Source organism: Struthio camelus, chromosome 5 (genome assembly GCF_040807025.1).
Source record: "Struthio camelus isolate bStrCam1 chromosome 5, bStrCam1.hap1, whole genome shotgun sequence".
Lineage (NCBI taxonomy): Eukaryota > Metazoa > Chordata > Aves > Struthioniformes > Struthionidae > Struthio > Struthio camelus.
This window is the reverse complement of record NC_090946.1, coordinates 53,506,306-53,626,319: the sequence shown is the minus strand read 5'-3', so window position 1 is coordinate 53,626,319 and position 120,014 is coordinate 53,506,306. Positions and strand designations below refer to the sequence as shown.

Below are 120,014 nucleotides of genomic sequence, written 5' to 3'. Positions count from 1 at the left end.
ATTAGACCTTCAAGGTATCCAGGCATCAAGTCCTTGGGATGCAAATGAAAATGATATCTTTGCACAAATTGTAGTTTAAAGTATTTGTGTCGGAGACTGAAATCATTTGGTTGCTTCTCTATGTTTTTGTAACACTACAAAATTGGGCTAAAGCCCAGTTTTCTTTTCCTTCTGCTGGTGACAGCTACCTAATTCCAAGCTGTGATCTATGCCATCTCCGCGCTTTTTGTTTTAGCAATGTAACACAGAGTGGATTTCTCATATGACCTGTCTCTCAAGGCATAGAGAGAAGTTTCACTGCCTCTTGTGTTAACAGCTCGGACAAATCTGTATTTGCTTTACAGATTTCAGAGGAAGACTCCAGAGGCCATCCCAAAATGGGACAAAAGAACAGAGGTTGCCAGGCAGGTCTCTTATTCAGTACATACTGTGCTACTTCACCTAGCCACACCAATTGCATTTTAAAAAGAGGGAGGAGGATTGCTCCGTTTTCTTTCTTTTTAATCTAAATATTTGCATAAACTAGGGTAAAATAATATTGATATAAATTTTAAATTGCAGCAGATCCTGAAATTTAAATCATATGCTTTTAGAAGGGAATATTAGAAAAACATAGTCACAATCAATTATGCTTTGATTTAGAAGTGCTTATAACTGGCATACACCCTATTATTTTATATTTAGGAAAATATCTGAAGCAATTGCACACCTATTTATTTTTATCATAGCATTTCAAATTCACGCACATAACAGGAACTACAGAAATAATTTTAACAATAACCTGGTATATGACATACTCAAATTTAGAAGGGAAATCAGTACGAAATAAAGTTGTAATTCATTCAATTTTGAAAATTAAAGCCTTAACACTAGCAATTCTGCTTGATAAGGTAAATAAAAATGTGTATAGATTTTAGAAGAATAAATAAGTGTCCTTTAAAAAAGCTTCTTTTTACATATTCTATGGGCAGTCATTAAATACGAAATTAACAAGGAACATATGTTTCTTCATATGTATCATGAAGACATAGCCAAGAAATACGCATATTTTCTGGTAAAGAACTAAATATTGGAATCTACCTCAAATGAATGTATTGCTTCAGTCAGCACATTCTGCAAGTCTTCGCCCAAACGTTGCTGCCGGCTCCAGACCCTCCTGCTATTTGGAACGTGGGGGTGAGACCTTGCTCACAATGTTCTCCACTGAGCAACCGAGTCATTTAAAGAAAGTGGAAGAAGTAAGATCTGGGAGGTTTTTTTTCTTTTTAATTTCAGCAGTTAAAAAATATCAATGAAAAGAAAGTTATTGACTTTTGCAAGGGAGAATTTTTGTGCAAAAAAGGGAGATAAAAATAGTGTTTATTTTTTTCATATCTGCTTCTCTGCAGATGCAGTTTACATGCTTTATGTGATAAATTGCAAAGAAATGGTTCAGCAGATTTCTAACAAATATAATGTGAGCCCTTAATCCTATTAATTCAAATCAAATTAGATAATCATGAGATAAACAGCTATGTGTTGTTTCATTCTCTCACAGACATTTAAAGAAACAACCTTTTCGATAGAGCACAAGGATTATGGAAATGATGGTATTAACAGGAAAAAAAAAATTGTCTGTACAGAGCTGCTGATTACTTAGACATTTAAAAGGGGAATCTACACAACACAATAGCTAAAAATTTGTGATCTGTAAGGCCTTTGCCATGCAGAATCAACCAGAGGAGAAAAAATTGTCCTCAAGCCACTTATTTTCTTTTAGATTAATTAAGGCTGTTATTTCATCCCCAAATGGATTAGCTAGATTAAAGTCATGAAAGGAAACACTCCATTGTTTTAGGAAATTATGGCAGAAAGGGTAATGATGAATACAATGACCGTAAGAAAAAAAATATGATGACGCTCTTCAGAAGAGAGGACCTAGATCAAACTTCTAAATTAGAGAATTATTGCATTAGCTGCACATGGGATAGCTTCCCTATAAAACTACAACTCTACTCTTCCTCTGCTCTACGCCTTCCTCACCACTGGTGAAAAAAATACTTCTGCAGGATGTTTTTCCTTAAATAAAACATGCAGTTAGTCTGTAAACACACAGACTCACATGCCCAACCTGTAATTCGCTGTAATTTCACATAGACCTAGCACTCCCCTAGGCTTTGTACACTGGGCTTTTGTCTGTTGTTGAAAACTGTCACCACCTTCCCCTTCCATTGGTGGTGATATCCAGGTTGGTTATGGTCTAATACACATTTTTATAACCAGTCCAAAGGGACAGGCTGTCAGTGCAGGATAGGACGTAACAGAGTTCAGCAACTTGACTTGATTTACTTGGACTTGATTTAGGAACTTCCAGAGGAGTAAAGGGGGAAATCCAATTATGAAGCAGCAGGAATAGGCTATGCCCTCATACTTGGTTCTTGAAGATGAGGTCCGTCTCACTCAGCTTGCTGCTGAGCCCCATGGCTGGCAGCCTGCTCCCACAGGCGGTCCTATCTCCAAAGGGGGGCACACTTGGCCAGGAAAATTCCCAGAAACATTAGGAAAGAGATCTCCTCCTTGAAGCATCCTTTTATAGCTCTCACAGTGAAAGCTAAAGGGGCTGATTTTCCCTCAAGAGTGAGCTGGCACTTTGAGCCCCTGCAATGCAAAGAAGGGGGTTGGTCCACAATTTATATTATAAACATCATCATTCACAAAATGTTTTTCAGTTCATATGAGTGCCCCTTTAGCAGGATTGCTGTCCGAATCACTGCATCAGACTGAAATAAGCCAGTGAGTTGCTGGGCCCAAAGCAGAGTAGCGCTATGCCACACTTGCTTTGCATAAAGCTGGGGAAATCAAGGATATTGCACAGCTGAAAAGTCTGCCTGGGTACTACAACAAATAGCATTGTTATGCCAAAATCTAGATCCCTTTTCCCGAATGGGTGTTTCCCAGAAAGCGATGCTAGTCTATGGGTGACTAACAGCTAAAACATGCTTAAACTGCATCTAAACTGCTGAAAGCAGTACCATTTACTGCTGTTGTCAGATCACTTGACATTGCTTACACCAAAGCAACAGCTGAAAAAAGTAATGACAAACTCTGATAACTAACAGTTCATACAAGCTCCAGGATGGATTTGTCAGTATTTCTGTTCTTGCTGGAATCACTGCTCTATAAAACCCTCTATTAGGTCTAATGACCTATTAGGTCATTAAAAGAGCACGAATACTCAAAACGTCATGGGAAGCTAGGCTGAAAGTGAGCCTGGCAGAGGTTTCCTGGGTGATGGTGTGGTGGTGAACTGGTGCAACTTTGGGGATGGCTTGCCCCTGCCTCCCCCATATATAAGCAAAGCTGTGCACCTCAGACTGGAGGTCAATCAACACCTTTGCACCACCTGCCCAGTCAGCTGCCTTAAGGGGCAAAATCCCTGGAGGTCAATATTCTCCAACAGCTTTTTAGGCACTCTCAAGGGTTGAATCAAATTGTTTATGTACAGTAACACCAGTAAACTGATCTTAATCAAAATACAATAATCTTATTGAACGGTAAGACGTGCTCCTAACAAACATTACCGCTGCCTGTCTTGTCAAGAAGTACCTGGCCATCCACAGAGACAGTCATCTGGTTCTCCACAGCACATCATAGGACTGAAATGAATTCTTAGTTACAACCAGGGAACAGGAAGTCATGATATTTTTAGTTTGCAATGAGATCACTACTCTTAAAACTTGGCTTTGAGAAGGAGATATCTTCTCACCTTCTCTCTGCTACAACAAAAACAGCAAAGTCATCCTCTTCACACGCTATGTTGGCCACTTCTCTCTCCTCCTCCTCCTCTTCTCCACCCAGTTACTCATGTACCTGAATGCCAGGCTCTAATGTTTTACATTTTAGTGCCATTAGTTATGCCAGGGAGCACAGAGGTCACATAAAATGTGCATTTCACATACCCCATTAGAAATTGTATCATCAGTTCTCTGATTTTTGTTTCTTAGTTGAACTTAGTGAACACTGTCAGTACTTTAAAAGAAAAAAAAAAGTTTAAAGATTATGGATAACACACTGTCTTCCCAGGAACCTGCAAAACAGTAAAAGCATGTTAGTCAGAAATGTCTTCACATTTTATTATGGTATTGCGTCACTAGCACATTTTTAAATTAAGTAAAGTTTATTTATAAAATATACAACAATTGGCTAAAAAATAAAACAATCACACAAAGAGCCCCAACAGAAGGCAGAAGAGATGCACTTTATGCATGAAAGCATAGTGAGGTGTTTTCTTGTTATATATGCAGGGAAACAATTACCTATCCTACAAAGTAAGGTAGTAAGTAATATAACTAGTATCATCAGTGATTAGTGTGTAGCAGGCAAATAGAATGATAACAAAAAACATCAAGGACATTAAGAAAATAATGCAATAAGGAATTAGAAATAAGGAAATAATATCAGAACATAAATAGGGAAAATCCACTTATGCTTTTATGACTACAATAATACAAACAGTAAAGATATGGTTTATCAAAGCTATGGGACTTAAAACTCCTAATTTACAATGCCTGCAAAGAAGGGGTCTTCCTTGTGAAAAGGACAGAAAAAGAACAGTAGAGAGGTTCCAGCTTTCCTCCAGGTTTCCTTTCTTACTAGTTCCATCTTCAAACATAATAAGGAAAGACGCTTTCTTCGCACCACGTTATGATCTCTCCACTATCTCGGTGCCCCAACAGGCCCCAGTAACAAGGAGACTGAACAGTTCCCCATTCCACTCTTGCTCCCAGTGCCCACCCAGCACTCCTCCCAAAGGGATGGGGTTACAAGGATAAAACATCGTTGCTAAAGGGTCATTCCTGGCGCAGTGTTTTATTTGCAGTTCTTGTAAGGGGTAACGCTTACGGAATACTGGGCCACACACTGCCTACAAATCACACAGCGTTACTCAAATGGAAAATAAATCAAAGCAATGATCATAGTCCACAATGATGATAATACAGCCAGGTGCAATTTTAGACCATGATACCAAGGACTACACACAGCTACTGTCCCTCTACAAAACACAACACCAACTGCTAATAAACACTGGCCAGTACCAACCCTGGGCATGGATATTGTACAGTCTGATGAGAAGCACTGATACCTTATAAAGCAAATAGATTCTTATTTTCCTGGGGACAGTAGACCACAATGTGAAGAATAAACATTTCAATGAGTCATTTCCTGTGTTAGGGAAATGTGAACATACAGTCTAAAGGTTTAAGGCTATTAACAAAAGTCACACCCTAAAATACAATCTCAAATCACAGAATTAGTTTCATATTCACCTTGGAGATGAAAGCTGCTCTGGCACTACCTTAATGCTGCTGGCTCTTCTAATTTCAATGCTTGCCATCTGCTGCACTGAAAATCTGGGTTCAACAGATATTTGTGCTATACTTAACTGCAATAATTAACTCACGTGCTTCTCAAATGTCCTTTGCATTTTATCCGACACAGTTTGTTACTGCTCCTGTACCAGTGAAGACAAGGTTAATAAGGACATTCATATAGGAAAAAATGGAGTGTCACATTGGTTGCACATTCACAAGATATGGTTAGCTATGGGTTAGGAGAGTTCCATCAAACTACTCAAAATGATACCCAAATGGTATTTCATGTTCTAGTGACTGTAGTTCCTGACAACAAAACAGAAAATAAAGAACCACCCTATTGTTCTTGGTTTTGTTTTGAAGAAAATGATATAATCTCACTTCAAAGCATGAAATTCCCTCTAGGAGCTCCCACATATAAGTCTATTTACATTTTTGTTTGATGATCCAACTGATGTATTAAAAGTGCTGAAAAAGGAAATGTGGAACATTTTGTATAGCGCTGACTGGAATAGGATGAAACTTCAGGTTAATTTATTTTAAGCTCTGGTACAGTAGTTCAGTAAGTTATTCAAAATAACTCCTTGGCTCCTGGCATCACTCAAGTGTAAGGAAAGGTATTTTGCAGGGATTATATATCTCCCTCTTGCATCCAAGTTCAGCCCATACGGTAAAGGCAACTAAAATGCTAGCTTTGATAAACTGCCTGGAAATGGCATGTGGTCTAATGTAATACAGATTGACCTAAAACCGAGCGAGAAGTAAGTCCAGTTTCTCAAATAATATGTTACGGCAAATGTTTTCAACTGTTTCCTTATAAATAGATATTTCTACATCTTCCCTACCATGAAGAAATTGTGTCATAAATTAGCAGTCCTGACGATCTGCAGTGATCTAATTATTCGGTCCCGACACACTTCTGAAGCGCTAGGATCAATACCTCCCTGGGGTGCCAGGCATTCCAGGTCACATATTCCCTATTTGTACGTTTCTGTCAGAAGCTGGAGAGATACATTCCCAATTGTATTTCTGACTGTATAAATATTTTATCTCCTTTCATATGCCAGTAACATTTACAGGCTAATAAGACATCCCCTGCTTTGCCCTGACCCATCTGCCTCTACTAAAAACACAATTCTACCCGTATTTTTGCTTTTCCAAACAAATTACTGTTGCTTCCTGGCATGAGGTCATTCCAGGCAAATACTAGTACATCATCTCCTTCCTTGTCATCTCTCAGACTGCTATTGCAGATTCATACATAGGATTCTGTACACACATATCAATGTTGAACGATACTTGTGTGAGTCATATTCTCAGTGAAAACGGCAGAACTTTTCAGCCTGTGGACAACAATCCACTTCAACAGCAAAAGAGCTTGTCCATATGCCTTCGGGCCAGTATCACTCTTCTTGTTCTTAAAAACTATGCTTAAAAAATCATAAAAATATGAATATTTTAAATAAATGACTCTGAAAATATGTACTGTTTTCAGTGTTTACAAACTACAAACTCTTGATAATTAAAAGGCATTTTATCAGCAGTTTCATTTCGAATTAGTGAAGTCATATTTCCCATCAGGATAACAAAACCAACAATATTCACAGAGACAGCGATTACAGTTTCCTATATTAACCCAACAGGGAACGTGGCATTCAGCATCAAACAATCCTGTTGTTTCTTTCTCCAGAGTAATAACTTTCTGGATGTGTCAACAATAGCCAAGGAAAACCACTGCAGAAAAAGAGTTTTATTTACAGTGTAGAGAAAGTAAGCCAGAAGTGAAATAGCACCATCTACGTTAATAAGAAATGCATTTGTAAAACATGCATTTATAAAATGAGCAAACAAGCAACAAATTCACAGGCTTTCTAAAAGCTTAGGATATTAAGGTATTACAAAAGACATGTCAGTAGCGCTGGCACTCACAAATAAAAGTGGGTTTTATTAGACTGAGTTTTCAAAGCCTAGATGCTTATGAGGCACATTTTCCCAGCCTTTTAACACTTGCTTTAAAAAGTAACTCTCCAAAACAGCCATTGGGTCCTATTATCCAGCAACAGGAAGTGGTTAGTGTGAACCCAAATTCTCCCTGATTCAATATAAAATGTAATTAATTAGAGGCCTCAAGGTATCACAGACAAAAGCCTGTTTATATGCAAATTCTTCTTCTAGAAAAAGCCATACAGAAACTTCCTGACTCAGCAGATAAAGTAACATGTAAAATCATCCTGGCCTGTCTGACCCTCCTACAAACACATCTCACACCATTCCCAAAATGCTTGCTGCTGAGCAGGAAAGTGTTCAGGCTCTTGAACTTTCGTTCATTTTAACAGTTTTACTTAATGTAAAAATGTTTATAACATTCACACACCAGAGGAACACTTCAAAATTAAATCTACTAGGACTAGCATATGGGCTTGGCTTAAAGAAATAGTTTCTCACATTGTTTATTTCTCCTAAAAATGCAGCCAAACTAGGCTTTAAATTACATCATAGCTTTTCTTTAAAATTAGTGTTGGGGAAAAAATCCCTGAAAGGAGAAAGGAAAGTAAATTGTTCTGACACCATAAAAAGTATTTTTTATGAAAACTGTTTAAGTAACCAAAACTTTGTATTCTTAAAATAGACCTTGCCTAGTGACAGGAAGTATACACATGGGGGAGGAAAAAGTGTGAGGAATTTTCTTTCTTCCGCCTTATAGGACAGACAAAACAATCTCTGGACCATAGGAAATAACATAAGTTTTAGAAAATCCCAGTGGTACGAGTGAAAATACTTCAAATAAATCTGTGAACCCTCAAAATCATGTTAAAGGACAACAGATGTTCTCCACACTAGCTTGTTCATAGGCTCATGTACTCCCTAGGAGAAATTATTTATTTGCATCCATTAAAGTGAATATTCAGATCCAGGCTCATACAAACAGAGAAGCTGAGAATAATAGGCATAAGGAATGACAAGCTGTGTCTGTCCTCTCCTTTTTGAAAAGAAAGCTGAAAACCCTCACTGAATGTATGAAGATAACAGAAAAATACAGACCACTGGATATACTTTCTGCCAGTCTAATACCTTCACAGTGTAAAACAGAACCCACAAAAAAGATAAGTCTTAAATTTAGGCTGAAATCTACTTCCTGAATGACATTTTTCTTTTATGTTTCTGTGATCTGATGCACTAGGACCTTGGCTGATACGCTGCCAAAATTAAGAAAATTATAAGAAATTATAACTTCTATCACTGTAAGTTAATTCTGAAATTAAATCAGCGATCAAGATTCATCTTACTGTCATGAGCCCCCAAGCAGGAATCTGTCCATCTAACCACCTTCATTAGGAAGCCTTCCTATTAAATAAGGAGGATAACAATATAGGCCCAGATGTGGCCATGAGAGCCTAAAGTGACACACAAGTATCAAAATCCAAAAGCAGAAGCCTCAAAACTTTTCCTACTTCTGTAAGCCCCTCAGGTGTCAGACCTTATCTGAAGAATTAATTATTCATTTTACTCACAGACTCCTTAGGGAAAGTTCATCAATAATGCTGGAAGCAAGGACCAGAATACAGCCCAAGTCATTAGACTAAAAAAAAATTAGCTGTAATTAGGACTATACTCCTTATCTCTTGCATAAGTGATACAGCTTCCTCAGAAGTAGTAATGAATAGTCCCCAATTCTCCTTAGCAAAGGCTAAGCCAGGTGGCTGAGGAACTGTCCAAAGGTTAGGAGCTATGGATTTGAATTTTTTCAAGTAAAGCTGAACACAGAACAAGTCTCCTGTATCTTGTGCAAGCACTGCAATCTTTGTGAAAGAGTCAGCATGCAGATGCTTCCCACACCAATGAGATCTGGAAAGACAGGAATGACGCCACATTCCCTTTGTTGAATAAATGATTTAGGTACGGAAGTATGGAGTTTGTATGTCAAGCTCAAGATTGTAGATTCTTTTGTCTGCACTGCTGGAGTACCTAAAACCCCTCATCTTGGTGCACAGTGCCTGAGCCTTTGCAATGCTAAAGTCATTTGCAATTGTGAAGCCTGCCTTTCACTTGCAGCTCTGTAATCTTTCACCTTAGCTGCTGTGTATTTTTTGTAACTGTTCTCTTGCTGTTATTCTCTCAGCCTTGCACCTGCAAGCCCAATACTGTTGTTATGGCAGGGTCTTCTGGGAACCCGGAGATACTCCCACTGGCATGAGAATCACCCCTTCTTTCCTCCCTTTCTCTTACTCCTTGGCCATAGTTACACTACAGGACTCAATAATACATGAACAAGGTTTACCAATGAATCAGCACGCAGCACCTGCCCAGGATCAAAGCCTGCTCCAGTCAGTGCTAACAGTATCATAAGCAGGAGCAGGCTACAGAGAGTCTTGAGCAGGTCCTGTTGAAAACCATATAGTTACTAGGGGAAAGGTATTATAGGGGAATCCACTCACTGCACTGGAGAGGCCACCTCAGGGTGGAATGCTCATCTGGGGACCCCCATTGCTTCTCTTCCCTGCCAGCTGCTGGGAGAGTTTTCCCTTTTCTGTTTCTTTCCCCCAAAAGTAACTTTCACCCTTCAGAGTGAATGTATGTCATCAGATACAGATCCTGCTAAAAATGTTAATGCACGTGAACATGTCGACATTACTTGGGCCACCGTCTGTCACTCGTTCCTCCTGTCCCACTGAAAGTCAGCTCTTCCACTGTTTTCAGTGGGTAAAGTATAAAATCTAAGGGATCATACTACTACGAGGCAGCTCTGCGCAAGTGGGATGAACAGTCTAAGGCACCAAATCTTGTGTGAAAAAATATAGAAAAAAATGCAGTTGAAAAATATAAATCAACAGCTAATGATTAATCTTTAAATATCTCAAAGACCGAAAACTAGAAATATCTATTTGTTTAAATATTTCTACAAAGCTTTTTTCTATTTAATAAACTAACCCCTCCAAAAGTATACTCTAAAGCATATCTTTTTAAACATTGAACAATTTAATACATGTATCGTCATCTCACTCTTTCAGAAAAGGAACTAAATCTTTAGTGTGCACTTGCTGGAGAACAAATTCAGTGACTTTCTTCCAATGCCCTCCTAGCAATGCTCATTATATCCAGTAAGAGAGATAATTTGAATGTTTTAAAGGAAAATAAATTTCATCCCGACTTTCAAATATCTAAAACACTCACGTTGGCACAGTACTCGGTAGGTAACATTTAAAATATAGATGCTAGCATAAATTTAAAGTTTCCCAGCAGTAATTAATACAGGGAAAGCTACAACCAGTATGTTCTGCCAAACATACTAATTTGAAGGGAAGTTCAAAATTAAGGGGGTTTTTTGGCTAATACAGTCAAGATGATCTTCTTCTGCTGGTTTTTCTATTCACTAATATATTTCATCACCATGATCACCAATCAGAGAAACTAAAACGGGCAAGAGTTTAAACATATAAATGGATTTAGCAGAGAAAATATGATTTACAAAGAAATCTACAAACTACAGTCAATTCCAGTAGCTAAAGAGTTCAGAATGATCTGAACACAGTAACAGAAATTTAATAGCAAAACATTTCACTGACAGAGTTAACATTTTTATACCTTCTGTGAGCTTCACTTTCATCAAAACTGAATTTTCCGAAAACCAGTAAATGCAGTTTCAAGTCACCACCCATAAGCCCCTAACGCTTCTTACTAGACCTACCAAGGAACAATAGGAATTATCCACAAACACAACTGTGTGCACTATAATAAGGGTAGTGCATTGAATGGAAAAAGGAATCAACTCCAAGCACCTAACTGAGCTGTGACAGTGATGCAAGGAGATCTGGGAATTCTTGCTCTTAACATGCAAAAGAGGTAACACGGGACTGACAGGCACCTCTCTCCCCGCTCCTGCCTTCGTCTTTCTCTTTTCCCCTGTGAGATTTTTGCAGCAAGTAATTGCAAGTAACGCCGCTACAGAAATATGTTTATTTGAATCTTTAACAACATTAAATCGAATTCGTAGTTAGGCTTTGACAATTCTGCCTCGGTAGCACACAATCACAGTAATTTTGCAGCAAGTCTCACATTGCTTCTGAGGAAAGAGATCTAACCATACAACCCAGGAAAGACACGTCCTATTGCTAGGATTAGCATTTTTAGAAAACACATACTAGTACACTAGAAAATATCACAGAGATGAAAGTAAAATATTTGAGTTGAAAAGAGCAAACAACATTTTGTATTAAGTCTTTAACCTATATTTATAAACTTATGATTCAATGCCAGTGTCTCCTGCTCAACCTCCTACCAATAATTAACACTGCCAATCCAGTAACTCATCTTTTATGATTTCATAAGTTAAATCTAGTGTGTTTACTAGAATTCATTAATATTTATTTAACAGTGTACTGTAGAATCAAAAAATATGAGTATGTGTTTGTATAACATTAAGTAACAATAACACTGTGCAGGAACAGAAGTGGGAAACCCATACTTTCGCACTCATGAAAATGACAAAAGTATTGCAAATATCCTCCCATGTTAGATTTGGTTTGACCATGGTTATCCTTAAATACAAAAATGCTCTACCTACTCTGATAGTCCTTCACACAATTAAACTTGCTTAAATGCTGACAATATTTTAATCAATAAATCTGTTTTTACACACTACATTATGCAATGAGGTTGTGGAGGCTCCATCCTTGGAGATAATTCAAAAGCTACCTGGGCAGGGTCCTGGGCAACCTGCTCTAGGTGACCCTGCTCGAACAGGAAGGTTGCACTAGATGATCTTTAAAGGTCAGCTCCAACCTCAGCCATTCTGTTCTGTTCAATCCTTCCACAAGAATGTTAATTAAATATGAATTTTCAGATTGGTTTAGAAACTATTTTTAATCACTACAACCATTTTCTTTGAGAAAAAGGCATTAAAAATAGTTCTACAGGTGGATGATTAAATAGAGTAAAAATTTAATACTTAATTAAAAGGAGGGAGGGGGAGCAGAAAGGAGAGAAAAAAGAGGACATTTTATATCAAATTTTATCACTCAGCTAACCCAAGAAATAACAAGAACGGAAAGAAAAGGAAGACAAATAGCCCTTTATCAATATACTGATTGTTCACTCTGTCTCAACACGAACTGGATGTCTAACAAACTGAAAGTAATAAATACCGAAGTTCAGGAGGTATGATAGCTTTTTTTTTTTTTTCTTTTTTTAAGCAAAAGTCAGAAATCCCTTCCTCCGCCCCTCACCAAGATTTATGATTATACAATGCCAAACAGCCACAGGATTACTTATAGACATCCGCATCAGTATAGGTAGGTAAAGTAGAAATGAATAAATAATATGTGGGGAGATAAAACTCAATTCAAAAAAACCAGTAAGTTATCGGGAAAATAACGAAGGGGAAAACACTGTGCCAGCTTTAACTTCTGCAATATATTAGACAACCAACAGGGACTGAATATTAGTGTCAGTTCTAAAGGCTGGGCATAATATGCTACTGGAAATGTTGATCTCTGATTTTAGATCTCTTTTGGTGGGTGAGGAGGCAGTTCATTTACATGGATAAGTACTGACTGGAAGTAAAGCAGTTTTGGAGCACCTAATTTGTGCTTGCAAAATCAGCTAAAGCTTAAAATTCAACCTGTAATTCATGTCTAACTTTGTCATGTAAATTCTGGGTGCATATGACTTAAATGTTCCTAATGCAACATTAACCTTTTACGTTCTATCACTTCAATATGAAAAACAACTATTTCAAAATTTATCAGTAATTACTTGGACTACAGGAAAAATCTTGGTCCCACTAAGGTCAACAACAAAACTCCCTAGATTTCAGTATGGTTAAGATTTCATGTCTAAGATGTCTATACTTGATTGTATACGTGAGAAAGGCAAAACGTCAATTGAAACTTTTAATTGTAAATGGAAACTCATTCTCCGAAGGCATATCTCTTCACTTCCACACATCAACACAAAAATAAAGATCACAGAATACAAGACAATTAAAAAAAAAAAAAAAAAAAGCGGCCACACAGTTTGAAGATCAAATCTTTCTTTCTTTCCAAGTTGTAGCTTTACATTCAAAGCTGAAGTTGCTGCATTGCATTAAGAGTATGCAATTAATTTAATTCATCTTCATCATTTGTATCCCCTGGCAAAGTGAGCTCAGGTGCAACATCTGGTTTTCAGTGAAGACCTTTTGTTACCTAGTCTTCTACCTGTTTCCATTACAATACAATGCAGTCAAGAAATATGCCTAAGGGTCATGTAGTCCATTATCCAATAAACCGTGAATTACCTCATGATCTAGTATTACCCAATAATAAGAGAATTTGCTCATGATCCACCATCAAAAAAAAAAAAAAACTTCAAGACTATATGCGGAAGGGCTTTTTTGTTTGTTTGTTAAGATGAACACACAAACATCTTGCAGTTATACAACTGAGTTAGCTACTTCAAATTTTACAAACCTTATTTACAGTCACGTTGGTAATTAAACAAGCAAGTAAAAAGCTGAACCAAAATGTACATGAATTAGAGTGTTGCAAATGTCATCTTTTAAGCAGGATTTATGCTCTGGCATCCTTATCATCATTCTGCTTGGCTGGAGAGGATGCTTTTTATTCTTGATGTTAAAATGGAAGACATTCAAAAGCTATACTTTAACTCTTCTTCTTCGGTGATCTTACAAACCAGCAGTTAAATACCATCTATCATCTTTTGCATAGTTCAGTCCATTTGGACATGGCTAAATAATGACTTGAAAAACAGTAACTATTACAATCATATTTCAAACTCTGGGAACCCAACTTCTAACAAGTTCTTAGAAATCAAATATGGAGTCCATATAATTAAGTAGCGGCCTCTTCTTCTGCTGCTTTATTGGTAAGTTTTAGTGATAAACACTTCAAGCAGGAGGTACTGGCAGTCGTCTTACTATTTCCATAGCTGTTCTTAGATAGGCTTTAGCCTGTAAAAACAGAAAGATATATTTAGCACCTTTTATTTTCTACATGAAGGAATATTTTAAACCTTGTTAGGTATATGGTCTTTCACATACATTCAAATAAAAAGAAAAATGTTACAATAAACGAGTTCTATTTTGCCTGTTTTGTGTTCAGAAAAAATATTACAGTAATATATAAAATAACTACAAGCATTACTTAAAACATCAAGGGGAAAAATAAAATCTAACTTGGCTATTATTTTTAAAATTCTCTATTTGACTGAACAATCTGCCTTAAACAGCAAATAATCAACATTCTTCTGGAAAAAGGAAGCCACAGGTACCACTGCAGTACTATTTGTTATAAACTTCTGTCACCCTACAATTTGAGATGTGCTGCACGTGATGTTGAGACAGAATCAGAGAAAACTACATTCCAGAAAAATTCAAGTGAATTAATTCATTATGGACTAGACTACACTATAGAATTTCCTACATAGGCATTAAAAATAAAATTATTTTGGAAAAGAACATCTTCCCAAGTGACTGAAGGTATTAGAAAGAATAAATTCCGCAGCACTAGAATCCACGTGGCAAAAGCACCCTGTCACACCAAGCTACAGCATTTGGTAGTATGCTATAAGCTGGATGGTATAAGAACACAGAACTGTAAGACTATCAGGAGTGGCCCAGTTAAAGCAGACTTCTTTTAACATCCTTAAAAAGTCACAGAGCCAGGACCATGACTGGTCTACCAACAAGAATTCATAGATTTAAAAATCAAGAGACACGTATAAAAACTCTGCCTAAGCTCCAGCACGATGCAAACCACAAAATGAAACCCAGTAATTCCTGTATCAAGCTTGACAAATTGTGGTCGAAATTGAACACACCTTTTAGAAAGGTCACCAACCTTGATATAAAGATTTTCAAGTAAAAGAGGGAGTATGTACTGCATCTCTTGTACACTGTTCCAGAGATTGATTACTTCTGTTGTTAAAAACGTACACCTTATCTACAATTCGAATTTGTCACACTTCAATTTTCAGCCTGTGCATCATGTTCGGTGTTTGTTTAGTACAATAAAAAACTCCTTTACTATTCAGCTTTCTTCTGCTCTGTTAGATAGTAACCAAGGTATTTCTTTGCCTTCTCAAATGAGCCTGCATTTGGAACCCACACTGCCAACCGTCTCTATTTTACTGGAAGAAATCACAAAAATATTCCCTACTGCACTTATCTCCCTGTGTCTCCTACAGCATTCTTAGGTGGTTCTGACTGCAAGTTAGATGAGCCTTTAATATACTAAGCTGACAGAAGACATACGAGGGCAGAGCTTGAGAGGCAGGAACAGGGGGAGAGGGCCAATGTATCACTTAGGCTACTAGCATTAATTGTCATCAGCAGAACATACTCGGGTCTGAATCAGGTGCAAGCCTTTCAAAGGGCCAGGCACCCCTAACACGCTTTCTAGTGCTTGCTCCTCACACTCATTTTTGTTTTCTGTCTCAGCATTCACATAATCTTAAAACTAAAACCAAAGAATGTCCTAAGTGCGTAAGGAATGTACATACCATCTCTTCGTAGATAACAGAACATGGAAAATGTATTATGACCACAGCTGACTAACCAAAGGGCTTAATCCTAAAATGATTTGGACACATAAGTTACTCATGCAAGCAGCTGCATCAAAATCAACCGAGTGATCTATTTAAGTTACCATTTGATTAAGTCTGTGATCAGCCTCAAATCCTGTAGCTGTAAACTGACAAAGCTAAGACTTGTTTAAAATAAGAATTGTAAGATGTTCTGACATATTACGGCCAAACAACAGTATTTCCTATTCTGCAGTTCAGCTTGGGGGCAGTTTTTTCTCTGGCAACCAACTTAGAACATGGACACTGTCCACTAAAGAGGACCAAAATGTAGTTCTAATAATACGATAATTATGGTTAAAATATCGTCAGAAGACTAGCACCATTCATATGCATTTCCTCCATATGCCTATTCTATAATGATCTATTATCTAGGACTCAGAGAAACTACATGTCAGAGGCGCCTTCAAAACCATTAATCTGTGTATCAACTTCTGCATTTATAAAGCAGTGCTAAAGTAAGGCAATAAACAGATAACTGAAGATTCTTTACAAGGGCCTCTGAAGAACTAAGTTCTGCTCAGCCTTTTGTACCATGGATAAGCTGACTCTCGTTTAAGAGTCACGTTAACATTCTTTGGCACATAAATTGACAAAATATCTACCAGTAAAATAATGTTGCCCTATTTATTCTATTATTCAGTTTTTAAATGGCAGCAATTAAGGAAAAAGTGGGTACCGCTTCTCCATTTATTCTGGAAAACTTATAGATGCTTACTGCAATAAGCAATATTATCTCTCAGCAGTAAAAAGAAAAATCAACACAACCTACACCCTCTAATGCCTACATATAGATTGGACTAATTCATTCCAGAAGAAGAAAAAGCAGCATAATTATTCTCAAAAGAGGTATGCTATTAGTATCTCATAAGGATACTAATGAGTATCTCTATTAGGACCTCATAAAGATTGTGAATAGGTTACAAGCAACCAGGAAGGCAGGCCAGAGTGCTGAAGAAGTCGTCAAACTCTGAAAATAGAAGAAATAAAATCAGATAGGCTGGACACAGCTTTGAGACATTCCCATTGCTCCTTAGAAACCTGATCTTTGGGCTTGGAATAGAAAAGAAGGTGATCTGAAAAGCACAAGACAGGTATTATTCAGTGAAGGACTGGTATTAAACAGTGAAGAAAACACTGTGGCTAAAACTAAGGGGAGTGAAAAGCTTTGATTATTTTCAAATGACTTGGTATTTAACTCTGCTATATTCACTAAATTCCTCTTTCCTTCAATTTCTGTAGTAATTAAGTCATCCTGATCTATCAGGCCAGGTCTGTCGTAAGCTATTGCCCGTGATATTATTTCACTCTATCTAGTGCCATGCTCTTTTACAGAAGATTGTTCTAGGTATTATTATTCTATTATTAAATTACCCTAAATCAATAACCATAACTCAAATGTTTGGCTCCTAAAATACAGCAGGAAAATATCAGATACCACATATGTGGCATCTTATTTTCCATTTTATGATGACATCCCAGTAAGCCAAAGTTGCATAAAATTTACTTGGGTAGTGGTTACTGAGTCTAATTTTGAAATTTATTATAAGACACTAAAAACTCTTACACACACTATTTTCTCCTCATTTACACAATGAGCAAGTTAACTCTCACATCCTCCTCACATCCTCCTGTATTTTAGAGCCTCTCTACAGTCTTACTGCAATGGAGTATTAACTGCATTATATACAGGACGCTAGTCAGAGTTACGCTCATCCAGCCATACATAAGATGTCAGAACTTGGACAACAGTAAAAGTTCCACAGCTGTGCTACAGTACTCAACTTCCTTCACCCTTCTTTTTTTTAATAAATGTTCACCAAAGCTTAGGAAAGAATGAGTAGCATCATACACATATCAGTCAACGCATGACTTTTTTTTATTTGCACTAAGACCGCAGGCAATCGTACAACTCATAAAAGTAAACTACAAATTATTTTCCACGCTGGAGAGTAACTAGCAAATCTTACCCCCAAGAGCGCTATAGATTTTTGTAAAATTTTTTTTTTTTAGTTTGGTCAAACACAGAAATTAAATTTAAAAGAAATCTGTTCATCATCAAACATCAATGTTTCACCCACTACTTTTTCAAAGTACCTACATTTTTTCTAACGGACCTTTCATCCTTCACAAGGAAAGCAGGTTCATACCAATCAATAACTTGACATGACAACGCAAATTTGTGATGAAGAGGAACGACAGATTTTCACGTACCTTCAGTATATCTGCAACTACAGTCTTCCCTCTACGCAGATGTATTAATCCTCTCCCTGGTAACCATACAAAAGAATGAATAAAGCCCCCCTTCCTTCCCCTGTTACTGTATAGATCAGTGGTTCAGGGGCTAGATAACGGACAACACTTTCATTTAGGAGAAATGTAACATAACTTTCCCTATTGAAGTATGATGGAATGATTCATGTGAGCACTGTAACTTAGAGCTAGTAGAAGAGATAGCATCTTAACCGACCTCCCATTAGCATCGCTTGTTTCAAAGTTAGTAGTAACTCGGAAGTGCAAAAATGGAATGCTTACAGATCAGTGCTTTAACAAAACACAGGATGGGACGCTTCTGAAAAATCACTGAACCTAATGACAGGCAATAATCCCTTTAATATCTATAAAGCATAAGAAAGAAAAGCTGTGGTATTACAGGCACCTTTATTCGGCAGACATATAGTGGAAATCTCAGTCACATCATTAGCGCTTCTAAAAATTAAAAATAACGACATTCTAACTCAGAAAGGATTGCACCTTAAAACGGGGCAATGTTATTATTCTGGACTCAGTTATGATGGAACAAATGCCTAAGGATCAGTGATCGTAACATTAAAGGGACAGTCCCAATTACATATACTTAGTACTCTGGAAGGGGTAATTTGATAAATTACAAGAAAACTGAAGAAAAACAAACCGGAAGAAAAAAAATCAATGTGAGATATGAGAGTAAACTCTGGAGTTTACTCTCTGGAGTTACCTTATGAAAAAGGGAACCAAAAGCTTTGACTCCACAACACAGGACAACTCTGGCAAAAAGCTTATCCTTGTTCAGTGATAAAGGCAAAACAAAATTAAAAAAGGACTGATTAATAAACACATGGAAGGTGGCAAGAAAGAGGGATGAGAGATAACAACAGACACATGCTAAAATTTCTAGGTAGAAAATGAACATGGAAAGTCAAAGATATCAGCCAAGGCAAAGGCTGACAGATTTGAGAACAATAGCAGGAAATTAAAAAAAAAAAATCTATTAAGAATGAACAGATACTTCCAATTTTGCAGACTCAGTGTAGCTGTAATGGTTCAGGCCAAAGATCCAGTTAACCTAATAGTCTTTCTTCAACTGTGGCTAATGACAGAAGCCTAGCAAAGACTGTAAGGCTAGTACAAGCAAATAGTACTTGTCCAGAATACTTTGCAAGCCTCCAACAACTTGTGACTCCAGGACGTCCTGAGTGGGTCCTAAAGTGGTATGTTTGTTTTTAACAGCCATTAAACGGACCTTTCTTCCGTGAATTTCTCTTAACATGCATTGAACTCCTAACTTTGGCACTACTGAGCACTAAGCCGACCTCTTCATAGAACTAACTATTAAAACTTCAAGATGTTTTTCCTGCTGATTGAGAGCTCATCATTGCTTATGTAAAGCTAGAATTGTATCATCTCACATGCACCACTCTGTGGCAAGAGCTATGCAACTTGTTAAAAGAATGAACTTCAAACTTGCCCTATAGGTACAACTGTGCTATATGTAATTGGATATCACAGCTGGGCCTGTGTGCAACGCTCAGACACCTGGCGGGTCTAGGAACTATCATCTGCATAGGTGAGATAATGAAACAATTTGAGACAACAGATCAACTTGAAATAAGGTGATTTACAAGTCCTACTCACCTTCATAGTTAAGTATTTGACTAATTGGTACAGGAGCTCTCCAGGTGGGAATTTCAGATTCTCCTGAAGAGTTCCCCAGGTAGCTCCCACTTTGCACAGACCAATTTGTGTGTTTTAATGAATTCATTAACATCCTAGGCAGAGAATTTGTCCTTTCTAGAGATTCCCAATGGGGTTCCTGCTCCAGAACTGACCAAATTATAAACAGTTAATTGAAAATAGTCAGTAGAAAATTTTCCTGCAGATGTAGAAATGGTAATACAGGGTAGTCTTTTTGTTTTGTACATAGTCAATAGCAATGGATCACGCATAAGCTGCAGTGGCCGTGTAGGACCACAAACCGGCTACGTTTTAAGAACTGCACAGAAGAGCAGTTCAGGCAGTCTCATTTGATCCAGCTGAAGACACCATTGGTAAGGGTCCTTGCAACAGAGACTGCCGTTGCCATCCAGGCCGCAATCTGCTATCCTGTTTGAGGCATATGATTCCCCACGCAAATGCTACCCTAAGTCAAGGTCCCAATAAATTAGATTATTTTTTAACAAACACTCTGTCCGTGAGTGTCTGTGCGACAGCCACAGCCACACATATATGTTGTAACCCTGCATTTCATTTGCCATGTAGTGGCTCTGTCACTTAGTTACAGGAGGATCCTGCTGCAACCCTCTGCAGTCAGCATTCTCCTCTCCTGCGTCAAGTGCTCTAGTATTACCAGCAATCTTCTTAACCCACTAAATATCTTTCTTTTCTCTACATCATTACTTCACACGTTGAACAGAACAGTCCCTCATACACGTCCCCACAGGACTCCACTAGTAGTCTCAGTCTTTGAGAAAATCAACTGTTTCTACCCTTAACTTCCTATCCTTGAACAAATTTGTTCAACTGCGTGAGGAGACTTCTTTCTGTTTCTGCTAGCTCAGCTTCCTTAAGAGGTTTTGTTGAGAAGCCTTTTGTAGGTCCGCCTGTGCATCAATATACTAAATATCCCATTCTCATATGACTGCTAACTCTTTCAGATGAGAGTGCCAATAAATTGCAAGATAGAGCGTTCCTTTACAAAGATGTGTTGAATCTTCCCCATTAAGTTATATTTAACAGTATGTTCACCAAAATAAAGAAGAAAAAGGTTAGATGAGATCTAAAGATAAACTTTTTAATTAGCAGAATCATGTAAACTGTAAAATAGAATCAGGTAAACTCCCGAAACAGAAGCTTGCAGAGACCTGAAACACACTCATCTTTGCATTTTTATAAAGCTGGGAACACTGAGCACATTAAGAAAGACTGGAAGATTGCGAAGATTGTGCTAATATGAACAAAAACCAAAGCAGGATGACTTAAGTAACTGATTCCAATCCTGGGCAAAAAGGCATGAAGCTGCCAGAGGACTTATTTATTAGGTAATTAAAATACAGGAATAGAATAAAACTCCAATCAGCACGATGTTGCAGGAAGCTTATCCTGTTAAATAATCACAACTTCATTCTTAGAAATTTGGCCACTAGAGATAATTGCATAGATCTAACAAGGTATCTTTTGAAAAACATTTTATTTTGTATTGCAAAACTTTCTGATAACTAAATTGGAATGATATAATATCAACAAGCTAAACACGCATTAGGGGTTTGTTAAGTGACAGACTCCAAGAAGCAGGCAATAGGAAATCTGAAGTAAATAATGCCATTTCTAGTGAGCTTTTGCAATAATTAGTACTATGCCTAGACTAGCCAACTTGACAAATTTTCCTTGGCACATTGAAAATAAAAATAAAAATCTCTACTGCTAACCACTTGCAGATGACAAAAAATGGCACGCTTTAAAAAACGATGAGAGAAAGGTAATAAAAGGAGCAATTAGTACTGCAAGTTAAACTGGGCCTAGATTTTAATACAGGCTGGCCCTCAAAAAGGGGAAGCACTATCCCAGAGAGAAGGTATTTTGAAAAGAAGCCAAGCACCTTAGTGGACAAGTAGCTCAATACATGATCAAGTAAGGCTGTACTTCAAAGTATCCTTGATTCAAAAAGCAGGGGACTAGTAAGGAGGCAAAGGAAGTGATTTTATTTGTTTACTATATTCATGAATCAAATACAAAAATAACATATACAGATTCATTGAAAAAAGGGGAAGGCTAACACTGCTTTAAGCCATATGCTGGCTGCATTGCAATCTGAATTCTGCAACCAGTTCTGACCTTTACATTTTAAAGGCATTTTGAAGCACTGAAGAGCATAGAAAAAAACAAAGGTAGAAATGAAAGCTAAGGAAAATGTCCAACAGTAACTGGCTTAAAAAAATTCAATCCGTTTAGCTTCTCAGAAAGAAGATTAAAGGGTGACTTGATTATAACGCATTAGTACCTTCACAGAAATAAAATATTAGGCAATATAGGCCTCTTATCTAGTGGTGAGAGGCGTAACAGGAACCTATGGCTGAAAATTCAACCTAGAAAAATTCAAAAGGGAAATGAGACATTTGAAAAATTAAACCAGTCACGGGGCTCAGCTACTCAACTCAGCTCCCAAAAGGAAGCAACGGATTGTGCATCTCTTAATATCCTCAGTGTGGGACTGGATGCTTTCTTTCCCTAAAAAAATACAAATTATATTATTCAGACAATTTAACAATTCAATATCGGATTAGTAAATGACTGTAAGGCTGTTCATAAGAGGTCAGAATTAAAATTGTATAACTTCCTCTGACATTAAGGATTCTGACATTATCAATCTATGTAATCTGTGTAAGAGACAATGTTGTCCCTCACCCTCTCTCACTTCCCAGATCGGAAAATTAGGGCAGATATTTATTATCAAGTCTTTCATAGTATTTTCAGTGTTTTTCACCTTCTGTTATTAATAGAGCCAGCTCTCTAGCTCAAGCTTTATGTGAGCTGCACTTGTTGCTAAAAGCTATCCACTAAATTAAGCAGCCACGCACTGGCTGCTGCTAACCTTGCCTGGGAACAATAGGTACATTTTTGCACTGCACACTTAAAGACAGCAGCCAAGGCCTGGATGCCTGTGAACTGACTCTATCTTTACCCTCTTCCCTACAAGCTTTCACTACAGTACTACATTTCTGTGGACTGTACCAGAGTTTGACCAGAAACTATCACTGTGTTTCTAACAACAAATGCTTTGAAAAACTGTTCAAAGACTATGTTAGCAATACTCTGTTTTTCTACATTGGGGGAGATAAAAATTTTATTACATGATTTGAATGAGCCCAGTTTCCTATAGAGTAATTAAAAATTAAATCTTTTTTTGTCACTGAGAAATCTGGTCTTTTATCCAAAGCTAGTAAAACAGAGATAACATACATCAACGTACGTGAAAGGTCTAAATGGGACCACAGAAACTATCAATACTCTCTTCATTACATAAATCCTTCTCTACATATATTGAACTTTTTCTCCTACTCATGATTTTTTTCATGTGCCATCTGTAGACTCAGAATACAGCTGGGTTCAGCTGTTTATTCTATCATTACTAAGCAACAGAAGATGGATTGTAACCAAAAATGGAGAGGTTTTTTTTATTTCCTTTTTGGGTGGAAAGCCAGAGGAGAAAGAGTCAAGAATTTTCAGTTCTTAATATGAAAATGATTGTGTGCGATTAATATGATATAAGTGAGCTTTAGAGATCATAGTTTTTCCCTTTGTGGTTTGGAAGCTCTAACAGGAATGGTTTAAAAGACTGGCTTTCTGAAAGCAAGCGTTTTCTTTTGCAAATGGGCAGCTTTAACAGTAACATACCAGCTACTTGAAAGCCGAACGTCCTCCTTGCTACGTGAAGATAAGGCAGAAGAAACGCACAGAAAGAGACAGAATGCCCTGAAAAATGATCAGTCATTATTAAGGCTGCACAGCTGGGGTTTGAGAGTGGCACTGGGAAGGGCAGAGGCTGGAGATAGAAGGTGATGTTAAGAGAGAGAAAAGAGGTGGGAAACGGCCGCATGAGAAACCCTTCACCTCTCAAACTGATTTAAACACTGCCAAAAAAAAAGACAGGGTAAAACAAAGCTGCTCACTACAGCACTCTTTCAGTCACAAACCTCCTTAGGATTGAAATGACTAACGACAGCATAGAACTAATGATAGCTTGACATAGAGCTCGGGGTAGGGGACGGAGGGAACTTATTCAGAAAAGGACTAAGAAGTCCTACTTAGCCTAACTGATAAGAACATCCTGATTGATTATTTTATGCCATGGAATAACAGACATGAGGTTCAGTTAAACTGCAAGCCAACCTTTTTATTAACTCATCTAATTAATCCCATAGTATCCTGGTGAAATGTGAGCCTTTCAAACTAGTTAGGGCATTTCATTCTCCCTTAAAGTCTTACCCATGAGGTACGTACTCATCAATCCTAAAAGGACTACAAAAGACAGCCTTAAAGGACATACCTGACTCTGCCCTGTTCCCACGGACCAGCTTGATTATGGCCTGCTAGCTTGCCTCACAGTTTATTTTTGCTGAAGTACAGATCTTGGACCACAAATCATTCACTAACAGAGCTTCCGGTGTCTACTTTAAGAGTCACACAACTACAGAATACAATATACCCTTCAACAAAGGCAAAACAGGTGGGAGCTAGTATCACATTCACCTTCTCCCAAACCACTGCATACAAACGGCTTCAGACTGGCCACTCAGAAAAAACATGCTGATCTCATCACTTGCTTGTGGGCCAAGTACACCATAGAGTGATTGTAAATCCAGGTACTGACCTGGGTTCCAATTTCTATTTGTGATTAAAGGACTCTAAGACTGTTATGATAATTCATTCAGTCCAGGAATCCAAGGGAGAATCTACGCGAGTCCCCACTGTCTGGAGTATCCAATGCTGTGCGTGTTGCTATACTTATCAAGAAGGATGAGGTATTTAAATCTGTTCAGCTGAGTTGTTGGGGGCATATACCTGATTCGCTGCTGAAACAAACTAGCAAGCAAGGGCAACTAACAACAGTTAGATAGCAACCATCACCAGCACAAATATGAGGCTTGGCTCTACCATCCGCATAACAATATGATAAGTGATAGCTTTTGTTTTATTAGCATTCTCTTTGCTCAATCACAGTCAATCTTCCAGCCCTATCAGATTTTAAATAACTTAATTTTCAAGGAAATTGCTTGTTGCTTTGACACAGCCGCAACCTTCAGCGCGTGCCTGGAGCTGCCCTGGTGTCTGTGGTTTACTATGTCCAACTCTGAAGGTGCTAAAAGCATGACGATAAACACAGCTTTAAACAAGCTTCCACTTCAGATAAAAGATTAATGTCACCTAGAGAAATTCTTGATTGCAGCAAAAGGCCTAGTCTTTCCCTCTCTGTCTTCCTCTGGGTAGTTCTACCACTAGGTTCTTCTTTGCATGAGTTGGCAACTCCTGTCAAGCTGCAATGAATTCTCAGCTCAAAAAGCGGGCTCAGTGAGATGATTAAAGTCAATCCATAACGTAACACACAAAATGTAGGAGGTGGGTAAGTAACTTGGATTCTTCCTGAATCTACTACCTCAACAAAATCCTTAACGCTCATGGGACATAGAAATTCCTGATGCCATTAAGCGCATCACCCAGGTGCCGTTACATATATCAAGAAAAGACAACCTGCTCAGAAAATATGGTTAAGTAAAGTAGAACAGTGCAATATAAATGTAGCATAGTAACGGCCTTCAAACGGACTATCCTACAGTTCAGCACTTTCTTCAACAAAGTGAACGGTAAATGAAGGTCTGATGATGCATTTTACTATCTACACCTTAAATGAAGGATTCAGACCTACAGATACCAAATATTACTGTGATCATTCAAAGGAAGCCTTCATGGTAAGACATATCATAAAACGTATCAGGCAGTCTTCTTCACAGTTTGTTGTTTTTGTTTTTTTTTAAATGATACCACACCCAGGTAAGACCACGGTTAAACAGAATTGTTGATGACAGTAAAACAACAGCAAACACTATTGGCAACCTCTACTTCAATTTTTCTCCAATCATTTCTTCCAAAGCTTTAAAATGTTGTACATTTTTACCCTACTCATACACCACTCTTTTATGGAGTTCTACAAAAAAAAGTCTTTCTGAATATGAACTCCATCTGTCTGTTTGGGTAACACCACAATAAGCCTGTAACATTTATAATTTAATTGAAAAGGGATTTTTAACCAGACTGACTTTCCTCTGTTCAGTCAGACTGCTGATGCCTCCTGCCCCTGCTTTCCACCTCACTGGGCTTTTTCTCTCCCCTTATAGATTTGTGCACAGTTTACTGTCCTCCCATTTCTTCACCAATATATGAATATATATTAATATACGAAATTTGCAAGAGGGCTGAAAACATCTCACCTTATTAAATGTGAACTAGATAATAACATGAACATCCTCCAAGAAGTATGTGGTTTCCGTACCACACATTGGTCTTTACGACAATCTGGATAGGCTGACATTCATCATGTTTTCCAGTCACAAGTCCTGGTTTCCTTGCTCCAGGACAAGTTTGGCTCCTCTCCTACCTGAGTCTTAATTTCCTCACCACACTGCAAGTAAGCTTGTACATATCTAGAAAAGGCTGTGATCTGGCATTCTAATACCCTAGCTATAGCTGATCCACTGAGTTTGCTCTCTTTCATAGTCCCTTACTTTCCCAATATCCTCCACTTGATTTTTATGGAGCAACAGAGTGAACTCATAAAGTACTTTTTCCTTAACAGATTCCAAATGCTTTCCCCCAACAGTTTGTGGCAAGAAAACACTAAGGAACCGAATGTCCATTCCATAATGTTTCCTCGCATTTTTTTTTCTCCCCAAAAAGTATCCATCTTCCCTGCATTTTTTGCCATGAGGGCTGCCTACCTCTTTAATAATTGGGGGAGGGGGATGAAGAAGGTGAAATCTAAACTTCATTCTCTCCTGTCTTTAATATGCTATCTCTGCCAAACCCTAGAGGAGTATTATCTCCTCATCTGTCCCCTACAATTTTAATTACCTCATTCCTTAGCTGAGGAGAGGAAAGACTTCATCTACTACTTGCCTTAGCCTCCCGCATGTCTCCTCCCTGATATGACTATTCCAGCAGCAAGATGCCTACACTTTTAAAAAGGTGAATGGTTATACTGACACAGTAAATGTATTTTGTACTTCATTAAGTTGTTCCTTTGATTTTGGAATAGATGGGAGTTTGGCGTTTGACAGTCACAGTTAGCGTGTCTCTTCTAGCAAGATATTAGTTTTTAACCAGGAAGTCTTCACAAGAGACACATCAACTGTCCTGTACCTCTTGAGCTTTGTGCTCATACACAAATAGTCCTTCTTGTAAACCATTCCTTACCTCTTTCCCAGTGTGGGTGGAGAGTTCACTGGGCATTCTTCCACTGCTCATTTGGAGGAAGAAAACCATCACTGGAATTAATCACGTCTTTTGTCTCTTGCTGTGTTTCTGGCCCTCTTATTTACAAATTTCAGGACGCCTCTTTCAAATCCCTGGTTCCTTCTGAAGTTCCCCTGTACCTAAGCACTATCAATTCTACCAGGTTTCAGTAATTCCTCTTCCGTTTTCCCTATTCCACTTTTCCCACTTTAGTAGAGTGTTCCTGATTTTGTTCTACCAGCCTTTGCTGTCTAGAAACTGTCTCATATGTTTGGGTGGGGGAAAAAAAAAGCAGCCCTGGCCAGCAACCCACCTTCACAGCTTCAAGAAGAAGGGAAATGCTGCATATCTCAGCTCCCAAAGCTCTCAATTATCTCCAGGAGGGTTTGGCTAGTCCCCACTGTTGATTAAACTATGAAATGATTGGCTCCTTGTAGAGGATCTTACGCCACTCCCAATTGCTGCCATCTGTCTACTACCTCTCTAGTAGACTAGCCTCTGCCGCTTACACTAATATGTGAGTAGAACAATATTTTATTTCTACAGCATAAAAAAGTTGTCTGCATAAAAAAGTTGTATCAATCAAGAATGGAAAAAACAAAACAACAACGAAAAAACAATTTAAGTAACTAAGTTGACAGACACCCTAATGTAGGCAATGTTATACCCAGAGGAAAATCATTTACCGTTACTGTTTATTTCTCCTTGAGTACTGGCTTAAGCTTTACCAACTCCGGCCATTAAAGCATCGCCTCCTTTAGCTATATAGGCAACCCTTTCCAAAAGGCGATGAGTTCTGTATTCTGTGCCTCCACAGATATTTAGTGCTGCTACTCATTCTTCCTGGAGGAAGAACTTTCTGAACTGACATATGCATAGCTCCACAAGCAATTTTCTTTCCTTACTAGAAGGGATTTTTTTTAATTGTTAGTAATTTCCTCACCACTTGTGAAAAGGTAGCTTCCCTTTTCCACCAACTACATCTGAGCCAATTGAACTAAGCGTATGTCTAGACAAAGATAAACTCTGTTTTAAAATAAAGAATTTAGATAATATACCTGTACTTTTAAAATTCTAGCGTGGACTAAGAGAGCTATACTTTTTGCACATCAGGAAGGCAAGGTGAACCCTGTGGCAGGTGTGTAGGTAAAAAAAGTATTAGCTAACTTACTTTAAAAACATGTTCTAGTCTAGTCTTCACAGAGCTTAAAGGATGTGACAGCAGGCTGGGTTTCTGAGAAGTCAATCCCCATCCTTATTTCCCACTGTTTGAATCGGTTAGGTATTATTTCAGTTCTGTGACTATTTCATTTGTTAAGTGTGTTCTAACAAAGACAGCACAGATTTGTGTATTTAAAAAAAAAATCTATAAATTTAATAGACAAGAGCAGAGATAATTTCAGCAGCTCAGGTAACACTGTTCCCTATCTAAAAAAGCTATGATTGTTCATGCATGAATAACCACAATTTTACTTTATTTGAGAAACATGATGATGAGTGTCATGCATTAAAGATTAGAATTTGACCCTATATGACCTCTCCCATCGTCAGCTATGTGCTAAGAATTTCATTCCTTTCTTTTAAAATATAAGAGAACAACAATCACCGTTTTTAAAATGCAAAGCAAATCAGGGATAAAAGAAAATTCTTTTTCAACCTGTAGAGAGATTAGTGACTTCTAACAAACTCATTCTCTGGGAGAAGATCACCTCGCAGACGCAATGGGAGAGAAGAACACTGAAAGTCTTCCCTAGAGTCACGCATATTGTTAAATCTGTATTTCTCTTCATATTTAACTTAATTGCCATAAATGGTGCTAATAACCCCTCCTTTCACTACTGAGAACATAGTCCAAGAAGAAACAGATGGCAACACTACAGACTGTGTTCATTTTCAGAACATTATCCTATATGTTTATGTTATTAGATTGATAGTCCTGCAGGCTACAGACTCTTGATTAATACAGATTTCAAACACTGTGAGTGGAGAGAGCCTTCCATCCTAGTTTGCCCAGCTCTTCTGCCCCAGCTTTGACCTGAGCTACACATCTATTCAAACCTTAGCATTTACTAAGACTTCCTGGATAGAACCTAGAGTATCATTTATAAGGATGCCTTTTTATGACGCTCTAGATTCAAGGTCACTACATTGTTCCACAGAAGCTAGGCACAGGCCTTGTCCAAGACTAGCAAAAATATTGCATTCGTCGAGAATGCCACATCTGTTGCTGCTTCTCTCTCAAAGCAAAATGAAATACTACAGTTTTAAAAGACAGGTGCCATTCTTCCAGAATCCTGATCAGTACGTTAGTAAAGGATTCTTTTTTCTTTTTCTTTAAGAGTAGAAAGGAAAAACAGTATTTCACCATGTGCCCAGCAATGATGATATTACAAAGGATACCTTATTTGTACTTTCTACCTTATCTCTGATTGATTCTACCATCTATTATCATCATTAATCACTTTTTTTAATGGTAACATCTAAGCACCAGTCAACAATGAGACTCCACCACGCTACACAGTGTACAAATACAACATGACAGACAACCCTATGCCCAACAGAGCTTCGCAGACAAATGCCAGCAGTGAAACAAGAAAAAAAATAGTCAAGAAAGTCTTACTTTGTCAGTATTAATGACAACATTCTATACACGCAACTGCTTTTCTCTAGAGACATGTATATTTGACTCCCACCACCTCAACAACTCACATTTTCCTCTGACAATAAAATGTTACGGTACATGCACAGAAAAACCCATTTCCTCCTGCGTGTAAATTCCTCCACTTCCTGCCGAAAACAATCCAGGTACCGACAACGTGCAGGTTCTTGTTCCATACATCTTTTGATAGGACCCTTTGACAGTTGCCAGGCTCAACTACCAAAGGCTCAACTGACAGTTTTAGAGGACCTACATTAGCTATAAGCTCTCATGTGGCTTGACATTGACCTTCCTCTTCTTGACAAGCCAGAATCTGGATCAAGTCTTTGTTATTCTGAATATGATTCAGACTAACTAAAAAAAAAAAATACATGCATACAAGGAGAACGGATGACCAGCATTCCAAAACTAAGGGCCACAGGTACTTAGTGGCACTATACTCTTTTACAGAACCTTATTTCCCTAAGTTACGTTCAGATAGACGCTTCTTTTCAAACTACAATGATGAGAAACACCGCCCGCTTACTTTAAAAAAAAAAAAAAAAAAAAGTGCACTGCACCGAACTTACAGCATCACTTTGAGGCTGTGAGATCACAACAGGCTGTCCTGAATCACACATCTCCCTTATATTAACATGCAGTGGAATATCTCCTATAATAAAAACATAAAGATACATTTAAGTGAAGATCTAATTTTTTTTATACGTATTTCATTAAGCTAACTCTGAAGTGACTGGAAATCCAGTTCAGGATATTCTTTGAATCACTTAATCTCAAAAAAATAGCATTTAAAATGAAAATTGGCTGCAGTACAGTTTCTACACAACCATAATCATTAATGCCAAACCTATTTTGGATGTTTTTATTCTTTGAATAGGAAGGACTATGCTTTGTACTCATTTATTACGACAGGGAGCTTGCTTTCTTGTCTGTTGAATACAGAGAAGAACATAGCTGAGATACAAACTATTCTCAGTACATAAAAAATATGTGCTTGAGTGTTAGGTAAATACTCATCATGCAACTTACTGTTTAGCTTATCTCTTCACTGTATATTCTTTTCAATGTTGCTTTAAGATTTTAATCACTATTAAAGATTTCTTTGTATACTTAATTTCCAAATAATAACATTTGCTATTATTTTCAGTAGGGCTCGGATCCATTTAAAGGTAGATAACTACTTAGCTCATTCATCTTTCCGATAGAAACCTTCCTTTGACTGTGCTTTTATAACGAGCAGGGAACTGTCAGAGAGGAAGTTTCTAAAGAAGAATCAATTAGTAACTCATCAGATTTTTTTTTTCCACTTCTGAAATATATTTTCTGAAATACAGTTTTGCAGCACTCAAGAAAACTGAGTTCCCACCGTTAGGTCATTGCAACATAGGTAATTATGAGGTGAATTAATAATAACCTATTTTCTTTTAATGGAAGATAAAACTGTATTTTACAGCATGGACAGATGTAGACAGAACAGACTACACTTTATAGTTCAATTTTGACTGATCTCAGAAGTTGCATCAGTTTAATTCATACATTATGACAATGATTATTTAACCTAAATCAAGCCCAGTATAGATTACTGCAGTTCAATATAGTCCGAAAAAGAAACATTTAAAAAAAAAAAAAGCATAAAAATTGACATAACTTAGAAATAACAAAGTTAGTTAAAAAAAACACTCTAGGATTGAAAGCAAGCAGGAAAACAGATTAAAAGATAAGCAAATCACAGATAAAAACTGTGGCTCCATACTTAGTAAGCTCAATCATTGAAGAAATTCAACCACTTCGTAATTTAGGATGATTACAGTTCATTTCTTTCAAATTTAATCAGCACTTATTTTTTCAGTCCTGAATGAATTTCTTTAAGCATGAAAGTCTCTTCATTTATTCTTAAAAAAAGGAATTTTAAGTGGGTCCTTTGAAATTTTCTTAAATGTTTTCATCTTATTTTATCTCAGGTCTTTATCCTAAATGTTCTTTTTTAACAGAAAAATACTAACTCTATAAATCTCTCAGAAGTTAGCTCTTACAATTATTTTGTACCAAGACTAATCTTCATCTTTTTTCAAGGATGCTTTGTTAGTGAAAAACACTTCTCTGTCAGCTGAACAACAATCTCAGAGATTACAAAAAGAACGGCCCTGCTGCAAAATGGCAACCTTTCTCTTTTCCTCCTCAAACCTACAAAGTGTGCTGGCACTACAGGACCATACCAGAACTTGTGCAGGCAGCAGTGTAAGTTAGAAGAGAAAGCAAAAGGTACACTCAATTAAAGAAAAAAAAAAAAACAAAGCTTTATAAATTAAGCAGAAAGAAACGGAATCTGTGCATCTTAAGTGATAAAAGTTTGAGGAAAAGGAAGTTTTTGCAGTGTTCTTCACTACAGAACATGATGGAAACTTGCCAGTCTCCCAGGCATAATTTTTTCTGATAATAACAATTACAGACTGCAATAGAAGGGTAAGTACTGAAAATAATTTGAACCTACTGTAGTAACTAAAAAAAGTCATTACTGGTGGTTCAATTAGTAAATAAAATTTTAAAAGTTAGGACGTTTAAGGGATGAGATGGGGTGTACAAAAATTGCGTTAGCATTATATATATATTAATGATATAGCTTCATTTGGACTACTGTGTTTAGTTCTGGTCATCCAGTTTCAAAAACAGAAGAAAGCAGAACAGAGGTGTTTCAGAGAAAGGGAGAGAAATAATCAGCAACACTAAAAAACTTTGTTATGAAATCTGGCACTCTTAGGGGAGATAGAAGTAAAAAGACAAGACAGTAAAATTATATGAGATAATGGACTACGTTCAGAAGGTATCCTGGAGACTCCTACAGTCAAATCATCTTCTGTCGTAAACAAAAAAACAAAAAAAATAAAAAGGAGGAATTCAGTAACATTAGAAGCGGCAAACTGTGAGCAAATAAAGGAAAACTACTTTTCTACCCTGCATATTGTTAGCCGGCAGAACCTGTCAGATGATATCATGGAAACCAAGACCTTGTCAGGATTCATAACAGGACTAGGTGCTTAGCTGAACAAATAGAATAGCCACAGTTGTTGCAAAATGTAAGCAAAATAAATTCCAAACTTTTCAAAAAAATATGCAATAAACTCTCAAAGCTTTTGGATACAATTCAATAGCATTAGGATAACGCTTCATCTAGAACAGATTAACATATCATCTGTAAGCAGTAATTTTCCCCATATGGTAGCATTGTGTAATAGTCACCCTTGGAAATAGGTGCATGCTAATCTGATCAAGTACTGTAATTCTAAATTTAACCCTTAGGGCATTATTCTTAATCTTCCGGCTGTCAGAAAAAGGCTAGGTTACAGAAAACTTCACTCCACTTGCCCTCATACACCTCATTCCTCCTTGCAAAACATGCAGATCTCTCAGACTACCCCTCATTAGATACTATCACGATCAGTTTTGTCCTTGTAAGGAACACTAAAGAACATTATGGAACCAGCACATCGTTTGTGCCCACGTATCTCAAGGCAGGTTTGATTCAACTGCTTGTGGAGGATTTGCCTCCCTCCACATAACCTACGGCTGTAGAAGCTCCCTTGGGCTCTGATCACATCTCATTATATCCAGAAGTCTAAAAGATAACCCACATGCATGTCTTCATGGGTTGCCTTGCTATGTTAAGTTTGTGTCAGACCTTGATATTTTTACGTTGATCTTTCTAGGTGAGCTTCCTGACTCATTTTAATGAATTAGCTGTAGAAAATCATTGAGATAATTATAGTAATACATGGAAACACATCATTAGCACGTGCAATTATCCCATTTACCAACTTAATTACGCTGTGCTACGTTTTATAATTTTTTTACTGATAGCACAGATTGAAATATGTCTTTTTAAAACAGCAAGAGATCAATGTATACTTTAGCTTATATGCATGCTAGATTATTTAATTATGGACAAATTTTTAAAAAATTGATAAGTTTTCTTTTAAAACAAAATATTTCGCAAAAAAATTTTGCAATCTAGTATATTCTTTTAATCTTAACATTTAATTATAACCATTACAGCCTAGTAAAAGTTAAAATGTGGGTAATCTACATCTAATGGAAAGTAATTAAAATAATTCCCCCAAACTACTTGCTTCCACGTGATAGTCAAGATTTCTTCATATGGGCATAAAACAACTGCTTTAGACAAATTGCTATGTTATTTCACATACATAACTACCCATTTCTTATAAATTAAGTAAATGAGAAAATTTCCATTGATATTAACATACACTAAGTTTTACAGGATCAAAAAGAACCCTTAGTTATTTGTAAGCATTATTAAGTGATAAGCAGTAAAATGAATTTCAGGTAATATGGCACATTGATACCAAAACATTTCATGTCCCATGTTATTTATAGTTCACAAAACATTTAAGATGTAATTCAAGAATCTTCTTATTCAGTCCACATTCCATGAATAAGCACGCAACAGCAATGAAGTTCAACAACTTAAGTTAGTGGTTCTACTGTATTTGAGCACTGTCTGAAAACACAGTAATTTAGGATTGTACAGTCCCATACTTCAGCTAAGCCTTTCTTCATGCATGACAAAATTTTTCTTCAAAAATATAGTCATCTCTATATCCTTACCTAAAATATCCAGTCCAAGGCTTTTCGCTAGATCTCTTACACCACCAGCTCCAAAAATGTGCGTCTCATGCTTACATTTAGGGCACTGGAAAACGCTCATATTTTGAACAAGTCCTAAAACCTGTTAAATTAAAAGGAGGAATATGTTCAAATCTGGAATTCAAGCATCAGCATTTTCATTTTTCATACCTGACAATGAAGAAGTATTCTTTCAAGTACTGCAAGCCTCAAAGATGAACAAACTTATTTGTAATAGAAAGCACCTCTTGCATAGATCTAACCTCACAACAACCCTTCCTGCCAGCCCGGAGAAATGTATTTCATCTTAGAACTCTGAGCACTGAAGAATTTGTGTTGTGTTTTACAGCATTGTAGTCTGCAGTGTCAGGAATCGCAAAATAAAAATCCACTGTTACAAGAAGTGATACAATCAGACATACGTTTAAAATATTTTGCAAGTTATCCTGCAGGGAAGAGTCTTCAAAAAGAATCAGATTCGCTATTCTTTCTGAAGAGCAGAGAGACATTTTGAAGATCAAACAACAGAAATAAGTATGTGAAACAAAGTGGTAAAACCCATGGGATAAGAGTCTAATGCATGCGTATTAGGTGCCTTTTTGTTGATGCCAGATGTTCAACATCATCCTTGTAAAATATGTCCTGGAAAATTGCCAGATCATGCACACAAATCTCTTCTTTCATAAAGTACAATAATGCTAACATTAAAGTTAATCTCATTTTATTCACCTAGTAAACAAAACTATTCACTGAGGCAGAGCAGAATTTCTCAGAAGTGACGGAAACAGCATGCAAACACTATCGGTTGAAAGCTCCTACCAACAGGAGACTTCCTTTACGATGTTGTGTGTTGCACAATTTCACTTTAAGATCTGTATGTATCTTAATACGTCATATACATTATAGCTGAGTTTTAAAAATATGAGAATACATAATTTATGAGTATACATTTTAAAATATAAAAAGCTACTATATATCTTGTGGCCTTCTGTGCTTTTAAAAATGTCTCTGAGCGTTCTAGTTCTGTGCTTGAACAAGCTGGCCTAGTTAATAAAGAGTTACGTATCCACCATGTTAACAAAGCATATCTAAAAGGATAAGCCACTGTCCACTGCAACAACAAATAGTGAATTCTTTACTTACTGTAAAGTATCTAATTTTGGGACGAAAATACAGGCCTAACTGAAGAGTAGGAAGGCAGCAGTGCAAGCAGGTAAAATCATGTTATTTACAATATCCTAATGAATGAGTTTCCTTAGTATCAAAGCTAAAACTAATCCAAAAGTGGTCACCCTTTTTTTCCTATCCCACTGCTGTGTGCTTAACACTGCCTTCTAAGAAGTCCTCCTTTACTTCTGAAAAGCTTTCAAAGGGTTTAAAGCAGGGCAAGAAGTGTTTATTGAACAGTAAAGACACTACCTCCTTTCAATGTAGCAACACAGAGTTTCCCCATTTCCCGCGGTCTCACAGGGACTGCCAAAGGAGCAAGACTACCTCTGTCTTTATTTACTAGACTATTACTACAGGTGAATTTTCTTGGCCAGTTCTTGACCTCGCACATCACATGCTAAGTGTGCAAGAGCACAAGGTACGGGGCAGGGAAGAGGGCTCTGTACAGCCATTTTGTGTGCTCTACTGTCGACCTCTGATACAGCGTTCATCAGGCTCTCTCCTCCGACTAAAGCAGAGAGTTTTCATTGCGCTGGTAAAGTGGAGAACAATGAAAAGGAGGCAGTACTACTTGCTAAGAGGAAAACAGTATTTCAGCTATAACTCACGAAACTATTGTCTGCAGCATTAAAAAAGAAAAAAGAGAGCGAGCAAGCGAGCGAACTTTACATGTATACTCTACATGAATTCACACATATTCAGATATCTTGGGTTATGAACTTTTTATTCTCCTAAAGGTAGTTGTACAACATTGATGATACAGCACACTCATAATCAAAGAAAAAGTGATGTAGCCTAATACCGTTTTGTGACTAGTTCAGGAATTTTACAGCTGTTTTATTAACCCTTTGATAACCTAAAGACTAAGAAGTCTGTCTGCCAAAGTTTCAATGCAAATACTGAGATATAGCTGATCCTCAATGCTACATCAGTTTTAGGTGTCTTATTCACTGCTCTTTTTTGCTTTCATTTCAACTAATCTTTCTAAGAGCAAATGGCCTTTCAGCACGAAACAACTGTTTTTATTTTTTCATCATTCCTATCTGTCAGTCAATGAATAGTATATATTTATATATTATTTATTTATATATTTATTTTTATATATTTATAGTATATATTTATTAATGTATAAGTTATTCTTCTGGAATACGAACAGAATTTTTGCAATGTTAAACTTTCAATTATAAGCATCCAGTTTAATAAAGAATCTGTTCTATTTGTTTGGTTCCATTAGGGATATATGCCCAATTACTAACTAAAATATTATCAATAAACCAAAATGAAACCAATTATGCAGCAGGAACCCTTCAGGCTGCATGCAAGAACTGAATGAAATGAACTCTCAAGCAAATTATGGCAGCAAGGTGACAACAGCAGGAAAAAAAGGCATACATAAAGCAGCAAGCAAAGGAAAGGGGAGGAAAAACATAAGGGGAAAAAAATAAAGGAAAATAAGGAAATAACGCATTAACATTTATAAAAAATAATCAATTGCTAATCATGTCAGTTTTCATAGATACCGTAGGGAAGAAAAGTTACAGAAAGGATTCTGAAGAAGGTTAATTCAATAATTTTGCAAATATTTGTATGGCATTCCTCTCAAGAGGAAGGGATATCCTAGACAACTTAAAGAAGTGCTTTTTCAATTAACAGAGCAACAGAGATTCAATTTTCATATTACTGCAGGTTTAAGATTTCTCCTGGCTGGAATATGCTCTCTAAAATATCTAAGAGGAATCTATGTATAAATTTTGAAATAACATTAATAGATTTGATCAGCAGCAGCTCAAAGCAGGGACTTAAAATTTTGGGGGGCCTTTTGGAATTTGTAAGTTTGAAGTTTTTCCCCCAAACAAATTGGTCAACTCATTAATTCAAATAATGCATGAGTTAAAAAGCTATTACAACAAAAATAACAACATTAATATAAGCCTGAAAACAGTTAATTTTGTGCAAGTCATATATACCTTCAGTACTGAAATGTATTTGTTAATATGCTTATTTCTGCAGATATACACAGATAGGCGAAGTTTCACTACTATCTTCAAAGCCTTTAAATCTACAAACTGAAAGCAGTAAGTCTTGCTAATGAAGTCAATAATAGTTCTCACTCCCCTGTTAAAATAATAGCTCTGGAAAAGCTTCAAAGCAGCTATTGTAGTCTACACAAACTATCCCATATGTATGTATGAACCCCATTCCGCTCCTCAGTGAGGTCCTCTCTCTGTATGTTTCTTGGCAAACTTGGCTCAGTGATGACAATGAAAATTAGCGTGAATTAGTTGTGCTGTAATACAGGAGCTAACCTATATTACTAGAGGAGAGGAGTTCAGTTCTAAAGCACTGAACTGAATTTCATTCAGTTAAGTAAGTTTTTTTTAAATGGTGAAAAGATGTCCATCAAGAAATAACAGAAAATGAAGAAACTGGCACCTCAACGTTCATTATGAATTATTTGCACACGCTGTGTTTCTGAATATTGATGCGTTCCTTATCCTCAATTAATGCTCTGGTTAAGCAACAAATTATGCTGAAATTCAAATATACTACCATTTTAGTTGAACAACATAAAGTGAGAGAATGAAAGGCCTCTGTCTTTGCAGAAAGAGAAAATTCTGAGAAATTCACTTAAATCATCCACTGTACTTAAAGAACCGATGGTCTTGAGGTCCGAATCAAACATGACGGGAAGTGCAATCATCAGGATCACAGTTCCACAGCCTGCCACAGACCTTCTATGCAGCTACAAGTCAGTCACTTGATATTTCAGTGCTTCAGGTAAACGTGCATACTATAGTATTTCTTTCTCCCTACCCCTTTGTCCTATGACAAGCAAATTTTGGCTCTGAAGCCATAATCTTGGCAGGGCGCTCTAGATGCTGCAACAGTACTAACAAGTAAATACTCAAGTAAACAATTTTAGTACAGCTTAGAAGGAATTATACAGCTGTGTTTACATAAGCTGTTTTTTAAAAACCTGTGAAAGCTACAACATATCCTTCTGACTCAAGGAAACTACCAGAAGAGCTGCAGATTTAATCCAAACTAAAAGCCTGTATTTTTATTTCAGGGACGTGACTGATAACGTAGACCAAACCCAACTGAATTCAGTATCGATAGGTGAAAACATGTTTTTTTTTTCCTAAATAATCCAAGTTATTCCTGTTTTTTGGCGTCAACTGCCCAGCGCAAGCCCCTGGAATCCACCAAAAAAAAAAAAAAAAACCACCGAACAAAAATCAGCCAAATTCACATTTTGAGTGGGAACATCAAAAGTTCATGGTTATAGGTGTCAGTACGACACCGCAAAAATCACAAAATCCTTCCTTGCTAGGTGCACTCTGTTTCACATAGTACTCTTCTTCTAATGGATATGTCCTAAGATTTAAACAAGACTTCTGCACTGCAGCGTTAGTTCCAAAGCTGACTCGCATTGGCAGCTTTTCATCAACTCCTTCAGTCATTCTACTTTAATTTCAGTTCAGTAAAGGACATAAAATGCTAAAGAGTGTGACTTTACCTTGGTGATACTACTTATGTCATTTGAGGGTCAGGTAATTAATGACTGCAAGGGCAGAAGGAAAGTGGCTTATTTATGTGTATGAGAGAGGTACTCTAGTTCACTACAATATAAGCAAGCATACTCAAAGATCAGGAGTCAACAACCTACAGACCATCAATTACACTGAAAAGTGGACTCCTGACAAATGCTTTTTTAAAAATTACGTTTAGTCAATTACATAGTCGCAACACACAATTTTAGCGTAGTCCTACAGATTCTACCTTTTTGAGTACCTATTTGATGTAAACAATTCTCAAGTTTGAAGCTGTTCATCACAAATTACCTAATCAAACTTTCCTTAGATCCTCAGATTTAGCTTGTATTTTAAAATGTAACACACTGGCAAGAACTGCTTTAACACGAAAGTAAATGACACATCTCTATTCACATACATACAAAGTGAGGGAAAAAAAACACTGAGGATATAAGATCTGATGACTGGTTCAAGTGCATTCAAATTCAGCATCTGACAAGACTACTTTGTTGTGAATTTTCATTCGATTAAGTTAAGATCGGAGAATTCCAATGAAACAAAACAGAAGATCTATATCTTATTTAAAATCTCATTTATCACTAGTCAAATTAATAGTAGCCAAACCTATCATAAAATGTATGCTTTTTCTAGAGGCTTTCTCTTCAGAGCATTGAACAACAAAAAAAAAGAAAAGAAATCTTGATAATTAGTCACTATATTAAAAGAAAATTCAGTGAAGTACTAACTTAAACAATTTTACATGAAGAAAAGAATTTTGTAGGCGCTTAGTAAATCTAAACATAAAACAAAATCAAAAAGATTACATATACTATACTTCTCTCATATACACACACATAAAATATATCTTTCCCTAGTAGCAAATGGCAGAAATGCTATTACACTCGCTTTGGTGCAAATATGCTTAAGCAATAGTTAACAAATAATGAACTTATCAATCTATTTCCTTTTTTAAGCTATTCTGTAAACCAAAAAAAAAAAAAAAGCAGTCACTTCAATGTTTCTGCTGCCTTTTTTTTTTTTTTTTAAATAAAAAATACATCGGTTCCTAAAGAATTTTCCCTTTTTTAATAAGAGTAGGAATGACTTCCATACAGGTAATCAAAAATACATCTTTTTTAAAATGTCAGACCAAAGTACAGTGAATGCTTTTTTCTTTACTTAGTATTTAAAACAAGGAAGCATTCCGGCTTTTATTTTCTCATCAAATACACATTTCAAATGAAAAATGAATCTCTTCATGGACATACTCTGGAGTGCAATATTTAGTTACTTAGCAACTTGTAGTAACCGTCAAGGTTTCAAATCAAGCTAGTCATATTTTTCCCTAAAAATCCATTTAATTAATAGCCTAGTTAATATTTTTAAATGAATGCATTTTTGTTTATTATTCCTCTATTTCAAATCCTTTTACTTTATTCTTCAGTTTAAATCTAAAATGTTAATTCTAATACTTCAAAGAAAAATTCACACAAACATAAATAAAAAGTTTTCAGAATATTAATAGATACAAAATATGAAGTCAAAGATGTCACCTTGTTTAATATTTCCTCCCAATCCATATGAATTTTGTGGATTTCTAAACTTCGTTATTTCCCAGACAAACAAGCTATCATAAAAGCTGCAATTTTAATAAATAAAAAAAAATGAAGTGCTGTAGACAGCCTTCTACGTGGCCTGACATCCACAGACCCTTTTAAAGGGCAAAGTGACAATTATGTACGTGCAAACTCAAAATTTTCATATATATATATGATATCTGTATGTTTTGAGGCAGATATGTTTTTTCCACATTTCAAGAAATTTCAAGAACAACAGTATACAGAAATTTTGCACATTTTGGAAAAATTCAGTTGGTATTTTTATATAGAGACTTACAGGTACATGGACTTTTTTAAACATTTCAGCTCCTTTGCGTGCATCTAACAAAGCAATGTCTTGTGGAGTAGAGACGATCACAGCCCCTGGGAAAAGAAAACATGAAATACCATTAAAATAAATGTGAATTATACTGCTAAACATTCTGGCTATTTAGGACACGCTACTTCATGATAATATGAAAATAAAGTTGCAAAAGTTTGTACACTTTTTTTTTTAATTACAGAAATAAAATGTTGCTAGTTTTTGATTATGCAGTGATTAGAACCACTGAGATATGATATGGACAGATAGAAATATCTTTTAGGTATTTTCATCCCATATTTTTCTATGTAGAAATCATTTATATTTTGTATCCAGATGATACAACTGAAGTAGCTGCCATACAACTATGACTACAAGACAACACGGTCCATATACCCCCAGATTTCAGTGCGAATTGCTACACAGTAACTGTCCCAAGCCATAATGACATTTGAGATATTTTGATTTAACATTAAGTACTGCCTTAAAAGCAAGAGGCAGTTGTCAAATTGCTGCTTTGTGAATCTGCTACAATTTCTGATATGAGCACTGACAGGCACAATCTTGAAACAGGCATACCAGACACATCAGAGAGTCCAACAGAACTGGGTTTGCAGGAATGAAACTACAAAACGCGAGACCAACTCATGGAAACTCACACTAGGTTTGAAAAAAGCATGGCGTTACTCACTGTTTGGGCATGGCTCCAAGACACCTGATAACTAGTTCTCCCAAGAGTTATTAAGCACATGAAACAGCGATAGAACTTTGTCAGAGATTAGAATCGAAATAATTTCATAAGACTGAAAGTTACCATGTTATATTACTCCTCGATTAACACAGTCTGCAAAACCTGTACGGACATTATAATCTTCTGTATCACGCCACAAAGAGCAGTTTCTACATCTTTTTGCATATGCTTGGGGGTTTCATGTACTATCTCTTCAAAACTTTCATCAAGAACGAGCTCACAGTTATCCCTATTTTAAAAAAAGGCAATATGAGAGATAGCATTACTAGGAAATTGATTAGTTCTGGTTTCAAGAAGTTTGGAGTTCAAGCCTCCAAAGTATCTGTTATAAAAGCATTTTTGTACAGTCACATTAAGCTAAGCCCACAAAAAACTATGCCAAATTTCATACTAAAAGCAATTAAAACATACAGTTTTAGATGCTGTTGTACACGGGACAGAGTTTCTTACTGGGCATGCAGTTACCAACCTTTGGTGTACATGTCAAGGGAAGATAGGAGTAGATTTTCCAATATATGCAACATTGCTGGCATGTGACCGAGTCCTGGGGGCACGAGAATCTTAAGCGCGCTCCCAGGTCTGAAAACACTGCGATGGGAAGCGCTTGCCCCACACAGAGCCCCCATACAAACAACGCGCTGGCTGACTGCATCTTGTCCCCATGAGAGTCAGCCGTTTCCAAACACTGCCTGCCAGCACATTTGAATGTTTTCAACCAGTATTCTTAACCTCTAGTCTGTGAAAGAAAAATACAATCTGGCACCTAACTCCTGAAAAGCTGCCAATTTCTGCCTTATGTAATATTAGATACAAGTCAAAAAATTGAACAGCGTATGTAATTTACTAAACAAATGTAATTTCCCCATTGTTCTCTAAAACACTAGTGCCCAAATAATTTGCTATTTTTCCTGAGTCAACTTGCTTCCAACAACATAGCAAAGAATAACATGGAATAGTTTCAGTTCCATCCAAGTCACCTTAGCTGGTCAACTTCATTCAAGTGTAGAGTTACATTTTACAGCTGATATTGAAGTGTAGGATTGATTCCACAAAATGGATGCACCCTATCCTAAAAGCATTCCGAGTTTTCTGTGTATTCTAAAACAGAGGCCTTTTAATAGTTAGCAAAAATACTTATTCCTGCTTTCTTTTCACATGAAAATGGAAATCTAGTGCAAATGTCTTATGACTGTATACTCATGTCAGCTGTTTCTCATAACAGACTTCCCTCCCTCCCCCTTTCACATTCTTCTCTTAAGATACTGACTCAGTCAGCATTCCCTGGTTCTTCACACAGAAGGAACCACCACCATGCAATCACCAACACTTCATTCTACATTTTCTGGTCCATTATTAATGCCTTTATGAATCCAATATTCAGCGTGAAATAAAGGACAGCGGCTATGCACGATGAAAACACACCCTTTTACCATAGCTTATCTGAAGGATATTTTTGACTAACAACTTCTGGTGCTAGAGACCCTCACCCAAAGCGAAAAAGCTAAAAATCTGAGAATATCCAATGGCATATTGCCAGCGTTTAGGTGAAGATGGCAGCCCTAAGGGACAAGCTGCTGCAGAAACACTGGCTCCCTGCATGAAAAGTTCTGGCTTCTCAAATACGTAAGTTACAGCTAAGCTGGGGGTCAATTTTCACAGCTTTTTTCACAGAATGAAAGCCAACATGTTCAAGAAGCTGGTGGTGAGAGTGTAACAGATGTCTCTCTCCTACATTCCTTTTCAATCTGACCTGGATTACCGACAAAACAAAAACAGTTATTTTCCTCTAGCAAAAAAATAAAGTTAACTTTTTTGCTCCTGTTTTCTCATGAGAATAAAGAAATCTGAAATCATCCCCTTCTGTTGGCGCCCTTGCTGAGGACAGTGCACCTTTGAAAGAGAAGCAGGATAACACGTGCTCCCTCTGATAACCAAACAGGTATCTGTAACAACAGTAGCAGAAAATCTCACTTAGAATATGTGTAGTGTCTTAAAAGAGATGAGAGTATTCACTATTCAGACCAATACTGTCACTTAAACATCTGATACTTTCATAATCAGTTTAGACAAGGCTATTTAAAATTATTGTAATTTCATTAGGATTTTTCCTCTGGTTCTAAATCAGTTCCCTGAGGCTTAAACTACTTAGCAAAGTGTTTCACTTCTAATTAACATGGAAGATACAGATTTAAAATTCTTGAAGTAAAATGTAAATTAAAGGTGGTCTCAAGCAACTATTACTCATCAATTGTAACCAAAATAAGTTTTACAGTAAGTTATTGGTTTGGTGTTTTTTTTTTTGTTAGAAGAAAATCTGAGTCAATTATGAATATGCTAATTTAGGAAGAACTAGAGATATACACTTCAGGTCTTCTGTATGTCCTACCTTAGATTCTGTTCATATATAATTTATGTAAGATAAAATTGTGAATAGAAACCATAAACACAACATAAGTCTTAAAAGTGTGCATTGCTGATGGCTACCACATATTTACTGACTTGCAGAATTCTATGAGCCTTTTGAACAATTTATATTTAATTTTTACCTGTTTGATTAGTGATCGTTTCTTCACAGCCAGGTAAACTGAGGCACAAAAACACAGGAATAAAAGGGACCTCAAATGTTAATGGCTCCAGTCCCCTCCCAATATAGAGGCCCACATCCATAGAAAAACCTGTGCAAAACTCATCAAGCTTTGTAATAAGCTCTGTAATCCCCTGTTACTCCTACTGGAGAAAGGATCCAGACACTTCTAATCCTCTAATGGTCAGAAATCTGTTTTTGATTTCCAGACTAAAGTTACTCATAGCCAGTTTACACTGACCTATGTCAGCACCTTTTAGGTTAAATATGTCTCCGCTTTCTTTGGTGCAACTGCTAGCCCAGCAAACCCAACCTGAAGTTCAAGAATCCAAAACATAAGTAGCACTATTTCCTCCACCAGGAACAGAACATAGTAAATGAGGCTTTACATAGCGCTCCACTCCCCTGAATAAGTTTGCATATGTTGAATATCCAAGTTAAGCATATTGAACTTTAACTGACATATTTACTTGTTCATGTCTTTCATTTATTTTAGCAACTTCACTGTATTTCAAATGCCAAAAATCTGATGCAGGCTGCATTAATAAAACTATGCTAACTGTATTTCTAATTGTAGTTTTAATACTTAGCATGCATAAAATAAACTGGCAGAAGTAACTGCAGCCTATAGCTCTGATGTTTGCCTTTCTTTTTAACCCCAGGTACTTAATCCCCAGTAAAAAGAAAGGCCTGCCTGTTCAGCACATTGGTACTGACCTTTCTGGTGGACCCGAGTTTAGAAAACGAGGAGCACTGAAAGATCCTTGAATTTCTGTGTACAGAAAATGCCACCTATATTCACTGCATTATTAAGGCTTGTATTAGAGATTCCGGGTTACAAGGCTTAGGGTAGAATCTCCCCAAGGCTTAGACAACAGTCACTGTGTACCTAAGCCAATTACTGAGACATTCTTTCTAGCCAGCGGAAAGAAACAAGACACTTCTTAAAAAGCAGCTGATAAACCAAGTTTTGAAGCCCACCTTAGGATGCAAATAATTTTTCTTTAAAATAGCCTATTTCCCTCCAGCGTTGACTTCACAGCTAGACTATGTGCACCTCATTCAGATGGCTAACATCTCCTCCCACGTACAGGCGTTAGGGCGTATCTTATATCACCCCGATTCTTACTAACTTGGTAAGTGATGCCACCCAGAAAACCTGTGGAGTTAAAAGCAACTGACCAGAAAGACCGACAAATAGTTTTGGAGGATGAAGAGATGTAAAGATATACAGCGTTTTTCTAGTAACTCCACCTGCTGACAGAAAGGAATCGAGTGTTCTTGGAAGGAATCACGTTTAGAACTCAATGCAGGAGCAGACAGCCTGATCTGACCACACCACTCAAAACAATTCTAGCTTTTGCTACCTTTTCCACTGCATCTATTTCAAACCTCTAGGCAAGACTTTCAACTTATAAACAGAACTGGTTAATTTAAATTATCTCCACTATGGATCTCTTCAGAGGCCCTCTTGCCAACTGATAAGTTTCTTGTTATTTTGCAGGTAAAATATGCCTGCAATTACACAGTTTGCACTTGAAGAGGCAGAACAGTCTTGCAAGAACAAAGACCAGCATTTCAGCTGGTGACGCTTACAGATGTATTAACATTAAAAAAGTTGTCCATCTCTGGATGGAATGTATTGAGCTCTGCTACGGGCTGCATGATGAGTGTGCCAAGAGCTTATGGGTAAGGATTGAAGGGGAGACTAACATAGGTGACATGGTTGTGGGTTTTCACTACAGGCTATCTATCTGATCAGGAAGAGGAAGTAGATGAGGCCTTCTACAGACAGCTGGAAGTAGCCTCAAAATCACAGGCTCTGGTTCGCATGGGGGACTTCAACCACCCTGACATCTGCTGGAGGAACAACATAGCAAGGCACAAGCAATTGAGGAGGTGCCTGGAAAGCATTAACGGTAACTTTCTGACACAGGTGATGGAGGAGCAAACAAGGAGAGGTGCGCTGCTGGACCTTGTACTAACAAACAGGAAGGGCAGGTTGGAGATGTGAAAGTTAGGGGCAGCCGTGGGTGCAGTGACCATGAGATGGTGGAGTTCAGGATCCCACAGGGAAGAAGTAGGGCCATAAGTAAAATCACAGCCCTCGACTTCAGGGGAGCTAACTTTGGCCTTGTCAGGGACCTTCCCTGGAGGAATCCCATGGGATAGGGCCCTAGAAGGAAGAAGGGTCCAAGAGAGCTGGTTAATATTCAAGGATCACTTTCTCCAGGCTCAAGATCAGTGCATCCCAATGAACAAGAAGTCGAGCAAGGGGAGAAGGAGACCTGCCTGGATGAACAAGGAGCTCCTGGCAAAACTCCAACAGAAGGAGGAAGCATACAGAAGGTGGAAACAGGGACAGACCACTTGCAAGGAATACAGGAACACTGTCAGAGTATGCAGGGATGCGAGGAGGAAGGCCAAAGCCCATTTGGCGTTAAATATGGCAAGGGATGTCAAGGACAACAAGAAGGGGTTCTTCAAATACATCAGTAACAAAAGAAAGACTAGGGAAAATGTGGGCCTGTTTCTAAATGAGGCAGGGGCCCTGGTGACAAAGGATACAGAGAAGATAGAATTACTGAATGCCTTCTTTGCTTCAGTCTTTACTGAAAAGACCAGCCCTCAGGAATCCCGGACCCTGGAGACCAGGGAGAAGGTCTGGAGAAAGGAAGACTCTCCCTTGGTGAAGGAGGATCAGGTTAGAGATCTTTTGTCCAAACCTGACATCCATAAATCCATGGGCCCCGATGGGATGCACCCACAAGTGCTGAGGGAGCTGGCGGATGTTATCGCTAGGCCACTCTCCATCATCTTTGAAAGGACATGGAAAACAGGAGAGGTGCCTGAGGACTGGAAGAAAGCCAATGTCACGCCACTCTTCCAAAAGGGCAAGAAGGAGGAGCCAGGAAACTACAGGCCTGTCAGCCTCACCTCCATCCTGGGAAAGGTGATGGAACAGCTCATCCTGGAGGTTCTCACTAAGCATCTGGAGGACAAGAAGGTGATCAGGAGTAGTCAGCCTGGATTCACCAAAGGGAAAACATGCTTGACCAATCTGAGAGCCTTCTCTGATGGAATGACTGGCTGGGTAGATGAGGGCAGAGCAGTGGATGTTGTCTCCCTGGACTTCAGCAAGGCTTTGGACGCTGTCTCCCATCACATCCTCCTAGGTAAGCTCAGGAACTGTGGGCTCGATGAGTGGATAGTGAGGTGGCTTGAGAACTGGCTGAATGGCAGAGCTCAGAGGGTTGTGGTCAGTGGCGCAGAGTCTAGTTGGAGGCCTGTAGCTAGTGGTGTCCCCAAGAGTCAATAATGAGTCTAGTATTTTTTAACTTATTCATCAGTAACCTGGATGAAGGGACAGAGCGCACTCTCAGCCAGTTTGCTGATGATACAAAACTGGGAGGACTGGCCGATACATCAGAGGGGTGTGCTGCCATTCAGAGGGACCTGGACAGGCTGGGGAAATGGGCAGAGGAGAACCTCATGAAATTCAACGAAGGGAAACACAGGGTCCTGCACCTAGGGAGGAATAATCCCAATCCCAAGTACAGGCTGGGAGCTGACCTGCTGGAAAGAAGCTATGTGGAAAAGGACCTGGGACTCCTGGTGGACAAGCTGACCATCAGTCAGCGACACACCTTTGTGGCCAAGGCAGCCAACAGTATTCCGGGTTGCATTAGGAACAGCATTGCCAGTAGGTTGAGGGAGGTGATACTCGCCCTCTACTCAGCACTGGTGAGGCCCCATCTGGAGTACTGTGTCCCAACACACACATTCTGGGCTCCCCAAAACAACAGAAACATGGAGCTACTGGACGAGTCCAGTGAAGGGCTATTAAGATGATGAAGGGACTGAAGCATCTCTCCTATGAGGAAAGGTGGAAAGAGCTGGGACTGTTCAGTCTAGAGAAGAGAAGACTGAGAAGGGATCTGATCAATGTATATCAGTATCTGAAGGGAGGATGTAAAGAGGATGGGGCCACACTTTTCTCACTGGTGCCCAGCAATAGGATGAGAAGCAACAGGCACCAACTGGAACACAGGAAGTTCCTTCTGAATATGAGGAAAACTTCTTTACTGTCAGGGTGACTGAGCACTGGAACAGGTTGCCCAGAGAGGTTATGGAGTCTCCTTCCTTGCAGATATTCAAAAGCTGCCTGGACACAAGCCTGGGCAACGTGCTCCAGGCGACTCTGCTTGAGCAGGGGGGTTCGACTAGACGATCTCCAGAGGTCCTTTCCAACCTCAACCATTCTAGTGATTCTGTGTACTCCTTGGACAAACAACATGAATAGCTTTTCTGTGTGACATCTCATTACATCTAATACCTTGAAAAAATCATTAGCACACCTTTCCCTTAAGGGCTCCAGGCTTCAGACTCGCAATATAGATCTGAATTATCCTGAAGGCTGGATCTTGGCTGTGCCACATCTCCAACCTGCTTGCTACCTTCTCCTTGGAGGAGTCTTTGAACAACTGCTCTGACAGCATACGTTTCCAAACCAGCCAAACACATCCTCTTGTGCCCACAACCTAACGGATAATTAGAGTTTATAAAAGGCACTGCAACCCTGCCCACAAGAAAAGATGACAAACCTTAGAGCAACCCTCTTCCCATGCAGTTACGGACAAGAGAAACTGTCTCAAAGAACCTGGGAAGCAGAGGAATCTCAAAGCTGAACCCACTCTTGTTGTCCCAAAGTTAAACTGCCTGCATTAACTAATCAGTAAGAATTATAACTTCCATTTTGCAACAAATTGCATGGAGAAAGCCGTGGAAAGCCAATTCTCACTGTTAAACTGCTTGGTTTCGGCCATGGTAAACTGAACACACAGGTTACACCACTAATGCAATATATAAGATTTTTTAACCGTAGTAGAGTATTAGGCCACTGAGAATTTTTGTAATAGCATCCGTGCACAAGCATTATTTACATCAAGTAAAGGCATAAAATAAAAAGTTACTCCTTCACAGACACTGCCACTTTCTACTTCTCCTTAGTTATCCTATTAGCATTTTCTGCCCTACTCCACTCCAACTCTTGCTTTCAAGGCCATCTTGAAAGCCAGTCTTCTGCAGATTATAACAAGCATTTGACGGGACAAGACCAAAGTCAGAATATTTTCTTTTGACAAATGAATATGATTAAAACAAAAATCATGCGACTTCTGAGAGGTCCCAATACAAAGGGAAGAACTGTAAGGAAATAGCTTGTGTTGTCTTTTTTATGGAAAAGAAATGCTATTTCAGTCACCTCCAAAATTGGTTTTGTTTTTTTTTTCTTTTTTGAGGAAGAGAGGGGAGGATATAAGAGGCAGATTTGATCACTTATTTTGTCAGAGCAAATAGCTAGAGGAAAGAATGCAGTATCACTATTCATATGGATTTCCCTCATCTTTCGTAGTTGCCAGCTGAGCACCATGTTCATTTACTCTTCCTATTCAAAGTAACTGGTCTAAAGCAACAATTACTGGTGATATAACACTTAACATATATTTAGCCTCTGTTTACAAAAAACCTCAGAGAACCTCAGTTTTCAAAGCCTGAACACTACAGAACTTTTCCCCCAATACCTAGATACTCCTTTTCAGGACTAATTAAATTTTAAAAACTCTCAATGAACATACTATCACTTCAGTTTGGATAGAAAATGTGTGTTTAAATCAATCTCCAGGAACCAGGTGCTTGGGCCATTTAAACACATATTGAAAAAGTTTGAGCCTTCAGTGTGTAAATTCATACTGTATTTTGGTCTCCAGATTGAATTTACAGTGTCTACTGGGGACAGAGGCTTCACAATAATTTACTAAGAGTGTCCAAAACTGAGATAACCCTGGTAATAATTTGCATTTGTCAAAAGCAATTTTTCTGACAACAGAAAGAAAATAATTTAGCATACAAATTATACTGGCATGAATACAAAGAACAATTTTGTAATCCTCCCTGGTGTGAATTAAATTTTTTTTGTTTGTCAATCTATCCTAAACCTATGAGACTTTTCTTTCTTGTAGTTCTTTAAAAAATTTAAATATTAAAATACAGCATGAAAGAAAGAGTAAGTCTACACAGTTTTCTAAAAAAGGGTTAAAGAAATCTGATATTAAAAATATTTGCCATTCAAAAACAGTTCAAGTAAAACCTACTATCAAAGACTCTGACAATTTCTGTAAAACATCTTCAAAAATTTCCTGAAAAAACTAAAGATGCTACCTCCACTGAATGAGTGTGCCTATGCACGCAAGAGAGAGGGAACAAACAAACAGAACTGAGGAAAAACATTGGATATTAATGTTAAACCAAAGGAAGGAAAATCAGATGCCTTACAACTGTAATTCACATCAAAGAAAGATATATTTAACTTGGAGCAAACAGACACTTACACGAAGAGCAGTGACAGAATACAGATATACTTCTAATCCTTAAACTGTATGCTACATGCAACTTGCTCTGCTGCATTTTTTTGATCATTTCTCTTCAAAAAGAAAAGAGAACAGGGCCGTACCTTTTCAACTTTCATACCTATTTCAGTTTAAAAAGACACCTTTATCTCATAAATCACAATTCTTTCTCATACTAACTCATGTCTAATTTCCTAAAGTCTTCATCAATGTTTTCTTTTTTAAAATTTGATTTGAAATTCTCTTTTCCATCTTTTAATGCTTATTTCTGATCTACTCGTTAGTCTACTCATTAACTGGAACTTCCTGTTCTTGTACATTATCATGTTGATGCAATATCAGGTTCTACTCTCTGAAGTCAGAAATACTTTAAACAACTCGCTCTATAAACAAGAGGTGTACAAGGCTACATCTCGTCTGTAAAATACTGACATGAGTATGAGTAAATAGTTTGGCTCATCAGTTTGCTACGTAACATTTAGTAAAATGCTTTCAGAATTGAAAAATGCCAAGTTTCTTCAAATCTGTGCCATCCTGCTATTACTTCCTTTTCAGGGAACATATCTGAACAGAAAATATTTCTGAGACTTTAAAGCTTAATCAGTAAAGAGAGGATATGTTTTGTTTTGATTTAACCTATCTATCAAAATACCGCCATCAAAAAACCTATTAATTACAATTTTTTGAACATTCATATCTGAATTAACAAAAACCTTTGGTAAATATTCCATCCCTTATCTGCAAAAGGCATTCAATAGATAATTATGTTCTGCATTTTAATAGAAGTACGGAATCATTAGGAAAAATAACACAAATTACAAGATACGGCAATGAAAAATCTGTAAAAAATATGCATCATGCTGACTTCGACTCTAAAAGGCAATGAAAGTCATTCCCTGTAAGACTTTTATCTTTTTTCTCGGCTTTTATGAAACTTAGGAAAAAACAAAATAGTGTTCATATTGCTTTCTCTTTGCTTATCTTGACTATCTTTTCTAATTCTTGTTAATAGCCATTTTAATGCTGAGGTTATTATAATATATGCTTCGAGTGAAAAAACAGAAATATATTAATTAAAAAAGATGGGAAAATTAAGGGCACTGAAATAAAGCACAAAACCTTTTACCTTTAGGTACTTTGTATAAACATAGTTCAATCCAAAGCTCACAACCGTACTCTTAAAAGGTTGTTCAGTAAGATGTGAAATTACTTGGCTGTCTCAAACCACTTCCCATTGGACAGCTGTGTTTTTCTAATGGTTTCCACCACCAGGGCATCTTGACGTCCATTGAAAAGAGTGATCTGACAAAGTTTAGCAAAGGAAATGACAATTCCAGTTTTAACCTGGAGTAAGTTCTGTCAATTAAGACAGAGTCTCAGTCTCCAGGGCTCTCAAGCTGTTGCATTTCACTAACACAAATTTCACTTTAATGTTAAAGAAGAGAGTGATAGGCAACCTAATACAGTTAACAATCAACTTCCGCAATTCAGGTTCTCCAAGAGGAAGAAAGGCTTACACTAACAGGCCCCAGGACTTCCTTTCTAACAGACACATACTTTCTGCTATCCACGAAGCCTTCAGACTCTGAGGCTAGGATCAACTTTCTAAAGCGAGGGAACGATAAATTCTCTCCTAATTTTTAGGCAGGCTAGTCTCCCATCTCGTATAGTATTTATTTGGTTGGTTTAAGGCTCCTATATGTAAATATATATAGGCATGCATGGATACTTGTATACGTATGTGTGCGTGTTTAGGTGTGTGTGTGACAAACAAGTAAACTTAGATTTTTCAGTTCAATGACTAGATAATACAAAGGGAAACACAAGCCTTAGTTTTCACAACGCTGTTAGTTTACACAAAACTGACTGGTATCAGACATGGTAATATCATCTGAAACCCCAAAAGCTTTACATTGTACAAGCTGGAAAACTTCTATGGAAACTAACTTTTCTTGAGCATATATGTTCAGGACATAATAAAGAATCCGCTTCTGGACATTGCAAACGCAAAAGGTGAAACAGAAGAACAAAACAGAAGTAAAGCAGTCGAACTAAAGAGAAAGTAAGCAACAACAGACAATAAACAAAGCATTTTTTCTCTAGATTGATTCTGGATTTCTATTTAGAAAGTAGACTGGCCACGGAAGACAGGAGCTGTAGTGGAACAGAAAAAATATAATGTCTTTTCAAGCTATCATATCCTTTCTCATCTGCTAGTTTGCTGAAGAAAGACTGTAAACATGAGAAAAGATGCGGACAATTAAAGAATCACGTAAAATAAGATGCATCTCCTTGTAAGGTGACTCAGAATAATAAAACAAAATGAAAGACATAGTAGTTTCCTTTTTCATCTCCTTTTAAAGAAAAAAAATATATGTACCCAAAATTGTCACTCTAAAACAGTGTTATATAAGGAATACTCTTTTTAAGGACAAGAAGCATTGTATGAAATGTTCTGTTGTTTTGCTTTTATCCATTGAGTATTGCTCTAATCTCTTTTTGACAGTATGATAGTACTTATCATATAAGATTAAAAAAAAAAAAACACTCCTAAAATTAAAAACCAATACCCCTTTATACATCCTATCAGTCCCTCTCCGACTACCAAACGCTGCAATGGTAGTTTTTCATTTCACATTTTAAGCACCCTAGAAACAAAGCACTTCTTCTGGTGTTCTTTCTTATGTTCACAGAACAATATGTAAATGACCGGAAAAAATATTCATACAGATTCTGTAAATTTATTTAGAGACAAAATAAAAGCGTCCTACACTGTCTATCCCTAAGAAGCCACAAATGAAAAATGAAGAAAATGTAATTCAAATACTGTATCTCATGTATGCATGCATGCAAATCAAAGTATAAACTTCAAGCAAACTGGATTGTGCACTTCTAAATATACTTCACACAGATATATACACGGTCTCTGAGAAAAGGGAAAAAAAACCCAGAAATTATGCCACTAATACCATGACTGCACAAGGCATCCTCAAAGGAAATACAAACAACAAGAAAATCGGAGAAGAATCTTGAGAACGGCACACCACCAAATACTTTCTGAGGCAGGAAAAAAAAACAACAAACACACACATGACCAACAACACTCAATTTAGAAACATGAATTACAAATGTAGATGAAACCCACAAAAACCTGCAGAATTCTGTAGAAGGCTCCAAAGACATAATCATCTAGATAGGTAATACTGTCTTCCGTAGCCTTGAAAGCAACAAGGTCAAAGGAAAAGGCATGTTAAAAAAAAGCTGTGGTCTGTCAACCAGACAGGAACCAAATAACAAAAGTAAAAGAAGAAAGTAAAGTCAAAGTCGTAATATACAAAAACAAGCCCTTCCAATGAGAATGAGAAATATCCACAATATACAACAGAGGAAATTCTGTATAAATCACCAAAATTCATCGAGCCAGTAAGAACCCAGGGAACTATAAATCTTTTCACTCCTTGTCTGCTGTGCTCATTTTCACAAAAGCATGAAAAATTTTACGCTATAAGAATCGACCTAACATGCTGTACGTAATGAATGAATGGGCAAGACAAACAAACTGATGCTATCATTCCTAATTTTATGAAGTTAAGATTGGTGAAGTAACAAGCTAAAATGAGCAACTGTGCGAACAATGTGAAGCCATTTCAGAATTCAATCTAAAATGCTATCCTCAGCTCAGCAGTCATAAAAGCCCACACTTATAAAAACAGGATGCCAGAAAGCAGTAGTTAAGAGTTTAAAAAGAAACATGGAAAGGATATTTATCTCCCTTTATTGCATATGAAGGAAATTTGCATTGATTGTTGTTGGTTTTACCTGTTTGCCTTTTCTTTTTCTAAATTAACATCTTGTCTATTTTGATTTGCCTCAAAACCCCATTTAACATATGTGAGAACTACAGGTTTATTGGGTATCTCATCATATGTACTATGGAAAACTGCTAAATTACTGAAAAAAAGATTTTTTCTCTATTCTTCACTTTTGTTATTCTTACACTAGAATGAGTGCATTGCTGTCTTGAGCAAAAAAATCCAGCTTTTTTTTTTTTTTTTTTTTTTTTGCTTTCATTAACATCTACTACATTCTAAGAAGTGGCAAGTATTAGAAAAAACCTTTCTAAATTAAGGATTGCACTTACTGATGCAGCATTTCAGTTACAAAGATCTTGTGACAAACAGACGTCAGCAAAACTTAGAACACAGGATTAAAGTACTTTCCCACACCATCTCTCTCTAAGAGATGACAATGCACCAACACCACAGTCTCTCACACTTCTGAAGACAGTGGGGAACTCCTTGGGAAACGGGGAACCCTATCCCCGAAAGATAAGAATCTAATAACATTTTCTTTTTTCAGTTAGGACATTTAGGTGCACTGTACTGAATACCAACTATCAATACCTGCCACATATTAAAAGAACTCATAATCCACAAAAATAAAACTACCCCTCTTGAATTTCACACTCTTACTGCCTTTATGCACAAGATTTAATGCGTTAAGGAAATTTACCAGAAACTCCCTCGCTTAAAAACCTGGGAGTAAAAAGCCCTCCTGCTTTGCTACTCACATAGGCTACATATTTAGTGCTGTAATGACGAAAACAGGTATGAGTCATGGTTTTCTTTCATCATATATTCCAAGTCACAGATAAGCTCAGGCACTAGAGGCCTCTTCTGCTTCTTACAGGAAAAATTCCTGAAATCCTTCATCACAACTCTGTCAGTCTGCTACCTTCCACCACCTGATGCAATCACAGACTGCAGATCAAACACAGCTGGAATGAATACTAACCCCAGGGACTACTGACAACTTTACAGCTGAATTAGCATGCTAGCAGTGCCCTAACCCTTGTGTTTTCTACATGTCGAAGTATTAAGTTTTTCTAAACTTGACATCACGGAAGATTATGAGACACCACCACACAACCTTAACACTAAATTACAGTATTTGTCAGAAAAATTTGTTATGTAACTATACGGGTAACTGTGGTATTCATGCAAGTTTGCAGCTGTGGTGTGACTCTGGTTAGCTAAAGATACAAAATGTTGCCTGTTTTTTAAATGGTTTCCTTCCTGTAGGCTTCATTAGGCTGAAACAACAGTGATGGTTTTGCTGTGAAACCAGGGCATATGTCTCAAAATCTGTCAGCTCTAGCACCTTCATGTGTGAGCATCTCTAGAGTGCCCAAACTTTCTACATACACTTTTAGCTAAATTATGAACTTTTAGAGATATATGGTATTTGTTAAACACGTTAGGCAACCTAGTAAGAGCCCTCTATGCAAGTACAATAGTTCATATAAATTTTATATATATGCTAAAATATTTAATAAATTTAATATTTTACACGTGTGTGAGCATTTATTAATATTTATTATTTAATATTAAATGCCTTCACTTCAGTGCAATACCGTCATCAACATGTACAGACAGAAAGGAAAAGCAAAGAGAAACAGAGTCTGCTTGTGCACATCAGCCATTCTGCACTCTAGAATCTAAGAGAGTAAAAGATACCACTTTTTTTTTTCTTTAAATCAATATATTTATGTGGTATAACCAAAAAGTGGAGCAAACTGATTACTTAAGATCACAGTATCATAGAACTGCTGGTCAGAAAAGGCCTCTGGAGGCCATCTATTCACCACACTAGGCCAGCTACGGCTTTCTCTAGCAGAATCTGGATAACCTCCAAGGACAGAGGTCCTACAAACTCTTCGGATAATGTGTTCCAGTGCTCAACTACTCTCCTAGTGAAGATCCACAGCAATTCTTAGATTATTCCTGGAACCACTGAGGATCGCTTTGTCTCTTTTACCACTGAATTCCTAACATTCATTATGTCTCCTATTGACAACTGTTTCTGTTGCAGTGTGTCAAATAGATAAAACTATTCTAGTTCACTAGAAATTCAGTCTTGTGAGATGCTGAGCATTCTTTCAGAAGCAGTATTTTTTTTGTTTTAAACTCTTGTTGAAATCAATGGGACTGGAGGGCAGCCTACATATCTCAAGACTGATCTGTGAAAGTTTAAATCCCCTGTAAATAGTCAATTTCACAACACCAGAGAAAAAAGAATGCATTAGTGTATTACCGCACTATACAGTTCATCTGATTAAATGCTGTGCATTAACAGTATCGTCAGCTTTTAATTTAAAAGCAATCATGAAGACAAACTATTTTATTGTATTAGCATTAATATGCAGTAGGTACAGACAAAGAAAACATTTTCTAGTATTAACCCTACCAGTTTTTGGCACAACTGCCTTTCCTTCCAGAATACTAATTCACAAGACTTTGCAATCTTTCTGAGACTTAGCTTAAAAGAAAATAACACAATCGTAATGCTGACATGTTTAAAAAAGAATAGTGTTTTTCATCACCACAGTACTGACAGAATAATTTAATTGTTGCTCTAACACTGAAAGAATTTTTGACTGACATTTAAAAAATTTTTTTTCTAAAGCTACAAAACTTAAACTAACTTTGAATCTCAGAAACAGTCAAACAGCACATGTACCTGCAATTGGAACATTCTGTGAGACTGACAGCTGTACATCTCCTGTGCCAGGTGGCATGTCAATTACTAAATAGTCCAGTTGACCCCAGTCAACCTAGAAGACAACAATAAACATGTATGTTGGAGGTCTGGGTGGTTTATTAAGGTACTTCCTAGGAAACCAGGACTGAAATAAAGCATTACACAATATACAACATGCGAGCCAAGGACTTTCTAGTCATACTTTTAGAAAGGGATTCAGATATTATTTTTCAAAATGATATGCAGTCTTTGCTGACCACTCAAGGAGTATAACTTTATTATTACCTTTATGAGATAATCTTTATTGAACTTACCACCACCAACAATTTAAGTAATATGAGACTTTTACATCACAGCTGCCAAATCAGAGGCTAGAAGCAAGTGGTACGTAAAATTCAAGTTAAAATACTGTTTTTGTGTAACAAATACTGCTTAGGAACTGTTTTCGCTAATTTTAAACCAAATTTATCACTACTTTGAAAATTGGAACTATACATAAAACTCTGATTTTTTCTAGTTTGTTATTGCAAAGTTCTTCAGCCATGGAGAACTATCTGTACTCAACTTTTGTTAGGAAAGTAGTGCTGTTGCAAAAAAAAAAAACCAAACACATTTCTGAAATAAAAATCACCATCTATATAACTATATAGACTTTAAAAGTACATAAGACATCACACAATAAAACAAGTTTACTGGTTGCTAGGCATTGAATGAGAGCGACCAGTTAAAGTTACTGGGCTCAAATCAAGAGTTTGCTGTCATTATTTATGTTCTTTACCAGGCATGGATTTCCAGGTGAGCTAGAGAAAGTCTCTGTTGAACACTGTACCCTGTAATGCACATTCTCATGATCAGCTTATATGCTGCAGGCTGTCTAGTAGTGCAGCCCCTCCTACCATACAGCCAGCAATATTGATATTGGGTCTTTTGTTTCTCCAGGATAAAAGCTTTTTTTTTTTAAAAAAAAAAAAAACACCAAACACCCAGCCACATTAAAAATAAAAATCCACAAAAGACTCACCTCATTTTTCTGTCCACACAAACATAATGTGATTATACATACATACTACATAATTATATATATTTATTATATAATTATATTAGTATATAATTATATTATAATATATATATATATTATATTTCTAATTTGTACAACAGACATAAGACAACAGCCATGAGCTGCTCTGCTCTAATACAGAAGAACGCCAAACCAGAATGGGATTTTACCCTCTTTTATATTTTACTCATTCCATCAGTGTCATCTTAACAGCACAAACAACTGACGTTTTTGCCTGTCCCCCACTTGTTGTTCTAGAGTACTAGTTTTTGCTAGGGGAACTGTCATTCTTTTTCTTTCTGCTCTTGTATGGATAATCATCTTCTGGGGAAGCACAAGTGATTTTAAATCCAGAACACTAACACAACGTAGCACTCCAGTGAGAAACAGAATTTCTCAAGGCTGACTGATGAAGATGCAAGATTTCAAAGTACTTGTGGGAAAAGGGGAATGGGGAAAGGTAGTTGCAAATTCTAACTTTAGATGTCTAAATTGGAGATTGTGGATTGCTCTCCAACACACCTCTCTTTCCTCATTTCCTATACAAAGGCTATAGGAGCGCTAAATGGCGCCACATGACTAATAGGGCCCATCTAAACAGAAAATGCTACTTACATTAATCACATTAAACCTAGCACTCGACTTCAGGTTTTCATATTTAATATTGATCTATATGACAAAAAAAGTGACAACATGCCTTGCAGATTTCTTAAGCAACTAGCATTTATAATCATGACAAGAAAATGCGGTTCCAAAGGAAAAACAAATCATCTATGTTTAAAAATTAACCATTATAAAGATGACAAATTGAAAAGCAAAGGAACATAGAGACTAAAAAGCAACAGGAGTTGACAACATGAGCGAAGCCAAGTTCTTTAAAGAACAGTCCATACTGAACACACAATCTTCCCCAAATAGTTAAAGTGCACAATATCTAAATACACAAGAAGCAAATCTTTCATAATAATCATAAGCATTCTGAAATGTTAAGGTCTGGGGGGGAGGGTTGCATTTTAAAAAGCTTTGACTCGAAAGGCCTTTTTTCCCCCACTGTGCCTTTTTTGAAATACAATCCTGACACTTTTTAAGTCCAAATTTCTGAGTCCAGTATCATATCCCTTAAAATCCTCATACAGAATCTATGAGGAAAGTAGCTTTTTGCTTTCTGTCTTGCAGCAAGATGCAGTCCTGAAATATGAGTGTCATGGTACCACTATCAAACTGATTGTTTCCAGTTACTTTGGCTGCTAAAAAGTTACAGTTGAAGAAACCTAGATATTCAGAAATTTTCAGCCTTTTTCCCTCCCTTGAGCTCAATTTCCAGTTCTTTCAGGTACAGTACTGCCTCAGAAAGTAATACAAGACAACCCAAAACCTATTCTTATCAAGGGTGACTGGAATCATAAATATGTAGACTATTTTGCTAGTAGCTAAAAGCTGCCAGTTTCTCATACGCTTGCTGGCCCTCAATTTAAGCTGATTTCCTTTGAGAAACAAGGTGACTTTGGGGGATCTGGGCTACAGCCTTTCTTTTCACTCACATCGGATGTCAGGTTCTACTCTTCCAACCTCCTCAGGGACTACATTCACCTTCACTAAGCTCCATGCAATCCCTCCACCAGGTGAGCATCCCAGATCCCTGAATAAAATGTCTAGACCCGTTCTACCACTATGTGGAATGCTAGGGGAAGATACAAAAGCTAGTGCTCAAACTGCTTCCTAGGTATTTAACTCTGTATGAGAGCACAAAGCAGTTGCTTTCTAAGCAAAGGTGTTAGGTGTTATGTTGGTAAAAATGATTCCACATGGACCCACTACTGAAGTAAAAGAACACCTTTATAAATAGCCTACTACTTCATAAATACGTGTAACAATTGTGACGTGAACTTACTTTCAAAATTTACCCAACTATATCAGAATGTGGGAAGCGGGCAGGAAACAGGACATCAGAGCTTTCCTCCTCAAGCTTCTTTCATAAGTCACCCGATAATAAGAAAAAGAACAGTCAGTATGGACTTTCTGGACTGTCCTATGAGTAAAGATTTTTATCAAAGTCAGAAACCTCTGAAAATAGAAGTTAATAATGCAGCATTAAGCCCCTGGTAAACTTCATTGCTAGGTAACAGAAAGATACTGCTAACGTAGTACAATTAAATTATAACGCTATACTTAATTTATAGCACTAAAAATCAGCTTTTTTCATATACTTCCTTCAAATTCACGGACTGAAAAAAAGAAATAAGCTGCATTTATCAAGTGAACTGTGCTCAGTTATAATTCTTACAAATCTGAGCAAACAGGAAAATAGAGAAGGTGCACTGTTCCAGCAGCAGCAGAGAGGATGTTTTGCTACTGCGCAGAGTAGGCGGTAGACATGTTCTTGTCCCATCACTTCAGAAGAGGCAACAATGAAACCGTCTAGCTGTGCAAGTGTTGAACACCTATGTAAGAACCACCCTCCACACACCACTGATCTACGCCAGTACAATTATTGGAAGATAGGTGGCAAACTGGACCAGAGAACTGTTCCTAATTAAAAATTATATGAGTTTTTTCTTTTTGGGTTTTGGATGTAGTAATATAGTCAAGACCTTTCCATTCACAATTAAAGCCTACAAAAAATTAAAGCAGAAAAACAAACAGAAGTGGTCAAAAAGAAGTATATCATGAAAAGGCGAATCTCTAAAGTAAATCATAGCTCGTAACTTTATGCACAAGTGTACATACTCACATTTACACAACTTTATTCTGTTCTTTCAACTTCAGGTGAGAATGGATCTAACATCTGTGAGGCACAGGAGCACAACCAGTGCCACACACTGATAGAGTTGCACCACACTGATTAGCTATATTTGCTAAGCACCACCAAGCTGGTGGTTTTGCCCAATATTTAACAGTGCCCTACGGACATATGCACTTGCTCAGACTTCACTTGGGGAACTCTGCACCTCACCACATTCACACTGTAGGCTTCCTCTTACTCCCCTCTACTCTGCAAGAAGTAAACGTTGAACTTTGTGAAGGTTACTTGCTCTTCCATTCCCCTCCCACAGGAATATACAAACAGTATGACAGTCTTATTAAAAAGATTATTGTATGTAATTCAGGAAGGTATACCCATGTGTTATAAAAGTGTCAATTATTTCACTGGGGGGGGGGGGACATTCCAGGTTTGCTACTAAACTTCAACAAAGGAGAAAAAGAGAGGGAGAGACATTTTAAATTTAATTTAAAATTGGAACATGAAGTCAGAGGCATGGCTTTCTAAAATCTACCACTGCCGTTCTTTAAATATTATTAAAATAGGACATACAATCAGGCTGTGATATAAAACAGTCATTTGAATGCAAATCCTGTTTATACGCAACAATTTTCCAAATCATAACCATTAGTCCTCATGTCCTCAATCAGTTCCAAGAAGTGTCTCTGTATGCAAATATTGTTCTGTACAAGTAAGTGAACTCAGATTAACAGCATATTACAGCAAAGGAGTTCCCTTTGCAAGCAATAAGGCCAAGCAGTTGCAGAAGTCTGCCCTGTAGCATTTGATATCTGTCAGCACCTTTACACATATAGAAATGTTTTATTATCTTTGCCTCTCTAATATATACAGCGTGTAAACCATTTCAAACCATGGAAATATAATTGCACTTCCTTAAGTATAGCATCCATCTTTTTTTAAAAAGGTTTAACGTGACATTTATTGTTAAGCAACGTAATTAAGTGCCATGTGGTTCTGTGTATTTTCGCTTGCTCAGAAACACCATGAACACCGCTTACTTTAATCAATCGCTCTGTTTACATGACAATTCGTAATCAAAATATCACATATGCATTCTGGAGTAAGGGTCCCAAACACCAAGTTTCACTTGAGGTACAGATAAAGATGCATTTCTGTTGAGGAATGAAGCCTGAGTGTTCTCTGTGCATGAGGCAGCAATGACAGAACGTTAGCACAGAAGAAGGATTGCTACTTGTGGTTTTGAAGTAATCCTGGTGTTTGGTAAATAAGAGCAAATAAAGAATATCTTCTGTTATTAGGAGGAATACATGCAGAGTTTCAATCAAGCAGCACTGCAGGTGCAGATTTGGCAGCAGCCAGCCAGCCAAGCTCTGAACACCAGCATCAGAAAAGTACTAAGAGCTACACTGCAGACAGCTTAATGTGTACTCCTAGCTGATCCTTCCCCAAACTAACTCCTGTATATATGTATATACATGTGTGTGTGTAAATACATATACACATGTATGATTTAATACAGGTATACAGATGAACAAAGCAAGACACTGTTGTTAACCGAATATGTACATATACAACTGTCGGCATATATTTAGATATGTTAGTACAAGATGAAACACAAAAAAAGATTTCCTTGAAAAAATTACCTAAGATTGTGCTTAAATACACATGGGCAGTAGGGACAAACAGTTTCATGATACAACTGATCTTTTAGCAATTGCATAATAAAAAATATATTTTAATGCTGACAATTTCATTCCTATGTATTTTCACAAGCATCTCAAACTAAAGGAGAGACATTCCCCAGGCATAAAACAGAAGATGCTTAGTTTCCACAGAAACTCATTGTCTGGTACTAAGATAACTACATACACCATAGCAGGCTATTCCATAGCACTTAATGCAACTCGACAGTTTCTGAACAAAGAGCACTGCCCTTTTCAACTTGTCTTCAGATGCTGAACCAACCTTGAAGATTTGTGATCTGACACCAAACCAGATGCACTGCAATAATTCAAACTCCCAAACTCCCACCAAGGTATTTCTGAACAGCCTGTTTTGCCAGAACTTAGAGAGAAATTGAGGTGAAAAATAAAAGGATTTGCTCCAGACATTTCCATAAACAGAAGGAAATTCTCCTTTCTGAATGCAAACTAACAGCAACTTTTAGAAGTGCGAGCCTAGGAATAAAGTTGGTATCTCATTCAATTTAACCACCAAAACAGGAATTGGTCTCCCCCCTTGATGGCTTTTTATAATGTTAAGTTCTGAAGGCAAATGAAGAATGCAGTGCAGTAGCCTGCAGTTTCTGTCACCTTCACCTATATAACATACAAAACTATACAATCCACAAAAGACAACAGTAAAGAGTTTATTCTCTGTGGGGAAGGGCAGAAGCGGTTGCTTTTGGAAACAGGGATGTTCCAGGAGATCTAGCGTAGGTCCATAACACACCAGTACCTCCTACTCAACTCAGAAAGCTTAGTCACTGCCCTACCAGCCTAAACAGAAGATGGCATACAAGTGTCGGGGCAGTTTGATATATCCTTTCAGGGCTAGTCATTGGGGACTATTACAAAGGAATATTCCGTACATCCTCAGTATAACTAATGGAGACAATATCAGCGCTATCACTTGTAATAAAAAAAAAAAAAAAACAACCACCTGCTAGGCTCTATTTGTTATTAAAAAAGAGCCTTTGTGAGCTGAGACTCCTACTTCCCAGTGACTCACAGTTCTCCAAAAAGAGGATAGTTTGAGGACTAAACTTCATTTTGCAGGATGGGTCAGTCTTGAGATTGATCTGTTGCTATCTACCCTTGACCCACAAACAGTCCATACTTGGTTATTTACTGAATCTTTTCTTCAGAAATATACCATGATTTTGTTGCCATTCTATCTTATACAACTGTCTGTAGTTCACTTTCTTCAGCACCTGAATCCTGATGTCTGGTAAAGAAACAGGCTACCAGGTAAGTTTCTATTCTTGTGACTTTTAACAATAAAACTAAGCAAAAAGAATTAAGTAATATAAATCTGAACAGATTGGAAGAAAGCAGGCTAGCAATCAAATTTTCTAATTAATCCAATCGCCAGGCTGATATAACTACCTCTGCCATATCATCTATACCATAAATTCTCTTTGAGTGCTCCCTATTAATATGCAAAGGCATCAGCATTGTTTAGCTATCAAATCCAATGTCAACAGAACATTTTTAAGACAGTATTACCAGGACCCCACTTAAGCCTATAAAATAAATACGTGCAGATTTGCTGTGTAACAGATGGAAATACTGCTAGTGCTGGTAATAAACATTAAAAGGAAGAAACATAGTGAGTCGACCCTCTATATAAGGGCTTGTCACTGTTTCTGTAATGATAAAAAAAGCTGATGTACAGTTCAAGACTCATTGCTTAATCTAGGCAACGCAAAGCAAAGTTCCTAATTCTCTGCACAAGTCATTTAGCTTCCTTAAGCTTCAGCTCATATCCTGGTACAATAAGGAAATTAATAAATTCCTCCTAGGGGTACTGACAGACTCCATTTGGTGCCTATAACTGACATACTGATTTTAAATTAGTACTTAATACAAAAAAAATCATTAAATTAGAAGGTCTGAAAATTCTGCTTTTTAAGTACAGTAAGTAATGTATTTTTGTGCAGAGGATGGAACTTCTTCAGAGGCCAGTCTAAGGCTGCCACAAACTCTGAGGGAAAAATGGTAACAGAAAGGATAAAATGATGGATGTTCAAGGCACTTACATTCTCCTGAAGAAATTCCTCTGATACTACCATAAACAGTGCAGTATAAAAACTGTAATAGAATCAATTAGATGTAGACCACTGAGCCGAGGCCAAAGACAATAAATCTCTATATAGCACTTGTTTTTTGTCAAGTGAGATATTATCACCTCCCAGAGCAAGTGGTCTTGAGGTGAAACATTAATTTTCAGTAATAAAAAGTATACTTTTTTAAAGTAACCTAGTTTTCCCAAATATGGACAAAATTCCATCCTCCAAACCTTCTATACTTAAACTCACAAACAGATCCTCCACAGTCACTGATTTCAAATTAGCCTACCCTTGTTAAACTAGAATTGCAGGGTCTGCTTGAATTACCTGGGAGCAGCACAACAATCAACAAATCCAAAGAAAAACAAAAAGTCACAACCAGGCTGTACAAAATAAAGAATCCTTCAGCTCCAGAGGAAGATTCAAGGGGAAGAGACAGCATGAAAAAAGACTGCAAGTGAATACACACGTGAAAGCAAGCAGAGCAAGATTACTGACTTGCGGGGATTCTTGGCCACGGCCTGTTCTGCAGACTGGTGGTTGATACAAGTTTTCTGTTAAATCAACTGGCTTTAGGTCAGAAAGGAGCAAAATCACTTTCATATAGGTTGTCCTTACAAAAAGTGGAACACCAAATGAGCAAGAAAGACACAGACAAAAAGTAAAAAAATAAAAAATAAAAAAAATAATATTGTTTGCTGAAGGTGCTAACAGCATGAATTTTAGGAACAATCAGTGGTTACTGCCAAGCAAGGGGCAGTCTCCACATTTTTATTTGCTTCCTAAGTCTTCACCCAGTTCCATTTCTTACTTCAGGAAGTTTCTATACAGAAAAACTGTTCACTTCTAACAGAAAAAGTATTCAAAACGGGCACCAATTTTAATTGCATAATAGAAGACGTGCATTCCAAAGGCACCATTCTGCTGCCACAACATACTCCTCCTTTAAAAGATACTGTAGCTGGAGCAAAACACTGTCAAAGGAGAACCTTCTACTACAGCTTGATAAATACCATAGAAAAGTGGGGTTTTTTTCTTTGATAGGAAAAAAGAGATATTAATCTCTGGCAACTTTAGTGCAACTACTTTACATTTATGTCAATCATCTGGTAAGTGAGAAATAATCACTTTCTCCAAAGAATGCTGGTACAAAAAGCGCTGCTGTTCTTAGTATCTGCAGTTTTCTTCAGGGGATAAAAGAGATCCGAGAGGATAGTGTGGGTGACGACTCGGTTTGTTAATTTCCAGTGGTCAGAGAGAAAGTTTGTTCTTTAAAAACAAAACAAATAAAAAATCCTCTATGCAATCACTTTAATTTACAGAAATATATATATATAGAATATATATATATATATATATTTTTTTTTTTGAATCTTGCATCCATGACAGTAGAGCAACTAGGAGAGCAGAAGGTTTCTAGACTACTCTATGCGTTTTTAGGGTATTCTCCTGAGAACTGGGAGATACAGGCTTAAATGCTAAACTGAGAAAGTAAGTGACCTTACAGCTACCATGTCCTGGCTGAATGGTCTCCTTCCCATCAAGCTATTAATCTGAACAAAGAATAAGCCCATCAAGTTAAGCTAAGAGAATAGTCTTGGCACCTAACACAAGAAATTCACTCACAGCTCTAAACCTCAGCTCCACAGAGCTGTCTAATCAAGGCCGCAGTTAAGTGCCGAAATCCAGGGAAAGAGACAGAAAGTGAGACACATCCCACGGGCTTTTCCTAATAGCCCTCCTGCTTACCATCTCTAGTACTGTTAATTTCCAGTCTATGAATTTACCAATTTTGACTTATGCCATTAATTTCAACTTATACTAATACATCAGTCTCTGACCTTAAGCAGTCTAAGAAGATACTGTACCTGTTAAAGCCATGGCAAAGAGCCTGAAGGTACCTTCAGATGGGCAAGGTAGCCTCTTAGATAATACCACTGGGAACGACGAGCGATTTATTCCCACCATTCCAGGTATGCAGCGGCTCTAATCTACATTTCAGTTTGACTTTCAAATTCCAGTCTGGAAGGCAGGGCATCAGCCTTTTAGGGCACTGCAATGCCTATGTCCCTTTTTGGATCTGACCTATAGCAGCTAGAAAGAATCGTCTCTCTATTAGTGGAAAAGAATAGAAAAAGTAGAACAGTGATATTATGTGCTTGCAGTACACCTTATTCCGAATTTTTCGTGTAAATAATGGAAGCTTCATTCAGGAAAGAAAAACAGTGCCCTCTCCTTTCCTTTTTTTCTACTACCAGAATTAATGTTTAGCAGACACTTAAAAATGTGCTTATATCTCCACCTTTTTTCCTCAAAGAATGAAGCTGAGTGGCATTTAGGCACAAAGTTTTGAACTCTGCTGAAGAGACCCAATTTACATCTTTAAACCTCAGAACGTTTTACTTTAGAGCTCAAGGGGGGCTGGGGGGGGGAGAAGAGCAGTTCTAGCCCTAAGGCTGTCATTTTGAAAAACCATGAGCTATCTGCCATTTCTTCCTGCCCAGTCAATAAACCCAGAAAAAGAGCTGCATGTTTTGCATTTGTTTTATTTTATGCAAAAGAGTCCAGACACATGCACACCTGCGTAACCTGTGCTAGATATGAGACTACCGGAAGGAGAGCAAAGGAAATACATTCCCAGTCTGTTCCCACAAAAGTAGCTGCACAATCATAACCATGACAGCTGAGGAAACGGGCCAAGAAACGTTTGCTGTAAATATATTCTCACTCAGTTGTTGGTTGTTTTTTTAATCCTCAAAGACACTTAAAATACATTTACCGCAAATCCTTCCTGTTCAGTAATATGTTGTTGGCTAATGTTTTTGTTTTCTTCTGGCTTTTCCAGCATCTCTTATGATTGTCAATTCCTTTCAGAGACTGTAATCCCTCTTCACATCAGCTGCTAACGCAAGCCAATAAAGCAACAGGGATCTGCATAGATCCTACTACATTCATTAAAATAAGAAAGGCAATAAAACAGGTTTTGTGGCTTCAACTGAAAATAAAAAGAAAGAATCAAGTTTACATTCACACCTGCCTCAAAGCATACAGAAATATTTGAGTCAAAGGGATATACTGCACTTAGGTGAAAGGAGGACTATTCCAGCTCTGTAAGGAACCCAGGGAGCAGAAAGACAGCTTTCCGTTGTCCCCCACATTTTAGGCTGCAGTACATCTCCGAATCTCTTGTTTAGCTTCTAAGCTCCAGGAAGTATAGTCATGATTAGAACTGGTTTAGGCAGCTCTCGCTGGACAGGACCTTTCAAGACGATTATTAGTATTTGAGTAAATTAGTGGCGATAATACAAAGAATTCTCATAAGAGGCTTCTCTAATCATCACCACCACAAACTAAAGCTCAGTAAAAATCAGTGTCAAGGTTTCCACTGGTTTCACGGCTTTGGATGAAATGAGTTTGTTGATCCTTTAGTCTCAGCAAAATAAATAAAACAAATCAGTACAGACATTTTTCGAAATAAATTCTTTTAAAGGATGAGCAGGCCACCTGTTTATCTGGCCCTTGAAGCAGGTTCCGTAAGTTCAGTGAAAATGAGGCACTCCAATTGACCTTCCCTGCTTTTACATAACAAGTTATTAAAGATTCAAGGAATATTCACAAGTATTCAGAGTCACTGTCTGCCAGTTGTAGATGCAGGCCAACTAAGTGCAATCTTACCAACTTATCAAAGCGGATCTTAGAACTGCAAAGCTTGGCCACTATCATCACCAGGTGTTGTGGTGCTTTTCAAAATATCAAAATAAAACAAATACATGGATATCACTGATCATATGTGCAGTGATGAAATATCTGAATTTTTTTTATTTTTGTACTTTGGATCATGTAAATAAAAATAGGAAAGTAACTTAGCTCCCTAAAAATCCAAATGCTCTGAAGAACAGCGATGGCTCGGTATTGTATTTTTTTTTTAACGTGAAAAAGAACACACTTTTGCCTGGACTAACAATCTCTATATCCTTTTCAGGCTAAGATAACAAAAAATAAAAAAACAAATCACAAGAAATGTTTTAAAAATTGCTGAAATTCTGGAAATTGTTCACTGTAGTGAAGATTACTGAATTTTAGAATTATGCACTGCGAAGTACAAACACACCTTTGTAGCTTAAACATAGCTTTGTTTAGCTCTGTGAAAGGTAAGCTGTAAATACCCTGCCTCAATTTCTCAATTACTTGCAGACCGGGTAAAATAAATGCATGAATACTGTAAAACAAGTCAATTTTGAAATTAGCAAAATTTCTCAAGCAGAAAATATGTTGCAGAAATGAAAGTTATTATAGAAAGAGGAAAACACAATAACCCACATTTAGCACATACATTTTGGGTACACCTACTCCGTTGATAGAAAGAAAAAAAATAACAAAACAAAAAAACCCAACTATAGTATACAGACTCTTAAACGTGTATTGAAAAGGCAAAAACATGGTAACGGTTTAAAAGAAATACTAATTGATATTGTTCTTTCTTTTCTTTCTTTGTTACAATTTCCTATTACAGTATCTCACCCTTTGCCTGTCCCTTAAAGCTAATGCCATAACACTAAAGTTAAATGCCTTCAAGGAATCTCAGGACGGAGTACTCTTCCTCAACCAAAAAGGAGGAATTTTATTAAAAGGAGGATTTTTATTAAAAATAAAATCCACACTCCAAGAAAATATCTTTTTGCATTTTGCTTTGCTGCAGTGCTTTTCCTTCTCATGCTCTTCACATTATACAATGAGAATAATTTTCGTCATTGACTCACTCATACTATTCTGGGGATCCTTTCAACTCATTCAAAACATAGCTGCAAAAATTCAGAGCTATCAAGTTGTTATTGTCATCTTCCTCCTTATCTAATACATGCCATTCATTGCTGAATCCTAGTTCACTGCTCCCTCTCTCCACCAATTACTCTCTCACTAATTTTATACTGATGAGACACAGTTCTCCCCCACACTACTGATGATTCTCTCAGAAAGGCCCAATGACGTTTACTACGTAAGTGATGAAATACGGCAAAACTGGAACTTTATGCTAAAAAATTAACCTAGGGTTCTCCATGCACTGTAGAAAAGAGCTGCGTGCCTTAGACTGGATTTCACAGCAGATCACATCCTAGGCAGTACCTTACCTAAGTTAACCAGTCAAAAGTTTCCAAGCACAACCTTCTTTATGACATTGCTGCCCAATTCTAACATACCTGATAGCACGTACCAAGCCTAGAATCCTGTTTCTTTTCATTTCTCCTAGATTAAGGTACTCTTTACCAAAGCAGAGCTTATGAGAGGAACAAAATTAAAAAAAAATTTTTTTTTTTTATTTTGTGACTCATATTTAAGTTGCTCTTTTAAGAGAGAAGACTTATCTGGGTTCATATTTACTGCCTCTGCCTACAGGGATCCGATGCAGCCCCTCTCATGTCTAAATGGACTGGCCAACTAATTGGGCTACAGCTACCGAGGAAAGGATGCTCTCAGTCATTATGTTGAAACTTGCTCATTTTGCCTGCATTACTTACGGATATGTTCATTTGAGCAAGAGAAAAAGCACTACAAGAGCTTGACTGTCTGGCTTAGTGATTAGGCCACTCGCATTAGAAAAAAGCCTGCATTTCAATCTAGGTTTTGACCGAATGCCCTAACCAGTGATCTTCTCTGTGAAGGTTAGAACCATTTTCTCCTTTCTGAATCGTACGCTTTAATGAGATTTAAATATGATTCCCATGCTACTGAAATAGGCAGCGGAACGCCTATTTTAGAATTAATCACAGAATCATAAAGCAATTTAGTTTCGAAGGGACCTTGGGAGCTCATCTGGTCCATCTTCCTGCTCAAAACAGAACCAACTCAGAGCACACTACTCAGAGTATTGCCCAGCCGAGTTCTGAATATCCTCAAAAAGAGATTCTGCCATCTCTCTTTTCTGAGGTTTGACTGCTTTCACTGTAAAAAAAAATTCTGTCTTAGCATGCGGTACAACTTGCATCCATTGCCTCTTGTGCTATCATTGTGAGCATCCAAAAAGAGCCTACCTCCACCTTCTCCATACACTTCCATTATGTAGTTTAAGACAGCAGCCAAGATTTCCCCACAGACACCTGAGCCTTAAGATCAAATAAACCCAGTTCTCTCAGCACTTCTTTGCATGTTATGCACTTTAGCCCCGTTACTACCTTGAAGGCCCTTCAGAGGAAAAGATTATGTAAGGTTACATGTACCATCACAAGTTAAGCAATTGCGCATAGAGCTGCAAAAGACATTTGTGGTATCTTTTCACTGATCTTACATGTTCAAACTTCCCCTCAGGTGGTACGTTCTTTAGTTAACAAATTTGGTATCATCAACACACACATACTTTGGGAACCTGGAACACAGAGTGTATTGTGCTCAAAAGACTAAACTAATGTGAAATAAAGTATAAAAATAAGGAGCTTGGAAATACTTGGAAGCTGCAAATACTAGTCTCTGTGTTTCAGTGCACCACTCAGAATAACAACTCCCTACAATGCTAAACCCCAAAGAAAAATTCCCAAGTCTCAAAATTTTAAAACAAAAAACAGTACCTGAACACAAGCAGAAGCCAAAGGATAACTGTTGGAATCAGGCACACAGCTCAGCATATAATACTTAACTGCCTTACAGAGAATGTTCTTGTAATGTTTTGCTTCCATATCTTATATATACAACTCCTGTTATTTAGGCACTGTTTCTCCTAGTTTCTCAACTGTTCTGTTTGTTTAAAAAAAAAAAAATTATTTTTATATACAGGTAAACAAGACAGTACGAAACTGTGAATACACATATGTTAAAGATACAGAACTTATGAGACTTTATACAGTGTGTTATAAACACATAATAAATGAGATCAGCTTGATACATATGAACATCATATACGTTTTACTGCAAACTACATGCAGTTAAACTGTAAACATCATTGTAGAGTAGGTTAGTATTTTATCGTGTGTAAATAGATTTTCTCTCAGCACCTCATCCCATTCTGTTTGTCTTTAAGTGTAAAATTAGCACAAACTTAAAACAAACCACATTTTAAGAAAAATCCACACATGCCATCTCTCAGACTTAACAAGTAGAAAAGAGAATAGCAATATATACATACACACTTCTCAAAAGGTAGCAGCTGTACATAACAACTTACTAATTAATGAATGTCAAATAAAAATGTTTCTAATGCCTATTACTCAAGGTAGTCCACTTTAGGCAACGATCAAAAAACCCAAAACATTATAGCATCCACAGTTCTAGTTTTCTGAAAATAAAAAGAACACCACAGTTTCAAAGATTTCCTAATCCCCAAATCCTCAAACCTAAATTTGTTGCTGTTCCCTTCACTTTAATGTTGCCTTTTAGCAGGTTTTCCATAGAGGCTCTTGAAACATCGCAAACTCCATAATCCACGGTCTGGTTAGTATTTCAAAGGCAAATTATCCATCTGTCTGTGTCTTCCCTACTCTCAAAGACATATGATACTTTACAACTACCACGTATGGTAACTAAGCATCAGAGAATTATGCTACAAGAAAAGATGTGTGTACACGTACGTATATACACACACACATGCTACCATATGTATACTACCACCACTACTCCTGGCAAGTTCTGGCTTAGAAACAGCTCCTCTCTTAGTAGAGGAGAACTTCAAATGGAAAGTACCACACAAAACGCCATCTCTAACCAAACTTTCAAAATTATGTACAACTACAATAATTACATAAACTCACTGTTAGTTTTGAAAGGACAGGAGAGGATCTTCAGACAACAGCCCTATCAAGCTCTAGGCTGACCCAGTAAAATCATTTTGACTGGTTTTCTGCTGAACCGTTGTAGAAAAGCACCAACAAATCTACTGGCAATACAGCTGTCTATGCCCCAAACTGCAAGGTCCTATTTCCTTCTGTTCATACGAAAATGCTCTGCATCAGAAGTTTTTCTTTTTTTAATCTTCACTTTCTGCTAACCGCCCCGTATTCATTCCTTTCCATATCCCTCCCAGTGAAACTTGGTTTTATTTTTATTTTCTTTCAACACATACCTTTTATAAAACAGAAACACTAAGGCAGTGCTTAAAAAAGGAACAAGAAAGAAAGAGACAGAAGAAATGAGATTCGATAACAAGCAAAGTATATTAATGACTCATTAGAACTGAACAACTCCAGGAACAGTTTCTTTCTTTGGGAAAACGTGTTCATCCTGCTCAGGTATCTGTAAGAAGCGCCATCTCAGCTTATAGTACCTTTAGCCGTGGTGAGGCCTTACCTCATACTATACCAAGGATGCTACCAATGCACAAGATTATTCTTACTACTCCAGAAGAGCATGACAGAGGAAAAGCAACAGTCTTGCCACATAAGAGCTGACTAGTCTGCAAAGACATAGGTTTAATTGTCACGTCAAGGTAAGAAATCCTTAAAGGATGGTAATCAACTAGAAATCCCTGCCTTGGAGAGAGAAAAACTTTTGATTTTTGAAGGCTAGTTACAAAGGCACTGTTGGCATTTAGATTTAGTGAAATCTATTAATTCAGGTTGTCTAAGCCTATGCTTTCTTCTAATAACAAAACCACTTTATCTAATGATGTGACAAAGATACACTAAATGCTAAAATATGTGCTTGTATTTATGGCCGTAATCCATTTTTGATTTATTTCTAATAGAAAAGCTGACTCATCAGCTGCAAATTGAATTTCTTTCTTTCTTTCTTTGGATTTCAACTTGATAACTCATGTAGAGCAAGATAGAGAGTTGAAGATCTGAGCAACCATCTCTTGCTCTCCATTGCAGTAAAAGCTTTAACGGTTACTGCCTAAACAACAAATGCCCTCCACGTGTATTGCAGCTATGACTATAGCAGCTATAAAAATGGGGGCCAGCTGCAGTACCATTTCTTTTCCATCAGCTTTTTGGTAAAACAGTCGTCAGAATGCAGCCCAGGATGCCCAGCAGCCAATCTTGCTGCTCACGGGCCAGTTCAAGACTGCACCTGCACCTCCGTCGTTACTCCCTTTCCCCTAAACTGTTAGGATGTCTTCTAATAGGAACGGGAATACACTAGAAAACTTATCCTACAGGCTATATGGGGCAGAAGTAAGGATCCATGTTGTAAAAGCAGTTGTAAAAGCAGTTTAACCCAAAGAACAACAAGCTCTGCTTGCCATTTTTGCTTTTTTATAGCTGATCTTAAGGCTCCCAGGGCTCTTTGTGCTGAACAACTGTCTACCTGATCCTTATTTCAACAGACCTTCTCAGAAACATTACCATTCAAGTACAGACCTTAGGTAACTCTCGAAAAATCAGGATCTTTGCTCTACCTACCCTAAAGATTGACCTGAACTCTCTGCCATGACAAATACACTAAGACAATGGACAATGCATTTCAAGGTAACTTGTTTAATCTGAACCAAATACTACAAAACCGAGTCAAGTCACACACAGTGAAGGGATGGGTGCTGAATGGGACTACACAAAATAGAAGGCAGCTTCCAAAGTGCAAGTTAAGTAAGTGGGAAATGAACAGAAAAAGTCTACTGCCACAGGTAACGCTGAAGCATCAAAACGTAAGCTTCTTTACCTAGGCTTTAGCAATATCTTCACAATAAATAACATTTCAGAACCACCTTTTAAAAAACTTCAGTAAACCATTAAAATATTCTCCTTTGTCTCTCACATACAAGCAAGCAAGATTCAAAGGAAGTGTAACAGAGGTGAAAGAATTTTTATATGAAGACAATTGGTGCAGGAAAACAGGGAGAGTTAACATCTGGGTAAGAAAAAAGATCATCCTGCTGTGTAAACAGGTCTACAGTACACCTAATTGTATTAACCAAGAAAAGTCACTTCTCGGTCCCAACAACTAAACTCAGATCATACGGCCTATGACAATTTGCCACCTTATTTTCAACTCACGTAAACTAGAGATATACTTAACTGAAAGAGTTATTAAGTTTCATGTCCATCATATGTTCCATACAGTGTAATTCACATTTGCTACAGGTGAAAAATTATTTCCTGATATTTTTCTTGTTTCTTCAGTGACTTTTTTCTCCCCCTTCCCTTCCTTTCTACTGAGCTATGCTTTTATCACAAGTTCGAACATTACATTACAGAATCAGTATGCTATATTTTATGATTTATACACTAATTTGATATATTTACATAATTTGATATATATACATAACATACTGTATTACTGTAATACAGTATTACTGTATAAACTGTTAACTCCCTTTTGTACCACAAGGCCCATTTTCTTCCAAGTCTAACTCTGTTCAAGGAAAAAACATACCACGTTGTTTCAGAGAACTATCCTTGCACAGGAGATACGGATTACCAAAGAAGCACCAAGCACTAATGTGAGCGTTCAGTATTACAGACTGGTAGCTACCAGTCTTGAAGCCACAACACACTAGAACAAACGTAGCTTCTCAAATAAGACATGCAGCAAAAAGAGAGCCTAGATTTAAAAGGCAGTGCTTATCTGAAAAGTGATGCATATCCTGGCCATAAACAAACAGAACTGCAAAGAGACAGAAAAAGCACAGGGGACTCTTGAGCGCTGAAAAGCCATTCTTCCACCCAAGAGGCAAGACCAGAGAAGGACAGACATACATATATTACAAAAAATGCGGTTTGCAAAGCCCTTTGATTGTGTGAGTAGGAAATTCTACATGCAGTAAGTATGTAATGAGGCACATATACACATACATGTAACAAATTTATTTTCCAAAATAAGAATCTTGGAGACTTAAGTTGCAAGAGTAAAAGAAACATTTAAATACTCATTAAAATCCAGCTCCACTGATTTAATGAGTTAACAAGCTAATGAGTTAATAAAATCTCCATTAATGAGTTTGGAAACTAGGCCCACTAGTGCTTTATTGGAGTATCCGAAGCATGATCAACTGAAGAACAGATTAATTTGTATGAAAAAACAAACAAAAAAGCTAGTAAACTACAACTAAGGTCCAAAGTTATTCATAGACCATATATATAATTCTTGACACTCTAAAAAACTAACAATAAATACCATTAAACAACACTACAAATGTTTTTAATGTGAAAGCCTGGGAATCTATATCTGACACAATAAATTACATGAACTGTTTTTTTTTATCTGGCTGACATAATATTTTATTAGCTTGTCTGAATGCAAAAAAAGCTCCTTACACTCAAATTACATTATATTACAAACCTAGATTAGGGAGCTACTTTAGATTTAGGTTTATAGGCACCTACAGAGAGAAAAAGGAGCTACTCCCTAAGAACATATTTTAAACGACTACTAGGAAGTTAAATACAAACAGAAATATTTTACTTTTGCAAGCAACTTTATCCCGTTGAACAAAATGTAATGGCTAAGAGCAATCAGTGACAGATTAAGAGAAAACATGGATCTATTTCAGAGCCCCCAAAAGATCACAAAACCGTTTCCAATATACACTGGAATGGTACTGTCTTTAAAAACATTATCAGTCCTCTCCCATTTAGGTGTCCCAGGCTGTAACTCTACTAGCTCTAGAGTTCATCCACTCTTAAGACTGACCAGTAATTAAGCCAGAAGGGAGATTAAAGTCTTTAAAACCAAAATACTATGTGTCAATCTGAATAGTTTATTAGTTATTTTCTAAAAACCACTTGCACATTAGAACCTGCCAGCGCTTCCTGTGATCTGTGAGTTTGTGTCTTCCCAGGAGAACATGCGAACAACTTTTTCCATCCCAGATTTAAGGTCAGCCTGGTTAACATACAGAAGCAAAATGCTTTCAAGGAGAAGAAATTTAGCTGTTAAACTTTCTTCTTTCCGAAGTTAAATTCCATTATCAGGGAAATCACTAATGCCCCCAGCATTAAGGGGCTCTGTCTCATTGCTACAGCATGATCTGCCAGAGCATAACTGCTTCGCTGGTTGCTAGGGAATAACCAACTCATTATATGGCATTATCAGCACCCCAGTCAAGAAAACTGGCACATGCTTCCCATCTGGGGATACCACCGATTGAAGTAATAGCACTGGAGTGCCTGCCAAAAGTCTTTAGTCTCCCAGGATCTGGTATGCGAATATAGCAGGTGCTAACTTTAGCTCTGCTGTTGAAGTTTTAGGTTCTGTAGTCTTTGCAATACTGACCAATACCATGCAGCACATGAGGAGGCTGGAACAGCCTTCCACAGTTATTGGCATGAATGCCCCTTATTTTTCAATGCCAAGTCTAGACAAAGACGTTCTTCCTTAAAATTAGTTGGACACGTGGCTTTTCTGACTAGGGCACCACTATTCTAAAGTCTGTGCTAGAAACAGAGGAGAATTGAGTAGAACTAGAATGGAAACAGGCCGGGGCAGGGCTATTGGGGGGGAGAGGGGGGAAGGAGGAGGAGAGCCTTCCTCGCCTTCCTTTCAGTCATTAAGGGAGCATATGATTTGGAGGCATTTACAGAAGACATATCGAAACCTAGTGATCTCCAAGCTGTATACATTAAGTCCCTGGAATACATGCCAGCCACGAACAACTTGGGCCACTTCAAAGTCTAAACATGCAACCTTAATGCATTTCTTTCAGCTGTTTATCTCATTAGCACTTCACAGATCTACCCACAATAAGAGGAAAATAAATTCTGTCAAGAAATAAAAAAGCCACCCTGCTTCCATATGCCAGGAAATTTATTAACTAACAGTCTATCTGCACTACACAGAGATGGTATCTAATAATTCTCATTTAGCTGTCATATGTCAAATGCTACCAAAGCACTCTTAGTCCTGGTGAATAAACAAGCACATAAGGCAATATGGCTCTAGACGTGCAAACCTATATTCAAACGCTTAAGGAATTTCAAAATATCACCATTTTTTACAATTGCCTAAAAAAAAAAAAGCCATAAAAAGAATGAGAAGAAATGCAGACTGGAGTGTTTCACTCATCAAATGCATGGAACAATTACAATAGCTCTATCTGAAGGGCCTACTGAAGTGCAAAAAGCATCAACTTTCCCTCTTACCTGAGGTTAAGATTAAATTCTCTTATCCTCAGAACAGTTACAAGACAACTGAAGTTAAGTAGAAGTCATGTTTATAAGTCAAAATAAATACTTAAAACACACAGGAAATGAAGTGAAAAGAATAACCGAGAACATTTTAATTTGCCTTACAATCATCAGTTCCAATGGCCAAGGAAATCACACTCCAAGGCCACAAAAACTGCAAGTCAAAGGAACTGCTACCGAATATGGACCACTGAAAACACTGTGTAAGTACCAAACCACTGATCTTATAAGTTCATTTGGGATAACCTCCAGGGATTTTTTTTTAAATGTATATCCCTCATAGTTTGCCTAAATTAGGAAACTTTCACAAGCAAGTAAAATTGCAAATAGCACTTAGGCCCATGATTCTTAGCAAGCTTCCACAGGGAAGTTTGTGCCATTAGATTTTCCAGTGAAAGCCTTTCTGTTAAATGACTGATAACACTGAGAATAAATAAATCTTTAGTGCATAGACACTTTCAGAAGCCTATCAACAATATAAGCCCATACATAAGACCAAAATACAAAAATGCTCACCATTACTACATGAAACAGTATTGTATACGTTCATATATCAGTCAAATGCATTTTTAATAACTGCTCAGTCTTAAACACAATTGTGAATATAAGTGATTTGTCTATTATGCAAATAACATTTCAAGTAGCTCCTTACCTGTCTCAGCAGTTTCTCAACAGCAGACATTACCATAAGCCCCCTCCATACAACTGGGGCAGTCTCTTCTATCAAGAAACCCATAGACATACTGAAACAAAAAAGCAACAACTTAGGTTTCCAACATCACACCAAGTGTATCTATCTCTAAAGAAGTTAGATTTATATTAAAAAATATGCTCACCATGCGATGCCATAGTTCTTAAGGGGCCTCATTAGCTTTTCTAAAACAGAAGCAAACAAGGTTTTTGTTTTGTTTTAGATGAAAGAATAAGCTTAGACAAAATTTAAGAGCAGTCTTCCCCCTCTTCCAAAATGTGCATCTATTCTGTCTGAGATCCTAGTGCCACTTTTTCTTAGATTGCAACATTTTACTGGTACCACTCAACTCTTGCCAGCATAACAGTGTATTCACCTGTAACTCAACGTCACTTTGTGCTGCCAAAACCCAGACTTCAGCTGTTTACATGAAATCCTCGTGCTGTGAGGCATAAACCCCCTATTGGCAGCCTTCTACTGCTGCAATATTTTCATAAATGCCGAGTCATTTACATCAGAACAAAGTCACAAATTCTTACAATGCTATGTCTCTTTTTTTTTTTTCCCCCACTATGCTATTCAGTAATGTCACGAAACAGAAGTTCATTTCTTTAACACACCAGCGTTTTGGGGAATGCTTCTCTTCCTATTAAGTCTGCTTCGGAACGCCACAGGGGAGATACCAAATAAAGCCACCACTAAGCAACATGCTGTCAGCAGCTCTGCGTTAGAAGTCTCTGATTTCTTCAGACTGCAGGAAGTCTGCAGGACTTCTAAAATTTCCACAGGAACAAAAGAAGCTTTTCTGGACATTGCAAAAAAAACGTCCTTGTCATGCTCCATACTGTTACACTTTCCAGTGTCAGGAAAAAAGGGGGGAAATACTGTAAACTGTTGTGCTGCGGGGGAAAGGGGAACAGCAAACCAGAAGTAAACAAAGAGTGCTTTCACCTCACAACCGCACAAACCTCTCTCTTGGTAGCCTCCGTGATCTAAGTCCATACCTTATGTCAGAATGGCTCACACACAAAAGAACAACAAAAGGAGTTTTATTTGAACGTAACTGGTTTAATTTAAGACCATGCACTGGCAAAACATAGAACAGATACTTTAACCAATAAAGCAAACAAACAAAAAAATCACAATATGTATTTTAACAAAAACCTTTGATGCATATAAAGTATATATCTGTCTACATATATATACACACACAATAAAAAGTAATGTGAATATAACAGTACATTAAAAGCTGAACTCCAAATTCATACAAAGTAACACCTGAACTCTCATATTAAAATTGCTCAAAAATACACATGAAAGCTTTCAAGTAATCAATAAACAAGCATTCAAGCCATGTAATTTTGTAGAAATATGGCTGGAAATAAACTGGATACAGATTTTCTGCTCACAATGTTTTGGTTTACAACTCAAAAAGGACAAAATAGAAAACCAAACAAATCACTTGCATGTTTTATTGTGTTCAGGAAAGAATATGAAACTGTTACCAGAAAAGAGATGGGCTTGGACTGATTCAATGAACTAGTCAAAGACAACTCTTCTCCACTTGTGCAGCTCTTTTCAGCTTTTAGTCACTGCTTGGTTTTGCTGGAATTATTTCATGGAAAAAAAACTAATTTATTATTATCTGATCACGTTTCTGGAAAAAGCCTTATTTGTCCCCCCTGCAGTAAGATGCTTCTGTGATGAAGAGGCTGATGACATTTGAACTTCAGCAGCCTAGAGCCACCTCTAGAAGCTGCGTTGGCATCCCTGTGAGCAACATACGCATCACCGCAACTTATAATGTTAGAAACTTTGAGAAAAATGAATGCACATTTGCCTGTGAAATGTTTTAAAAATATATATGCATCTCTGCAACAGTATACATCATTGCAACATTAAGAACTGCTTCACCTTTACCACGAAATAGGAACAATTATAAGGAAAAAACAACAGACACCGAAAAGGGGAGGCCAATGCTGACTGCTCAGTATCTGAGGACCAGGAACTGCAGAAAAAGAAGAACGGAGAAGATGCAGAAAGTCTGAGAAAGTTCACCAAAATATAATGCAACTTCTCTGTCCAATTCAGGTCATCTAAAGTGCGATAGTCAAGTATCCTGAGACTGTCATCTGAATATTCCCTACCTGCATGGACAGTTTCTTCTGTGTCGAGCCTAGGCAGATGTACTAATCTCATGAGAGACATATACCTTGATAGATCTGCCCCTCATTCACCTCACTGGGTAACAGAAGAGTTGCAGTAAGTACCTGAACACCGACCTATAGAGTAGCCAAACAAGCATAGACTCTGCTGTTAAAAATGTGCGCACTGTTTATTTCTCAACAGCACACATTCACTTTATGAAAACTAGATTTTATTTTCTTTGTTTTGCAACAAGGAGTATAAGCTGCCAGAACAGCAAGATTTAATCATATTTACAGAAGCGCACAAGAACAATTCACAACTTGCTGTTTATTCTGACTGCAATGTTTTGTTTATTCTCAAAGTAATACAAAGTACTGCAAAGCACCCCACTGTTTGCCTACTGATAAAGGGCATTCTTAAGACTACCTCAAACCTACAGTGCTCAAGTGGGGTCTGCTTGGGGGATGCACCCTTGCATCATCAAAAGGAACAGGTATTCGCCCTGAGTCATGTGAAGATTTTCTAAAACATAACATGTACAGAAGATTTAGCTTCTGGAGATCTCAGTAACATCTCTATTTTCTGTTTCTTTCAGAGTACAGTAACACTCCCTTTCTGTTCTGTTGTTCAGATGCCTACCTTACAGATTCAGAACCCACCCCCAAAACACACAATAAAATCAGATCTCTTAAAATCATAATGGACACAGTAATACTATGCCACCTGTGCTAACATATCAATTCCAGAAAAATAACCCTGCTTGCAACTTTTCAGTAAGCTTGATGGCCCTAATCACAGGGTGCTGTGTTTTCCCTGAAGGCGCAAAATTAAGATCAATGGAACACCAGTGAAATATCAGTACAGTGCCTTTTCCAGGAGGATACAAGCAGGACACTGGAAGAGGCAGCCAAATGCAAGTTCATTACAGCAGCATAGCAGATTGCTGATTAAAAGTGTTCCAGGAACTAGTCTGGAGACTCAACTGTTACTCACGTTGGGAAGAATAACAAAGTCATTAGGATAGATACTCCACATTTTGATGTGTGGGGGGGGAAATGGGGGGGGGTCCCCCCCACAAAATTTAACACTTACAGATTATCCTGAGAAGGTAAGTGTCCAAGTTAATCTGTTCTTTCATTTTAGAAAGCCTTGCATAGCCAATGGTAGTCACAGGTTAGCATGGCACTGAAAGCATCCACTGAGCTACAAACTGCATAGGAGGAGACATTTCAACTCTCGGCTTACTCTTCAGAGGAGGTGATTGAGGCATGTGAGCAAGCAAAGGCTTAGAGTGGGTATTCTCTCATCAGGCAGGTAAAGATTATCACTCCAGAAGATTACGATGATATGCTACACCTCTATTAGAGGGCATCATGCTGTTTAAGAATAGCAAGCGTAGCTTACAACGATGAGTTAAACGTGCATGTAACTGATCATACAACACCCTAGCAAATCCATTTTGAGGAGACTTGAACTCACTGACTGAGTGAACATTGATGCAGAGGAACTGCTCAGTTTTCAAGCCTCTGGGCTACAAATTTTTAAACCTTCCAGAGGCAAAAAAATCTGAATATGGGATGAGAATCTGGAAACTTCAGTTTATCATCCTCCTTGATGCAAGATTTCTCTTATTGTACCCGGATATTTTCAGAACTTGCAGCTATGCTGGAAGGTCTCAGAGTTCCTAGAAGGATATGTAACTTTTTTACTTAATGTTTGTCTTCAAAACTCTTGAGAGATGAAGTTACCTGTCTGTCCATCCCGCTGCTAAAATTAAGTCAGGTCTCTTCTTAAACTGATCAGGAAAACTACAAGTGATCTGCGGATGTATCTAAGGAGATGGTACAACAGATCAAGAACTTTGCTCAGCCCAAGTTAACTAGCTTCCAAAAGCTTAACACAGGCAGTGTAATCCTACAGAATGTTCAGATTCTTACAGCACATTCATCACTTCATTGATTTTTTTTTATTCATCTTTCAGCCTGCATTTTAGTTTTGCTATCACTCTTCCGCCCCTCCAGGTTCATCAGATAAAGGGATTTCCAAGAGTGACAGAGACCTATTTCTGCAACAGTATACTCCCAAACACATGTAACAGGCAAAGTCCTTCAAGAAAGTAGCTTGAAAGAGGTATGAACAGCACCTCCCTCCTTCAGAGGATGTGAGGAAAGCATTAATTCTCTGATAATACTCGTTTAAACTTCTACTTTACTCCACTTCTTTTGTCTTTAAAAAAAAAAAAAAAAAAGTATCTTCTGCAATCTTTCTGGCTTTGATTTCCCTTCTACTTCAAGGTATAAAAAAAAGAAAAAAAAGAGGAGGAGAGTCTTACCACAAATATAGTAGGACTCAAAGCCCTGTGTAGTTTTCTGGGGTTTATCTTACCTAAGCAAGGTATGTAGGAAGGCAGAGCAGGCTGAAGGACATCATCAGGATGTAGTAACCTGTGTTCCTCAGCTACAACAGCTTACATTAATCAGAAGAAACTTCTGGAGAAGAGTTAAAACTTGTCTGTTAAAACAGACCTCTGGAAGAAGAGGGGAGTCTGCACTTGCACTGATCTGAAAAGTGGTAGGAAACCAGCCAAACTGCTGACTTGAAACAGAGCAGAAAAGCATGAGCAACCTTACCTTCCTTCCCCCATTTTTGGAGCACTATTTAGTTAGATTTCATAATGCTGCTCCAGTTAATGAACGCTGCATGAAATGCAGCCTTCCGAGCCCAACAAATAAGAAATTTCATATGGCCAAAAGCCACACAATTTGCATCACTCATTTAGAGCGTCTTGGAGAGGTAGTTCTCAGTGATTTACATACGTAAAAGGACAGTGGTTCTCTGTGGATCCCCCTGGTCCACTAAAGGTAAGTATGGGCCTAAAACTGGCATGCAAAGGGTAAGCTAGCAATATCAGCAAATTGAAAAGCTTTATAAAACCTGAAGGTTAAGAGTTTAATGTAATATAGTTTGGTGAACACCAAACATACCAGCATATGTATGCTTCTAAAGACCTTTAAACACCTTTTAAAGACTACTGTTGACACTGCTTGAACATGAAGTCTAGGAAAATTACAGCAGTGAAATCATCTTTTCAAGATGGAATTATCAAAGATTCACTTCAAGAGTACAGTCATGCTCCTGTTACTGCCTCAACTCCTAGCACAAAGTTGAATACCTTTGTTCTCAGGCTGGCTGTACATATCTCAGGCTGGCTGGACTTTGAGCAGAAAGACAGTGCTTTCAAGTTGTCTATACGATGTGACCTCAATAACAAGATCCACCAAAAGGAAGAATAATTGTATGATTCTGCAGTTAAGAAAATCCAGATAACCTTTATACACAGATTTCCAAATGCTTCCAAAGAAATTACAAAGCAAAAAGAAGTGCCAGGATAGATCCACTGCAAGATCAGGACAATGTTTTGAGTGCATCTACTTCCTGTTTCTTAGTTTTTATACTTCTACAACCTCATCTCTGTAACGCCCAATATATATACGCATCCAAAACAAATGTTTATATCACAGTACACTACTGAGGTAAGGAAAGTGTTATCTCATTCTATAGATGAGGGAATCAAGACACAAAGACAGTGTAACTCACTCCAGATTATTCAAGAATCCTGCGGATTAGGAGGCCTGTGCTGAGTTCCTCCAAGGGCTGATGAGAGCTCTAACAGAGCCGTGGCTCCATTTGTAACATCTCCAGTGTTAGAAAGCCCATCTAAGCACAACTGGCAAACACCTAGGAGATCTAAACACTTCAGCTGCATTGCTACAGTTGTGTATTTTTCCTTGAAATGCCAAAATACATCTGAAAGAACTAAAAAACAACAACAACAACAACAACAAAATCTAGGCACAAACCAAATACACAGAAAAAGCTGTAGAAAGTTATACTACATACTGTTTAACACCTACGCCTCTGAACAGCATTTTTATATCTCACGTCTAAGCATTAAAACGGTGGCCATAGATTTAAAAAAAATACTTCCGAACAGCTCGCAATCTTAAATATTCCCGTCTTCCACATTATCTTATTTAAATAAAAAACACACAGTAGCTTCTCTGCATACAGTTATCAAAATTTTAACAGGCTAGTACTTCTTCGTAGTTTACATAAAAGCTAAAGGTTCTGCTGCTCTTTGTACAGCTCATCATTAGCTGAGGTTTTCATGACAAATGGTAATTTTCCACCTCCTCGCATCTCAGTGATGTCTCACTGCTGAAACACCAAAGACGTATGGCACGACAAAACTCACAGCCACCATGCCAGTCAGGAGTGAATGATATAGTGCTGAATATTCTGTGGATTCCAGTACATTGAACAAGATTACCTGAGATGAGCTCAATTAATGCGCTATATGCATAGACAAGCTGAAACAGATTTCCAGCCTGGTCACTTGTAAAATCTCAAAAATTTTTGTTTCAAAAAAAAAAAAAAAAAAAAAAAAGAGGTAGATGACTTCAGAAGGTATGTAGAAAATAAACATCCTTAAACTGTGGAAAAAGAGAACATAGGATAGGAAGAGAAAAGAAGTAACACAGAGTGTGAGCTTCACTTGCCTAAGCACTCATGCACTCTGGACACTTTAGGGAGCAAGATCTGTACAGGGCTAGCAGATCTGACAGAGGACATAAGGAAGAGCCATACTTTCTGAAGAGGCAGCTAGAGGCCAGACAGCATACTCCAGGGGTTCAAAAATAGTATTAGTTTCCTATGCAAAGGAAACTATATTCCACACACAATGACGTAGAAAGAAAGAGAAAAAACAGTAGGCAAGCAGAAAAAAAAGGGGGCAGGGAGGATGAGAGGGGAGAAAAAGGCAAATAGCATAGAGGACTGCAGCAGGGCCCCAGGGCACGCCAGAATGAAACACCGACACCATCTTATGTCAGAAGGCGAGGGATGCTGTCACTAAAACATTAATCAGAGAGCTACAAACTTTAAAAAACCAATCATCATTCTAACTGCTTATGCCAGAAGGCCAGAATATTCTATGGTAAGAGACTAATTGAGACTTCAAGTTTGATTTCACACTGTGTTATAAATTTATTTACAGGATTGCCCCAAAGGTACAGTAATATGTACTGTAAGCTCAAAGAGCTCCACACAAGGAAGGTTGAGAGTTCCCACTACACCCTGTACTAACAGTGTTAATCTAGCCATGAAGACATCACCAAAGCAAACTACCAATGAGAATCAAACATTATTCAATTCTCACAATACAACTCTACTTTAATAAATGATTGCATTAAAAAAAACACACACACACACACAGCGCTAGAGCTTTTTTCAACAGATTTGCTTCTCACATCTAGTCAGACACACACTACATTTACTGGAGTAAATTTTCACCATTTTTTCCTCCTGATAGCCTTCAGAGGTAACATTGCTCTGTAAGAAAGATTCCTCATTAACAGAATTGTTTTGCAGAAATGGTATCATCAGTGCTACCTAACAACAAAAGAACTAACTGCTTGCTGGAAGATTATACTTCAAAAGCAAATCTGGCACAAGTAAACAGCACACCTATCTAGTCGCATCTCTGTTACATTTTTAAGTATCCTTAACTGTTAGATTTGGAATAAAAGGAGAAGACTAGTTTTAAATATCTTGCTATTACCTGCCACAAATTTCTTCCTTCCAATCATTAAAATAACTCACATTTTTAAAAGCCCTCAGATCGTCATGGAGCCAAAAAAGGCCATCTACAGTGGATCAAAAGCTTTATTAGGTGAATTCGGGTGGATTCTTTTAATTAATTATAGCTAAGAGAAATGACATAGACAACACAGCATTCAAGTCAAAGCTTCCGTCCTGACATACAAAACCTTTGGGTAGGTTCATGTTATCTAAAGGACTGACTTGCTTCTGTGAAAGGAGGACCAACTAAGTCAGTCATAGAACAGAACAGTACATCACAATAGGGAGAACCATGAACCCGAGAAACAGACGTTCCCTACCCCTTACCTCTCACTCCACTTTGAGATCTAACTTCCAAAAAAGTCTCGTTAACTACAGACTTTCAAAGTAAAAATACAGAAATCAATATATTGGAGTCAATTCAGCCTTTTCAGGTTAAATAAGTACAAAAAAGAACTTACAAGTGAAAAGAAATGGAATATAAGGGGCAAAATCTTTTCAAAGGGTTATGTGTAATTTCAACTAGTCTTAAAGCTCCTGGACACCGACAACAGATGAAACTAAGGTAAGCTTGTTCCTTCTCCACTTAAAAAAGGCGGTTCTGAGTATATTAAGTATTCTCTTTTGTATTTCTCATGGCTCTCCATACATCCTTCAGTGATTTTGTCCTAATTTCACAATTTGTAAAATAAAATTATACGTACTTTACAAGATCATGACTATGATTTAGGGAAAGAGATGCTAGTTTTTAATCTCTTACTATCCCTTTTAGCCTCTGGTCACTGTAGAGGAAGGATTAAAATACATTTTTTCCTATTTTTGATATATTCAGCTTCATTCTTTCTCCTGAATAGTTACTTAGTTCTACTGTGAAGAAGGGGAAGGAAAGAGGGAGAGTATCGTGGCAGGGGGGAAAGAGGGAGGGAAAGAACACACAGTAAAAACAGGTCAGTGAAACTACCACATAACAAAAACATTGAGAAAATTCAGGATTAGTTACAGTGCTTAAATTTTACTTCTAGCAGAGAAGAGCGACTGAAAAAATTTATTCCTCTGAAATAAGCAGAGGTAAACGTGTTCAGTGCACAAATAGAAAAATGAATTTTCTTTTTGTTATATATGTTCACCAGCTGCACAATGAAACGTGTATTTATGTTACTCTAAAAAAAAAAAAATTGCAGCTTAATTCCAATTTGTGTAAAAACTCAATGCAAGAAACTCAGTGTAATGAACTTTTGCTAGCTATAATCTACATTGCATCATTTATAAATTCTGCACTGCAGGATTAATAAGCATGTAATTGTTACTTCTATAAAAATATTCAAATCTTGACATAAGCTAATATCATTCTGCTTTCAAGTACTTGAAACAAATTTTTTCTAGTTATTTACAGTTTTAGTAATTTACATAGCATTTAGTAAAATTTGATTTGCCATTTATCCAAAAGACTGCTCTCAAAAGCTTTAGTCACTACATGTTGCTCCATGTTTCTCATCATACATTTTGCCTTATTTCTGTTCATAACTAAGAATTTATCCATAATGAAAAATGTAATTTTAATAAATTAATGCTCTAGAAGGGTTTTCTTTTCCCAGTGTTTTTAAACAACAGCTAACAATCATATGCCTATAAATAATTCCTTGTAAAGTCAGGTATCATTTACATAAACTACACAGGCAATCTGGAGTGTTTCAAAACCACAAGTCTCACACAGTTTTGTATGGTACAGTATTGTAGGTATCATGGCCATCTAGGTATCTGATATCCGTTCAGAATGCCCAATGAAATGATTAATCAGGTACTACTGCTATAGAAAGCCATGTCTTTTGCCAAGTATACTATCCACTCAAAAGTCAGAAGCAAATGGGAATTTTAAAAGCATATGGAAATCTTCACTGAAATTAAAACAGTCTTTTTGCCCATTCCCCTCCCATTATAAATTCCTTTCCACTCTTGATCACACCTGCATTACACCCTCCTTCCTCTCCCATCCCCAACTAATGATCATCAGTTGTTTCACAAGTTACCTCAAAAATACCAAAATGAAGCCAGCTTTAAGGTCAATTGCCACTGGCTTCAGGGCAACAGTCAAGGTCAAGAACAAAATATTTCATATTTCAACGTTCCTCTCGTTTTCAACTACCTCATCACATACAAAGAGCCTCCAAAACATGGAGCACAACCAATTACAACATTCTGGATTACTCTATTTTCAAGATTTTTTAAACAGATCTTCAAAGTGCCTGTGTACCTAATATTCCAGTGATTTCAGCTGGAGTTTTTGGAACCTTCCCAACCTTCATAGGAAATAAGAACAACAAACTAGAACAAATGGAAGTCCAAAATAGGCCTAGGCACTTGGACAGTAAGTGACAGCAGAACTGCTTTTGATGGTCCTCAGAAAGCCTGTTTCCCGTGAATATACCTTTCTTTTGTTTTCAGTTGAAATTTTATTTATTGTAGGCCTGAAAATGCTTTTATTTCACATTATGTTCTTTTATCTTTTTTGTTTTTACTGTAACAATTACTTAGATTCTTCTCTCACACAGATTAAGAGATTATTATACTAAAGGATGAATTCCATCACTAAATAATTATACTAAATGATTAATACCATTTTTGCGTAATCTTCATAATCTATTCTCTATACACACTCACCTGAGGACATAAGACAGCTCTGTGGGACAATAACAATAAGTAAACAAAAAAAGGATGACATCAACCTCATCAGTGCAAGAATTTTCAATCACCAACGCCACTAACTGCAGCTGATTCTTTTCTATAATGAAATCAGCAAGAATAGTTTGCAGCCCAAACATGCCTGCTTAGCCTCCAACTAAATATCATAGATTGGGATAGTGAAAACAGAGAGTGCTTCTGGGAACTAAAGGACGGCAGGGTAAAAGGCCAGATATCAAGCTTTCTAGCCTAAGGACAATGAACAGACATCAGACTCGTACAGGATGTGGAATCACATTGTCTATCTAAGGGAGGAAAAAAAAACAAACTGTCAAATGTACTTTGAAGAAAAAGCCTACTATGCTTACAAAGCCCCCTGAGCTCCCCCCAAGGAGCATCAGAAAGGGTTTGGCCGCGTCTTAACATCTGCAAAGACAAAACTGCTCAGCTTTGTGGCCCAAAAGAAGGTAAGAGACATAGGGGTCACCCATACGCTTGAGTAACCTAGATAAACTGAGATAAGATATTGTCTAAACCAAGGGGCTTAGACAAAAATAAAACTCGGGATTTTGGTACAGGCTACTTCCATAACAGAATCAATAAAACAAAACATGATACAAACATGACAAAACATGACTACACAATCTAAAAACCACTTGCTTGCAAATCAAGAAGTAATACCTATAATAAAATTACATTTTTTGAGAGGGGGAGGGGGAGAGAGAGAGAGAGAGAGAGAGAACCAAATTCAGTTTTTATGTAAATTAATCATGATGTGACCCCACTGGTAAAAATGCAAGAGACAGCTTTGTAGGGGAATACAAGCTGTAGCTTTAAAATTAAACCTTTACATAACATCAAGAAAATTCTTCACAGTTACCTCAATAACTACCCTCTGTAGCATTTTCTCTGTTTAACTACTCTAGTATCTTAAGTACTATGAAAAGAAACTGTACTGAAAACCTGAAGATTAGTGCCAGGAAGAGAAAAAGTGCTTTCATTTGGGGATGCATTTTAAGTAATAGTGTTCATATATCAGAAAAGGTACGTTACTCTTGTTTGCACTGCAGACCCTTTCCTAGTCTAACAATGCCATATAGTAAACGTAGCATATCTCAAGATATGCCCCCACAAAGTGCAATCACGTTACCCACTCGAACACATATACTAAGCAAATAAAAGCTTTTTCCTGTTCATGTGGCTGTATCCATACAAGAAGTGCTGCCAACGCACTAACTTCTGTTCATATGATGATTTGTCACATTCTTGATTCATACAGCAGCACTGGCAAAATCTTGTAGTACAAACCCAGCCTTATTAGCGATTGTAGTCAATTCACATTTTCTATTTATTACCAACAAACGCATGCACAGCAATCCCTTGATACAGCTATTTCAAGGAGACATCTTTAAACAATCACAACAGACTGTATTTTAAATTATCACTTTTTGTTAGAGATTCTGCTATTAGACTAGCAGAAATGTAAATCTGTCCCAGTGAAAAAAAAAAAAAAAAAAAGTGTTCATTTACAACTTCAGAAATTTCCCAGTAATTGCATTTTCTGCAATATTATTAGCCTCAGCGGGGTCAGGGGCCGACCATCTGCAGAGCAGCTTTGCACAAAGGACCTTGGCATCCTGGTGGACAACAAGCTGAACAATGGCCAGTAATGGCAAAGGCACTGGGCTGCATAAGGAAGCATCACCAGCAGGTCAAGGGAGCTGCTCACTCTCCTTTACTCAGCACTGTTGAGATACATCTGCAGTGCTGGGTCCAGTTCTGGGCTCACCAGTACAAATGGACGTACTGGAGCAAGTCCAGCAAAGGGCCACTAAAATGATTAAGGGACTGGGGCAGCTGTCATACGAGCAGGGGCTGAGAGAGCAAGGACTGTTTAGCCTGGAGAAGAGAAGGCTCGGGGGCAGGGGGGAATCTTATCAGTGCGTATAAGTATCTGATGTGGGGGTGTAAAGAAGACAGAGCCAGACTCTTCTCAGTGGTGCCCAGTCACAGGACAAGAGGCAATGAGCACAAATTGAAACACATGAAATTCCATCTGAACATAACAGGGGGGAAGGGGGAGACTGAAAAAAACATATGCTTTTTTTTTACCGTGAACACAGCTGAACACTGGAAGAGGTTACCCAGATAAGCTGTGCAGTCTCCATCCTTGGAGATACTCAAAGCCCGAATGGACACAGTCCTGGACAACCTGCTCTAGGTGACCCTGCATCAGCAGGCAGATTGGACCAGATGCTCTCCAGAGGTCACTCCCAACCCCAATCATCTTGTCCTTCTGTGGGACCAAAACAAACCTACTGCTAGTTTTCTCTCAGTAATTTTGTAAATTTCAGACTTTTTTTTTAATTTCAGATTTTGAAAACAGAGGTTTTTTTCCTTTTGAATTTACTGTTTTATTTAGAAATAAAAAGGACACTTAGGACATCACAAAATGGCAACAAAGCTCCAAAATATTAAAAGAGCATTTAACTATCAAAGAGTAAAAGGTCTATCAATGTCTCCATAATAATTTTAATTTGTCTCCATAATAATTTAAATTAAACAAAGAAATGTTATGTTTATCTGGCAAAAAGGTAATTCTCTTTCACCTTTTGTCAATATAATAGGTTTTACTCTCTGCCAAATAGCTTAAATGATGAATAAAAAAAAAAGCATTTCACTAAGCCAAAAAACAGCATTTAAATTATTTGGGGAAAGAGTAGAAGAAATGTTTTGTTATTTGTGTTATACCTCTATATATATCATAGGTGGTATTAATATTTATTCCATAATTAGGTAATCATCCAATATCTAATTAAACTCAGCTGTGAGTCTTTAATATTTTCATGACCATTTACAGTATTTCTACTAATACTCTATTAAATGTTGGCAGACTTTCCTGTACTAAAATTTGCAAAATCAAATAAATAAAGTATTTTCCATTTATACAGTCTCTCTCCTCCCCAAAAACACCTAATTCATTTGGAAAACTTTAATTATAGCATAGCAATAACATTTTCTATTGTAATGTTGTAATTGCTGCATATATTTATCATGTGTGGTGCCAAGCATCCCTAATCCCTTTTTCCACTGCTACATGTGAAGAAAGAAATAGAAATCTATAGGTGTAAGAACACTCAGTACCTTAGTATTACTGTAAGGATTCAGTAACAAAGAACAATGTTATCCATCACCTTCATATCCAGGCCATACTGAAGACGGTAATATACTTTAAACAAGGTTTTGACTGCTAGGCTGTTAAAAAAAATTAATTTTGAATTGACTTAAGAATGCTATACATACATTGATAACACACATCTTTAACGCGGAAATGTCTGGTTTTGCTCAATTATTGTTTGAAACAATGCTTAGAGTTTTCTTTGTTCTAGTCTTGAAAAAGTTATATCAAAATTGGAAAGTATGGCTAAAGCTTCATTATAAAAACATATATGAACATTTAATTTTGATATATCTATGTGTATAAATACACATAATGTTGCTCAATTAAGGAGAACCTAACCTACCACTGATCTGATATCCTTGCAAGCTTATCCTATTGTCATTCATTAAAATAAGAGCCCTCAAAAAGGTTACAAGTAAAGCTTCCCAAGTCCTCCAAATTCCTATTTTCACAACCAAATCATTTTTGTCAGCTCATTTGCCAACATTTTCGTTGTCAGTTTCATCAAGAATTAAAGTACACAGAGAAATAAATAATTCCTGCAGAAATGCAGCTTCTATCCTCTTATCATTCATATGGAATTGTTACATCAATTTTGCAGGAGACTTATGTAATGTGTTAAGCTTCTGAAGTATGCAAATCCATCACCCTGACAGTAGAAAATAAGAGTTTTTAAATCCTGATAATATTTGCTCTTACATTCCACATAGAGGTAGAAAAATACATTTTAGCAATCAAAATGTTGGTGCTCATCTTACAAGTCAACAGTATTAATTTCAAGTCAAGGAGAACCTCCAATTTCTTTTCATAATATTACTGAATTACATATTTTTCACACAAAGAAAATCACACTGAGACAAAACAGCATAGTTAATTCTCAGCTGTATACTCAAGAATATCTACAGTCACTGAAATTTACATACAAATAAGACTAAGCTGTCCTAATATTTGACTGAATATATCCTAAGGTCTTGCATTTCTAGTAAATTAATTGGTATGACAATACCAAGTAGTGTGGCAACTTGCTCCTTATTTATGGCTCATAACATCAATTAAAATCTGATATAGGTTGATCAAATATATCGTAAAATTTATGAGAAGTACAAAATTACCTAATCGATTTTTCAGGCAGTGAGGAAAAAACTGCAGAAGCACAAATTTTTACATGATCTTCTTTGGAAGGGAAGAAGTGAACTACCATCTGTGAATGATACATTAGCTATGTCAGGTGAGAAGATGACGACTGATATGGAGGACATCATAACATAACCGCTCTGGTACCTAAACTACATAATCCCTTTCAAACATAAAATTCATAGCAACAGAACTTGTCACAGGAAAATACAGAGCCTGTATAACATACTCTCAACAGGGCCCAGAGCGCAAAACGACATACGGACACTTTCATTTGTATTAGGAAATCAAACTCTACTGATGATACATGAGAGGGTTCAGTTATTTTTATATAACAGAATTAGTCCTTATCTTCAAGAAATAAAGCAGATACAATAAAATAAAATAAGCACTCTAATTAATCTAAATTCTTTAGTTGCAAGCCAAGTACTTAAACACGGAAAGTTTGACAGCTTGACACAGAAATCTGACAGTTGCCTGTGCAAGCATAGTTGTTCTTCTGCATATGTAGTGCAATTGTAAATGGAAATATATTACTTTTTCCTTATGCAGAGTAAACAGTAGGAGCATAAGGGGGACAGAATTTTATTCATTTAAGTAACCCTCAAAAGATATTGGCACTGTTTTATTCTGCATGTTTTATACTAAGTGAGAATATAAAGAGAGTAACAGCCAGTACAACATCCATAAACACACACAAATAAACAGTGGTTACAAATGGATGCTTTAAAACAGTAGCAATGTAACTACACAAAGATGGAATGAAAGAAAGTCGAAGGAATATACTACTTCCCTTTTACTTAGCCATGACTTCCAGTTAAGAAACGTTAATATTTAATATTTATAGCTCCTTGTCTTGCTGAAGCCCATTACTTGCCCTTTCTCAACTGGCACCCCTTCTCATTTCGTCTTTGCCAACAAGTATCGTCAGTATGATTCCAGTATTCTTTTCACGTGCAGGCAAAGTAGTATAATATGGGACCGGTTTTGTCTGTGGTTCAATGTCTAGTTTTTATAATTACATGCACTTTATCTCAGGATGGGCAAAACAAAGCATTAAAAAAATATATATATATTATCCCCTCAGGCTGGGGGGCGGGGAGGGGGACAAGAACAACAGCACATTCTCTTGCACCCACACATCACAAACACTACAGAGCGATAGCGCTGCTCTTCATTTCACTCCTGGCTGGCCAAGGGGCAAGTTTCCTTGCACCTTTGTAAGTGATTTGGGGGGGAATGGGGGAAGGGGGAGAGAATCTGTTATAGTAGAATCTTGTGGTAAATATAAACCTACTGATAATAATTTTCCTTCCCAGGTTGCGTTTTCCAGAGTTTTTAGTAATAAACCATGAAACTCCTAAAGCCTGCAGACCCAGTTAAACAAGATCCTGAATATGCTTTTAGCTGGAAAAGTCAGCTTTGGAAACAATCTCATTAATAAAAGAAAAAGTGGTTACGCTAAGTCTTCATCTTCTATTTGCATCTCTTCTGTGTCACACCAAGAAAGCATCAGTGAATGCACAATGCTCATCCCTGCTCAAAGAAAACAGCAACAAAACCACTTCACACTTACTTGGTGTTAATTCTGGATTTCCTTTCAAGTTCATCATCTTTGGAATTGAAGGCCCATATATGTCTGCATCAAGCAGGCCAACTTCTTTTGTCTGTGTAAAGACCAAAAAAGGTATTTGTCAAAATATCTTTCTTCCTTTAACAATTACTAGTTAAGAAAAGTTTCAAAGCTGCCCTCAGGAATACAAATACGATCTTGATTTTAGACACAGGTTATTACTGTTCCCTTTCTCGCCAAACTGCAATTGAAGCATGAAATACAGTGATGTCCCTACAAGTTTCAGTCAACAGATGTTTTTGCAAAATCTAGATTCTCAGTATGTAAAATTCTCACTCGCACATTCATATTTACAATCCAGAGCAAAGACTTTCTATTGGCAAACATTATAAGCAGTTTTCTTTCTACCCTGCACATATTTATGTAGAAATAAATGTTAACATGTTTTAAAAGGTATCAAATTTTATTTGTAACAAACCGCTACATACATTATTGAGTTATGTTTGCTAGCAGGCTATAAAAGGATGTGTGAAAACGTAAAAATGCATTTTTATCTTTTTTTCTTTATATAGTCTTATCTTTATTACTTAAGTGGCTAGAATCAACTTTCACAAATATCTTGACAATATTAAAATGCAAGTTTATAAAGCCAATTAAGCATGCATGACAATTTATCCACATGTACTTACATATAGTAATGCTAAAAATATGGGATTATTCAACTACATGTTATACATTAGACAATAAACTTGAAAAAAATTTTGATTCAGTGATGCAGTTCAGACTTACAAGATTCATTTCTATATGCTTTTTAAAAAAATTTACATACATACTTCACCAAGACTACGTATTTTTCCTCCTACACATGGCAAGATACTTTACCAAATGTGGTAAACTAAGTAGCAAAGAGTCAGCTCTTTAAAGTGCTAACATCTACTTTCTCTAGTATCAAAAGCTGACTGCATTCAACATTTTGCAAAATCGCAAGCATGTTTAAGGGCTTGTTTCAAAGCCTACTACGGCAACGGGAGCTTTTCCAACAATACTAAGTCAGACTTTCACTGTTCACATTTCAAAAATTATTTTTTGAATGAAGCTTTAGTAATTTGATATCACATTAAGGCATTTGTTATCACAGCTTTGATGGGGAAGATGGAGACAAAGATAAAGGCTCAGTGATAATTATCAGGTTTGTGGTTAGAGGACTGTAAAGAGGCTTTTCCTGCAAGTCTACAGTGTCTCTACCCCTGAACAGAGTTTTTAAATAGAAAGCATATTCTGTTGCATCACAATCAGTTTGAGAAGGTTTTTTTTTTAAAAGCAGTAATGCACCTGGATTAAAAACTCAGATATGCAGGGCACTACTTTTTAATAAATCTGAATTAAGAAAACGTTTTTAATGTAAACACAATAGAGCTGAATTTCAGTTAAAATAAGGAAACTTCCTCATACAAGCCTGGACACTCGAGAAACAAGTCTGATCTTTTTTACTAATTAAAAAAATAAATTTATTTAAAATAAATAACATTTACTTATAAATAATACTTTAGGTTTAGAGGACTTTTTGGATTTGTTTTCTTGTGAGGGGATTCCTTTTGGTGGCATTGGGGGTTTGAGGTTTTTTTTTGTAAATACCGTTGACAGTGAACTTAGGAGATACCCTTAACAGCTAAGCAATTTCACACATCAAATTTACAACACAAATCAAATGCATCTGAAGTTCTACAGGTGAAAAGTAAAAAATGCATTACAGTAAATGAAAAATGCAATATGTACTTTAAAAAAAAGTGTTACTCCAAAAAAAAAAAAAATCAACTGAACATGGGTTTAGTTATTCAATATACTTTTTTTTTAATTAAATAGAGAGCAAAGCATACATAACCACATGGATGATTTCATTTAGATTTTTTAGTATTTATTTCTTTAAAACAGCTTGAGAACGCTATTATAAAAAAAGTTCAGGAGTTACTCTGACAAATTATTCTACTTGCCTAATGTACGAAAGCTGCAATTTAAAAGAGAACAGAAAGCCCCATTTTATGTTAGATTTGAAAGACATCAACAACATTATTAGAGCTTCTTTGTTCTTTGACAAAATGCATATTTTAACAGATTATAAAGATTCATGACTCAGTCCTTTTATCTGTGTCAGCAGCTAATCGAACCCATCAAAACATCATCTAAGGGCTGTGCTACCTAATTACTTCTGAAATGAAAGTAAATATTTGCAGAAAAACCTACCCACTGTTTGCAACCTGACTGACACACTTTCCATGGCAACTTTTTAAGGGTACCCCCTCCCACCCCGCCAAAGGATCATGAATATCTACTGACTAACTATGATAGCACTACAGCTCTCTACAATTCTGTCTTCAGCCTAAAAGGACTGCACATTTAGGATGATCTAAATCAATTAGATTGAGGTTATGACTTCTTGGACACTGTTAGGTCTTCACCACCAGAGGCTACTTATTCCTGGGATTCAGCAGGAGTGCTAGTATCAGATGTGTCTACAAGCGTACCAAATTTCCTCAGACAAAGAACAAGCAAATACACTGGAGAAAAATATCCCTCAATTACCTAGGAGGATTTTACAAATTCAATACCTTTTCAAATAGCAAAGCTGATCTTTCTTTCAAACTAACATAGTTTTCAAAAAGATCTATGCCTTTCCTCAAGAGTAAGTATATAACGTCTTCTCGAGACACGCTGTTTTCTGTTCTTGGATGTAGTTTGGTAAAATGAGTGTCTTCAAACAGGGGAAAAAAAAAAAAGAAAGAAAAATCACAGATGCTCCAGCTTCTAAAACTTATATTAATGAAAGCACAAGTCTTCCCTTGAGCATGGTGCTTTCCACAAGCTTACAGGAAACAAGTTTTTTGGAAACTTTAAATCATTGGCAGAACATGACTAAAGATAGCCTAAGGCAGTTTTTTTTCTTCACCAAGCTATTCACCATGCTAGGTAAAAACAGTTCACGTTTTCTAAAAGCAGCAGCTTCTACAGAGACCACTGGCCCAATAAGCGGAGGTCTGGGGTTTTGTCTCTCCCAGTTGTCCCTTTGTCTACAGTATGCAAGCAGCCCTAGAATACTAGTAATAACCCTTTACTCAAGTTTAATTATCTTGGCAGAGCGTTATGGCACCTACCAAGGAATCTTAAGACAGGCTCTGTCCAAATCATCTCCTCCAGTATTTACACAAAGCTTCAAATGGCTAAGAAAATAAATCTCTTGTATACACCTGGATGCTGCTATATTAAACTATTAATCAGAACTATCAAACCAGGATATTTCTCATGCTGATGGGAGTTTAAGTCAGTTGTAAGTAATAATTCTCAAAGATTTGTTTAAATTAAATTTTAGTGACCGTTGTGCTTTCCCCCATATAACTCATACCTCAGCTAGATCAGCTGGCCATCTTTCAAAGTGCCGCTGTGCAAAAATAAATCCAAAGAACAAAAAAATCAGGTAAGGCAAAAAAAAGAAGGACATCTAGGCAGAAGGAACAGATTACAGGGAATTACAGGCAAGGCCAAGAAGGCAACTAAGAAAAAACTCCAGGATATATGCCCTCTGACGTTATCTTCATATGCACATACATCACATACCGAAGCCGAATCGCATTTTTCTTCAGTAAGTTATGCACACAAAAATGCAGCACTCAAAAGCACACCCAAGCATGTCAAAGTTCCCCTGCTCCTAACTTTTTTTCAGGGCACAACAACACTGCTACAACCAGCCTCTCCGTTCTTCAGGAAGAGAATTCAAGTAGATAAAACTCCACTATTTTCTTCTTGCGGCTACACTTCCTCCTTGTAAAAATATTTTTGTCTATTAAGAAATGACATTCAGGGTGTCCAGCTGCCACCACAATAACCAAGTTGCCAACAGCTGTCCTCAAGTTCACATTTGTCCATTTCCTTCCACCTGCCCAGCTCTGGAAGACCGCTCGAATCAATCTTCAAGTTTACTACACTTTAAAAATACTTTCTAGAGACCTGTATTTTTTGTTATTTAGCTATAAGTTCTGAACAGTTTAAACTCTGAAGATTTTGATAACTCGTGAAAGAACCATTCCTACATGATCTAATCGTGTATTTCTAAGTTACTGGACATATGGCAAGCTCCTTAAGCATTTTTTTCCCTAAACTAACACATCCAAAATTAAAAGGTCTTCATTTATAGTAATATCCCTACCAATATTTCATCAGTCAGAAAGAGCACAGAGTTAGAAATAAATATATATTGGACATGTGAAAACACAAATATAATCTTTTGGCATATTCAGTAAAAAGTATATTTCAATACTGACATATATTCACATGTGTGCAATGCTTTTAAGGCTCTCTCCCTTTCCACCCCCTATATCACGGCAAGATGAGAAACTCAGAGCTTCAGTTTGTGTAGTGTACAGTTCCAGGCATAGACAACCTTGTCTAAAAAAAATCCTTTCCCTCAACTTCTTTTCTCTGGCAAGATTCTCAACATAAAGTTCAGTTCAACAATTCACTTAGCCACTGATAAGTGATAAGAGATATGCAAGATAATTGTATCCTGAATTAACTTATTTTCAAGCTCTGAATTTTGATGTGATACATGCTTTAGGAAACAAAATTCTAAAATAAAGTTACTGAAGGCTATATGAGACACAGTTCCTCTCATATACTGGCATATGGTAGAACTGTAAAAATCCAGTAGTTCCCCGCCTTTGCTTTTATGTAGGTAGACTCCAAGTAATTCAATTGCTATTAGGGTTGCTGTTTTAAGTGGGTGAGTTTCGCTATGCACGCTCCATGTACAGTTCCTACAGTGATCCATATCTCTCCACCTGTAAATTATTTCATCAGATCCTTCAGAGTTATTTGCTTTGATCCTCTTTATAAATTCTGCCTTTTTTTTAATCTTTCAAGTAATATTAACTATGAAATCAACTTCATTTTTCATTTAACTAAATGCAATCTGTTCCATTCATGCATCACACAGGTGAGCTCTCCACACATGCATCTGTGTTCAGTGGAGAATCTGATGATATTTGGTGATTTCTTCCAAACAGCCAAAAGCTTTATTGAGGAAAAGGCCTGACAAAAGATCTAATACCAATGGGCAGGTTGGGGGAGAAATCAGCTCACAAAGAGCTGCTAGAAATAGCTGTTACCCAACATAGCTTGCCTTACTGCTAATCATCCAGAGACCCTTAGACAGTATTAATTTCATGTTTGCTCCTCTTTTCTGATAATTCCATCATGTTTTCTCCTGTATTTGATAAAGTATATATATCCATACTAGACTTCATTGGATGATATTTTACTTCAAAGTGATCTTTGCAAGCCACCAGAATTTCCTGGTATTTAGCCTGGAAGGGATGAAGACACACACGAACGAGCTGTCAGTGCTCTAAACAGTGAAGGATTCCAATATTAGAATCATTCCCAATATTCCTCAGTTACAAACCATTTCAATGCTAGAAATTCCAGCTTTAAGTGAAGGTGCCAGCTCTTCAAAGCTGCTGTTAAACCATAACCAGTGACTCTCAATTTATCCTTCTAATGCTGTTATAGAATTAGAGCTAAGCCCAAATTTCAAGAAGCTACATATAGAACAAAAGGCAAGTTAAAAATTAGGTTAGTGTGATACACTGACGCATGACTAACTCTATTTTAAACTCTAATTCTTCAACTCTTCCAGCTACGTGCTATTTAAGTGGCTGGTTGTAAACTGGATTAAAGCCAAAAAAGTGTAACTGTAATTTTGCCACCATCTGTCCCAGAAAAACACACCTGCGTTAAATACTCACTCTTCTGCTGATTTAAAAATCATTTTTCCTTCATATGAACATCTCCTAACTTCCTGCCAGCTACAGAACTTCTCCAGCATTTTTTCCTACAACACTGCACTAGTTTCTAATCAGTCTGCTAAACAGATACCAGTAATTCATCTTTGTTTAGATAGCTTGCACATCATGTATCCCACTCAAAAAAGTTCAGTAAAGTACCTCCTTGAAACGAAATTATCAAAAAACAAAATAAAATCCCAAACATGACCACATTTCTACCAGCTGCCTCAATGCTATGTTCTTTCAGAGCATCCTGAATTCATGTTCCACTCTCCCTATCAGTCTCTGACTTCTTCAGTGGACTTTCAATAACTGAAGGCACAGATGCAGGTAATTACCTCTGCATGTAATGCTTCTCAAAAGGGTAAAGACTTAAGAACAGAAGCCTTCTGAACTTTCACAGTTCTAACTGCATACACTCAAAACTAATCATCCATCAAAAACATACACACACAAATCTAACAGTAAACACTGCAGAGCAAGTCCACCTTTCAACTAAAAAAAAAATGCTTCCACGTTCTTGATTGGAACAAGACAAAAATTCCTTAACTACACCTTAAAATTAAAGGCTCCAGGGCACACTGATAGAATACACTAAAGTACAGCAACAAACAGAACGGTATCTGCTTTGCTTTCAAGGCACTTATCTTGAAGCACTTCCCCACATCCAATCTATTTTTATATTGTAATTAGGTGCAAGACAATTGTGCGCTTTCAGTAAAGAGGAAATGCATTTAATCTCCATTTTAGGACTACTAAAAGAAATATACATAAGCTCATGTACCCTAAAAATTTTATGAATATGTCCTAACTCTTACAGGAGCACAAGGAACTAAGAAATCAAGAGAAGATAAGTAAATAAAGTTACTTTAACGGAGGTTTCACAGGTAGTAAATTATAAGCTTAGGCCTACAGCATGATTTGAGTAAAATCTCAAACTAAACAAAAACCACAGAAATCTATTGCTGATTATTTTCAATGATTATGTTTACATAAACCAAGGCCGCTTTCTAGCTCTGCTAGAAATTCTTGGCATGACATTTCTCTTCAAGGGCTATATATATATGTAGTCACAAGCAGAATTATTTTGCTAGATCTAATGTAACCAATGTATTTGATTATATTATTCAACAATATGCAAGTTATCCAACACCCTTTCTTCCTATCATCAAAATTTCTATAGAGTTGGACAAATGTATATAAACTGTAAAATCACTTTTTAATGCAGTACTCACATATTAGTTTGTGAACAAATAGTTTGATTACAGAAGCCAAACATTTAGGAAAAAAGTTTGGAATGTGAAGAAAATAGTTTGGGGAATCTACATAACTTCAAAATAATCGGCGTGTTGTTTACAAGTTTTGAAATAATAAAGAAAAAAAAGCTTTACCACAACATTGAATTCACATGGAGACTCAGCTGCATAATTTTCATACTATAAGTATAGTAAATATATAAAATAAATATAAATAAAAATTTGGCAAATATCCATGGGAGTTTTTTCCCCTGTTCTGTTTTTTGTTCAATTGTGTAGTGTGACATTCTGGTTGTGGTGTTGTTTGAAAAAAGTGTTTTTCATTTAGCTAATCATTAACTTTCCCCAATTTTATTTACATTACAGAACAATGTGTTTATTATTTCACTGTGGGAGGTGAAATGCAATGCAACAGGGTTTCCGCAACTCGCAGGGGAAAAAGCTCTGCTCATCTCCTGGCGCTCCCTCTGCTGGCTGGCTGCCTTCCTCTTGTACAATAGCATGGTCTTACATTTAAAATATTTTGTTGCTCAGCAACCAGTGAGTTTACTGGGGAAAACAAAGGCCACTCCCTAAAGATAAAAATCACTCTTGATGTAGTTCAAATTTTGGCCCTGGTCTGCTTGACCCAATCCCTTTACATGGAATTAGGCTGAAATACTTAAAACTGATGCTTGCCTTTTATCACACGGTCTGACTACTCCAGCCAGAAGGCATTTGCTTATACTTACATACTAATTTGCTCCATATGGGTTTACTTCTTGCTCCTCTGTCCTTCACACCACAATAATCATTTCATCCTATAGTGAAAAATGTAAATCTTCTTAGGAAGAAACGGAGAGCCAGTAGAAAGCTGACTAGGGAGCTTGCCTCACAGTGACAGCATAAGCATGCAATCTCCCAACTGGATTTGTGCCATCCTTAGTCATGCACAGCTGGTGTTTGCTCACTAAAATACTCTGTTCATAAACATGCAATCTCTATCCTATTATTGCTGGCATCTATTAATTCAATTTGTTTCTACTATAATAAATTGTCTCTGGCCAGGCAGCTTTCATAAATAGTCATTCCAGTCTGAATATGAATCGTCCTGGCATGAAACCCAAAAATTCTTCTCAAGTGCTCCTGGGGGAGTGCAACTGACTGCTGGTACATCAAAAGAACTAGAAGAACTGGTTGTCAAACTAAGCAAGCAATTAAAAATAGGACACAAGGGTAAAATTTTAAGTTATTTCTTAACACAAAAAGAAAACCATATAGATTTATAGATCTTGGTACAGACACAAGAGTTAGCACAATTCTTAACGCTACCTAATCCATCTAAAACAGGCAAGCCAGGGTACTGAAAGTCTCACGTTCCAGAAAAGGATAAGAAGCTGCCCTGCTAGTCTCCCTAGCCTTGCATTAAAGGAAGAGGGGGGGGGGGGGGGAAAAACACTTTGCCCTAGACATCATATCCACGGTATCTAGGTATCTAAATGAAATCCCATCCGAATTATTTACCCTTTAACCACAAGGGTAAAAATATGCCAAGTAGACTGATCACTAGCATGAGAGAGAAAGCCCTGAATGTGCCAACAATACTGTATGCCAGTTACAGTGTCTGAGGCTCTGTCGATGGTTTAATACTTCTGACCACCACTGTAATATCTGAAAAAGCTTCCATGTTAAAAAACAAAAATACAAACAAAAAACTTCAAAAAATATTTAGTGGGGTTTTTCTTGATTATAGAAAGTAGATAGACTTTTAAGAGAAAATGGAAGGAAATTTTCTTTTTACAAGAGGATAAGAAATTCCTTTGTGCTTTGACTGTTAAATCTTCTTCCAGTGTATGACACTACCAAACAATAAGATGTTACAGCTTTTCTGCAGTCTGCCAGAATCTACTCTAATCCAATCTCCTCTAAAAGCACCTTCCACAGATAGACCCTCCTCACCACAAAACAGTTTTTTCCCCTCAATAGTCTGACCTACATTATCTTAGGAAAAAAAAACACCTGGAAGATAAGACAATTTTTGAAATAATTTAGATCCTATAAATTACTTGCTTTCAAAATCTGATTATAAACAATGAACTTGTAACAGAAAGACAATACTTAAAAGCTTGTGCTTTGATTCCTTCATTATTGTCATGGTGACCTACCTTTCTTCATGAGCCTCATTTTTCCCCCTTTAAAAAGGCCCAGCTTTACCAGTATGCCAAACTCAAACATCACAGTTTCTATAATCCTGTAGTTTGTTTACAGAAGGTGTAAGGACTGCAGTAAACTTGCAGGAGGCCTCTGAAACTCTGATCCACTTACAGAATCATTACTGCTCCCTGAGAAAGCGGTGAATATAGGATACCAAAGAAAGGAAGGAAAACTATGAGAAGGCGATGCACAATCAATAGTTAATAACGGTATTACAGAAAGGCCCAATGCTGCATATCTGAGATCAAAGAAAATTATGATAATCTTCAGCAGCAGGCACCAGTGACCTCTGCATCACATTCTCTTTATTTCACTGTAGCAAAACATTATGATGATCCCTATAGTTCACAGCAGTGAACAATCCCAGCCTGGATCAAGATATCAAGAGATATTCATTCCATAATCTTGACTCACAAAACTCTTCAACTGACATCAACAGAAGTACACAAATGAAAACACCAGGAAAGTAAAGTCCAAAGGTTAAACATAAACATGTTATCATTTTATTTTATGCCATCATTTTATTTAAAATGGATATTCATGCATTAAAAAAGAGACTTAGTTAAGACTATGCAATTCACCTTAATTTCACATTTTTTACCTTGTCGTTTCCTCATTGCACAATTTCACCATGTCAGGAACTTGCTAGATCTGGGCTGTCAGTTGATGCAACTCACAGCACTTTCAATTGCAGTTGCTCCTCACTGATTAACACCCACACCAGTGTCCGGCCTTCAGTTTTACACCACCATGTAAACTTAGCATCAGAAATGACTAGCATATTACTTTGCTCAATTTCATTTAAAAGTATTTCTCAATCCCCAACTTTCCAAATGACTCCAGCAACAACTTCTTCATTCTAGACTTTGATCTCTCTTATTTGTGTGCCTTAGAACTGTTTTAATGGGCTACTCAAGTGGTGTGTTACACTATCATGTTTAACGCCATGTTCAACTGCCTTTATTTATATCTTGTTATACATATATATTATATCATGCTCAACTCTTTAAAAAAAAAAAGGGGGGGCAAAAACCCCCAACTCGTGTACTTCACACGCACACAAAAAGGCAGCACAAAACCGTTTGTATGAAAAGTATGAGACACAATCAAAAAACATTTTAACTGGTATGAAAAGTTATCTGCAATTAGTTCACATGGTTTCCATGGAGCTACTCAATGACCACGCCACAATACAGAACTGTTTGCAGGATTGTACGTCACTTTGTAAAAGTATTACAGCAAATGCTATCTCTTAAAGTTAATTAGAGGGAATCATTCAAGCAGTTTTGCTTTTCAAGATGACAGATTTTTCTCTGAAATTAAATTACTCCAGCAGACTCTTTTAACACAGAATTAAAAACTGTGAAATATCAAAATCAGATGCTATTACAAAAAGTGCATATTTCATACAACTTCTACAACAATCTCCTCTTATCAAGTACGATTGATCTTAGGGAAATACTGTTCGTCTTTTACAAAATTCCTGCAGGAAGCGTGCAGCAAAAATGCATCACTTCACCTACTTGCTGTTTACTTTTACTTGTCTTGCACAGATAGAGGTACTACACTTATCAAGTCAGAATACTTGAGGATACCTTGTTTGCTACCAACTTCTAAGTATTGCTTTCCATGTTATACAACACTAATTATGAAACACAATTTTCCAAGTGTCATTTGAGAACTCAGCCAAATAACTCGCCATTACTGTCAGCCATGTGACGAAATTCCTAAGCCATACTCAAAACGTATTCCTAGATTATTTTCATTTGTAAAGCAGTGCCTCATCTCAAAGACTTGTTTTTGCCTAGATTTCTTCTGGCCCTCGCATCAAGATAGATCATAAATAAATTTGAATTTTCACCATACCAAAAGACCTGCACAATAGCCTTACAGAATACTCTTCTAAAGGCAAAACTTTTATTTTGCATTTCTTTTTTGGAATTAATTCTTTATTGGTACAAATCCTGTCTTATACAACCTTATAGAGGAAAAGAAGAACCTAAGCTTGCTTCTGAGTTTACCTTTGTGACAATAAATAGACACAATGGAACTACTCCCAGTTTATAGGATCAGGTGAATATAAAGACCCCTCGTTTTTAACACTTAAATGGTTCCTGCTGCCTGTTTGCAGTCAAAACTACAGTTTGAGCTTTGCAGTACCAAGCTGGGCAATGACATAGTGCAGCTCATAAAAATAAATAAAAATCCAACAGTCTCCAACCTCTACAAGCATCCTCTAGTATGTCTACACATGCTCACAGAATTGCACTTGAAATGAGAGATACACAAGGGAAGGGCATAGACAAACCCAGATGAAGAATGAGAGCTATTGAATCATTCATGGCACTGACACACTACAAACAAATTAATACAAACTCAAAAGTCCATGAAAAATAAATAAAGAAATTAACTGACAGCATAAATACTTTGATTTAACGTATATGACTGCTGCCAGCAGTAACCATTCTATTTGTGACTCACATGCTTGTTTTACATTAAGGCTGATAATTAGATGTTCACCTACCGAATCATTTGCTGCTAGCGCGAGGGCTATATTTACTGCAAGAAAGAGGAAGGAAAAAAAAAAAGATTAAATGCAAGAGAACTTAACTCCTAAATATTTAGATATTATCATTTCTTACAAGAGAAAAAAAATACTGTAAGTAATGAACATCATATATTTTTAATAACTGCATTCATCCTCTTGGTTCTTAGCTTTATGCACCTCTATAGTATTACTAGCTTCAGTGGCAGCAGCACCCACATTGCAATTGGCACTTTTTAAACAAGCTATTAATATTGAAGCTAATCAGCAGAAATCTGCAAGCTCTAAGTTTCCAGGGTACACTGCAAAATAAAAAGCATTCTAGGTATTTCTCCATAGAAAAATATTAAGAAAAGTCTGAAATGACTATTTGCCTTTTCAAAACTATCAACACCATACCATGAAAATAAAGTAACCCTACTGTAGTTATCCTCAACAGTCTCCAGTCAACTTTAAAACTAGAGAATGAGTAAATATTGAGCTAAACTGTCAAAGCATGCTGACCAGAAACAGGCGCATACCCCTTTTGATTTCCTGTGATATATTTTTAAAGATTTCGTTTTCTGGAAGAAGGCACAAATGCCTTCTTTTTGCTTGATTTTTACATTAGAAAAAAAGAAGTCTCATCTGCCTTACAGCATCTGTAACAACTAAAGAAACAGGAAAGCAAGACGAAGCAATTAAGATGACTGTCAGTTTATTTAAAGCTTTTGCATATCTATCAATACTTACTTTACTTTAGTAATTAAAAAGAACAGGGCAAGAAATGGTATTTTTTAATAGTTCACTGGCTTCCACTATGTTGAAAGACCTCCTAGAAACTTCAGCATAACCGTAGGTGTTATCTCCTTAACTGTAATGTTAAAAAGAAAAATATTTTATTGGGTAAACCATATGCCTTCTTTACGCATTGCTGTATCTCAGCATCGAGGATCTTTTAAGAAACATAAGCGGAAGCCAACCTTGTTCTACCAGAAAAATGTATGAAGGTACTAGAATGACTTGAGAAGCAGGATTCCCAGGTTACAGAATTGACTACGGAGAAAGGTAAGTTCCTTTAAATTAAATGGTGAGGCCGTTAATAAGAAAAATAGTGTTTGTACAGCTCTGCGTAAAAAAACCCACAGGCTGTTCACTCCTAAGCTGAAAAAGCACACAGATTGCATTTTTCTGTTTCCTATTTAAACAGCTGCTTGGGTCTCTTGACCCAAGCAGAGACTTCATCTCTTGAAACTCAAAAGATGAAGCTACAATCACAGAAAAATGAGCAAACTAAGAATAAGTAACAATAACAACAATTAAAAAAAAGATAATCAACTGTAGCCCATCTTTAAAGGTGCACAAAGGAAGGAGCAAGTTATTCCATACACTGTCCTAATGCCCCTTTATGTGTCTTTTTCCCATATAATTATGTGTGAAAATTAAAGTATGATCCATAGTACTTGCAATAGTCAGTATCCGTTATTGAAAGGAAAAAAGAGAGACAGTATACTTTGAATAATGGGAAAATCTGGTTTAATTGGCTGGATATCTAGCCGGACACCTAATATTCTCTGCTGAATCCCAGCTGATTCTTGCACTTGGTTGTTTTTGTACTACAGTCAGTTCCAAGACAGCTTACAGGTCCAGCACAGGACTTAAGCTGACCCTGAATGTTCATGTTGGCCCTAACTTGCAAGTCCCCACATAACCTGGAGTGCAGGAGAGCAGACTTCTGGATATATTCCAAAAGTCCAATAGTCTCAACTTAACTGCTATTTAGAAACACAAGAACCCATTTCTGACTAGTTCTCAGACTATTTTAAATGTAAAGAAGGCACAAAAGACATCATGTTGGCTGTGGAAAAGAATCACGAATAAATCCTTTCGGTTTCTTCACAAAAACCCAGACTTGCGGCCAGGCTAGTCCAGTAAATAAATTGATTTTGGCTTCTACCTTAAAACGATGAGTTTCAACAACAGTATAGTCTGCCTGCTATCATAAGCAAGCGACGAGAGCAAAAACCGGGGGGGGGGGGGGGGGAACAACTCAGTTAATATGTCTAGCATACGTTTGACTATGTATTGACTTTATCCGCTCTCCTAAACAATAATGAAAAGTCTCAGCCTGTTAGCCTTTGCGGAGGTCTTAAGCAGGCCAAGGCAGAAGAACAGCAGTTTTTATCTTCTTCAAACCGTGGGATTAACAAAATGCAAGTAAGAACACTGGTCATTGATTTTATTCCACTTCCACAGTTGAAAACAATTGAGTTTCAGTGAACAATACATTCTCCTTCTTATAAACCCACACTTTGATCTCTCCTCATGCCAGCATCACTTGAAACAGTTCCCATCTTTAGGGTAATGCAAAAGAAGAGATAGCAAAGTTGGCCAAAAAAAAAAAAAAGTTTGGCCCAACTGAGTAAATATAGCTTAACTGGCACAGGAATCTTGCTATAAGAGAGATACCTGACTGGGACGATAAATGAAGTAGGGAAGAGGTAGCAAACAAAGAAAAAAAAAAAAAAACTCATAATAGGCAAACGAAAGTATGGCAAAACAACCATAAAATCTAAACATACTTAAACATAGATGGAAAAATATTTTTCATATAAAATAATTTCTTTTAACCATAAACTAAATTATTTTGGAAGACCAAGAAGTACCAAAAGCAACAGAGAATAGAGTTTGAAAATTGTATCTGACAAACAGAAAGACTTTATTCAACAGAAATGCTAAAACAAGTTAAAGAAGAGCCATGACAGACTTGACCAAAATGCCTTGTCCTCAAAAGGAGAGCTGGACAACTGAAATATAAACACATAGGCTAAGAAAGAAAGAAGAAAACTTTGAAAGTCCATTAGAGATGCAGACAATAAAACTGATGATATTTTCTGTAGCATTTTAGGAATTAGATACCAACTCATTTTAACCCTCCTTCCCATTTCAACTCCTGTTCCCAAAATAAGTCAGAGTTGTCACTATACATGTTTCCCAAAAGCCCCCATTACCAAGTAGAACATTATTTAAGAGCATTTTAAATACATATTTCAGCAATCATGCCATGCAACTTTCTTTTATATGAGTTACCTGATATTCACTTGTTCATCTGAACCATTAAGTTTATTCTCATTTGAATAAACAGGAATACAAATTCTGCTTTCTTCTCATTATTATAAATACACACATTCATTAACAAAAGTCTCTTTCGAATATATTAACATTTGAACAGTTCATTTATATCTCAGCTCTCTTATTAAAGACTTGTTGATTCCTGCTTTTTTGGTTTTAAATGCATGGATAAGAACTTCCAGTTTTTTAAATGCAAACGTTTATACGCTTTCTGCACTTCACGTACCTATCACGTTCAGGCACCATGTAGTGAAACCTAGATTTACAGACATGAGGGGGATAAGCTGAACTTATCATTGATTTAGAAACAGATATTCAAGTATTTTCAGTAACCTGAACCAACCAACCAACCACTGACTTATAACCGTGAAGGAAAAGGTACATCATTATGAACCATAAATATTGACTGTTTTGCATGTCTTTATAGAGGTGAAGTCTAAAAATAGTATCTTCAGTCCATACTTTTTGGATCATAGCTACTCTTCCTATGCATGACATCTTTGTTTTTTTTGATATTTATAGATAGTCAATCCTTTCCAAGCATGGATGAAATACAAACTACAAATGAAGAACTTAAGAACTACATTAATCTATTATTCAAAGCAAATGGAGATGAACGGAAGACTTTAGAAAGATCTGCGGTTTAAGCAGAAAACATTCAACTGAGGGAAGACCATTTTCCCTAACCTGGATGCTAAGATGAGATATTTAAATAGATTTATAAAACTTAATGGAGATGTTTTCAAAGAGGTTTACCTTTTCTGTCACCTTTGTTTAATTTTAAGTGAATTTCCGTAGTACTGGTAACTCCTGTACCATCTTGTTCTACTACCCACAAACTGCACATAAAAACAGTAATTAGAGGCCTGATCTTGAAACCTTCCAAATAGGTACATTAGTGTTATTTATTTAATACAAGAAAAGGAGAACGGGAGCAGAGGGAAAAAAAAAAGTACATTTCTTTGAGTGGGGCATGAAGAAAAACTTTAGAAGTAAAAATAAACTTTTAAAGTTTACAGATTACAGCAAAACGGAACTGATCTGTCAGGTTTTATTGTTTCCAGCTGAATGAAATTCAGAAACTGCATTAGCATATAAGTACTCCGATATGTATTACAAAATATCATAAAAGTACAACAAATTGCACCGAAAAGGTCTTACCTGCTGTTGTTGATTTTCCAACTCCCCCTTTTCCTGAAGCCAAAACCAATACCTGTTTAACTCCTTCTATTGGTTTTTGTTTTGGAAGGCCACGTGACAGGATTTGGGCACGCTTGTCTCTTAGAACTTCATCCCTGGTGCTTGAGGACTAGTAACCAAAGGAAAAAAAAAAAAAAAAACAAATGCATATACACCAGACTATGCTGCAATTATGATATTAACCTGCAGCTTTGGAAAGAAAATTGACCAGCAAGAACCAACCTGTGCTCTGAGAAACTGACATTACTGTTCCAAAAACCTTTTGCACACAGGTTGTCCTTATGAATGTAATAGGAGTCAGCTTTTCTGTCGTGCACAGGAAGGCCTGAAGGAACAGGGCCTACTTAAAAATTATCCCAATGCATATTTTGATTAGACAAGCCAAAAAACAGTTAAATATAATCAATATTAACACTTTAAAAAAATAGGGTTTGCATTAAAATAAAATAAACTACAAATAAACTACATTTAAAATTTTGCTGGAGATTCTTCAATATAGGCTTTAGATTATTTGATTTTCAAGATTCTCAGTGCAATTATTACAGTTAGAAACTTTCCCCCTCTTCTCCTAAACAACCCTGAAGCTAAAATTATCACTTAAACATCTGCTTTCATAAGCTGCTGCACAATCGATATACATCATATGTTTAATGGTCTCGTGTAGAAAATGCAAGTGTCATCTGGCCATATACCAAGAGCCACTGCTACCTGACCCAACGATTAAAAAGATAAATGCACCTAGTGGCCTCTTACATTAGAATTAACACAAGCACAAATAAAGGCAATAGCAAAGAACCTGAAGCACTGAAGACAGTGCTGAGCAGCCTCTGAGTACACAGAGCTTTTCACTTGAGGCGCATTAACATTAGTTTTACCAAGGCCAGCTCACTGGAGCAAGTCTTACTTCGCTACTATGTTTTTCTGTGCCCTACAGGTTCTCCACAGAGCGGTACCCAGACGAGAACACGAGAGCTGTGTCTCCATATACAAGACCCCATCTGTTATCTGATAGCCCGGTTTTAAAAAGAAGCGCAGTTTGCAACCACCCGCTACGTCTACAGAACTAAGATCCTGATCAAAACATTTAGAGATGTATCTTCCTCTGCTTAGTCTGGCAGCTTTCACAGACTAACCCATATCATTAAAGCCCTACAGTTAATATATTCCCGCTGTGGAGACTAAGAGCACCCCTGTCTTCCCCGGGGAGCACCTGCTGCACCAGCTGCTCCAGCACAGAGGAGCCCAGCCGGGCGGCTCTGAGACAGCCCTCAGCGCCAACCCGCCTGCCCCCGGAGGGCTCGCCGCCTCGGCGGGGCGCGGCCAGCCTCACACGCCCCTCGGCCCCCTCCACGCCCCCCCCCACCCCCTCCAGCTCGGGCAGCCAGGCAGCATTCCCCCCGCAGGCCGGCGCCCAGCGGCCCCCACGCTCCCCTCCCGCCACCGCCCCGCGGGGGGACCGGGCGCACGGCGAAGAGACCACGGTGGACTCACTCACCGAGGAGCGAGAAGACAAGGCCGCGCAAGCGGCGGGTCGGCAGCCCGGAGAGCGGCGCGGCGCCGTGACAGCTACCCGGCTGCGGCCAGGAGGGCGAGCAGCGCGCAGCGCCCAACGCCAAACAAGAGCCCCCATGGCGGCGGCGGCGGCCACCGCCGACCTCCCCCACCCCGCCCCCCGCGCCGGGCGCGCTGAGATGGCGCCGTCTGACCGCGCCGCGCCGCGCCGCGCCGCGCCCCGCCCCCTGCGCCGCGGGCGGCCTCGGCCCCTGCGCAGCCCGTGGGGGTGCGGAGCGCCGGCGGCCTGGGCGCGTGTCGGCGGGGGCACGCGCGTCCCTTCCCGGCCTGCTACCTGCCGCGGAGCGCCGCGGCCCGGCAGACAGCGGTCTCGCCTGGGCAGTTCGTTACCTCCGTGACGGCGTCTCCTTGGTTTGCAGATGAACCGTCGCTGGGATCCGCTACGGAACGTGCCGCCTTCAAACGTAAAGCGCCGAGTGGTGGCAGTGTAAAGCAGCAGCACCAAAAAACCCGCCACCTTACCACCATTTGTAAGACAGCTGTGCCCAAGAGGAAAACACGGGGTGGCTGTACGCATTACTAATTGTTTTGGGCTTATTCTGTATAACGTAGCACTTGTCCCTGCTGAATTTCATTCTGTTTTTCTACACCGTTTCTTAAATTTGTCGAAAACTTCTGGGAATTCTGATCTTGGGGTCTGAAGCGGCGGCTGTAGCCCCTCCCTGGTTTGTGTCCTCTGCAAACATGATAAGCATTCTCTATTTTATCATTGGGTCATTAATTAAAACACTGAATCGACCTGTAGCCAGGACAGACACCAGCTGGTGGGGTTTTTTATATAACACTAATATTGAAGCACAGATGACTGCTCTGGTTCTAGTTTTCCAGCTGGTTTACACCCACCTTACAGTGGTTTCAGCAAAGTCATGCTTCTGATCCTTATGTCCTACGAAATACGTGCAAAGGCTTAAGATCCACCTCATCTACTGCTTCTCGCCCACCTGTGAAGCTTGTAACCATAACGTGGAAGGAAATTAGATCGGTTTGACATGATTAGTTCGTGACAATTCCATGAATAGTCCTTATTCATCTAAGTAGTAATACAGAGGCAATTCAGACCTTGGCAGTTTCGGGCCATTAGTTTTCAAAGGTAAAATACAGTGTAGAGAGTGTTCTATTGTTGATACCGGTTGTAATATGTAATGGATCAGGGGATTTTACATCAGTTTAAAATGTTACTGTAATAAACATTACCTCTGTTTCACATTCAGCCGAGTTTTCACTACTTTAAAGGTTTTTTTTTTTCTCGTATTATTAAAAGAGCTCAATTAATCAAGCGTTTTGTTCAAATTGTCGAATGCCTATTCCGGTGCTCAACTGTCACAGAGAAATCACAAAGATAAAAACACCATCTTTTGCTATCCTTTAACTGATTCTCATTCAAGCAAAAATGAGCCCTAACCATTGAAGCCTATTTTGCATAGCTAGCACAGACACATTAAGAGGTCAAATAGTTTCCCAGGAATTCGTCCTTATGCCAAACCAAGGTGCAAAAAAATACTGAAAACCAATGAGTCACTTAATATTGAAACTACCATATAGATGTATCTCAAGGGCCTTTTTTCACTGCCTCAAGAACTATGTTACCTTTTTCCATGACAGAAATTTGCATAATTCATTTTCCTACCTGGAGCAGTTGGAGGCAGTGTTAAAGTGCAAAATAGTATGCATAGCACAGAAATTAAATTTGGTAATGCACTGCCAGGCATACCATTTAGCTATCCGTTACTATAAAGTCTATGTAAAGAAAAAAACGAGCAAAAAAGTTCCATCATACTCGTTCCAAGAATAGCTCTAATACTGACCAGAACGAACCTCACAATTTTTTGTTGGTTTGTTTTTTTTAAAGCTGGTCTAGCACAATATATAAAATAAAACTGTTTTTTAGAAAAGTACGCTGAAGGAGTTTTCCAAAGGTCATACCTATACTGCCACCTAACAGAGAACAATATCCCATATTTTAATAATTTATTTTAGCACTGTTCTGGACATAATAGGTATGGGACCTAATATGACAGTAGGTTGCAGTGAATATGGCAAAGACTTCAAAGTCAAGAAATACAAACTCTTCCAGAATTTGCAGCTGCTGTGATGAATATTCTTCTAGTTAAATTCACTGTGCATTTTCACTGTGCACTGTGAAAAGGGGAAACGTTACAATCTTTATAAGGTGTACTTAGTTTTGAGGTCTTACAATGAAAAGTTTGCCAACTACATATACGTTAAAAGAGGAGGGAGAAGTAACATCTGCAGGATGCAAATGTCAAATCCTCATAGTTTTAGCCTTCTTATTCCACACGGTATTGAACAAATACTGTGCAGATTATAAAAAACAGATGCCATCACAACTATTGCTGTTGCTTCCTTTCTTCCTTGTTTAAACAATGATCACACTACTCAAACACCTAATTTGTGGGAGGTTCGTTCAATCACAGGTCAGATTTACTAGAGGTGGCAAAAGGGCTCAAGTTCCTTTATGAAATGTATGAAGCGAGGGGACAGAGATAGGGCCACTGTGCAGATTAGGTTTGCCTACTCTTGGGAGGCTGAGTCCTTTTCTTCTTTGTATAATCAAAGAATGGCTACAAGGTTCATTGGAGCAATGGACGTGCAGGAGCCAAAGAGAGAGGTACGTTCTCGTTGTCCGTTCTGCAGCAACTGATACCCTTTCTCCATGATGACTGAAGGTCTTCTTTTGAAAGCCTTATTTTACAATGTAAGTTTAATTCACTGCAGCAATTGGGAAAGTCTGGTTTCATCCAGAATCTCTATGGGCATAATTATTTGTGTCAGGTATTAAGCTCTGCTGTGTTTGTGGCCTGGATAGAAGAATGAGACAACTGCTGGAAAACCTTACATTTAAGTGGACCTGGTAAAGGGGCAATCTAAACTTGGCAGCATTAGTGATGTTCTCATGTTAAGGATTCTACTTGTTAGTCTTTCCTTCTAAAACTTTGTACTATTTCTATAGATTAGGATTATAATTAGAACAAGCAAACCAAATAACAGAAAGGATTCTTATGAACAAGGATTTGGCAGAGTAATTCTTTTGGGATTTTTTTGTTTGTTTGTTGGCTTGTTTGTTTGTTTTTTTGCATTTATTCACAACTATGTTATAGTCTTTTAAATGACTGCGTCAGATGTCACTCTGGGAACGAAGGAAACAGATAATTCCTACCTGATCAGCAATCGAGCGTGTTCGTTAAGGAGAAAATCTGAGCAGGAACAAGAAAAACTTTCATTATTCAGAGCTAGGCACAAAGAGCCAGGCCTCAGAAATGATGGAAGGAACTTCCTAGGAGCCAAAGGGATGCTTCTGAAGAAATTGTTTGCTAGCTATGAGAAATTTATAGATTGAACTTCAATCAAGTCCAGAGGCAGAAACCAAATGGGCCAGAGAAGAATTGTGTATAACCCTTCTTATTTCTATTCTTTGTCATTTGACATTTCTTTAAGTGCTTACTTTCATATTTTGTGTTTGTTTCAGTTTAAAAGCATTTTGAATTTCTTTGGGGAGCTCTATACAGGCAAAATGTTTGGGTAGATCAGTCTCACAGCTCTGGCTGATTGAGGCTCCCATCAAAAGGATCTATTATTATCTCAGAAGTGTCAAATGTAATTTTGCAATCAAGTATGTATCATTAAAGTAATGCTAAATATGATATGAGAAGTACTAAATATAATATGAAAACAAAGGAAGAAATCACATAGTTCTGTAAGGAAAAGACAAGTTATAACAAACAGGTAATACAGAGCCAGATTTCATCCCTCGTAGTCACATAAATTAGAACCTTTTCTCCTGAGAAGTCCCTCTGAAATCAGTAAGATTTATTTGTAAAAGGATGGTACTGTTCAATGAGTAGTAGTAGCATTTGGCCATTAGAAAGGGATTACATCTGCTCAGCAATAAAGCAAACCTTTCAAAATACCTGAATTGTTAGTACAGGAATATGTTGATTACAGTTTGAGAGAACAGGATTCTGACATCTCTAATAGTTGTAAACGTGCCTCTATGGATTATACACTTATTTTAATTGCTTTTAGCTTCATTATTTAAATATAACATTTGAAAATAATGGTTTAAATTGTTTGCCCAACATGTAATTACAGTTCACATACATTGATAAATTAAGAATCTGGGAAGATGAAACCAAAAATTAACTGGGATTTTGCTACCAGAATTGAGTCTTTATGGAAACAAAAATAATCTCTGTATCTTTCAGAAAATTCCCCTCCAGACTTTTCAATAATTCAACAGAATGGAAAACAATATTTAATTTTTATTCAAATTGCTAGCATTTTCTTTAAGTAAGTGTAAGAGAACATTTCAAAGACTTCAAATTTTTAGTCAGTCTTGACACTAACATGATAGAAATATAATTGATTTTTGTCTGAAATTAGATTGTCTTGTTTTTAAATGTATTCTTACTCTGCCCAAAATCAATTAATGGCATCCTCGTATATCTAGAAGAGATTTGCTGCCAAACCACTGCAAATTCTAAAAATGAATTAGCATTTGAAAAATGACTTAGTAGATAATCAGGTTGATTTGTGTGCTATAGGAAATAAGCAGCTAAAAGACAGTGTATTATCAAGACTGTAAAAGTTTTCAAGCCTGACAGAACCCTGTGTTTCCATTGTCATTTCTGGATGTCTAAATAGTGCCAAGTTAATATTAAGGACATAGGACCAACACTGCAAACTCATGCTCCTATTGGCCATCCATTTTGGCCATAATTTAAACTAGGAATTGTATTAAAGAAAGACTAACATATCAGTTGTAAATATACACTGCAAAATGTCTTTCAAAACTGAGGGCTCATTTTAGCTTCATGGGCCTGTAATCTTTGGCCACAGAGGCACTGTAGCATACCAGGAGGTTTGTATATGGCATGGGGGTGACTGATTCAGTTTCTTTCCCTAGCTAGTCAGCCCAGCTGTGGCACATTTAGGTTAAAGAAAGGTAAAATTTTGCTGCTTTCTTTTTTGTCCACATAGGGATAATTATTTGGTTCATCAAGAAAGAAAGCCTAAGATAACTAAGTTTTAGGCCAATTAGCACAGCTCCAGTGATGGAAACTAAGACTGATTCTGTACGATTAAGAAAATACAGATGAATGCATTAAAGCATCAGACAATGAAAAATATTGCAGTATATTACAGGAAGATACAATGGCCTAAAAAGGAACTGTGGAAGTCACTAAATTCCTGGAGAACCCAGAGAAAGCAATCTCTTTGATCCTGTTTGAAAGATTATAGACTCTGCTTTCACCTCTGAACCTTAGACTGCCGGAGAGCAAGAAGGACACCTGGGGTCACTACATTCCCATTTACCCATGCTATCTTAAGCCAAAATAGTTGTTCCCAAGCTTTTTTATAGCTAAGCCTAATTTTAAAACCTCTATGCTTTTTGTGCTCTTATCCAAGAACTGTCCAAGAAACTCTTGCTGCTCTGTCCTCATTTCTAAGCCTCAGGCTTATTACTGTCATCTCTCCGCTCAGCCCATTCACCCCGAGAGCAGCTGCCACCTCCTCCCTTCCGCAGCTCTGCGACTGAACTGGAGCTGCTCTGAAGCCTCTGTGTCAGGTTCTCTCGCCTTCCCCTGTGGGGCTGAGAACAAGAGACAAATCAGATCAGGCTATAAAAAAACCCCAAGCCAAGGCACCTACTGATGTGAGTTTTTTGCTTCTATCTTTGCAGTGCTCCTCATACAAGTTAAAGCAACTGTAAGACTGCTCTGCTTAATACTGAGACACCTAATCTAGTCCTGCACAGAACCAGCACAGGCTTGGCAGAGCTCATGCATGCGGGCTCCCTGTCATACCTCAGGGCAACAGGCTCCAGTCTTATCAGTAAGGCATGCCTCAAAATCATTTAAGTAGGGAATTTCAGGTGTAAGAGGAAAGAACTGCAGATGTGTATGAGGAGAGTCTTTATGCTTTTTAGTATTGGCTCTTTCTCACTCATTAGAGTTCCTCACATTTTTTCACAACAGGCCTAGACATCAAGGCCTACATGACTGATGGCAAAGCAGTTATAACCACTCATTCCAAAGTAAATTTGGCCCCAGGGATTTTAACAGATTCTGATTTCAAATATCTATCGAAACAAAGTGAGGTTTACCTGTGGTTTCACATGGAATATTACTTTACTTAAGAAGAATTTTATTCATTATAAACCGCAAAACTTGAAACTGCAACATATTAACAGGCACAATGAAAACACAGAAGAAACAGTAAGAATGTATTTGTTTTTCATTATAACTCATATTAATATTTTCAGTAAATGTAAGACCACAGAATTAGCCTCCTCCTGTGGAATGACTAGAATGCGTTACCAAACCTTACACTGAGAAAGAAATTAAGTTCTCCCCTTTAGTCACGTCTCACTAAATGAAGAAGAAGGTTTCACAGAATGGAGCCCAGTTGAGTTTGTATATTGCTTTTATGTGGACATTTTAATCAGTACAGTCCTTCACAGTCAAGAAGAGATGAAAAACCTTATTTAAATTATAGGTAGATTCTTCTGAAGTCAGTTATCAAGTCCTTCAAGTTAATATTGCTTACTATAGTAACAGTCACATCACAGTGAAGATGCAGCTGATATTACAGCAATTTTTTTCAGCCTTCAGCGAGTGGTGCAGAAAATGAAGAGATTTATTTTGTTGAATATGCCCTTCAGTAACAGCACCACATAATTTTTCTTGGGCATTTGATATATAAATATTCCTTGCATGAATGAATAATTAACAGTATTTCTGTAGTTAAAAGAGAAGAACCGAGGTTTTGATTTTTTAAAAAAGTTTTCCTACTCTTTGGCAGATATTTTATAAACATTGAAGGAATTTTCTTATATATTTATTTTATTGCAGTAATGGAGATCAATTGCAATGATACGAGTCCCTGTAAATATAGAACAAAAAGATGGTCACTGCCTTAAAAGCTTCAGTAAACCATTTGACTGTTCTGAGTCATAATGGCATTCAGTCACAATTTCATTTTCTAAAATCATTGTAATTCTGTTGTTCATTTATTTTTCTCAGTAGTGAACTTGTGTTTTACAGGAAGCATTTTTATTAACATTAGAACCTTGAGCCTAAATGAGTTTTGCACAGCAAATTAATCTTATTTGAGCAGTGAGACTGACTGAGACATTACACTAACTTTTAGTGTTTTTTCATATGTAGAATTTCTTTCAAAAAAATATGATTCATGTTCCAAA

The 120,014-nt window shown here is 37.3% G+C and overlaps 1 protein-coding gene across 2 annotated transcripts; it reads right to left on the bottom strand.

The window, feature by feature from the left end:
• Positions 1-11,292: 11,292 nt before the first annotated feature.
• On the bottom strand, positions 11,293-113,275 carry NUBPL (NUBP iron-sulfur cluster assembly factor, mitochondrial). Of its 2 annotated transcripts, none has more exons than XM_009669971.2 (11): positions 113,123-113,275; positions 111,182-111,329; positions 106,889-106,923; positions 95,085-95,175; positions 78,872-78,911; positions 78,688-78,778; positions 57,379-57,472; positions 41,094-41,179; positions 34,474-34,594; positions 30,420-30,502; positions 11,293-14,298 (listed from the first exon to the last, which is right to left on the bottom strand). In XM_009669971.2, the coding sequence occupies exons 1-11, from the start codon at positions 113,258-113,260 to the stop codon at positions 14,236-14,238; spliced, it is 990 nt and encodes a 329-aa protein (XP_009668266.1). In that variant the 5' UTR covers positions 113,261-113,275; the 3' UTR covers positions 11,293-14,235. The 2 variants fall into 2 exon arrangements, with proteins under 2 accessions (XP_009668266.1, XP_068802521.1); XM_068946420.1 differs by lacking the exon at positions 113,123-113,275 and adding an exon at positions 112,716-112,933.
• Positions 113,276-120,014: the final 6,739 nt, after the last annotated feature.

What these genes read in the sequence shown, in the direction of transcription:
- NUBPL (XM_009669971.2), bottom strand. Translation starts at nt 113,260, where the DNA reads ATGGTGGTAAGGTGGCGGGTTTTTTGGTGCTGCTGCTTTACACTGCCA. An exon ending in TTGAGAAACTGCTGAGACAG is followed by an intron (nt 57,473 to 78,687) that starts GTAAGGAGCTAC and finishes GTTGTCTTCTAG; the next exon opens with GTTGACTGGGGTCAACTGGA. An exon ending in CCTTGGACTGGATATTTTAG is followed by an intron (nt 30,503 to 34,473) that starts GTAAGGATATAG and finishes TTTTTATTATAG; the next exon opens with GAGATATTCCACTGCATGTT.